Consider the following 106727-nt stretch of genomic DNA (forward strand, 5'->3'; position numbering starts at 1 on the left):
AGCCAATCAAGACACAACAGAAATATTCATGTACAAAAACAATATATATAGACTGGTTGCCATTTTTACAATTTACACAATAACTTGCTGCATAACGAAACTTTTTTTTAAAAGGAAGATCTTTATCCACTAAGCTTATTGTAATTTCCTCAATATTACCGAAAAACGACAGGCATCGTCAGTTGTAGGCTCGCAAAAAAAGCAAGCAACCGCGACGTGGCCGCTGGATACATCGATACTTGTATGGACAGAGGTACTTAAATGCGTTATTAGTAAACTAAAAGCATCGTAACTTCAGCTTCGCGAAACTTCACGACTTAAAAACTGGCCACGAGCACTCATCAGAAGTGGATGCCGCTGCGAGGTGTAATCACCCGGCTACATTTCGTTGACCTCTCCAATGGGAGCAACATTTCCGAGACGTGCTTCATTCGGTGTTCGTATCGATATGTAGTCTTGCATCCTAGGCCATTCTAGTTACATATAGAATAATGCTCGACAAACAAGTTCAACTTAGATATTTTATCGGTTGGCCCTTATCTGTAACTAATGTCAACATTATTTTCAACGCGTTCTACGTACAGAAGAAAATTGCACAACTAATTTCTACAAAACGTCGAGATATCACCAATGATATTCTTCAAGTACAGTCCACCTCGTATACAAGTTTTCTTCGCGTTTCTTATCGGTCGGAACACGCGCTAAGCCTCAGGAATGACAGCTGCATAATCAATTCTTGCTGTTATATGTTACTGCGTAAACCGCCGATTTCGGTGGTGGCCGTAAAGACATCCCGAGCCTCGTATTCTAGTTCTCCAGCTTTGGCACTGTTGGGAACGGAGACGAATGCGCCAATTGAATCAACTCTAGAGATCCTCATCCGAAAGAGGCGTTTTTGGGCTTATCAATACATCAAGCGACCTGACCATGACGACCAGGCAGGCCAAAGCAAAATAGGCCAGCAGACGCATGAAAGAGCATGAAAAAACAATCGCGGCGTGAGGTGGAATCGCCGCAAGCGTGGGGACCAAACTGGTAGTGATTGTTAAATTAGATGATTACTGCCTTCCGCCACCAGGGCGATGATGTGGCTGATCTGTGGAAGCACATTCGGCTTTCGATGGCCGGTGGCCGAAAGCTGCGAGCAGTGCATTGTTACTTTAGTTTTAAATGCAGCGAACGAAAGCTTCGGCAACTTTCGGCTTATGGCGCATACACGTAGACACGCAATTGCCGGAAGATCCCAAAGTTTCACAGGTGCATTAATCACAGTGAATGTATTTATTTAATTGATTACGTTAAAGTACAGTTTCAGAAAAGAAATTTCAAAAAAAAAAGTATCAATTTCGATCTTATGTCAGTTTTTCGTGCATAAAAGATGGCGTCTTCCATCACAGATGACGCCAACGTTGACACCTTGTATATTGCATTTGGATTAATTTTTTAATCCTGTATTATGTGTCTGCGTTCCTCGTCTTAGGCTGGTATAAGCTTCTTAGTCCTCCATTTTATACCAGCGTTCATTTGTATCAGGTTTTCAATCTTGTTGTATTTTGTAACGGTATTAATGCTGAAATCCTGTTTTATGTTGTACCTGTATGCCTAGTCTTCAGGCTAAGGAGAACGGATCTTCGAAGTCCGTAAGTGGGTCGAAAGATCGACTCCCATAGTTTTCTTTCTCTCTTTGTACAATCCAACGAAACCATAACGCGAATTATTTCTTCTAGAACGGAGACGACTTCCTTTATAAACGATGCCAACATCGACGGCCAAAGACATTAGCCAGGTGGTTATCAGAATCAATAGGATAGCGAAAGCTCACCAGGTGATGGTATGCAACCTAAGGTCGTTCTAACTAAATCAGAAATTAACTGCCAAAGATAAGGGTAGTGGACCTAAGACTGAAGTGACACTCCACTGTGAGGTTAGGCATATGATAGAGTCATGAGACTTGTTGAGGTTGAAATATACGTGGCAATAAAAACTCTTTGTGTTCTGTGTTTCCTACAGTGGTGTTGTTTAACGCCATTAGTTATAGTAACTACGATAATAATGAAACGTTTACTGTGTTTTGTCTTCATTTAACGCTTCTGATAGTTCTTCGTGTTGGTTATTGATTTGTGTAACTCGTCACAATCATCATTTTGGAACTGTATCGAAAAGTTCGACGTCAAGTTAACGTTTAATGTCATACCAGTCCGCCCCGCAGCTCTGTTTTTCTGATAGAAAAACAGGAGCACTAGTACCAGCACAGAGTATTATCTTGCCGAGGTATAGGTTTAGTGGACTGTGTTCCTCTCTCTCCCTCCCTCCCTCCCTCCCTCCCTCCCTCTCCTGTAATTTTACCGGAAATGTGTGAATATAGGTTCTAAAGATATTTTTAGAAATTAAAAATATTGCCGTCCATCATCTTTATCCTCGCGTTTGACGCAACACTTAGCTAGTTCATTTCATATGGGTAGGATCAATAAATTATTAGGGCAATGCTCAGTACCACACACTTTGTGCAGAGATCCGGCGGCAACTTTGTTTCTCAAATTAAATGAAAATGTTGCAAGTAGTAACAAGTATTGCCATCTTCTCAGAGTTCTCTACGGGATACAGATTGAACTAGGCATGTGATAAACGTCACGTAGACACGAGAAACAGTCCTTCTTATTACACCCTATGGCCATTTTTAAACATTCGGTAATTGGAGAGTTTCAGTTGAGCTCATGTAACGGGAATTCGTTTCTGGAAAGTCAGAGATTGAGTTCTTCGACCGCTAACATGTCGTGTAGTAGTAGTACCCTGTATCCAGGATTTTCCTACTGAAGGCGTAGAACAATGTTGTGACATACGGCAACGGTAAAGAGTATACGAAGGACTAGCATCTTTACGATACTAGTCCCTGCACATTTATTCATATATATAGTATTTGTTTTGCTGTGACGTTTTTATACACTTGTACACAATACCCGACACTTCATATAGTACATTAGAAGACCCATTGTTCTTTGTCATAAATGTAATGCTATTATACATTGGCCACAGTCCTAATGGAGGCTCTTATATGCAATTGTCAGTTTACTTAAAGGAGGGAAGTTCAGGTACATCTGATAGAGTACAACTGGTAGTTTACTTCATTTCGAGGGAGAGCTTCTGCAGCGATGAATATGAAGGTCTACTCATACTATTGAAAAGGAAAATAGATTGAGATAGAACCGTTGAAGCAGTCTTTATTTTCGAGGAAGTACGCCTCTGCCATATTTCTGCGCGTTGACATTTGTTGCAAACACTGAGTATATTCTTGACCTTCGCAACGGCGATATCTTGATCCCACTGGCGTCGTTATATTAGCGCTATTGGCTATGTAGCTTAGCATATTTCAAAAAGTGGCGCGACCCACTTCCGAAAGCTTGCTTTTCAGACGCAGCTTGAGAACAGAACGGCACGGTTTATAATAGCTACCTTAGCGTTTAACATGAGTAATGCTATCGAAATAAAGGATGAGAAACGCAGCTAAAATTGAATCGCATAAGGGGTAGCCACTGCTGTTTGCGTATGTCGTACGAATTCGACTGAAAATTGCCATTTGGTTACTGGACCCCACAGAAATAACGAGGAGAGTGAATGGGTTGTGCTCGTTTTTCCTCCTACGAGATTGGCAGCTCGCTCGTATTGTTTAGATAGAGGAGGCGTTAAGTTATAAAGCGTAACCGAGATCATTAAAGTGGTACTTTGTTTATTAAACCTACCCAGAACGTATGACAATATGTTTAATATCTTACATCATGCAAGAACCGTTTTTCGGTACTATTTAGCAGACGATCGTTTGCCATCTCGATGTTTGTTTATAAATTGAACTATATTATGCTTCTATTGTGTAAACGCTGTCTTTCTTCAAACGGATAGTTACTGCTGAATCCAAGAAGGGCACTGAACATAATATTCTTTAGGATATATATTCTTAACGATCATTCCTTTTGAACACGCCACCTCACGCCGTCTTCACCCGATTCATGACCAAGGAATGTCCCATCCCGACGGCGAAGAAGCGTGCAATCCCAAGCTGAAAAATTTCCCAAACACCCCCAACGACCGCAGTCGGAAGCAACAGGATAATCAAATTTGAGTTCAGAAAGATTTTGGGACCAACAAACAATTGGTGAAAATCGGTTAGTGTAATGGTAAAATTGTCCAAGGCACCGTGTTATGGTCCTAACGTTACCTTACCGTTAGTAAGGGCTCTTATAATAATCACTCGTGAAATAATATTTACAAAAATTTTTTGGTAAAGAACAAAAAGTTGCGCTCTCTCGGCATCGAACCACTGACCCTAACTAGCTCCTCGTTTTGGATAATAATCCCTCCTGACATTACACAAGCTGGCTCTTGTAAAACAATCCTCTCTATGCTTTCTTATTATTCTAGAACTCAGAACCAGGAAGAAAAAGAAATCGTCTATGAACCACCTCGCAGATATTATTACTCGTATTTTCTAACTGCTTCCGGTGCAATCGTTGCGATGCTCGTGCGCTAATGAATTCTGTGAGTAGCTGTGGGTCAACAATGGACTCTACCGGTTCGGTACGGTCCGAACTATACCGAATTCTTACATCGGAGAACAGGACGCCACTGCTATAATTCATTTGAGTACTGTAAAGGCGTCACTTTTACATACAGGCGATTCCATTTATATAGATTCAAACTACGGCTCGAAGCTTTTGCGAAAGCTTTAAGTTGACGTCCTGAATCGTAGCGATAGATTCAACTTTTTCATATAACGCTAGCAAAAAACAAATCGACCTGCGAAACTACACCCGACTATCAATTTACAGTGTGATTTAACCACAGTCATTTGAAATCAAGGGGTTCCAATGTTTGATGGGCAAAAGAAACCCACATTTAATTTTCTATCATTCCGCCAGTCCGACTGTATATACGCATGTACTGTTGACCACTTTGTTTGCCCTGACCGTAACGTGTATCCAGGCCGCAAAGTATTTGAGGGTCTGTGGGAAACCTATTGGCGTGCTCCTCGAGACTAAACTGGCTTTGCACGATCTTCACCTAGAACTGAAGCTTGCCACTCTCGAATAAGAGGGTAACAAGCTGTCCGCCTTACGACCGCCGTCCACGCGAATCCTGACAATCTCAATAGAAAGCCTGTAGTTATTATTGGTTCTGATGCAGTTATTAAACAGTGTACAGATATTCTCGTAGTTATGTGTTTGAAAAACAGAGGCAGACTAAATTATTGAAATGAGATCTCACTGGCAGACTCATACAAGTTTTACATACATACCTATATCATCATACAAATTCTATTAGATATGTGTATCATATATATTTTTTGAAATTTCGCGCCATTCGCAGCAGATCATTTTCCAACCCAGTCCAGAAAGTTACGTAAGATGTGTTCATTTACCTATTTCGATTATACTGTTTCACACCGGCGGGTTCGTAATTGCTGCATTATGCCAGTACGGCCAAATACGACGCAATGACCATCTGCTTTTCGTTGTTTAGCAAACGATGTCAATTCGTTAGGGTATTAATGCGAAGGTCACCAAAGGTGGCTCGCGAAACCGAGCTAGATCAGTGGTGGCACGGTGACCATCTAAAGCGAAATCATTTGCGATGTCGCGTTAACATATAGCTTTCAGTATCTTTCAGAATCTACTGATTCGAAGGTTATCTGTTCTACGTAAGAGCTCAATGTTTAAAGTTCTTAACTCGATACGTATTGATGTACGAGCTTTCAATGGATTTTTGTTGGCAAGTTATCGTTTAACCGATCGTACTCGCAGAGACTGATCTGGAGAGCACAATTCCAACTGGATATAGAGTACTTCTGTCGAATACACTAGTTAGTAATGAACTTCGTTTCCATCGCGTTGTTAACAAAAACTTCTGCTTTTGACAACTACTTTTCAACTTTATCAAGTTTTGCAGTTAATAGAATCATAAATCCACTATGGTGCTGTTGTAAACGGCAAACTGCACGCAATTTTTAGGATTAGAATTTAATTGACCGTTTTCAAAGTAACCGTCAACCACCATGTCTTTTCTGGATGTACTTCTAAGAAAAATAGCAGTGCTGCTAGGCATTACTTCAGTCGCCCTTATGCCCCATCTAGAACACCTCATCGCTAATTTACTAAGTTTAACTAAGGCAAGCACATTACTACTGGCGATATTTTTCTATAAAATACGAGAATTTTCTAAAAACTACAGATTAGCACCACCTGAAACCCTAGAAGCGAGCAATTCGAAACGACGATGTTGTGGCTAGTCATTGGTCTCGGACTATTGGTTATCGAAGGCGCCTATAGCGTTTCCACGGTGGTATCGGAAGGTCAGATTGCGAAGATCCTTCCGCAGCCTTCCGCAGAAGCAAAGGTTACCACCAGTTCTCCCCCACAGGGAAATGCTAACCGTCGTGCATTTAGTCTAGTGCCACCGTTGTTGGCGACCAAATGGATAAAGCGCGAACCGCGCAGGAATTTCGAAAGGATTTCGAGAACGCGGTGGCTTTCGAGTGCGGCACTGGTCGGGGAGCGTAAACGCCGTTCCAGAGCACGCGTCGATAGAACTACTGATGGCGGCGGCGGCGGCGGCGGCAGGAACAAGAATAATGGCCGTATCGTCACAGCCAGAGACCCCAGAGTGTTTTCAGGCGAGTCGTTGAAAGCAGCTGCGGAGTATTTCGATGCCACGGAGAATGTTTGGCCGGGGACAAAATTAGGCAGAAAAGAGCGCCGTGGCCGTAGGGGCCATGGCGGTCGATGCGAGCGTCCTCACAGACACATTGATGAATATGAATATGAGTATGCGGATGGACGGACGTTCGACCCGGCTGAATATAATTACTACGACCATCCCTACACAGAGTATCCATCGGCTGCTTGGACTCTTAGACCTACTAAGACCAGAAAGTTTGATGATAATTTGTACACCGAAGATGGTTCAGATGAGCAGACGTTCGCACCGGGTGACTATATGTACCACGAAATGTTATCGGCTGACTCCACGTATTAAGGGAGGGTGAAGCGGAGTGCCAACCAATGGGTAGCGATGGGACTTCTTGCCGCCCTAGTAGTTCGTACTAGGGAAGGAAGTACGAACTACTAGGGCGGTAAGGAGCAGGGTGGTCGTTCTTGTTGGGACAGGATTTTATATAATCAATACTAAGCTGAATAGCTGATTTTAATAAACGTACCCGTATAAATTCACCGCAGTGGTTATCATCTTTAATTTGCCGACGACTGCGGTAGTTTCCGATGCAGCACTCGATGACAAGTAAGAATTCTTTTAAATGCTGCTTACGGCGACTGGAAGAGCTATCCCATACGATAGTCCCAGAAGTACTTGCTATAGCAATTCTACAGACTACTAAAACGAGTGCGCAGTTTTTGTACTTCTCTGGTCAATTGCCTCCATCCTTTTGATGGAACTCCACAAACTATCCTCTAATTATTATAAGTTCACCTTTTTGATAAAAATAACATAGTTTAAGCATGTTGCCACAATAAGAAAAGAACACAAAACAAAACCGACGTGGAAAAAGCGTCGAGAGAAAAACATTCACAGAATGCAATTTTTAATTATCGTTAATTACCGTGAGAAGCTCAAGAAAGGCGGTGACATACGTATTACATTGAAGCAATATTCTCCACAAACATTTGTACACAAAGTAGGTCCGCGTGATCGCAAAGTGTCAACGTTTTAGGGTTGCATTGTGGTCTAAGGTCAAACCCTGGCACGGGTCGTTTCGTTGTGAGAGCCTAGGAACAGAGAGAGGTAGGTCATGGTATGGTTCCTTTTAATTCTGAAAATACAGATGCGTGTGTGAGTTATGACCGGTGAAATAGTACGATTCAGTCCTTGCTGCTTGTATAACAAAGACGATCCAATAAACGGAACTGTCTCCTTTCGATTGATTAAGACGAGCGCCGCAAAATTAATAACACAGAATGATGCCTGTACAGCCTTGACCATAGTGGTGACTATATATTGAAGGTTCAATTCAATTATTATTATTATTATTAGTTAAATTATTGTGTAGGATACACCAAGTACGAACAATATGGATTAGAGCTTTTCCAACGTTGATATTCTGGTCCGTAGTCGACGCATCTTTATTTAGTTTTCATTGTATTAAGCTGGTATGAAGTGTTTATAACCTACAAATAAAAACAAATTATGCCAATGTTAGACTTTGTAATGAAATCGAGTGCGATTATTGGAGTGTCTTCAATAATTGACATTTTTTTTCTACTGTTTTCGATTATCATCATCATCATCATCACAAACTCAACCGTCAACGCAAACTCTTCCTCGGGTGAGGATAGTTTTAAAGCTTTTCCAAGAAAAAAAAAAAGACAAACAAACACCGAATTTTTTTTCGGCAAGCATTGGAAAATACCTCTGACTAGAAGAGCAGCAGAATATACGATAATACAGTTGTTTACATAGAAAACCGGATTTTTCCATATTAAACTGATTGATATATATATATATATATATATATGTGGAATGATAAACTACTCAATACATCAACAACACAAGATCTTTACTTTCGTAAAAAATATGCGTCTATATCGGCGTTTAACAATGTTACTCGAGTAATGTCTTCCGATCTGTAAGCGCTTTTGTAGAGTCAACAAAAAAAATTTGTGTGGAATCACCATCGATCTTCAGATTAAATGTTGGCGCTGTAAAATTTCCCTCTGTGAACTTGCATTAATCGAGCCAAGATTTGACGAAGCGGACAATGAAATCGGTGACCGGCAAGACTATTAACTATGAAGAAGATAGTGAAGATAATGATGAGGGTTATTATTATTATAGCAACCCTATACATCGCTTTGTCACTGATAAGAGAATAAGCAACGTTAGCGAAAAACCAATAATGCAATAGTGATTTTGGTTATAGTCCCTATAATCTGGTTCCGATAAGGATTCACTTAAAGATAATCTAGTAGAGGTTATTAAGAAATCACCGTCACTTTCTTTTGGATACTACAAGCTGCAACTTTTTTTTTTTTTTTTTTTATCTATTTTACCTTGATGATAACAATATAATTAGCATTGAAACACGCGCTCCATCTCGCATTAGTTAAACGCGCATCTTCAAAGATACTCACCTACCGTGCCAGCGCTTTACCATCTTACCAATGCAGGAGAAATCATTCCCTGTGGTTGTTTGAAAAAAGCTCTGTATTTTTCGAAAACTTAGCTCACATATATTTACTCGACTGCATCGTATGCTAATGTTGCCGAGTTCATTGAACACAAGATTTTTTGTAGCAACTCCAGCTTTGCTTTAAAATCTGCTACTTCTCAATCCATTTGAAGACGAACCGTAGCGTGCCAAATATATTAAGATCACCACAGCTGATTCTTAGATGTCGCTTTTATGACAGACTTTAGGCCAAGCATGTTGAGGCCTAGGATAACAAGTATGTGACTGACTAACGAGGGCTCCAACTGCCATAATGTACCCTCGCATACACCAATACAATATGTAAAAGCAACGTCTCTTACAGACAGTACAGCGGACCATCACTGCCCACGTAGCCAAATGCAACTAGACGTAACTATGTTAAATCAGCTGTCTTGCGTCGGCAAAGGAATATTATATCTTCTGATATGGCAGATGACGACGGGATTGTAGCGCGTTCTGTCGTCGCCGGAAAATCTGCCGATGGTTCTCTTGCTCTGTTTGAACTTGAACTAAAATGGCCAATTTGGATACGCGCGATTCCATTGTCAAGCAGTACACCGAGTCGCTAAGACCAACTGTTGCCTATTGGGCGGGCTGCAGGTGCTGCAACGGCGCTCCGAAGGCATGGACGCTTCATACTTTTTAGAACAATTTGCGGCTTTCACCTACACGGCCAGCGATGGAAATGTTCGTCTCGATGGTGGACCTGCGGCGAAAACTGGTGACAAACAAGCTTGAGCGGAGATCAGCAGCAAGAAGCAGGGGCCGTAGCGCGTGATCGCAGACATCGATTTCGTTATACATCTCCCTTGCCCGAACGTCAACGTACTGACCGCCGCCGTAATGCACGGCACTGGCCTATAGAATTCCGAAGTACGACGTATCGTTCTTCGATGCGTTGTGCGCAGAGACGCAGTCGTAACGGGAATCTTCATTATCAATGACTACTTCAATCCATGAAGACTAGTTGAAGAATAATATTTCTTTAATTATCTCTATCTTAATAGCAAAACCCAAAACTTGAAAAAGAAAACAATTTCACTACAACCGATCAGAAACTTGATTCAAAACCAGAAAAGATCTAGCAACGGAATAACTGAATGACCAAACTCTTCCATCCATAAGTTTGTGTTTACGTGGTCTTACGCGTAATTTCTTAAGAGTCAACAAAGTCCCGCTGTGTGCTCCTCTAGCCATTTTCTCCTGAACTCTGGCTTTTTCTGATAGAACTATCGTCTGATATTACCGATACACAGCATTCGAACTCAACTTTAGAACCTGCTAAATTCGTTTTGAAGGCGAATCATCAGGACCTGTGCATCAAACCTTAGAAAATGGTCGCTGATTCTTAATTGTTTTTGCTTTAGCACCGCTTCAAAAAGCTGGCGCGGATCATATGCAAGGTTTCAAACAGAATGACAATTGATTTTTTACAAACACATCACATTTGGATCAACCGCTCTAGGGTCTGGTATTAAAGGCGACAAAACCTCCTTATAATTTGTAACCTTTTATTGCATACGAAATAGGAGAGATGCGGTAATTGCTCAGGATTCTAGCGTAATACTGCGTTACCTAGGAAAAAAGCTATACACTTTCATTCTCAATTCACACCCTGTTCGGTTGAAGTGACGTTTATGACAGAATTATACGTTGCATACTTTCGTCACAGACTCCTAAGTAGGATTGGGCATCATTCTATTAACTGTAATCTTGGATTGCAAGTAACAGGTTTGCCGCGATAGCTGGTCCGGCATTCGACATTTCTGCTACCTTTATCACATATATATCACACAATTTTAATAATAATAATAATCTCAATTTCACAAACAATTTTACTTATATAAAGTCGGTTCATTGACTTCCTTCGTTCACATAGACTGAAATCCAATGACTCTTCGGTGATCCCTAGTCTCCTAACTGCGAACTTGCTACGTGGAGCTAAAACAGATAGTCTTGTGAATTGTGTGAATACTAAACTACAAGAAAAATACCTGTACCTTACGCAGGTACGAGGGTACCTCAATGTAGTTAACACGACGAGTTTTCTTGGCCTGCGGTTTCTAAATAAACATTTTTAGATCTAATTATGAATTAAGACGTTTCTTCTTCACAAATCTTCAGTTGCTCAAGCACTCCCTGTTGACGGATCGCGAACTTCAAGTCAAACACAGCGCTCACCTTAGGTACTTACAGATTCGCATGGATGAACAAAGTACTATTGAGATGACTAGTCGTACACCGTATTAGGTACACGATTGCCCTAGCTGGACATCGTTTCTATCTAGTCAGAGTGAATAAGTCATAAGAGTTTACTCATATGACTTATTCACTCAGCGGCATGAAACTCGGCCATGCACGAAACTTCTGCACTTACTCCCAGTGTTGTTTACGGCTAAGTTCAAACTAAAACCCTCCGCACAGGTTGTATAATACCATCTTACTTTGGAACGATAACCATAATTCTTATTGGAATAATAGTACTAATTAAGACTACTGTAAAAAATAACTATTAATTTAATAAACTTTCAAGCTAAAAAATTGAGTCATTGAGAATCGCGTCATTTTCCACAAAATCATATCTGATCAGAGCCTTCGGTGGTAGAGGAAAACTCTTGTCCTCTCATCCAACCGCTATAGTACACCTTATATAACGAATATATATATATATATATATAGCGGCAGCATTTTGTGGAAATCATTACAGTGGCCTATGAGGGACGAGGTAGCCAGCAGCAGTTAGAAATATGTTGCGTTTGCTGATCGGCGTCGGTATAGGAGTGTCCTTTGTAGGAGTCGCGAACAGTGTGTCTGTTGTAGCAGATGGCGACAAGGCCGTGGGGCAATTTGCTGTAGCGGGAAAACATGCAATCGATATTCTTGCTCAGCGCAGCAGCAGCAGCGACTCATTGGTAAACTCGTCGTCGTTTGCGGAATTTCCTAAACCCAGTTATGCAGCTCCAGCCACAATACCACCGAAACTGGAAACCCAGAACACGAATTTCTCTATGTTTGAGAAGGGGTTTGTTGAGTTGAGTGTGAAAAAGCCTACGTCACCAAAACGTTATGGAGGCAGAATTCGCCGTGATAAATTCCAAACGCATGTCGGGCACCAGGTGTGGCCTTTGGAGTCTAACGCCGCCAATAATGTGACGCCTGATACCAATAAAGTAAAGAAAGTTTCTACCGATAAGCTAAGCGGTGCAGCTTGCCAGCGAACAGCGGCACTAAATGACGAATCAGTCGCCAGGCATGCCGGCCGGAAAGTAGGCCACGAGAAGGCACGTAATCGAAGACGTAACCGCAAAGTTCGTGGGCATCCTGCACGGCCCCCACGTCGATTCGATTCTCATCACCGTCGCTATCGTCCTACAGCGAGTCGGATGCCTGTACATTCCCGTCGTACTCGAATGAGACATACCCCGGATTCAGGAGCGGAGGAAAGTGAAGAATAAGTGGGCTGTGACGGGGTTTCACGTCACTGTTTTTATTTTGTTACGGATTTTTGTGGCCGTAGACAATTGGCCAACAAGGAAGAATAAAGGATCGTGTTATGCCCATCACGGTGTACTTTATATTAGATAGAACCACTGCCGGGCCGAGCCTATGAAGTGAGGCCTGCAAATCTCTCTCAAAACAATTAAGCAGGCTGAACCTTAACGAAGCACTGCCCAGTATCTCATCATCATCATCATCAGGAAATTATCATCATCAGGAAATTAAAGCAAGTAAAAAAAGATCTCATCAATCACTAATGTAAAAAAAATTAAAGCAAGTAGTAAAAAAGGTCTGAAATTAAAGCAAGTAGTAAAAAAGGTCTGAAAATTAGTTTTTTTTTTTTTTCTTTCAACGTGTTAATTTCAATTATTAATCAGCATCCTTCTTCCCAACAAAGTCTCATCATCATTTGATGTAATCTCCCGTCTCATCATCATTTGATGTAATTTTTTTCTTTCAACGTGTCTTTTTTCAATTATTAATCAGCATCCTTCTTACCAAACAAAGCCTCATCATCATTTGATGTAATCTCCCGTCTCATCATCATTTGATGTAATCTCCCAATCTCTCATTATCATCAATTTACATTAAATTAAACAACGAAACAGCAACGAAACAGCATAGTCTTTCACCGTCATCAATTTATAATTTTTCTTCATTTGCTGTTTTCTCTCATTAATAGCGTCCTGTCATTGATTCTTCTTTCTCTTGGGCATACCTCTTTGCATTGGTTTAGGCTTTTTAGGATATTAAATTGCGAAAGTCGAATTTCCATTATCAATTTTGTTGTTACTGGGTACACCGCTTCCTGAGTTGACTTCCCATCTCGAGCTGTAAATGCTTTTTGGGCCTGGGTTGCCGTCTTCGGTGGCAAAAAACGAAGCATTGTAATATGCTGATTCAGCTTTCACCAACACTTCAGCGCACTTCCGTAGGTAGGTAGTTTGCTGAACTTCGAACGATTTTCGTCAAATAAAACAAACATAAATCTAGCATAAATAATTTGCTCACCGAAAAGACTCGCCCAAAGTAGCCACGGACAGGGTCATACTTCCGTAATTAAATGTGATTTTATTCATGTTTTTACACTACCTTCGCAATAATGTTTTGGCATCAGCATAAATCGAATCGAAAAGCACCGTGAAAAGTCATTGGTCATGCGAAGCCTAAAAATTAAACCCAATGTAAACCTGAGACTTTCACCCCACCAGACACTACGTCCTAATTTTCCTGGCTTAGCATTAAGTTTACTTTGCATTTCGTACGAAACCCCCTAATAGTTAATCAGATTGACTTGTATAGAACCTAAATGTATATATTAGATCCAAATAAAACAGTAAACTGTGAGAAATAAGCTCTCCTACTTTCTTTTTTTTACTTGTGGCTTTGCAGGCGTTTCTACATGAACATGGTATTGGCAGATGCATGATCGAACGTCGTAAAGCCTTCGGTGGACTGTTATGTTTTAACTAGTTTTAAATCGACATCGTTTCTATCACATTATAAATAAACAAGCCTCGTAGTAGGACCACCTTACATCGATATCCTGAAAATTCATAATACTAACGGCGATCACCACAAAAAATAATTACCCGTAAGGTCTGATCTTGAAAAACCTGAGTGTTGCACAGCGCTGTGCTTTTTATCAACATATTATGTTTAATATGACTGATTTAGTGGCTGTTGCTTGTGAAAAATACAAAATACAGCCAGCCGCCATCCTATTCCTTCTATGTATATACAAGTATATATAGTGCCAGTATTTCCTACAGATTATCACAGTGGCGTGTGACAGTCGAGGTGAGTAGACGCAGGTGGTAGCTAAAAGCAACTATGCTGCGACTGATTGTTGTTGCCGTCGGTGTTGGAGTGTGTGTAATAGGCGGGGTTTGCGGTGATACTGTTGTTCAACAAGAAGGAAACCTTAAAGCGGGCAAGCCTGCAGTAGATGATAACCCTCCTGCCGTGCAGTGGAATACTGCTTCAGGCCAGAAACCGGCCCAGTCGTTGCTTTCGAATTTGTTGGCGACAGGGGCGACAGGCCCTACATCGCGGCTACCTCGGACCACGCCGGAAAAAGTTAAGGAGCACTCGGAGGGTTGGAAGAACGAGCTAAGGGGTAAGAGAGTAGCAGAAGGTGGAAGGCTCAAGCGCTTTGCGCGGCCCTCAGCAGCAGGTCTTCGAGGCCGCCGTGAGCGGGACGGTAATCACGAGTCTGTAAGCCACGATGCTGGCAGGGAACGTAGACTCCGTAGACCGGTAAACAGAAAATCAGCTGAAGCCGACTTCGTTCCTGCGGAGGCTAGGCTGCACGATGAAGATTCGAGACTGTACGAAGACAAAAGGGTACGAACGAGAACTGAGAAGCGCGTCGCCGCTGGTAGGCGATACGTGAGTACTATTGTTCCCAGTCGTCGAACTCAATTTCGGGTCCGCAAAGAGTATAATGAAGGCTATGAGGACGATGATGGTAATGATAAAGATGAGTCCGACAGCGGGTCAGGTGCTGGCGATGATGACTCCATTGCGAAACCATTGTCTGGAGAGGACGATGACGAAAACAACGATCACGAAAACAGGGACGACGAAGAATATGACGATGACGCCAACAAAAATAACGCCAACATCGAGGATATCTATGATTATGACGACGAGGACGACGAGTACGACGGAGACTTAGGTTACGAGTCGGATAGAGAAGACTATTACGAAAACAAAAACGGGGACTATTACGAAAACAAAAACGGGGACTATTACGAAAACAAAAACGGGGACTATTACGAAAACAAAAATGAGGAGTTTGGCGCCCTGTACTATGATGGAAGTGAGTGAACGGTGAACGGCCTCCGGCGTCGCCCCACCGCAGTTTTTCTAGTTTTTTTGTGCAATAAAGCTACAACGACCATCGAATGTTGTTTTTTTTACGATTGATGACGGATGTTGGGGATGTTGTTATTTTTACGTACGATACAATTGATGACGTACGTTTTTTTTACGTACGATACAATTGATGACATATGTACGATATTTTTTTTACGACTGATGTAGTTTCACGTTACGATTGATACACTACAATTGTTTACAATTACGTAGAAGATGTTGTTAAGATAACAGACGAACGATACAACTGTATTCGTCTATGTTTCGAATACGATAACAGTTCTACAATACATTTACGTTACGATAACAGACGATACAACTGATAACAGACGATACAACTGATGACAGATGTTGTTCTACAATACAATTGATACATTCTACGGTACAATTGGTGACAGATACGATACATCGGTACGGTACAGTTGGTGACAGATACAATTTTGATGCCGCTTTACGTTACGATAACAGACGATACAATTGATGACACATGTTGTTTTACGATACGATTGATTACGTGGATTGTATCACTCGTACGTGATTTATAGTATATTATCACCTAACTGATAGTATGTGATGCTTTTTTTCACAGGTGATGTTCCAGCGGCGGACTGCTAGTGAGGGCGCCATCGTCGCTTCCCCCGTTATTGTGCCATGGCGCACTCGCGACTTCTGCCGCCGCGTCAACGCCGCCGTTCATCCAATAGCAGCTGTCTACCGTCGCCGTCGCATGTTGACACAATTGTCTCAGCTAAAACCTGCCGCTGCTACTCCTGCCGGCACGACATTGCACAGGGTTACCGTCTGCGTCATCAACGTGAGAAGGCCATCGTTTTTTCCGCTGCCACCGCCGACGTTCGTTTCGTCACTGCAAAAGTTGTTTACAACAAAGAAATCCACAGCTGCCGCCGTCAACTCGACAATAAAACGCGCTCCCCAAATCAAGCAAAATCTCAGCTCAGCAACAGGATCTCTTGCAGATATCACAAGAACAGCCACCGGTACCAAATCGTTTACCTTCCGCTGTGCAGCCTCTGCCAGCAACATAGTGTCCCGTGTCAGTCATCAGCTTCGTCAGTGTCATCTTCAGCAACAACAATCACAACAGAGTCTTCGGGCATTTTGTCGCCGTTTGTCTTGCACTCCCCCTCTGAGTCATCAGCACCACCGCCTTGTTCAACATCTAAAGCGTCAGAATCGAAACCTTTTTGTTTTAAGTGGTCTTCTTGTTTCGCTTCCTCCACATCAGCAGCAGCAACAACAGCAACAAAAGCCTCTTCATCACTTAGTTCGTGGTCGTGTTCTTTTTTGTCGTCACGTTCCTACTGTTCTTCAGCTCTTTATGGCCGCCCCTGCGGTTCTCGCCGCCACCGCCGCCGAGCCCCGCCGATGCCCCAGTCCCTTGTGCCCATGGGCTGCCTGAGCAGAAGTAACAGCCGCCGCAGCATCAGCACTCGGCTCGCTCCGCAGCAACCCGCCATTGCCATCGCCGCCGTCCAGCTGTTACTGTCATCCGCACGCGAGTACCGCGACTCCTCCACTCTCGACGCGACAAAAAAAGCAACAATAACAACTACAACAAGACTAGAAAAAGCTACAACAACGAGAAACAACAACGTTAGCTATAATATTAAGCACAGGACCAAGAAAAGCAAGAAAATCCGCAACACGAGCAACGGAATTCTAACCAGGATTAGCAACCAAAGCAGCAACGTGGAAATCGGGTATTCCATTGATTCCACATTGACGATTGGGGATTTGCCCGATTTGTGTGATTGCGTGTTTGTAGAAACGACAGCACCAAAAAAAGTTTTTTCGTCGATTGCTGGAAGATTGCAGCGGCAGAAAGAACAGTTGGCACAGTGTGAGAATCGTCCTTACGGCACTCGCCTGGAGGATCTTCACCGAAACGATATACGCTGCTCCACCCAATTGTATGCTTACACAACAGGGCGAATAATTTACGGGCGAAGACGAATCAACCGAAGCAATTTTCAAGCTCCTAGTGGTTCTGCCCCCTGTTCTCTTTTTTCAGTTTACTCAGAGCAGCAGTATCAACTTAAGCAGAGCAGTTTCAATTCACTAAATCATCCGAAGTCAACATCGGTCGTTTCACTGCTCGGCGTCTGCGATCGGCCTGACGCAAAAGTTGCGTTACATAGTCTGGATCACACGCGTCAATCTTTAACATATACGACCGCTCAACGGTTTCGGCTCACGAGGACGAAGTTAAGTAATCAGGGTATCAGCAGCGGCAGTGAAAGCAGTTGCGTGTACGGCTACTGTTGTTCAAGTGCGGGACGGTTGCCAACGAAGGAGTCTGCAGGAACGCTAATTCGTTCAAGCCAGACTAGGAGTCCAATTTCGGGGTTGTCGTACACTGAACAAGTCTTACGGACTGATCGAGGACAGGCGAAACATGGCCGACTTAACAAGCGTGGCCGAAAGCGGCTTGGATGGGGTCCTTATGGGCGCCACAGGATTACCTGTGGTTACAGCAGACAGGCTGTTCTGCGACGGTGCGTAACTTGTTTCAATTTTCCGATGCAATGATTATCTAGTAGTAGCAGATAGAGTGACGGTTAGTATATTATAATAGTAATTGAATAGGGTAGCTGTTTGAACACGTTTGACGTGGTCAATATTTTCGGATTTCAGGTAAATCGGCTTAGCCCTAGATCCTATTGTCCTTAAGTTTAACGCTGATACATATACTGAGAGTATAATTATACTGTTATTCATGTCTGTATCTGCTTTCTAGGCGTACCATGGGAAAAACTCCGAAAGTGGCCTGCTTTAGCGACTCTTCTGGTTCTTGTCGTGATCAACTTTGTGGTAATCTTCGGTAAGTAAACTTAAGGGTAAAGTCCACTTGAATCGGTTGTCTCGGTTATTAAATTTTGGTGACATGCTTCGTACAAACAAGTCATTTAATCGTAAAAACTAGGACGTTAATATTAAGGATCATAACTTGTACAAGGCATTTAGGTGTGTTTAGTTTCGAAAACATCGTGAGAAAGGTAACTTTATGCATCTTCCTTAACCAGATAGCACTGTTATGTTTTCCTGACGAATCTTTTAAAGGTTTCCACATTAAAAAAGACGTGTTTTCAAGTATAAGGACAATTAGTCCTATGTGGTTACCAAGAAGCATTATCCAGATGTTATTTGCAGCATGTCGTTACATTTTAAATCGAAATATACTTCGTAACATTTGAGGCGCAGTGGCGCACTATGAATTAATTTGTTCTAGATGACTGTATCTGCCTTCCGAAGAAGCCAGGGCGATAATGGGGACAACTTCGTTCACCGTGAATCGCAAGGGCTGAGCTGGAGGAGATCGCTAGTACATTCTCAGTCGTGGTATCTTGAAGCTCCGCTTTTGCCGATGAACTCGCTGGCCAAAGTGGGGTGACGTCACATAACCCGTGATACGGCGACCGAACAGGCAGTAGTTAAACGTTTCTAAATTGAGCTTGATTCCTCTGGCGGAAACGTGTTCACTCCTTACCCTTCCCTTCCAGTCGTCTCGTCTGCTTTCGGCGTAAGCTCGACCGCGTACCTTCACACACTAGACTCGTTGCAGCTATGTACAAGATGGGCTAGCTAGACTGATAGCCATTAAACGCTTGTTGTATTGGCTTTTGCATAGGCGTCACTAGCGAAAGCCGCGAGATGGTCGCGACAAATCGTCTATGTTTTTATTGACGTGCTATACGCTGTAACAGCACTTTGAGAGAACACATAAACTTGAATATTAGATTACAATTAGAATTACTAGAGGACACAACCATTGATTACTTACGGATCAGTGACTAGGCGTAGTTACTGCTGCCTGAACCTTCCGAATCTTACGTCCGCCCTTAATGCCTTAGTTAAGCATTGTTTTAGACGGCTGGCCCTTTGCAGCATGGAGGGAATAGCTTGTCTATAAACTTCTATTCGCAATGAACAGTAGCGCCTGCCACTTACTGTTCGCATAACGGCGTCAAAGCGCCACCCAGTTGGGTATAATAATGCAGATCCTGTATTTTTATGTTGACGAAATATAACCAGGTTGTTAAACGTAGGTTACGAGCTGTTGGCAACGAGCGGGTGGTTCTACCTCAGAAATGAAACCTATTCAAGTAAGGCGCCTATCGATGTCTATAGTACAAAAAATATCGCAAACAACCTGCGCTGGCTCGCTCTTAGTCGAGGATTCTTACTTCGATAATTTCCGTCTAAAATTGAACAGCGTTCGTCTCTCTTTTATGTCACACTAAGTATTCTTACATTTTTTTATTAATTACAAAGTAATTTTAGGATAAGAAGAATAAGAGTGCGTGTCTTGCTCTCCGGAGCTGTTAAATAAGCCGCTAGAAAATATTTGCATTCGTAACGGCAACGCCAACAATACTCTTCTTAACCAAGACGACACAAATATGGCTGATATGACTCCGATTTCATAATCCAATGGCGCAGTGCACGGCCCCGTTGAGACCATGGTGTAGCATATAACTATTCTTCGTCTTGCTGCGTCAACGAATCTTCGTCTATTCTAAGGATCATGTATTATAGATAGGGAATACTATATATTGTTGGTAGTTCGGTTGAAATCAGATTCAAGAGCTGCCCAATTAAAACTTGTGCAGAGCTTCGCGCATAATCGAGATTCTCAACAGAGTGTATCTCCAGCGGGCGTCCTCCAGTCTGTAGCAGTATAGCAGAACTTACAAAAGGCTGGAGTGTTAACATCAAAGATAGCCACGATGATAACTTTTGTTCGTCTGATTTGGATCCTATCTGATCTGATCGCCACGAGTGGGTCGTTCCTTGGGCTAACACGCGGCTATCGAAAACTACACGCTGCAGTTGGCTGCATGACCATGCCTCTAGTGACAGGACTACACATTGTCGCCATGGTCTCTTATAAACGTAAAGCGTAAAAAAACAGCCTTGGGTAGGGGCATCACATAAATTTGTGGATTATAAATATGCTAGTCGACTAGTTAGTGAGTTTTTTTTTGTCTCATGCATCGATGCTGTTAAACGCACACTTTTCCTATTTATCTGAAAACCTAAGAAATTGTCTAAGTTCAATTAACTTTCGGATTCACTTAACCTATTGAACATTGCGCCATACAGTATCGTTATATGAGTGAAAGGTTCATACGCTATAATTCGTATATAGAATATGGACCTATTGGTCTCCGTTATTTTGTACGTTCATTTTCTCTGCCGATCAAACGTTGCGAATGTATCAGCTGGGCTTCGGGTGATTTGGTACATCCGTCCGTTACTCACGTTTATTAAGCCATTACCAGGAATGACTCGGATGATTTTTGCTAACCAGCGTAAGGGATTTTATACTTTTGGACGTTTCGCGTTGAGGGCTAAAACGACTGTCGCACTGCGGCATACTTCAATATTCATGTAACGATTAGCATTTTTTTTTATCTGTTCGTCGATTACGTTGGTTTTAGGATCGTACCTGCCTGCTCAAATTTAAGTTCCAAACCAGATTGAGTTTATTGAAGGCTGTGATTTCCTACCACCGATTTGTCGTAAAGGACAGTAATGCCAGTGGTAGCAAATATATTGTATTGTAAGTGTAATTATACCAACGACGGTCAAATCGAAGTTGAGAATTTGAGACAACTGAAAATAAATTACCTCAGTCCCGACGGGGTCGAATCCAAAACCTCATTATTAAGATATTATTTAGCTGAATATATATTCTTAACGCGAAATCGAGGAGTATATTTTTTTATTAATACAAATATGATTGCTTTAGTCAAAATATTATTATTGTCGTTTTCTACGAAAGAACTAAATGTATGGGTTGATATAATCGACAATATAGCAGACCTTTATTGAACCACAACACGCACAGGTTGGTAGCCCCGCTCACAATTCGAATTGGATCTATTAATGGGAATGAAATCTTCGGTCTGTTGTTTTGTCCTAACCAATCCCAATGTATTCCTTCACCTTTGACTATCGATGACACTGCTTACGCGCGGAGACAGCAGCTATTAACCGAAATCGATGTTTAGTCATCTAGACAGTCTTTTTTCGAAACTGAAGCCTGCTGATGCCTTTTTACTACCTTCATCATTTTGGTGGCCTGTAAAGGACACCGAACCACGCGTTTCGTGACGGTCCCGAAGAAGGTAAAAGGTCAGAGCGCATAAAGGCCGTAAAGGATGTAAGGCCCTAGAGACGATCACCAATGGGTGACTGTCAAGACAACACCGTTCCTGGTTATATCTCTCGACGTTTCGGATAAGCCTCGCCATTAACCGTTGACGTCTCTATTTTTCTAAGAATTTGGTCTAAAGCTGGAGCCACAGCTATCTAACACAAATAAGTGGCCTGAACGTATATATGTAATACTCAAACGAAACCAATGATGGACATTGTAACATTCTTTCTTTGTTGACGATTTTAACAACTATAGTCGATTGTAGTCCATTATGGATAGAGCGCTACTTTAAAATCAAAACCTTCCTTTTGGGCTCTATTAAGTTGCTATGCTCTGCCCCCCGTTGGTAGTGTTAGATCGCCCAGATTTTCACTCGTAGACAAATCTATCTATTGCATTTTATGATACAGAATCATCAATGGGATATAAAGTTCACACATTCATAGGAGCCGCCTGCGTGAACGCTTCGCTAGTCGTGAGCCACCTGTATGATCTAAACATTTGTCTACCATCATCATTTGGATTTACTTCTTTTTTACCACCTTAACGCGCACCTCCAACATGGCTTCTTGACTTCTCTAAAGGCTAACCTAGTCTTACTTATCTTCTCCGAAATAGATGTGCAATACTTTGTGTTCGTATAACCAGCATCGTGTCTTTGCCTGTCGACAGTTTAGGGCCATTAAGGCTCCTCGCATCGGTATACAACACGTCTTTTGACATGTCTGCGCATATTTCGCTAATCCTCATGTAAATGAAATCTCCTAGGCAAAAGAAACTTTATATGCTTCATGTATTACTTTCGGTGCTTTGTAATGGGCTTCTGCTAGGGAAGCTTACTCATAACTAAAGAGCGCATGGCAATAGCGGACCATAAAAAAAACGACGGAAAGCTTCAGACTTTAGCGAACAAAGGTCTGTTGCTATCGAGTGTAGGTACGCCGTGGGTAGGTCTGAGGGTCCATATGTTACTGGGCCGAAACGTTAGAAATACTCAGGTACATTAGGGGTGATTATATTTAGTGTTCAAGCCGTTAGCAACAGTAGAGAGCGCTAGTTGTACTTTAAGGTGGGCTAATTTGATGTACGAAACAGTGCAAAGGAATAGAAAAAGAAGTCGAACACTGGCGTTGTATGAAGTTGTACCTGTAAGTTTCAAGTTCCTATGTTAGGTGTCGCCTTTAAGCGTTCCACTAGACAGTTGGTTTCGAGCATGAAACAAAGTGTGTCTATGGCCGGGTTCGAACCTAGACAATTAAGCTATTGCAACGACTAAAATTGTACCTATTTGCATTAAGCTATCTGTCCTATAGTATTTCAGCGGTGTTGTAAAGGAGCTGTCAGTACTTAACTGAGATTCATTGAAGATGGTTTCGTTTTGTTTTTGTCCAGTATACGCACCTTTACGGTATTGGCGTATATTTGTCAGTAGAGATAACTATGTGTGACGGTGCAGGCGGTAACGTTGGGAACTTCGGATCTCTGGCTCTAATCTGGGTGGGCACATGCAAAGTGATGCGGTCTTGTACGTGCAAATTTGCTAGTAAACTAATTTATTATTTACAAAACAGCGCATAGCAGAATTTTCATAAGAGTTACATTATTGACTTTTCATGTTTGAGAAAATTTACTAAAGCATTAACGAAAATTTTACATTTATACCGCTTTTGTGCCCTAATCGCCTCCATGGGTTAAATAACGAGTTACTGACAATACTGTGTAAAATTTTGCACAAATTGCAGAAGCTCCTCCTTTTTAATCTCGCTGTACTAAGCGTGGAATGCACAAAACGCGTGCTAGCGATTCGGCCACCAAAAAAAAGGCCATCGACTAGTTGTCCTTCTACAGTTTGCAGCTTTTGAGACAAACAGTCCTTCTACTGATCCCTTAATTTTTCTGGCTTCCGATCCTTTCGGTAACTCGTCCGGCTCGTTTGATAGACTGGGTGAAAAATGTAGCTCGCTATTTTTATCTTCTTCTCTATCTGAAAGAAAAGGATCCGATCGATGGTTACTCTGTGACACTCATCGTCTCTGACTGTTGCTTATGAGACAGTGAGTTACGCCAACAAGGATCCGCTCAATAATTGGGTAGCTGGATCGACCATTGCCTTAAAAACAAGACAAACTAAACCTGAATCAGGCCTACACGCCCGAGCCAATCCCATCTTTACACCCAACTCAAACCCGCGCTGTTGTTGTGGTGCCATGGCCGACAGCAATCGGCGGTTTTATAGAGGAAAACATGAAACACGAAAGCGGTCGCCTTACTACTAGAAGGCCGGTATGATAACTTTAATAACAAGCAGAACAGCAGTAAGTTCTTTCTCCTAATTATTCATCGGGTTACCAGCGGACCAATGGACGGCTAGCAGCTATTGACAGTTATGAAGCTGTTGACACGATCTCAGGACTTTGCTTGTTTGTTTTGCGTACAGTATAGAGAAAACCAAGATTTAAGGTTCTCTTAGGTTCTCTTAGTTTTTTCTTTATCTGTTTCGCTTTGGCTTAGCTAAGCTATCGACGCATGGCGGTCATAGAAACAACGTTGTTCTGTCGCTAGGAAACTTTTCTACAGCTAGAGGCTATCAACCTGCCGTAAACGTATAAGATCGCGGTCAGCCGCGACAGGCAAACGTTACAGACTTCGCTGGCGGGTAGCGGCTGACACTGGGTCTCAACGGGTCGTCGTTCAACCGGTCAGAAAGTCAAACTCACCCGCAGCGAAACAAGAGACGAAAAACGATGATGGGTCATCACTTGGTCATCAAAGCGCAGGCAAACGGCGCAGAGTATGCAGAAAATATATGGAGAATATGAGCTCAGCGATAATTTTTGCTACTTGTCAGACATCTTGGACATGGAAACCGTGTTGCTGGTGACAGGGACTATTCGTCTGGTTTCGAAACGCCTCACCATTAACACACCACATGGGCGGCCGATAATCTTAGTTATTAATTTTGAGTAATTATACACTTAAGGTTAGGTCGGAATTCGGATCACATAGTAAAGACTGTAGAAGTGGCCTGTATTAAAAAATTAAAGTAGCGTTTTATTGTGAATTGCGTACAGAGAAATATTAATGATTCTACACCAAGAGAGGACCTAAGGAAAAATACGAAGTTCGAGATTTTCGTAGACAGACGATAGATTACAATTATATATATTGGCCTTTTTTTTTTTGCTATAAATGTCAGAATAGCGCAATAAATATATATGCTAAGTGCGTCCATCGTCCAAGCAAAATCTCTTTAAAATTATGAAATACTCGAATATACGAGAACACCATACCGAGTTTATCATTTGCCCACCATTGGCTGAATATATATATATATACTTGTTAACTGAATTAGTTGTACATTCCCATATTTTCCTCCATCTCTGTGCTTCCAGTCATTTTAAGAAGATTACGAAACGAAACGCTAGTGAAAAACAGAAAGGACCCTTAAAGTCGTAAGCCTATTAGATTAAAGGGTAAAATGTCCGTAAAATGACCATATTTCCCCATGAAGCGCCCCCTTGATGGCTATCCAACGTTTTTACGGGTGGACTGTATCATCTGTTGGTCCTTATACCTAGAAAGTTGACAAAGACTTAATGAATCATAAAAATGATTTAGACAAAATCGCGTATAATCATAATGCTTCCTAATCGCTATGGTGCAAGTGCTACCCCAATAGAAGATAACCTACTGAGGCGCGTCTTCAGCTGTACGCTTATTACTTTTGAGCGTTCGGTATAAACCTATTGCTTTTCAACCTACTTTTCCGTTTGGCCGTATTGTATCTAAACCTACTTTTGTCCCCTTTCCTTTCGGCAACTGAATTTTAAACTGATTGACCGTAATTTTGCGTAGGTACAACATACAAGTACAAGCCTATCGAAAAAAAGGTTTACAGCTCGTTTTAGTTGGATTGAATTGGATCGAGCGAGTACAGAGAGTTGTGAAGATAATTAAATTTTCATTCGAAAAGGTCATGTTTTGTGTGACGTGTGCGCCTGGCGTGTCACCTTCGACTTAAATAAGGAGTATCAAATCTAATTACTATTTAGGGTCAACGTTACGAAGGAAACGAGTCGTGGGTCAATGGCGCAAACAACGATTCGGGTTATCGCATGAGGCCGCACTCTGGCCGCAAGCTTTCGAAAACGCGATTTCGAAGAATATATATAAAGTCCAGAGAACAACAGCCGGACATTTTGCCTTATAACGCCGTAACGGTAGCTCACTTGATATAGTCTAAGAAAGCCATGTCAGCGCCGAGTGGCATAGAACAAGTAGTTGGAGAGTCAGGCTCGCTGTTATTTATACGCAGAGGTACCCTATACTATCATAACTTTTTGAAGAGAAGAGGGTAAGTAGTTAAAATGTCAGCATTTGCATACTAAGAAAACATCTTTAGAATCCGCCGCAAACAAACTGACTTAGCCAGTCAGAGCAGCTGTCTGAAGCGTATACTGTGTCAATATAACTGTATAATTTCGATGAACCTTCGTATGGTTAATTTTCCATTAGTCGTAGGGACATTGACTACATTTCGCTATCACCTCTTTATTAGTTCTCGAACCACGTGAACATACATACACGCTTTTTCAGCAGCGATTCATTCAAATGTGTACACGCGTAGCCCGGGCCAATGTGTGCATAGGCTGGAAAAAGTAATCTTCTTACTTGCTTCTTCAGAAAAAAAAAACTCAAACGTCCACGTACTTCGTCTTCTTTTATATGTTGTAACAAGAACAAAAATGTCCGTCCTGTCTGCCTCTTCAGAAGAGGTGTTAGAACACCCTAAGAATCAAATGGACTTACCTCCGTTGGGTTTATCCGACTCTTTCGGTACGCTTTTTTCACCATTTTCTTCGTTACATTTTGCGCTTATTTCTATCTTACTTGCGCCATTCTTATTCCTTATGCAGTCGTCCTTTCGTTTTTGCCGATGCTGCTGCGCCAAATTCTAACGAATAAGAGGGAGCGTGTCGAACACATTTTTACTTTCTGCGTATAGGAAAAATAGCGCAGAACTGGCTACGGTTTTGCCAGACGTTGATGTCGCATGCTTCACCATTACCATCGCCACTGAAGTTAAGGGTATGAAACTCCAAACGTCCAAAGTAGCTTCGAGCGACAAGCATGCAACGACAGGCCAAATGGCCTTGCCACTCTTTCATCTTTACACTGATCTCAAATCATGACTCTGTGATGCCTTTTATTCTCAGCGTCGCCGACAAACAAATGGAAAAAAAAAGCTGGCGGCTAATGCAAGCTTAGGTATTACTGTACCTATGCGCGTACATGTATTCGTGTGTTCGTTTGTCGGAGCCTTTATTATATCTTCGTCGATAGACAGAGGCGAAAAAAGCAAGCACGACAAGGATCTTGACCAAGACCTAAAATCAGTTCCCCTATGCAATGTCATGGAACTTTTCAAAAACAAGAGTCCATTTTTCATTAGCAAGCAGCTAGCCCACTTCGTGCAAATGTTTTGTTTTGTACTCGGCTTTTTAAGTTATCCTATGTCGTGCTTAGGGCCTTATTGCAGCGTCCCACGTAAACTAGCCCCCGATGAAAACAGTATCATACTGACTGCTTGCACGCAAAACTTGACGTAAAACCTAGGATCTTCGTAGGATATGCAATGAGGCAAGGGTGTTAACGGTAAAATATAAAAGTAAACTTTGATACGTCCCACTTCGTGTATTTCTTAGATACAGCTTACTTATCGCTCCAAGGTCTAAAAGAACCTAGAGGATTCAACCAATCCATCTGAGACAAGAGAAAATATAGCGAAGGCCTAGTGGAAAAACAGAGGATTTGAGGTAAGATATTCAACCACTGCCACTCATTCGTCCGTTACGAAAGTCGCGATGCAAGAAGACAGCACCTTCCTATGACCGTTCAGGTTAAACCTTCTCTAGCAAAAACTTAAAAATATGTTGCAATGAAAATAATAAAAAAGCGAAAATTGATTTTTTTTGCGCGTCTGATAAAGAAAGTTTGTAATTAGAAAATCACTGTTTTCGCTTCAGTCGGCCAGAGAGCAATTGATATTTTTTACTATTAGAAGTAGTAGTAATGCAAAATAATTTAGTGCAATGGTCATATACAATACGTCGGGCTAAATTAACGCGCAACGGAACACGAAGCATTAAAGATAACATCTATTATCCTTATCTTATCGATGTACATATCATGTATACATACCTGTCAGTGGATCCGAAAAAGCTCTTTATTGGGGAATTAAGAAAAATTGCATCCTTATTTCTTAGTTAAGCGCTTACTAAGCACCTACAAGGGAATCAGCTTTTGGCAGGAATTGCAGAAGACTGATTTTTGTACTTTGTTTTTTGGATTTTGTGATTTGGCTGTACAGAACCATAGAAGTAGCACAGTCGAGCTTTACTTGAGGGTCAATTTAGGTCGTAACTAGAACAGGAGCTTGTTACGATATGCTTCCTACCTGAGATCGTTTCCCAAATAGCAATTACCATTTATTGAGACTCATATCGCGTTTTATCAACAGTGAATACCTAGCTACAGCAGAAACCACTCAGATAACATTATTTACTTTCTGTTTAGTACATACAAAAGAGTCAGGCCAACAGCGCTAGCTAGATTTGCAAAGGTAGACTGCCATGGGATTCTGCCAGATAGTGGACCCGCAATGGCTATTGCATGACATGACAGGATTTAAAATAGGAGCAGCCGATTACCATCTGAGCATTTTATTGTGCATTAGGAATTCATTTACTTCTAATAGAGCTGACGCTGTAACTTGAGGACTGCTACACTCAAGTAAGTTTGATAACTTATAGCTTAAATAAATACTCTAAGCTTAAATATTTCCCTTTGGCTCAACCTTCATTTTACTGAATTACATACGATTCATGTATGTAGACAGTGAACTGAAGCTGCGGAGAACGTTTTCTAGGCAAAGTTACAATTTGCGTTATCTCTAAACGTGTCCCTTTTTGTCAATCGAGACTATAAGCAAGTCGGACTATGCTTTAAAGCTACATTATTATTCAATAAAACGCATAATATTCAACTTTAGTTCAATCTACGGTGAAATAATTGTGGTAAAACACATGTAATACTTATAATGAAATTAGGCTCAGAAATTATTAACAATACCATTACCACACAAACTAGAATAAAATATACCAAATCCTCCTGGCGGTAAATAAGGACCCATTGCACTGATGAACAGAATCATCTAAGTAAGTTAGGTACGCAGTTACCTTTATGTCTGATGCCCGTGTGGGACGTATAGGGAACGAGGTGCACGACTTGTACTGTCACGTCAGTCAGACATGCCAGCTCGTACCAGGCGCACGCTTCATGCGTGAGAATTAGTCCATCTGTTCAACGCTCTTCAAATAACTTCTTCATATTGTTTACCAATCGTAGTGTTTTCATTAGCCGCTACCGCACTAGTCAATCACGCTGACTCAAGCATCGAATCGGGCTCAATGGAAGTTGTATTTGTAGCTACTTTGGCAAAGGGATGTCCATCCCCGCTTGACTTCGCCGACATTGTACCACTCATTAAATGGCGCTGGAGACGGCCAACTGAATTGAATTAACCCTTTGACGAAACCAAAAAAAAACTATTGCAACTACAGTAACTCTTGCTGCTGCCACTGCCCTATCTAACACTGCGAATTTTCATCGTAGGACAGTTTTGTTCAAAAACCAAAAGGCGCTAGGTGGCCTAGATTCTTCCTTCGTTTGCTTTGGCTTCCGACCTCACCGAAACAGCCCTCAATAGGCGTGATGGAAATGTATCGATTCCTAGGGTATTATTAGCATATGATGGCAAAGCATCAACATATCCTATTACTACTGCTCCTAGAATAAATGTTTCCGAGTTTTACATCGCCTTAATAAGACAACCGGCGGCCCCTTCCAACGCGAAAGAAACCATATAGGTATGCTAGGCTTTTAATTTGGAACTCATTGTATTGACAAACACGATGCTACTGCTGCTGTTTCCGGGGGTTTCATTTGGTGGATTGCTCTGCACAAGGCCCAATGAAGCTTTACCTCAAGAGATCTCAATGGCCGATTGAGTAATGGAAATCAATTCAATTCAAGCTATGTGGTCTTGCAGTTGTGACGTATTGTCAATATAATTTCCGTCGGCGAAGCAAATCCATGAGAGGTCTATGACATTCCAGCGACTGCTTCTGTAATTGTATATACTACTACTAATATATATATATATATATATTGCTATCCCATAGAATTTATTTTACTTGGAACAATATACATAAAGTTAGCTAATTTCGTGTCAGTCAGAAGTGTGGCAGCAAGGACCTTATGTATCCACATTCTACTCATGGACAGCCCTCCGGAATGATGATATTATATTCAATGAGATCGATATGTGAACGAACGACAGCTTCTTTCCTTTCATTTTTGGCATCTTTTATGGCAGCCGAATGACGATACCTTTTGGAAATACTAGATATCACCGAAAATCTGCCTCGCTATACGTCACGACGGACGAGGAAGTATTACGAAATGTCGCTGGCATCATTGCCTTTGCTTCGCTTTATCAAAGGAAGAACTTGAGATCGGTGCCAGCGGTCAAAAACGGCCTTTTCTCGAAATAGGTTGTCACGCTCTTGATGCTCGTTTACCTTAAACAGAACTAGCTAGATAGTCATCTTGTATACGCGTATATATGTATATATATCAGAGGCTATAAGCATAAAGGAAAAAGGTTAAATTAAAAATAACTTAGGTCGTTAAAATCCGTCGAGAAGTGGCAAAACTATGGCCTTTGAAGTAAACGTTTGCATGCGCGAAGGTTTAACTATGCAAATACCCATTTGTATAGAATTACTCAAGTGTTTCCAGTGCACTTTCTTTGGCTTTGAAAAAACAAAAGTCCCGCGGCAACGTGAAATCAACATCAATGTTAGCTTCTTGAGTGTGTATATATATATACAATATACTCATAAACTAAAGGTTTGCTTTAGATACCTACCTTATTTAAGAGGACATAGAATTGCTTGAAACCTTGTCGACGCCCGAATAACTATAGCAAATCTATAAGGATCACACTAGTTTCTTATGCTACGACATTATTTGTAGCTATGACCTATTGTTAGAACTCGTTTTGCTATTGCACATATTCGTAGACCGATTTTAGGGTATATCTATCCTGTATGTTTAAATACGCTCGCGATGTATGAATAAAAGGGCATTTTCTTTTAATAGACTTCAATGGTAGTTACTAGAATATAACGTCTGTTCGGACACAACACGGGTAAAATGTCAGCCTAAATGGTCTGCCCATTGAAAGCGTTTAGTCTTGCCAAAGAACTCCCCGATGGCATAACTCTCTTTTGCTACAGTCACGGAACGGGTGGTGCCATGTCTCGGTGTAAACGATCAGCTAACATAATTATAGTTTTGCCTAAAGCCAAAGCTCACAGTTTGCCATGTCACCTTTCGAACACAATACCTGTAAGCTTAAATATGAACGAACCAATATAGGGGGACACAGAATGTACTTTGCTCGAAAACCATGCCAAAAGTGCAAATTTATTTTACCAATCAATGCATTAACCCCCAACGTACCTCTCAAAACAGAACTAAGGTCCTATAATTAATTATGCACCTAATGAACGATTGAGTAGGAGACACCATTTTTACAATGTTGGCAGGACAATGACTAACGCTGAAATTCTCAAAATGTAACCCTTCGACCAACGGAGTCACGGCTAGACAAGACACGCAACCAAGAAGCACTATCGCGCCCTATATTTAATGCTGGCTTTTACTGGGCGCAGAAAAATCTATCGTTATAGTACAGAGAGATACGCTCGTACGACAGATGTACGTGACACGAATAAAAATTAGCAAAATGTTTGAGATCTGTGATAGGTGATAAGTGAAAATAGACGTGTTAGAGTACTGATCCGGAATTGCATAACATAGCTATGATAGATATGATTTTATGCTGAAGCGGGCGCAAAAAAAGCATTATTTATTTATTTTTGCTCCTGGCAAATACAGCTGTCTTGTGCTTCCTTAAAAGTACTATTTTTTTTTTATTATCTGGAACTTCAATTCTTTTAAAAGCGCTACAGAATAAGAAGCAGAGATCAGGTAGTTTAACAATAAGATCCTGACGACACCTAACAACTTATTCATAGCGCGACTCAGCCTTGGTTGCCATTAGTCAATGTATTGGTATTAATGCGTGTCCACCGCACATATTCGTGTTTATTAATGAAAAAAATCGTCGTGCCAAGTTTATCAGGTTCTCGCCAAAGCCACTTTTCCTATCATAATAAACGAATGCTGATACCTCAGGCGAACCAACCAACTAAGAAGGAACACTCGTAAGCAGAAACGAGAAGTGCAAGAGAATGAGAGAATTTTTGAGATAGACGTGTCGACGGTGTGAGGTCCTGCTGAGTATTGGGACTATGGATGCGTCCAAGACCAGCCCCTGCGCGTATTTATAGCAAAGCATTACGTAGTACAGCTAACACATCTGCAATGGCGCGGCTAGCAGAAAGACCGACTGGGCCTCGGATCCTGGGCACTCCTTACCCTGTTGACGGCTGGCCATGATGTTTGGCGAAATGTCGGCCGCGTCATAATGCAAAGGTAGGTTGCCCAATCATTCACTTGTAAAATGGCCAAGCGCAAGCACCGCGCTTACCTATGGCAGCCTCAAGTTTGGCTCTCGGCATCTTAAGTTAGCAAATACCGGTAACAAGCAGGCTGGGTCTGAACCGGTTAGGGTCGTTGTCTGAGCCCAATTTCGAACACTGCCATTAACAAAAGGGGTGTACACACACGAAAGTCGAGAGAACGCGGAATAGGCAAAGAGAGTGTCCGTGGACGAAAAAGAAAGGCAAGGGCAGCTTGGAGAGCTGCAGGAGCAGCAGCAGCTTCAGTAGGAACTGCAAATCGTAGGGCAAACCAGAAAAGAGTGCAGCGAGTGTACGGTAGGTAAGTTGCTCAGTCGGGAACGGTCAGAAAACGCTGGCATTTATTTGACTCGCCAACCATTGCCCCGGGACTGCCTAAGTCGTAACAGATGATATAGCGAGGGGGCTGCTGTGTTAGTTCGCCTTTCTCTGCTACTTAAAAAAAAAGCCAGAAGTTGGGCCACCATTAAGTTGGTCGGTTCGCTGTGCTCCACTCTTGCAGTGGATATTTATAAGCGAAACTGATTGGATACGCACACGAAAAGTCGCGATTTAACTGAATCCTTATATGTTAGGTCGACTGGACTTTTCCCTTGAAGCTAGTGCGATTTTGGACCCTGCAGAAATATCAGTGTTGGGGGGGGGGGGGGGGGGGTATAGGGAAACCGAGTAGAATCTGGGAAATATGAGAAACGTGCACTAAACTGGAACTAAGCGGTGAAGGAAATGCGTCGCAAAATTAAAAAGAAATTAATCGGCTAAAATTAAGTGCCAGTGAGAGCACAAAACGTCGCTGGCGGCTGCTTCCCGAATTTGTGACCTTGTGTTGAACTTACACGGGGGCCTTACGCTAATGCTATCTATGGCAGGCAGAGCAGGGTCGAACAAACGGAAATCTAACAGCTTCCGTTTGGAAGGTCCAACAAGCGGAAAAAAATCATCGGCCTCTTGCTCGGTCGCTGTAGATACTGCAGCAGTTATTCCAGGTCGACGTAGAATAGTTGTTGTTTCTGTTGTGAAAGCGAAACGAAAGAGTTGTCCAAGGTGAACTTACACAGTTGAAGGCATTTATGCTACGTGGTTAAAATGGGTAACCTAATGGCGCCAGAGGTCGTTTGAAATTTTTGCTGATGGAAAACTTGATGCTTTACCCCCCTCTCCCCGGAAATAGCTGTGTTAATGGCAATCATGATGCGGAATACCGTAATACATAATATGGTTTTTTGTTGTCGGAACTAATCAGCAAGACTGCATATTATATATTTATGGGGAAGATCTATTGAAGCATGGCTATATTATATATTATTAGCGTAGTTAAATCTGATATTCATTTTTTCAATACGCTTTGTATATTTACTAATAGAGACATTACTTCATTCAGAAGTGTAAGGCCGGCCCTGTGATAGAGCTCGAGAATGTTCAAAGAGGATCACCTTCAAGCACAAAGACAACTTACCTCAATAGCATCATAACTGCGCTTCCATTATTTCGATAAATCATTATTTATTGAAGTGCTTCCAAGCACTCATATTATTAGTTACATCTTTAATATGTGCTATTTAACCCGCTGCCATTACAAGCTCAGGCAAAGAAGCTCAGGTCAACGTTCGTAAAACGTTTTTGGCTAGCCTCAACTGTATCATCTCTGCCACATATTTAAAAACCAACGTCAAGATCCAAATTCAGCTGTGCTCATACAACGATAGCACTGGCTGTATTTACGGATGCCAACGTGAGCGGCGATGTCATAAACCCATTCGATTGGCTTCTACTTACAAAAATTACAACGAACGATAGTAATCGCAGGATTACAGGGGAAAACAAATGAGAACTTGTTTTTACTTGCTCTTCATCCGTTTGACTATTTATAATGCGAATTAGAATTGTGAAATTAGAAGTAGAGCTATAGTCACTTCTCACATCCTTACCCTTGGACTACATCCACACCTTCTCGTACTGTGCTACTTACTTTTCAAACCCTAAACATAAAGGCTAAGAAAGGAAAAGCCAGAGGCCCTCGGTAATTATAGCGTTTGAGTAGAAGCATTCTGTCCTATGGCGCGTCGACGTCTTTCCCGGGGCTAGATCCGCAAGAACATGGGAGCAGGATGCTTCGTACGAAGCGAGGGCAACTACCGGGTAACATCCTCAGCAGCCATCGCTATAAAGATGGACAGGAAAACGGGCAGTTGGTGGAGGCAGGGATGATGAGAGGTGTCGGAGCGTAGCATTCTGATTCCACATTGTTCATCCCTCACTATTTCGATTCTCCTTTCGATCTGATTCTACCGCCTTGTTCAGCTTTTTTGCGGTATCCCCCCTCCCCGAAAGTCGTGTCTGATATGATCATTTACCCTCTTTCGCCTGCAGTGCGGCTGCACTTTTGGGATGCATCGACATCTGCCGCATTACGCTGGGTATCGGCCCGACGTCGGGTTTCCCCAAGCTCGGCGTGCATGATTTATTAACAGATGCCTCTTGATCCTCCAACAAGTTGTCTCGAAGGGGTGATGTCGTTGACGTCAAATGAGCTACTGAGGCTTGCCGTCTAGTTCACATTTGTTCTCTTCGCTATTGCCGTTTCGTCAGGTACTTGCCGACTTAGAAGGTCGTCACCAGCACCACAGTAACTTGTCTCGCCTAATCGCATCAAGAGTAAATCTTTGCTCTTATGCCATGTTGCCCAGCCTCTTCGTGGTTCCCTCCAGTCACAGCGCGCGTCAGCGAATCGTCACCCGATTCTCCACAAATCTGCTGATTCGAAATCACCACACCGCAATACTCCTTGCTAATACCGGTTCTAACGCTGGCGACAGTTGCCAACGGATCGAGTGCTGCGTCTTCTCGTGTTCTATCATGTGTATTGCAGCGTTAGAGGTCTACGTGGCTTGTAACTCTATTCAGCTGGAGCCAAGTAGCGTCAATCGTGTCCAGGGCACCTAATGCAAATCACACGAATCTCCCCGGAATACTCTGGTTAGCGGCAGCGGTTCGTAGACATATGATGAATTGCGTGCGACGTCGTTACGAATGCAGTACGCTTTGGCACTATAAACCGTTCCATTACAGATTACGCGACCTTCTGACCCATCATGGAAATTTTACGCTTAAGGTAAAATAAAATTTAGTAATTGATACACGAAAGAACAAGAGCCAACAGGAGGACATCTCATATTTGCTTGCTGTCAATGCAAGATGTATGAACACTGGCCTTAAGAGGAACTTCTTTAGATTGTAGCGAGTTCACTAAAGACATTGGAGCATTCTACACATCAGTCGCAGAAACAAATTATATGTATTTAAAATGCGGCTAAGAAAAAAGCAAAATGCCGCTTTATGGACCCAGCTTATCCAATCACTTACTTTCATTATTTAACTCTCTAGATTATTTTCACATATTGCTTTCTGATAGAACGGTATGGCGCCACCACCTCGTAAATCGACTGAAGTGGGCGAAATCTGTGTTATTTTTAGTAACCTATTGTCGCCCACCAAATTCAACTTTTATTTTTATCTGTTTTATAGCTCGCTTAGTCATTCCGAGCTATAGACTCTTGCTGTATAATCTTATACGCTGGTTAGGTAGGCCTGGTCATCGTATCGTAGGTACAGTCGCCAGGTTGCCATTACGTGGATCACTAAGTCAACACTTTGTTACACACTATGCCTCGTCCGCCGTTATCGACATTATCTTCGATGTCATTACGTTGAAGATAAAGGGTTATCTCATCTTTCAGCCCAGCTTAGCCCATTGTATGTTAATTCCACATCGCCTCGAACGTTGTTTGCTGTTGTTGATGAGGTAAAGTGTATCGGCGTACGCTGCTGCGCGTCTCTCGTTCTGATCACGTCGTGTTAGACAGCCAGGCAAGAGTTCTCCAAAAGCACCGAAATGAGATCATAATGTCTAAAATTGGCCCTGGAAATGAAGTCGTGATCTATATTATATAAAGGTATTGATGTTTCAATTAAATGAACGACGCCAACGGCAAGAAGCGGTGTACCTCGCGAACATATCGGCATATATAGTATGAACAGCTTCCTTTCAAGGCGATTGTTGATCACTTCACTTAGCATAGGTAAAACGTTCAGTAGTTATAGGCATCGCCAAAATACTAATTTTATCAAAAAAATTATTCGTGCGTTTAAGATCTACTATAAAATCACATAAATTACAATAATATTAATAAAGATTTTCTAGTTTTTTGTTGTCTCACTGGTAATCATTTGATTGTATAATGCACTACATCGAAAAGTACTGCTAATAAGATTATAATTGTTATTATTTCGCGGAAGGCTCGTTATTTGATCCTTCACAATAAACATTCGATTAGAAAATAGAGTACCTTCCTTTTTCCTTGTTTGGCCAAAAATTTGTTGAACAAATACGTTTTAGTTAGTTTTTATACTGTACATATATTAAGAATATACACTGTTATTTCTTTGCTCCTGCTATTATTGCAGGTAACTTGCTAATCATCGCCGCGGTGCTGGCGTCCAACAAGCTGCGGACTGTGACGAATTACTTCGTCATCTCGCTGGCGGTCGCCGACCTGCTCGTGGGGCTCACCGTGATGCCCTACTCCATCACGCTAGAGGTCAGTCTACAGAACGTTGTTAGAATCAAAAGCTAGCAAGGAACCAAGCAACATCGTGTTACACACCGTCTGCATATATCGTTCTCAAACATGATAACAGTATAATGAAATGATGGAAAAGTGATTTTCAAATTTTCGCGGCCATTTCTGTGTATTTAATATTTTTTCCACCTAAAGACAGTCTGGTCTTAAGGTTATTCATGAAAACTTCTGTTCGGTTTTCTCTTTATACCTAATTACCTTCTATCACATCTAGTATAATAAAGATATGCTGCTTGCTAGGTGAGTTTCAACAGCAAGACAACGCGTTGGTACACTGTTACCGTAATGAAACATTCAATTTTATTGTTCAAAACGTTACAGGTATTTCAGGCGTGGCCATTTGGCAGCCACTTCTGCAAGATCTGGCTTGCGGTCGACGTGTGGCTGTGCACTTCGTCAATCCTCAATTTGTGCGCCATCTCCGTCGATCGCTACCTCGCTATAACGCGCCCTATTAGGTATAGGTGAGTTAATACGTGACCACCCAAATCTTCATTCTCGATAGGTGATTGAAGGTCTTCAGAATGAAGCGCGGATTATATGCATCGCTCTTGGGCGTGTGATACGTACTCTAATATTCTATGGGTCATGTTAGTGTCAATATGCCGGTGATAAATGGAGTCGAATAACGGATATACTTCTCAATTTGTTTCACTTGAATCCCTTAAGCAATGAATGTCTTTGAGTTCAATTTCAAGTTTGCGTGACTAGCGCGGCTTCAGCCCCGTTGCCTTCGTCATTCGTATTCAATTCCTCACATAAGTCCTCACTGTGGGGGATACTTTGTCAGTCAAAAGAAAATTCAAAATTTTACTGCCCTGACATCCAGATTCAAATGGGTGACCTACTAAAACAGGCCAGTAATGCCATCTTCGCTACCGCCTAAGGTATCATAATTTAGGTTCACCATACCGACACTACAACATGATACGGCAGCCACGGAAAACCTATGTCATCGATAAATTGCAAGCAAAGACGCGAAACGCCTAACTTCCTACTGTGCCTCAAAATTGACTGTCGATACGCACCTTCTTTTCTCTCACTGAATGCTCGAATAATTTTAATTTTTGGCATATTTTCAACTGTTTCTAAACATAATCCATTGATCCTTGTGACGCCATTAGAAAATATTACGTCTTCAGTATGGGTTGAGCTGGTTCACTGTTATCGTGGTAAGGATAGAACATGGATGTACCCAGACACTGCGCCCGTGACTTGTTTCAATCAAGTTTAATTTATTCCGATCATTTTTTAGCCATACAAGGGCCGCCTTCACTAAATAAACTCGATGACAATTACCACCGAAATAAACGCTTACTAACAAAAATTGCATTAATATGGTTGCTTTTATCAATCCACAATACATTACGTACGACGAAACAGCATTGCGTCACAGAGGCTACGACTATGAATATGTTATTAGTCAATACCTACTTGCCTGGCTATACTGCCCAGGTTTACGAATCGAAAAATAAATTAAGAGAGTACGTTGATAGTTCGCGTCCAAACCCGGTGGGTAGCAACCATTAACAGTTTGCATCCTCTGCGTGACCAATTACATTTAACGCTTTAGCCCATAAATAGTTTAACGCATGAAGTGTGACTACATCTCTCATAACGTATGTATCCCTGCGCCGCCGAGAGGCCGATCATCTTCCACAAGGCGAAGAGCGCGCTACATGACCAATCGGAAATCGTTCGTCACACGCTCACGTAAAAATGTGATAAAAACACCAAAAACTCAACAAAATCGAGCTGGAGATAGCGATAAATCCTCTAAAAATAACATAAATAAAAAATAGCCGTGGAATTACCGCCCGAAAGAACACGGACTCTATAGCCGTTAGTGCGTGGAGTATTTGCTTAGGGAACATAGCGCGTTATACGAGTCATCCTTTCAATTAGGCCAAACAATTGATAAATAAAATGTTGGAAAACCAGAAAAATTATTGTGAAGGCAATTTATAGTGTCACCGATAAAAATCAGCTAATTCTGATCAAGGAACTAGATGTTTTCGCTAGCATGTACTTTCAGTCGTCGACTCACTATCTAGCTAAGTGTAAGATCTAAGAACAAATATGTGTTAGTTAAGCGTTGCTTCAAACAACAAGCCTTGAGCACGAAACGAAGTCTGCCTGCGTCCAGCTCCAGATGTACAGTTCTGCATTCGATACTTCGCGCAACAATCTAATTTCAACTGCGAAGATTAGTTATATAGCTTGTAAGTTTTTATGACGCACATATATGCTCGCTATGAGGTGAGCCTCCTGAAGTACCCTCGATGAAATTCTCGCTGCTCGAACACTGACATGAAATGAACATTAATGACAACTCATGCATGGATGCTGCTGGCTTAGTGTATTGAAACCAAAAATTAGAAATATCAGAGTACAGTTCAAAGGATCCGGCCATGGTGTAAGCCTCTGGCGGATCGCTAGTTCTGATTTTACGTAGCTTCACTGTGCAGGCTCAGAAGCTATTGTCCGTCGATGTCATCACTTCTGGTATCGTTGCCGGTTTGTCGGCGATTTTCGTCGACTTCTGTGCGATACTTATGTCTCCGCCTATACTTTCTAGCGTAACAAGCGTCAATTAAGTACGTTCCACTGGTACTTCGTATTTCCACCTTGGCAGCCTATAACGCTATCAGAATTAGGTTTTTTAACGACAATGATAATAGTAATAATAATAACTGTCCTTATTTATATTATCCTTTAACAATAGCCTGCACGTTAGATCGAATACTTAGCGTTTTACTCACACGGTTGTCGATCGTTGAGGACACTGTGAACACTTAATGGCAATGTCTACTTGGACACGTCATTTAATTAGTTGGCGGGCAAATTACCAAGATTAAGACGCCTGAGTAGCTTTATACGTTGTATGCCTCTTATGGATTTACTATCAAGGAAAAAACAACTCTGACCACGATGACGGTGTAATATCGCATTTCAATCTGCATTGCAGACTTAGAACCTTGATGTGTCAACATTTATGTAGAAATTAATATAGTTTTATAAATAGCTAGATAGAGATATATGCCCGTCTCCAAGAGACAGAATACTTGACAAATGAGGATAAGTATACGAAATTGTAACACTAACAGTAGCTAAATTCTATGTGATAGTATGCTACGGTACAAAATTATTTGGAAAAATATTTTTCGCATACAAAAGTTTTCTCTTCCACCAACAAAACACGCCTGAAAAGATCTCTCACATATACCGGTCCTTATTTTTGCTCAGGCATACGTAATGCAACGGACTACGATAATCAGAATACGCTAATGATCACAAATACTACGGTCCGTCTTCCTTATGTGGCCAACAATACAAAGACTTATTTCGGCAGATTATTACCATTGAACGTAGCTGGCTGCCTTCCTTCATCATATAGGTCCATTCGCGCTTCGTTTTGTGCTTTGATGCTATGCTTCGATAGCATTCGTCTACGTATTCGTACACATCTACGCATACGAAAAGGACTGTATTATGCGCTGCAACAAACATTCTGGGGGGCCTAGTTGTTGTATTTCGCATTCTACTGCTTGTTATCAGTCAGTCGTCCGCGATAGTTTTTACGATTGCCTCCAAAGACGCGGGCTACAAGGAGCCCTCGTGGCAAAAGAAGGCCACAAGAAAGCAACTAAGCAGTAGAAAGAGATAAGGATGTCGAGAAACGTGAGGGAACAGAGGAGCCGTGTTTCCCAAAGTTTCTTTGCAGCTCAGAAGGTCGAGGAACAGGCGGAGCATAACCGGCAGCGCATCATGAAGAGTGCAATCAACTGCGTCGCCCCCCATCGAGACTTTTCCCCCGGCCTATTTTCTTCGCGCCTACCGTCTTCTTTTCTATCGCCCATGAAGAACTGCACCAATGTTTCCGTGTTCCGCTCACTTGGTTGACTGAAGTGTTTTTTTTTTCTTGTTCCCTCCGCTTCAAGTCGACGAGCAGAAGTCAGAGTCAAATCGCCCATTACCGAACAGTAGCTACTGATGAGTTGATGTGGTCTGAATTCCGTGCATGCGCCAGCTTGCGGGTCATGCTGAATGTATTTTTTGTGTGTGTTTGATTCTATGGGTCGATGGTGTCTGTTTATGTGTTGATGTCCGAGTAATAGTAGTGGGTGCTAGTAATGGCCAAAAGCCAACAATCAGCAGCCAACGAAGGTTCTTCGTGGAGCTTACTGGACTTAATAAACATCAGCGTCGAGGACGAAGCCGAGTTCATTCGGAAAAGCCGCGCTCCAAATAGCTCTCGCTACCACTTTCACCCAAGCTGTACAAGAGACGATCGATCAAAAGATCGATTGACTTTTTGGATGTTTTTGCTGTTGGTGCCCTCATAGACAGGAGCACTTCCTAAATGTCGCGCTCACAGTCGTCATTGTCGTGGTATGATCAGCCTCTTAGGAGTTTTAATCAGAGCCGCGCTTAACAGCTGATCGAACAAAGACAGCTGACGTTGATGCCAAAAATTAATAATTGCTTCTACTGGCCTTACGGCTGTGACGATTTATGGCCACTCTAGCATCCTAACACCGCATTGAACGGTAGGACAGGATGGTCAGTCACGCGTGTAGCTGGCCAAACACCTTCGATTTAACGGCCCGCAAATCCGAGATATGAATTAAGAGGTACGACTGTTAAAGGCTGTAGAACAGCCGAAGCAGGAAATGGGCGCCTCTCAGAAAAGTCAGCACCAATATCTGTCGGCTGCTTGCAGCCACTACAACAACCCACTTCCTATCTAACCGAGGAAGTAAGAAGAAAGGAAAAAAAGAAAAAATAACTTCAGGGAATTCAGCGGTGCATAAGGATCTAGTGGGGGCTCAGTAAAAATTGTATTGTCAAGAATAGCAGGAGTAGTAGAAGCAAGATCGTCGTAACTGATCTCTGAGTGATGCCAGCAATGACAATGACGAAACGACAAAGCCGTTCGGGCGGTTAATGTTTGCTTACTTGTCTACTCTTCCACTTGATCATACATCAGGCCTTTGCGATGCTCTCCTTGTCTTTGTTGGTGCTCCATTGGGGTCGGGACACTCTACTAAGCGAATGGTTAGTAAATGTAGCCGCGATGCTACCGCCGTCACTGACTTCGAACTAAGGTTCAGCAAGCGAAGATCGAGCGAATGAGTTCTGTTGTAAAATTTCTGATCCGTGCTTCGATGCTACCGTCAACGTCGGTCTGATGTGAACGGTAGTTCTGCACACGACAAATAACCAATACGGTGTTTATATTTGGGTCTCAATAGCTTGATAATTTGTTTCCATCAATCTCCTATTCCACCCTTCTCGCTTGTAGTAAAACCTGGTCCATTTAAGTAAGCTAGAAAAATGTTACTAGATAATTAAATTCAATTTCCCATAGATAGTGCTGAAAGAGAAAGTTTACTTTTGCAATTGAAACTAATATTACTCACTATCATATGAATCTATTAGATTGTTTTTAGCATTTTGGTTCTGATGGTTAGCCTTGATGATTTTAGTATACTTTACTTTATATCTTGTGCCTATGACATTCGGCCAAGTCGTTATACTCGACCTAAATGGAAACAGAATACATGATCCAAAATACACATACACTAATTCCATCGTAATCGTGAGCGGGTTCGGCAAAACGATGAGGTGAACCCATATCTATATATTATACAGTGGGCCCAAATTAACCGCTTCCACCTATACTTGTATACCTAGTAAAGTACTGGGAAACTTAACCTGCAATTGAGCATCTGGGCTCGGTTTGCATAATCTGTACAATACCTTGAATGTGACACATATGTGCACATATAGTTACGTATCATACGCACATACGTATTATCAAAGTTACTAAGTAGACAAACTAAATTTAGTTTATGTCCACTTAGTAGCGAGATCCGCATTGCCATCGATGTCCTTGCAGCACTGTCATGCTCGCTGTTAATGCGATATTCCTGCTTTTTTGTCATGCGGTCACTTTGTCGACTTTCAGGTCGCTGATGTCATCGAAGAGAGCCCATTTGTTGATCGTCTTAGTGTGGGTGACTGCCTTCCTCATCTGCTTCCCGCCCCTTGTTGGTTGGAACGACCTCGATGACACTTCAGCTGGAGCTATCGTCGACGGTAAAAAGTCAACGACTACGATACCTTCGGGCTCACCAGCCGGAGGCGAAGAATCCGACGGGGACTCGTTGAGTGGCGATTTCGCCACGCAAGGGGTGCTCCTAAACGAGACCGGTGCCATCGACCATTGCAAGTACCCGGGCTGTAAACTCGTCAACAACTTCGGCTATGTCGTATATTCCGCCATGGGATCGTTCTATATTCCTATGTTTTTTATGCTATTCTTCAACTATCGAATATACGTGTCGGCGATTCGGACTGGTCAAGCACTTGAGCGCGGCTTTATTATGGCCAAGAACAAAGGTGGAGCATCCAGTTCTAATCAGATGCAACAAATGACCCTGCGTGTTCACCGAGGCAACGCTAAGTCGTCCATCGCCACCAATCAGGCCTCGGTTTCAGAGACCTGTATAGTCGATGGCATTGTAACTGGGCGTAGACGGCAAGGAGCAAAGAATTCGCTAGTTCCAGAAACCAGGTCGGCGCCACCTTCGTTTAAGGGTAAAAAGACAAATCTGAGAGCGTTTTTGTGAGTCTGTGTAGAAGATGATGTGTGATGTGAGAAAAATTATTTAAAAATAATTTTTTTACACTACCCCAAGGGTACTACAGAGCAAACCAACTACACGTTTGTTTCGTAACTAAAAACGACCGCTAAGAGATATTTCTACGATTCTCAAAATCCAAGTTTCTTTTTGGCTCCGCCTTACTTTAGTAAGTTATTTTACGGAAAAAGTACAAACGTTTTAGCTTAAAGCTTCCGGTTTTGAAGTTTCGGCACAATCTTCTATAGCAAAGGCGCATCGTTTTCTCTAACTTTTGTTTCACAACTCCTAAAAAAACTGAAAAATCACAAATTTCATTGCCATACGCTTTGTGTCCAGGGAACGCCGACCTTAAGGGTAGCGGCAGCAAAAGAAGGAGCAGTTCGGCGAAGACGAATGGTCAACAGCCTACTGAGAAAGAAAATAGCCACCAAAGGAAAACAAGTTCGTCGAACAAGAAGAGCCTGCGCTGGCAGGCCAGGAGGTTTCGTACTGAAGCCAAGGCCACTAAGACAGTGGGCAGCATCGTAGGGGCCTTTATCTGTTGCTGGCTGCCTTTCTTCACTGTATACCTTGTTAAAGCCTTCTGTGAAACTTGTATACATGACATTGTCTTCGGTAAGTTAAGGAGCAGTAATTGCATGTTAGACCGCTAACAAACAAGCGGCGAGCAAAGCTTGATTGTGTGTCCGTGCATGTATTTATGTGCGTGCGTGCGTTTGGGAACGCGTGTGTTTGCGCGGGCGGGCTTGTATGTGATGCGCAGAAGCATGTGTGCTTCAGTAGCTCTTGTTCTTTTGAAAGGGCCATCTTCCCGCAACATTTGCTAATTTACATGTCGCAAGCAACCAAACGCAAATGTCCTGCTGCATGCGTGAGATAGCCGTTTTAACCTGTCGCATATGAAGACAGAGAGAAGATGCAAGCTTATTTTTTAACCATTGCCATTACAATAGAAGTCTTATCTCAGGATAGTAACCCTCTCCCTTTTAATCGACGTAGCATTACCCTTTATGAGCATCGTGCGTTACCGCGTACGCTAACCGGTCATCTGGGACCGTTGGCAACAGAATACTGCTATGTAAAAACTTACAGGGCAACCTATGGTACTTCTTATTCTTCAGGCGTTTTCTTCTGGCTAGGTTATCTGAATTCTGCGTTAAATCCCCTCATCTACGCGCTTGTATCAAAGGATTTCCGCCACGCATTTAAGAAGATCCTGTGCCGCTGTTGCCTCAAACGAGGCGGCATCAGCAGTCTCATTAAGCAGGTCCACCAGCTGACGGTCCTCGACGATGTGGTCAATACTGACGAAGACGTCCTTCCATCTGCTGCCCAACCATCGCCGTAGTAGTTGCGCTTCCTGTGGAAAACGAATAAAAGATACACACACCACACTAAAAGAAACAACTTCGAGCCGGTGTTAAGAAGTGTCAATGAACGGTTCTTTATGGACGGAAGACGACTCACCATCATCTAACTAATAGCCAACTTCAAATAGTTTAAGCCAATCGTTTATCTCAAGCGACAAAGCAAGCGAATGGCAAAACTTCATCTTTGCCAAATATGAGACAGGACGACCATCTTTACTGTTAACTTCTAGGTCAATTCATACCTCGCAGTGTTTAGTCCACCAAACTCATGTCCACCCATACGGTTCAATCAAGTAGCTTATACAATTAATCGACGCGCATATAAGAAGCTCTAACAAATCTTGCTAGATGCCAAGATACAGCTTTGCGTTTCTCAATCGCTTATGCATGAACCCCTATATAACCAAATTACTCGAGTAGTTTATAAATTATGCTGTCCATGTTGTCTGCTGACGCCTAGCATTCGCGCATGACAAATAATACTGCTTTCTCACAATGGCGCCAACCTGATGCTAGGGTTCAATTCTCCACATCGGCCCTCAGGTACTAGGCCTGGAGTACGGCCTACAGAAAAAAACCAATTGTAAGATGAACACTGAACATTCAACAGCGTTAACATTAAAAAGAGGGAGCGATAGCTTGAGACTAAATGGGTTTAATTTTTCCCACCATCCTACTAAGCTTCAACCAACAAGAACAATGTATAATTACATTTGCTCTTCCCCGATGCTGTTTCGCCAAAAATAAAACGTAGGGTTCAGCATCCTCGTCACAACACCATGATCAAAGCCATTTCTACCCAGGGGCATCCTTTGACTTGAACAACGTGTTTAAGTTAAACTTATTTACAACCAGTCACACAACCATGAATCATTGGACCGGATTAGCAGCCAGTACGGTTGTTCATAACTTAACACCTCAATTGTACCGCTATCGACGCGTATCGCAGGTGGAAACCTGAGCTGCTTTTGCCATCGTAACAAAACTGACCAAGCTGCTAATCAGGCTAGAGCTCGCACACCCTAAATTGAAGGTCTTCTTAAAATGCACGTGTGCTTTGTACATGCTCCATCGAGAAGTTAATGCTTACGCAAGGCTCTGCCTGTTCGTACTAGCCTGTAGTGCCTGGATCGTGACTTAGATCGAAACCGTGTATAAGTTTAAGTGGTGGTTCTCTTGTAGTATTCGTCTTAGTGAAATATAGGTTCTACTAGCGATAACTGTGATAGTAGCCAATGATAACATGCATCGTACTTTCCTTGACCCCGTACCCCATTAGCTGCTTTCGTGTTTCGTGTCCCCACGGCGGAGGTTAGAGTCTTCTCTCGACACATGGACAGTAAAATTATCAGCTGGGACAGGAAAAAAAAACACATTCAAACTGATCAGTCAATAGGATTATTAACGCAACACAAACAGTAATAATAACACAACACAGCGTAGAGTATCAAGAACGGATAGGTGTGCGCACGTATGTGTACACCGAGTTTTGTTGACGTCAACAACGTAAAACGTAACTGGTGAATTATTGCGTGCAGCTTCATGCAGTGACGTACCGTGACCCGCTACGTTGAATCGGTCACAGCACTAACACCAAGTAACCGGTAATGATTTTAAAAAAAAAAAAGGAAAACATTGTTCGATCGATTCAATGGCTGGGTTTCGTACCGCGTGTACCGTTATTTCAGCATACGTTCTATTAGGATGTATGTAACAGCTAATCTGGTAGATGGCAGGCAAACCAGTGGGATATTTTTATAGCACAGAACTGGGTCAGATGATTACGACCGTCTATGAATGCTTGCATCTTCCAATCGTGCGTATCGCTCCGTGCCGTTTGTTGGGCCGCTGACGTATCGCTTGTACGCTTATAGGAAAAGGTGCAGATGGTAGATCGGCGCTGACGAACCATCACACTATGATCACCTTACAAATCGATTTCAGTCCTCATCGTTCACTGTTTTGTATGGAATAGTGAGTAAATGAAATAACAGTAGAATGAACTCATTTCATAGGGTAGATCCAAATGAATATGGTACAGCCATACAGGCGGTAATACATGTTATATAGGTAGAGATAAACGAGATTATCGTAGTGTACGCATGCGCATTAATGTTCCATAGCGAAATGCAGGAACAACACGGAAAGAATAAGGAGGACAAAATGACTATAAAAGATAGGAATTACAAGGCGTAATCGCCAGCGCCGGTCTTGCTTGCTTTATTATCTTCACATGAGATAGCTGCTGAAGAAAACAAAGAAGTGCGCGGACATCCGCGGCAAAAGGAGAGTCAACAATGTATCTCTCAGCAAAGAGACAGGAAAACGACAGAGACTATGGTTCAACATACATATAGCTACTACATGAAACAGTATCAACTATCGTGAGTAATAAATAATGCTAAAGTCGGCACTATGTGGAGATGGCACCAGGAACACAACCTGCACAGTTAATTAAGGCAGTGAAAAATTCCAGGATTTTTTTTGGTGCGGGTCTAATGGATAGGCTGCATATCTCGCTCCCATGCGCTGCTTGGGCAAAGCTTACAGCTTTTTGTACATTTGGCGTGCACGCATCCGTGCGTCTAACAACTTGAATTAGATTGGCTACGGCAGCTGAAACCGCATGGTGATTTCAAGAGCGAGTCAGAAACGACGGGTGGAGGATTGACTCTCTCTTCTGATCGGCCCGACCGCGTTTATTGCTTCATCAGCCATGCTAGGCCTCGGCCTATTACAGTAGGTCCCACATGCGAATGCAATCTATCGTACTGCGGAACTCTCTGGAGACACCGTTGACTTGCAGCTGTCTAAAAAGTCCATATGAAAATGCGTGCTACCATAGCTCGTTCGCGGCTAGTTAGGTACACAGCAGAAGGAGAAACGTGAAAGAAGATAGAGGAAAAGCTAGCCAAGTGTCGAATCAAACTCCAAAAAACTACAGTATCAATCGAATCTTGAATACGGCCGACCACTAGCCGCTCGCCGGAACCGAGCAAACACCTTAGTTGGCATCTTCTCAACAAATGATTAACGGAAGAGCTAAAACATTTCAGATTATAGAAAGAATGAACATGCGTATGTCAAGCGTGCATGCGGAATAACGGCAGGCCGTCACCGTCGCACTCCGAGGACGACAATCACTTGGAGACGGAGGGAACGTTACGAAGGGCCGTATTCGCTTTCTCGTACAAGTAGGTAGTGTAAGGAATAATTTATGTTTTGGTCGCTAAATAACGCGCTGACGATCCGGCGCCACTACGCTAATTACCTATAATTAGCTTCAAAGAAGCAATGAAAGCATAGTAAATTCAGCCAGATCGTTAGACACTATTTGATGCCCATGCTAATGCTAATGAACGTTGAAAAGTTAAGATAACAAAAAGCTAGACTCTGTCTAATGAATTACAGAAATGAGCGTGATATACATGTAGGCAACTGACCGACATACCGATGTACGCATATCCGCGCTACAAGCCTGATGAGGTTACGAACACGCAAAACGGGCAAGGCTCCGCAAAAATTATAATGGAGATTGACTGACCCGCAGCGAAAACAAAAAAAAAACTACGGATATTAATGACTTTCTAACTAATTAACTAAAACACTAACTTTGAGAGCGGGATACCTGAACTGTTGCAAAGTCACGCCGCCCGAAGTGGCACAGGACCGTCTAGCGGCGTTGGTGTATATAGTAACGTAGCAAAAAAGATGAACTTCTTATCCAAGCTAGCGCACGTGCAATATACCCTAAGCCACAAACTCTACCCCCTAAACCTTACGATAGATTGCTACTGGATTCGTATTAACCGCATAGGGGGTAGGAGCCACCAAGCTTCCTATGCGCTGACGTTCGTTTGGGACGATAAGTGGCGCAACATAGCGTATGTTCCCATTCGAGAGAGTAATATAATAACGCATTAGAAAATTACGACCGACCCCATGTTTGCACGGCAATATTGTGTTATTCTTGTTTTTCTGATCTATCGATGTCAATTAACTATGTGGTAAATAAATATATATCGGCAGTCAGCAGGCTGTATTTGAAAGAAAAACTATAATCCAGTACGTATTTGTCAAATGATCGTGTTAGGCAGAATGGCAACAATGGCTGGAGTGAATTACAGACGACGCACCGTCGTCAGGCAACAGAGAAAAAGTCAGTCAATAGGTCAAAGCAGTCGAAGCCGCAATAATACAAATATAACTAGAGAAATAATAATGCCAAGAGACGAAAATCTATCACTATACGTAACTTGCTAGTTTGATCAATACGCTGAAACCCGATGACTACGTAAACGCAAGAAACAGGATCGCTACCTACCAACTGCGGTCCTGTACGCAGTCCCGGAGAACCAGATGCCTAACGCGGTAGAAGAGTGTTTCTGAGACGCTTCTCTCTTACTGAGCTAAACAAGAACCTAACACGTTGGAGTAGTATTATTGCAACTGATAGTACGAAGACCTTGTGAGAACTCTTCCGTGCTTAAAGATAACGGTAACTTGTTCGCGGTAGGAACGTCGACAGTATACAACATAAGCTTCGTTGCTGTTCTATAATGTGTATGATACATAATACGTTAGACCTATATGTTGGCGATACTATTGCCAATCACAAAAATACAATGAACGGAAATGAGATAGCCCGTCGTCAACAAAAACGCTTAGGCATATATCGCTTAACTCGCATGTCGTATATATACGAGTAGGGAATGGCGTATGCTACAATAAGAGCACACGGGTCATATAAGTTATTATATGTAAACAAGATATAGCTAACAACGGAATATTGTACCGTGGTAATTATATATATATATATATATAATAAGTTCCATGTAACGTACAGTTTGAATAGGTCACTACTGAATGGTATACAAGATTATGTTCATTATTAATAATGAAGGCTGTATGAGTAAATACGTTTTATATAAGATATAAAGGCCTATATACCTAAATGGAAGTAACCTGCGACGTGGGAAACAAACGATACGATAGCGCTGATTGCAAGTGAACTGCTGTTAGAAAAATAGATAAAAAAAAAATATGGTCGAACCAGTGAATCAGATATATACGTCCGGCAGGCAGACAGTAGGTAAGGCAGCCATAATAGGATCCGACGATGATGACAACGCAATTTATAAACATATGTCAAAGCACTAGTAGCCTAGGGGTATATATACAGGGTGTCCCAAAAGATATACACATAGTATGAATGAGTATAGTTCGGTCTTGCTTTACGTATAATTATCGCTCAAATTCTCTACAAAATCTGCATAAAACGTGGAGTTTTGCAAATATTCAAAACTATCAGCGTTCCGGTTGATAGGCTGCTGATGACGGTGAACCATAGGCTCATGAACTATAAAAAACTTCCAAATTAACTATCCTTCCAAGGAAAGTCCGTTGACATCCGGTCTTAGGGATGGACAGAATATTCTATGGGATCTTATTGTCCGACCCATCTGTTTAGATAGTTCTGACCAAGGTATATTCTCATATTACGATGATATCATGTAGGTTCTGCGTCCTGTTGGAATAGATTTGCCACCTTTGACAAAATCCTCCCGAACGGATGGTAAAACATACTTTTGCGGCAAATTCAACTAATTAGCACCAGCTGATGCACTCTAAAAATTATGCTTTAGTGAAACTACAGTGTATACATTTTAGAGCCTCCTGTATAACAATAGTTAATTAATTAGATAAACAAAAATCGTATTTTTTTTGTCACGCAATGTATTGTACTAGAGTTTAATGAGCGTGGGTAACCCTGAATCTATGCTCTGACGACGTAACGTTTTAACATTATAGAACGGTTAAAAAGTTGCATGAAATCAATCATCGAAATAGCATAATTGTACCAAGGGCTAGGCTATAGACAAATAAAAAATCGTAAACGACCACGGGCCTGTTATAAGAGTAAAAATTAAAAGCTTACATAAATATGATTATAAGCGCCATACGCATACGTTAATACGTGCTGTATGGGAAAATTACGAACGATTAACATTGTAAAAATCGATGGGTACATCAATAAATAAATCTATTTCGATGGAAAAAGACAGGATAGGGTCTGCTGTCTCGCGATTTTCCGGCTACTTCGGCCCAACAGCAAAATATTGTAGCGTTCACAGAGCAGTAGGAATTTCGTTGCGGGAATTGCCCCGTTTGTTGAAAATGATTCCTCAATAAAAGGAAACAGAGCTAATTGCCTCTCTGGCGTCTATCAGCTATTCATTTCTCGTTTGGCCACTTTATTAAGCGCCAACAGGTTCGAAATCTATTTTGAAAAAATACGATAACTTTTGTGTTTTCTGAAAGGTGTCAGATCGCCTGTCAGTGACTGCCCTCTGCGACGCATTTATTAGTTCATTTGTTTTATAAATTTGTTATTGTTATATGTGTATTATATTATATTGCTATCTTGCCCGTGCTTGCTTTGGTCCAATTCCTAACCGGTCAGCAGCTCACAACCGCTTATCATGTCTTAGTCGCCCTCCTTTAGTCACGCATTGTTTCTCCAGGATGGATTTGGGATCTTCACTGCACAGAGTATTTCGTGCGAGGTAAATAGGGTCTTGGGGGTCGTCGTGATCGTTTACCTGGCTCTCATAGTTCCAGTAAAGTTAGATTCGGGCCATCTAGGCCCGGCCTAGTTACAACCAACATAAGCCGAAACGTAAAAAGATTATTTTTATGATAGTCATTATTATCTCTTGCATTCAATCTAGAGTGGGGTAACTGCGCAGGCCTGTTCGTATACGGCGGATTCTCTGCGAACGTAACCTGTAGATTTTCATTATGCTTGTTTTTCGAGTTCTCAAAACTTGTGTGCACGAGCGTGCATCCTACTGATTTTATTTAAGGCTGTGAGCTCGTTTATCTTAATTCAACAAACAAGAAAGGTGACCTATCGAAGACCTCCTTTACTAAAAATGACAATACTTCCGTAACCTGTATAGTATGACTGAGACTAATGCTGAAACATAAATCTATTTTAGAACAACAGGCGCATTATAACCGAATTAAAAGGTAAACGTAGAACTTGACACGGTTCTTGTACAAAGGGATGATTGATGTTATGATAACTAAGGATATAAACACTATAAAAATAGCAAGGCTTGGTATACATATATATATACATACGATCATACGCATCCAAGCTCCCCATGACGCGCAAAAACACACAGCCAGAAACACTTTTGTAAATAGCGGTAAAGCAATGGTAATTGTAACGAAAATAATAGTAATAATAAGCGGTAACTAATTCTTTTTCGTGGCTGTTACAGAAGCGATTGTAAAGATGGCACGGAAAAGGACGTTGCATTAACTTTGGCGGAAAAATACACGGAAAATGTAACACACTAAAAAGGCAATCTATCTATCTAAAGGTATTCTATCTAGCAGAAAGTGCATTAGGGACACAGAACCTTTTCTGAAGAAAAAAGGCGCTGCGAATTTTCAAGTGTATCATCCTCCAAGACATTTATTTACAAAGCAGAGACGAGCAAAGCAGTATGTGCGCAAACATGTAGCTACCGAAATATTTTACAGAGACAGGAACAATGATCAAAGATCCGGAGACCCAGGCCACTAGGTGGGACAGATAAAATGTGTGCTTTGCTTATTACGGAAAAGACGGAAAGATGTAAACAGGATACAACGAGTCATATAATGTGTGTTTCTAGGTGACCTACTGTACTAGGCGCTGTTGTGGGTGTGCAGCCTTCTTGATTAACTGAAACCCTTTGCACTTCGCTATCGCCAAGCAACAAAACGGAAAACATGAAAATGTGCCATCAGTAAATGTAACAGCCATCCACAATACTAATAATAATAATAATGTGAAACTTCAGTCGAAACAGCTTCTTAATGCGATAATAAAGACCGGGGACTCAAAAAGAGTGTAATAAGAACAAACCAACCCCAGACAAAAATAAATTACCTAAAACACAATAACATATACAAAGCGGCAGGCACGGAGAATGATGTTGTCCTAGCAGCAAAGACAGCAAAACCTATTAGGGGAGAGAGGAATAAAAAACGGAAAAGCAATTGTCTTTGAACCCCTCCTCATGTGCGACATTGATTCCCTTGATCACCAAGGTCCGTCGGGGCATCAGAAGGGGGGGGGGGGGGGGTCGAATAATGCTATACAGCGCGATAGACGAATAATATACTTACAAAGTGATGAAGATGCCGATAATGATGATTATCCGAAAGCTGACGAGCGAAAGAACGAACGTGGACAATCCCCGAGACGCGCGTTCCAGCCATTGGAGCACTGCACCGACCGGTACCCCGCCGACGTTTAGTATATAGAACGGGTAATGTGACTTCTCATGGTCATTACTAGTATCACACATTGTTATTAGTTTAGGGATTGTCCATAAAAGATTGCTGATTTAATCAACTACAAGTAGTCACAGGTAGAGTACAGAAACGTCAGCCGAGGCGCACACGAAACGCCAGCTTCGTATGTTGTTAGGGGAAATAATGCATTTTAGTTATTCATTCATCCATCCATCCAAGCTCTAACCTTGAACTTCTGCGGCTCGCATTATCAAGGGGGTTAATCCAACATAACTATTGTCTATAATATATTACGAGGTTTACGTTTTCGTTTTACTCGTCTATATGGAGGAAAAGAATATATATATATATATATATATATAAGGAAAAGGAAGAGTTCAAACGTTACGTAGATTAACGAAAAAAAAATAACAGAAAAACCATCTATTGATAGAAAACGATGGTATTGATCCTTGGATATTGAAAGTATGAACGGCATTGAAGCATATAATGCAATAATAGGAGCACCATTTAAAGTTACCAATTGTTTTGTTCTTCGTGAGAGTTTTTTTTTCATTCTAGCCCCAGAAGACCCAGACGATCTAGCCCCAGAAATAGCGATATAATAAGTTAATGGCACCTTAAAAGCGTCGATCAAGTGAACTATTGTGCCTATACGTAGTGTGCATGTACATAAATAAAAAGATGATGATCAAAATTTTCATTGGACAGATCGATGAAGGCCAAACAGCCTTAAGAAGGCAAAAGATTAATATGTTGGTGGAAACGTTGGCGCGGTGTGAGAAAACGTTCTTTTCCGCAAATGAAATAAACAAAAAAATTAATCGCCAGTTAAGTACCTTAAACGAACCATGCGTGATCAAGCCTTATTCAAAATGCAAGCAACACATATCAAGCCTGCGTCGTTTACTACAGAAAACACGTGGAGATTGTTATTTTTTTCGTGGCAGATGCGAACGGCGACAATAATTAACAGGAAAAAGCCTGTTAATTACCTTTGGATATGGTGATCTATCGATTTCGGTGTGCGATCTGAAAAACACTGTGCCTATTAGCTAAACACTCAGTATATAGGCTCGCATAGAAATGGTCCTAAAAATATAGCACAACGATTTGTGAAAAGCAAACAACACCTCGCTTACCGGTCTAAGTTAGATAAATTCCTAATTGTTTTAACATTTACATGCCCACCGATCTAGATCAAGTTAACTTACATTATTATATTACGTGAAAGCCGGCACAATAGTACAGAACTCTACACAGTTACTATATGTAATACATACAAAAATAAATGCATCCCGGGAAGCATGACATATACTCAGCACAGCGAAGATCACCGCCCGGAGCAGCGAACTTCGACAGGCCAGTCCTCTATGTTTGGAGTTTTACGTCCGGTATCGCCGTTGTGTATTCCATCAGACGGCTGGCTCCCAATCATCACGAAAGTAAATCCGTCTGTCTATGCCCCATATGTTCGAGCTCAGACAATAACGTGTCCCTACGACTAGCAGGCAACTACGTTACCCACTAAGCTATCACGGAGATCCGACCCAACAGGCTAATCCAGTGGCTGTGATTCAGTTGTAGAATACCAACTATAAATTTTCCCAATTGCCCTCAATAGAAACGCATAAGCGCAACTCACTCCGTGCGCTTATTTTCGAATTTGTGCAATTTAGCATTATTACACAACGCTTCAAAGCAAAACTTCAGTCTGGGTCCCATCTTGCCACAAATCAGCAAAATACACCCAAGAACCAAAACTGTGATGGCATGCAGACACACAAACGCACGTAAGATAAGCTCACAATATATATTACAAACGTACGATATACACACAATCATATATATATGTGATTCATTCTGGGACGATAATAAATCATTATAGGGTGCCAGGCGCCAACCAGTAGAACGAAGAAATGTCGATAAATATCAATGATTATAATAATAATAATAAAGAGAAACCTTAACGATCGAATGACTCGGGGAAGCGGGCCATGGGGGACGCATGCTTTACGCGTGATCCGGGCGCTCCAGTCAGGGAGAACTGGTGTCCCTTTACACTTTATGCGATAAAACATAACTTTTTCATTTGGTTTCGGATAAACTTTTCAGCTTGTTTTTTTTTTTTAAAAAACAACAATGGAGTGAATGCGTGATTCATGAAGGGATCCACGAGTGAGGCAAGTGTGATGAAACGCCCGCCCATCGCACACAGATTCAGGCAGTGGATTAGATTATTTGAGATCCTATCATCTCAATAAGGACGATAACAACAAAGATATTTTATAAATGGCTATTGCAAAAGCTGCGTTTTAAAAGTTGTAAACGACGTCATTGATCCAATATATAAAATGCAAATGTAATCTTCAATTCGGCATTAAAATAACAGATATGGGCATTGAGCTATTGGTCCACACCAGGCTTATCGGTCTACACAGACTTGATCGCGTCCCGTGGTTGCTCTTGCTTAAGCACTTTTTTTTTTACTGCAAATGCCTAATTATAATAGTAATGAACACCTGTCGTTAGATGGCCATAAACTTAGCCAGCTGATTTTAGTTGAAGTTCTGGTACGCCTCGGTTGACTTCCAGTTTCTTTCATTGTTGTATTTTCTTAACCGAAATATTAGGGTACACTTGGCAAAACGTGGACCAGCTGCTTGCATCAATCTCAGATACGATAAGATGTTCATGGGCTAACCATGAATCTCATTCTACTCTAGTTTAGCGATAGATAACGCTAGCACTTTACGATTGTGACAAAGGACAACCAGAGGTTCTTTCATTATTGAGAAATACTGTGTTTGCTATTTTTCTGGCCGATCGCATCAGCGGAACGTGGCCTAATGTTAAGCGGGATGGCACATCGAAATTACGGATAACTTTGTACATCCTGGTATATCGGTCTAATCTTTTGCCCATCGTAACGTCTTTTCTCTCAGAGCATCTGCCGTCAGTACAATTCAAAGTCCTATGGACGCATTCGTATCCGATGCCGAATCAGATCTGACAGATCTCGAGGTTCGGCAATCCTAAAAAAGGACATCACTATGGGCGACAGCATCGTGACGTACCGCAGTTACAGTATACACGAAATGGAACGTTGCAGGTGACGATGGGAAAGAGGACAATGAAAAGATAGAAAAATAGGACAAGATATAACGTGAGATGAAGACGAGAATAAACGGAAAAAAAGTTGACACCTGTAAGTGGACGACGAAAGCTTAGTTTATTATTAAATTTAAATAAATAGGAACAAAAACATGATCCAAAAACGAAGGGCAAATGTCAAACCGCAGAAAGGCTGTAACCAGCACAAACTAGGCATGCATGGAAAAACAACGACAGAAATATTAGCTAAAGGATTTACACAACAGACTGAGGTGACAATACACAGGGCAAGGATACCTAATTACATGTACATAACCACATGAAGGTAGGATCAAAACGATTACACAAATGCAACCGCACATCACACACAAACACGAGAAACACCATCCGCATATACTGACAAACAAATGGCAAACATTTCTATTTGAAAGTCTTCGCACATGAAGCCACACGGGAAGAGGCACCAAAGAAGATTTGGATTGCAAACTTTGCTCTCTTATGGCGGCAGGCACACTCATATATTGCAGTTGACGCAGAACATCAACAAGGACTGGGCAGATAAACAAACTAACTGGCAAGGTAGCAATAAGCCTAGTCGTTCTCTCAGATATGGTCAGTTTAGCCTACGACCATTTAGCATGGTGTACTGAACGCACTAGCTACGTATAGCGTATGCATCAAGTGGTTTGTTAACCGCGTGTTGGCCTTCGACGCTGATCCTTTACACATTGTCCGACAGTCGAGTAGTTGTCAACACAATGTTATGAGATTGAAAAAAATGGCCATAGAAATTGTGACTAATATACACATCCAGCTCTTGCTAGGACCGGTAGGCACAGCAGGCTTTTGCTGATCGCTAATTAGCAGCAGGCTGATTCCGCTTAATATCATCTCGGCCAGATTCGTTTCGGTCAGGTACATGATAATATCATAGAAACGTGATGTCAAGACTGTCAAACGTCCGTCGAACATCCGGCGAAAAATCGTTATGACACGATATTGGCGTTAAATAAAAACTTCAATAAATCATTGGGTAGTTTTTTTCTACTTTTCACGTGTTATTACTCAATAGTTGTGCCTTCAATGCAACATATTAGAGAAAGCAAAACACGAACAATAGTGTAAACAACCGATCGAACGGATAACACTATCTATAATAATGTATGGAAAAGAAAATCATACGGAAAATTGATATTTAGCTAACAAAAGCACAGAATTTAACCGTATAACGGCAGATTAAAGTACGATACTAAGTTGAATGCCAGCACAGAGTCGACGCGGGCTTGGTCATGTCGTTGCATCCAGGTACACTCTACGTTGAATGGAAAGTAAACAGTAAAATGGTAGATACCAGCGAAATTCAATAAAGATAATTATAAAAATAAACCCTGTTTATTAATAAAATATCTCATTGTTTTAATTTCACATCTAAAAAGTATGTTCATAGAATAATATGATTATTTTTAAAAATAATGAAAGGTTGGCACCGGTGATCTACATGAGAAACAGTTCCTATCATAGTATCAATGGATAACTGCCAGTACATCGACAATCACAGTCAATATTTATGTATATTTTTCATGTTTGCGCGCCTCACTGGGGAGAACGGTACCCAAAATTACTTAATTGTAATTAGTAGAAGCCGGTCATGATTTGTTGTGCAGAGCTGACCTTTTTTTTTATATCAAAATTACAGGTCCATGTCGTAAAGATCCAGCTCTGCGGTTTGGTCTTACGTTAGAAAACTCGGTCAAAATAGACGCAAATTTTTTGCTGTTTTCGTAAGAGAGTCAGTAGGTTCAATTTGAAGGTTATAGACATTCTATATTCTATTAGTTAGTTGCTCATATCAACGGGGGTGGGACAGTCTGCAAAATCCGTTTGGCTGTTTCCATGACATCCAAGGTTCTGTTTGTTATTCTAACTAACTAATTATAATTACGTTAACAGTCAATCTCTCGAGTGAGACCACCGATGAGCTTGTTTTGCTCAACAAACTCCTACTCGAAATAGCAATCCATACTGGTTCTGACATTTCTTAATAGCTTGCGCTTTATGCTCTTGCTTCTACTAACAGAAATTAAGTGGGAAATATTTACATCCTGCGTCGATATTCTGCGTAACGTCATCTAGCCATGTCGTATACGTAGTCCTATTTTTGGATATACGAGGAGGAAATAGGACTAAACTTTCGTTTAAAAAAAAAAAACTAAAAATATTTTCTATGAGCGCATAGGGTTATCTAAAGGCGACAATAGATTTGTGCGCACATGCTGCCCACTATGGACATACATAATATTTGCAGCAATACCACCTCACACTAGTTGAATCTATAGGTATAGACCGCTGTATGTATATTATCTACAGCCTCGAGCTCGAAAGCGTCCAAGCAATGGCGTGTTCCGCAGCACTTACGAATAATAGTTTCACTGCGGTAGACTGCCTGCAGCTAAGTTCCTCCTATATTTTGTCCAGAAGTCAGGGTTAACGGTTAAAATAGAAAACGAAGAAAATCAGCTCCTCATACCCCAAACACTGGCTAAGGGGACTGGAAACAGGGGCTGATATGCGTTTAGCTTTGGGCCATCCGCTTCACCAGCGTATCAAAAACACAGCATGCCATACCGACACGCCAACATGAGGACGCACTGCAGCCACACAGTGAACACGAATAGGACAAAGGCCGCCCAATCTTATTGGCCTGTGATGGTCACCGTTTGCTCGATAACATCTGACCGCTGAAAATAGGCAGGAACGATAGAATTAGAAAGAGAAACAGGTAACTCGCTGCTGCTGCCGCCGTCTGGAACTCCTGGCTAAGCTGAAGTTGACGAGGTGGGCTCGTTTTAGACTTCACTGTTGGGTGGAGGATAAAGTTCAAACGTAATTCACATGCCCCGCCTCGGGTCATACACAAAACGATGACGATCAATATATCAGGTATACCGGCTGAGAAATCCAATTGGGTCTTTCCTTTGACGAACAACAGTAAGCCACCCAGTACTGGTGTTGACACCAACGTCCCAACCGCCGTCGCTGCGCTCTTGCTGCCAAAGCGATAGGATAGCATCTGGCCGGGCTTCAGGGTTCCAAGAAAGAAGGGTTTATAGCAGCCGATAAATAATAAAAGCGAACAGTCGACTGAGATCCTGCCGGGCCGCGAGGAGAGCTGGTTTCTTTGGTTGTAGAGGCCCCCAGGACTAGGTTTTCTCCGTGGTGAAAGTGGGTTCTAGACACCGAAAAGCGCCACACGTTGATAATAACAATGGTTCGGAGATCCGGTCTATTCAACGAACGCTCGTCGTCTACACTTGCTGCTACTGCTGTTGCCTCCGTCAAGGCTTTTATTCCTGCCTCAAAAAGCAGCTGGGTATTAGTTTAGCAACTACGTTCGCGTAGGCCTGGCGGTGGTCGCAATGGCAAGTGACAGGTAGACGATACGTTACTTCGGTCGAACGAATATGAGTAAAAGATAAAGCTAAATAAAATCATCCAACTCACAACTTCCACGTTCTCCATTGGCTTCCACCTGCATCCTTGCATTCTTTCGGAGGAAGTGGCACCTTTTACGACGGTAGAATCATCAACAACAGCACACTGCCTAACGGCGGCAGCGTCCAAGAGGTCTGGTTCATTGGTACCTTTAGCGCTTTTCTTCTGATGACGACGCCAGGTTGACGACCGGTAGTAGGCTATCTAGCGGGCGGCGCCCTGTCGACGCCAAGTTGACAGTAGTGATCAGCGTCCATGGTACGTTACCGGCCTTTCACACTTGCGGACCGCCTCAGTTCCTCTCTCTTTTGACCTTTTACGTCCTTTTAGGCCCTGGTATGTGTTCGATCGCCACTGCCGTGACCGACCGGTTGGCCAGCTGGCTGATTCTGAGTTCCTCAGGGGCCGCGTGGAGGGACGCAGAGCAGCATACAGTGACAGATTGACAGAGACATGATAGCAACATTGACTAGTTCCAAATAACGGTTAGCTTAAGACTGACTTGGGACTCAACAGATTAGAAGCATATAAACTAAGAAAATTTGGTACGCGCAAGGATATCTCAGTTTTGGAAGTGAACATGAATTGAGTTTCTTTGACAAAGCCTTAAGCTCAGCGAGTGTCTTGGCCGTAAATATTTTGCAGATTCCTAGTTGAAGGCTACCGTTTTGAATAATAGATCAGTTGGGCTTGTCAAAATACCTGTTTAATAGCACATTATTGGAACTAAAAATGTCACCGAATGTCCGAGCTTTTTTTGTAAATATGATAAAATTAAGTTCTTCCACACGCCATATGAAATCTGCCATTCGGACAAACTATTGTCCTACGTATTGTCACAACGAGAGAAGAATTGATTCAAAGCATTGGATATCCAGGTCATTCTATCGGAAGGACCCTCTAAAATCTAGAAAAAAAAATGAAGGATCGTTTTGTCGCTGTGAAAAAAAGTCTATTGGAGATTATCTGTAAGTGGATTTACGAATATAGTAAATTTAATCATAGACCATTACCTGCTTGAATCGTTTTGTCCGGAGAGGAGGCAATGTACAGGACATTTACGGATTGCTCTACCCACGGAACAATGTTGTAGTGGCATTAAGATGGCGTCATTATAAATTCTTCGTAATAGTCATTCTACAACAGAACGCTATGACATCTGTATAAAATGCCACACTATCGGCATTAGATTAGACATAAGGTTACTTTTGCAGATGGCAATACTTGCCATGTATCAGAAGATCGGTTGTCGCCTTTAGGTAAACGTTCTAAGCGAATGACGCTATTTTTCGTTTATGTCTGCTTGTGCTAACGTAATAATCTTCTCTATTATTTATTTAAGCCGTTCGAAACGAATACGAATTAAATTAAATAAGTAAACAAGCCCTTTAGAAGCTCTTTCTTCTAAAAATAAAGTAGACCTCGAATTTAGAAGCCGATTAATTGTGCTTCCAAGTATTGTACTAATTCCAGATGCAATGAATAGAAGCATACTAAGAACTCGAGTATAGGCGCTGAAAAACAAAAAAGTCCATGTTAAAAAAAATCCAATGTTGACACAAAAGGTTCGTTCTTTTTAGTATCCAACCATTGCATATATTCGAACTTGTCTGGACGCTTATGTTGCTCCGGTGCCCATTATGCGTCATAAAAAAACAGAAATCTAGCAGTATAATACAGGACGAAACTAGCTGCCCGTCGTATGGTTAAAGGTTCGAATCAACTGCATCAAACAGAGATTAAATCTGCGCATTCTGCTAGGTCTTTTTAGCCAGTTACCTTTACCCACAAACTAGGTTTCTGGCGTCGAAGTGCGAGCACGAGCCTGAGCCCCGATGGCATTGTGCTTTACCAGGTAATCGGGGCCCTTCGAAGGCTTTGTGCCACCTCGGCCCACATGTAGGCAGGTCTATGCGCAGCGTCAGCCACCGCAGCAGTTGCCCACAGAAAACTCTCACGAGACCTTTGAATACGAACAGTTAGAACAATCTGCATAGTCGAATAGTTCGTATTATTGAAGCTTCGTCACAGTGTTCCTCATCGAAAATTCATAGGCGTTTTAGTACAACGACTTTGGTCGTGTGCGCATTTATGTGCTCAACAGAAATAGCTTTTGTGGACCTACAGTGAAAATGACAGATGAATGGGTTTGGGTGGTAGTTAAGCAGATTAAGCCAATTGTATCATAACTAAAACTAATTACGTGGCTAGACGGGATCGAAGGAAATGCTGAACCGGCGCTACGATCAGGTGCAAGTTCATAGAATGATGTCTCAGTCAGCCGAATTGATAGTCTCAAATCAACTAATAGTTATAAAGGCAATATCCTCGGAGATCTTCACCGGCGTCAAGGGCCGCAACACGGATTCAGAAGAGTCTTACAAAATATGTATTTGTTAACCAGTTATTTCAACACCGAACAAGCAAAAGGCTCATGGAATAATGTATAGTTTCATAGTAAGCTTCCTGTTTTTTAGAAACAATCGAAGAAAACTTATAATTATTATCACGGACCGTTTTCACTGACGCTAATGAGAATTCGAAGAGGCTACACGGGATCTGGAAGAGTTGCTGTGAATTTTAGTTTCTACCCAAGCTTGTGCGTAATTTCTACTTTGAATACTCAAGCTTAAATTTGTATATGATAGCTCTCCGATAGACTGTAATAGTTCAATCGTATAATTTTCAAGAGCAACTTTTATTAGCAGCGTACGAGCATTGTTCGACTAGCCGTTCATTTGATTGTTTCAGGGCTTCGTTTGCGGAACCACAGGCTAAGAGCAGGCCGGTCACGCTCAAGTTTACTACGATACGTCAGGCTTTATACCCCTTTTTTCGACCTGTTCGTGTTAATCTATCTATTTGACATACATTTATCATAAAGCTGACTAAAAAGAGTACGGGCGTCTAGAGATATCTTACGCAGTATCAATATTGGCTTGATGTTATACAGTACAATAACGTGGTTCAGCACGACGTTTCTCTAAAACGGAATTCAATACCGAGCGAAAAGAGTCCCGCTAGGTCATACGGTTGTTGTTGTTGATGTTGCGTGCTAAATATTAGTTCTTACTATATTTACAGTATTGCTACAGCTAGAAATGCTAAAGGACTGCGATAGATTCAAACATACTCGAACCGGCTCCAGTTTTCATGTTGAAACTGCGCTTCGTAAATATACGATGGCGTGTTCTAAACTCATTTCGACGATTCGTTAGCCATTACTTGAGCACAAATCTTAAACAATATGTTTTTTAAGAATACTCAATAAACACACGACCCATCTAGTACGGTTGGATTCATTTTCGATGCTCTCATTAGGTAGAGCGCATGCCTGCTAACCTTATAGACACGTAGTTCGTCTCTGGACGTAGACACGCTTCGTTTTATGCTGGACGCCGGCCGTCTGAGGTAGTTCTTAACGGCTAAAGTAGCGGACGTCCAACACGGAAACACATGTCGGGCTCACCTTCGATATGTCAGATTTATGACCGCCGTCCAAAGTGTTGCCAATGGCACATACTACACAACTTACGAAAAGTGAAAAAAGCTATTCTATGTACCCGAGTATCGAAATTTCGTCTGCGAACTTCAACTACGACCCCCTTTCTTAACAAGACAAGCCTTATCAACCTGATCAGCCCGTTTGTCAGTCAAAATTAGCTTACTGCATGATTTCGTATTGCTGGTACAACTAACGAATAGTTGTAGAACTATTTGCTAGCATTTAAAGCGTGTTTATATTGTTATCGTGATCAAGATACGTCCATTAAACAGCATGATTGATCACAAAGTTGGTCAGCATGGTCATAAGCAGACATCAACTTACATCTACAATATTAGGCTCAACGTACATCTTGAAAGCGCCTGCGTTTACATACAGGTACGTGCATAGATATGCAAAAGCGAACTACGTATTCGAAACGAAACCGTAGTGAAAAGTATATGTTTCCATTGTAAGGGAATAGAAAGCACAAGCATGATCACATTCTAAGCAAACCTTGTAGAAAAAATGTTCTCCAATAGAGTAACGTCACGCACGACTATCGTCGCATACATATGAAGGAATACCTGAAGCTTTTTCAGATGCATCTTTGAAAAAAGCGCGCCTAGCAGCAGGAGCGTTCGTCTGTAAATGAACAAAAGAAATAAGAGTAGGTGGACTAAAATATCTCAGTGAAACAAATAGCAGGTCAGCTTTGCACGTGCAATAAAGTTACACGTAAGACTTGTATTTTCCCTTAGATGTTGAACCTTTCTAGTTAGCTTTGATAGTTGCAGTACGTTGGGTAAAGGACGTAATAGTTTTAGTGTGAAGGGTACTCGTTAGCCTTTCTGCGACGGTACAAGATGTCTCAAGAACAGTCGGGTACAAACGCATAGGAACCGATGCTGTAGCGCAGGGAGTATCGCTTGATGATAACTGTGGTTATATGCCTCTTAATTTCAATGGGAAGCCAGGCAAAGAATGGCGGGAACAGTTCAAGCTGGCGAGGTCTATTGCTCAAAAACCCACACAAAAGCGTGGCCAAGCGTTTATGGCACCTTGGCTATGGGCTTAGGACGGCCGCCTCTGACCAATGCATTTAGTGCTAAGTAGTGCCGTGAGTCTGGTGTGACTGAACTGCGATGCTGTATTGCGGACAGGCAGAATCAACGAGGAATAACGAAACGAAGGCTATTTAACCTAGCCTATTTATGAACGCTATTGCACATGAACTACTGAAAGAATTATGTTCTGAGAACAGCTTTCTAATTCACAAAATGAGTGAACGATTGCGTCAAAATACCGCGAAATGAGTAATAGTCAAAAATCAATCTCGGGATTTCTCCCGCAAAAAACCTCCTCCTATGCCGGCTCCTCGCTATGGTGAAGAGTGTAGTGGGGGAGATGTGAATGTCATGCCAGTCTGACTGATGCGATCAGCAGCCATGATGACATTTCTGTTGGTGGCAGAATGTATGCCAACGAGCATGCAACACGCGGATCGAGTTATCCACGCAGAGAATACTTTGTTTCAGCTCGTTAGCGGTGATTGAAGCTTCGACGTATGCAGCCACAGTCTGTCATAGCGTTATTGTTTCCGCGGTGCTCCACCGAAAAGTACGGGGTACGTTAACTGCTGCACATGCTTAGAAAGAAAGAGAGACGACGGAACTAGCATACGCCAACGACAATAACAGCAGTAGTGCGAACAACAACTTCTCGATAAGTATATTGGTAAAAAGTTTACTCCTGTCTTCGACGTAAAGTGCAAATACTTCACCCGGTGGAAGCACAGTAGAGTAGAAGCAGGCGACTGAGGTTTAGCGGATGCGAATCCCAACACTAACGAGTAAATATTGCTACATAATGGCGAAGATTGAAGTCAGTGCGTAAAGCGTTTTACGGTTTCTCTTATATGGAAATAAAATGTAGCAGCGTAGAGAAGGCGCTCCGTTTGCGAGTTAGCAATGGGTAACATTCTGTTAAGCTTTTTGAGGTGGCTGGAAAAGGCGGGTGCTGAATAGTAGGAGTATTAGCGCATTCTAAGGATAGCTCAGTGAGGCCTATAGATAAATCTCGAATTGGAATAGGCTACTTCGATTAGGCAGCGTCGCTGGCGATCGACAGCCAACAGTGTCAAGGAGTTTGGTTGACAGTGCCGCCGGAAAACGCTGATTGATAAAGATGTGAAGGTAGTCGTAACCGTTTACATGGAGAGCGTCGCTTTGATCCTTGATCAGCACCTATACTAACTTGTTTTCTTAGCTCGTCTCGGATCGACGACAGCTCAAGCAGACCATCAGTGGAAGAAATTCACTAGACAGGTGCTCGACCAGTTTACTAGGTTAATGGCAGTTAGCTATCGAAGCGTGAACACTGATAGGTTCAGAGCCAATGTATTAAAAAGGAAGGCCGAAGGCCTGCTTATCATGGAGTGAAAAAATACGGCTGGTGTTTAGGCAAAGGATTAATGATCGAAATGCGTTCGTTCTAAGTGTACTGCGAAGCAGCCAAGTTATCACTGGGTGAACCTCAAAGTGCCGAGCGGATGGAAACGAGAACCTGAGGAACCCCTAATCGACTACCTGCCGTTAAAGGAACTACAAGGATCAGCGCTCTATGCGTTAAAATACAAAGATATCAAAACAAAATGTAATTGTAAAATAATTAATAGATACTAAGATTTAGTTAGGTAATAGTTCTACAGTCAGTTCGATGTTGTGACTGAGCACGTAAAAACAATATATTAACGGCAAAAGGATTAAATGGTGTTGACGGTGATATTGATTAGGAGTCCTAGCAATAGCAATAATCGTTGTAATTGTACGGTATGGGTATAGTGTTGAAAGAGACGAACATTGTAAGCTTGAGTTAGTCATAGCTAAGTTAATACAGACCTTGACATTGAAGCCGTTCTTGTCATAATAAAATAATAATAAAAAAAGTGTTTGAGAAATCTTCTGTGAACATTACGAGATCGAGGAGAATAAAGCTGAGAGGTCGTTGATGACTTCGACTTAGACGGAATGACCGAGTAAAGAGAAATAGGGACGCACCTAGCGATAGCCTAAACGTATGTAAATTAAGAAACTTGTTTTCATCCTTGGATATTGCGCATTATGAAATAGAGGCAGTTCGTCAGCGGCGAAAACGCTAAGACGGAGCGGAAAAACACAGGTTCAGCGTATAGCGAACGAAGATAGTGCATCGAAATGTCTCACCCGTCCATCCACACCTGAGCTGCCTACAATAAGTATTTTATTTGTTACGAAGAGCAATACTTTTTGTAGCTGATAGACTTCAAACTGGAACCGGCCAGAACAAATCTTCGGGAAACTCCTCCGAACCAATCCCAGCTAGTATTTCGCCTTCGTAGGACCTCAAAGGAATGACAAGGATGATAACGAGGAGATGAATGCCGAAAACGATCGCCCCGAGGGATTTTCTTGTGCCACTTCGGATACGAATAGCTCACATGCTGTATATGAGCTAACAGTAGTGTCAACGGAATTTACGCCTTTTATCCGTAGGGCCCCACAGACACCCGTTCTGCCGCCATCGGTTATTCTTTAGCTTTGTTGTTTTCCTTAACTCGCTCGTTCCATCAGAGACATCGTTTGTTGGAACCTAGCCATCTCCTTGCCACCCTTTTTTGCTGCATCTCCAACAAATAATACCACGTTTTGAGGACATTCCATGAAGGAGTGCAGAAACCAAGCAGCGGAAGGATGTGTCGGCGAAGTGTAATATTGTAGAGAATCTCCCGGGGAGCGTTACATGTGCCTATGGGCATATACATGGCCATAAACGTGGAGGCAATAGATGACACAAGCAATCACTATTGTTCGGTTAGGTCTTCAGCTGCAGCTTATTACAGCTCGCCTGGAACTCGGTGTTGGACACGAGCGATGGCTAACACAATTCCAGAAACCGTTTTTGTCGGCCGTTTACTGTACTTCGGCACGACCTGTCATCAGGGACATCGCATGGTCTGTTGGCCCAGTCCATCGATCTACTAACATGAACAACAATAGTAGGAACGCGCCCAAATATATTATACACAGAGCGAAATCAAGGAAAGAAATGGAGAAGTTACGGCCTGGCACCCAGATGGCTAGGAACTATCGCGATTAATCTGTTCATACATTTGCTGCTTGCTCAGTTGAATAAATTAAAAAAATAAGCCAAATATTTTTTCATTGCCAGTAACAGTGACAGATGGAGTAGTTCCTTAAGTCAGGCCGGTCCGCGAATATATTCTTCAAAACAAAACCCTTCAAAAAAAGTCTTTGTGGTCAATATTGTTTGTTTGTATTTAGCTGAAATTTTGAAGAAGTTATCATTTTAACATTGTAGCGAAAGAAATAGTTGGACAACTCTAAGCGTTGCTTTGCTTGTACGGGAGTTCAGCCGTATTCATACGCTGTCGTAAACATGGCACATGACAAATATCGTTGCTTTAATTCTGTAGGCCATACCTGCTATCACCTAGACAAATGCACGCAAGGGTTACGTGCTTTTACTTATCACCATTATGCAATAGACTCTGAACCGCGTTAAAATAGGCAATTTTCGTATGATCCTTACTGATGATGACTTGCACGTCGCAATGTGATACTGTGCATGAACTGTGTAGCATATCACTGTATGAAGCTATGACGCTATGCGTTGCAAAAATTCTTGCCGAAGTGCTATACAAGCTTTAGCAATAAACCTAGACTACGTGCAAAAGCCGAACACAAAGTTTCGACTATTTGAATCGATGTGCATGTACACCTTCTGCACGTGCTGTTTTGATCATGGGCACAATCTACCTCTACCAGAAGCCATAGCTTCCAGGAGCCACAAGCAGCTTACAGCTGCGTCCCATTCTATCAATCCACATATACGATATGACTGATGTGATTATTTTGTTAAAAGCGCTTGCTTCATTTAACAGTTTCATAATTCAGTAGACTACTGTAATCTGTAACCGAAATTATATCGGTAAAACTCTTTCATGTATTATGGGTCTATTTTTGCCTTCGGAGTTGAACAACTGTGCCATTCCTAGCCTTTAGCTAGGCCAGGTGACCTCTAAATCAATAGTCCTCATATATGGGATCCTAATCTCACCCATCTTATAGACGCGCTTTTATCACTATGCTTTATTTTTTCACCACTTTTGGCTATCTTTATTGTATGAGAAAATCCTCGAAATTGCCTCTTTGGTATAGCATCAAGGGCTTGCCTTCACTAGAAGGTCCTGCCGGAATGGGTTTTGCTAGACTCGTCCAGCATTGCTAGAGTTGACCCATGAAACGGCAGGGTAGCCATTTGCCAACGCTGAAATTTGAGCCAGTGATAGTCGCGCGCGCTCACAGTTACCATGGCAATAGGTGTCCGTCAACTACCCAGACCCGGCCGTCCCTGTGCCTAACCACTAAACCCCGCTCTTACCATGTTGAAAACTAAAATCATTAACTCTTTATAGGCTTTTATTAATTTGCTATCGACAGACACAGTCGTAAAGAGACTGGGCGGGAGCATATACGTTTAGGACGGAATAAAAGGCTACCAAAATGAGACACAATGTGTCTTTGGTGTGTGTTCTGAGAAACGTTTTTTTTTTTTTAATACTACTGTTACTCTTTATATGGCTAATATTTATTCATAGTGTGGACAAAGCTACCAAGTTTTATAAATTTTTCCATTTTGATTGTACCCTGTAGTACCACGACTATGCACGAAAGAGCCTTTTCTGCTGGTGACAGCAAGGGTTTTGAACGTTAAGCCATCATCATTGTAACCTTTTCGTCACCGTCGTGATCGTGCTTACTATGAAAGCTAACCTCAGCTATACCTAGAAAATTTGCGTGTCTGTTTGTTGTGAAAACAAAGCATGGCTTTTTATTTTGTTGTTACAGACAGTAACTAGATCAATGACATTAAATAGTAAGCTGAACAGATGGTACGTTCAGTATTTAAGCGTGGCTACTGTGAATATGCCCAGATTCAAACCTAGACCAGCACGTGTATGATCTATATATGTTTTGCGTGACTAAAATCAACCTTTGTAGTTCTCTTAATTCGAACTTTGGGGATTGATTGACGATCAGCTATTTTCAGTAGCGGTCACGCCATCCTCGAAATAACAATAACATTGATTCTCGTTAGCCACATTTATTATTATGCATGTAAACAGATTAAAGCGTCTGGCTAGCAGTCGCCTAAAAAGCCCAGATCAGTGTAACTCTGCGCCGTGGGGTGCCTTCAAGTAGCATAAATTACGTTGGAAAATTTCTTCATTCCATTCTCTGAGAATAGGGAAAATTTATCAAAGCTTTTCCGTCGCCTTGAGCTAATGGTTTTGCTTTTTTTGCAACATCAGGATAGAGCGGAGGTTACCATCAGAAGCAGGTTCTTTGTTATACTTTCGAGTTGTGTTCTAATTTGATTCAATAGAATAGCCACACTATCGATCAATTCCGTGTCCGGACGGATATTTATTCAGGTTGTAGGAACTGAACTGAACATTTGTTTATACACATAGCATATAGATAATTAGTACTATATGTAGAAAAGAAAAAGACGATCCAAGGAGTACTAAACGAGCAGACAGTGATGTGATACCCAAAGCGGTCCGCTTCGTTATTACTGGAAAGGGAATATGACTAATTATAAGCTGGGTCGTTCGCTGAACGGGTCAGACGGATCCGATTGACTTCCGTATAACTGTCGTAGCGTTAGAAATGACCAAATCGATTCTAGCAAATGACCTTTTATCAACTTCTTACCGACCGTAAGAGAACAATAGATGAGTTACTGATCTATTGGTTCGATTAGAGTGAATGGTATCCTTATTCCAACATAATTGAAGCACGCTAAATACACAGGCCCTCGTTATTCATTATTCAATGGCCCAGTAGACAAATGGCGGTATGATTTTACAAAATGCAGACCGCAAACCCCAGTATTGGTGGATATTTTCAAGAAGATGGCCCTATGTCTTGTATCTGCATGTACTTCGATTAGGCTACCCTAGCAGGCAACCCGGTCAATATGCGCACAATTTTCTCGATATACAACCAGCCTTCAAAGGCATTTTTATGCGTGGAATTTAATAATATCATTGATAAAAATAGAAACATTTCTTCTATCCATATGTCCAGGATTGGTGGGAAGGGAAATAGTTGACCTACAAATAGTAAACGCGTATACATGAAGCTAAACAGGTGTATTTAAGTTAGCTAATTTAATGATAAGAGCGGACATATGACTGGGAGATAGTTGAAGTGGCCGTCATTTCCCCTTGCACCGCGTCCATCTTTCGAAGCATTAGATACATCTAACGCCGGTTTTTTTTTATAGCAAAAAAAAAACAATGATACCCAAGTCTATTTAGAATTTATTATCATAGCCTGTTGTCGAAGAAGAGGATCCAGTTGTGGTTATCTACAGGAAACGTATAGATACAAAAAAATACACCTGCCCGCGTAACGATTATTATATATGTACCAATATCGAAGCATGGTAAACATGATCTATACCTGAAGTGTCCTGATTTAGAAAGGCTCCATAAAAAAAAAAAAAGCTTCTGATGCTGGTACACAGATTGTATATTGTGTGATTATTTTTCGTAGCAGCATCTGTTCATTGTCGCGTTATTGTATAGTTAATGGACGAAAGCAACGTTAGACGTGCTCGATAGCGATACAACGAATACAAACTATTAATGGATCCGTACAGACGGTGTTCGGCACATGTGTACATCTTGTGCACATCCCTGATGCACAATTAACGTGACGTTGCTATCGATGACGCGTCGTTCACTCTCTGCACGGCGTTTCCTCCCTCGATTACAATGTTTTCCCCGCACGCAGACTTGTTAGTGGTTCGACAAACAGGTAAGGTTTTTCATCAGCAAGCCGTGCTTTGAAATCGTATCAGATCCCAGTAATGAAATTTATCGAAGGTGATTCTAAGGATATTGCTGATATCACAGACTTCGTGTTTTGTATGCCTTCGAAGCCTTTCGCGACCAATCGCTATACTCTGCGACAAACCGATGAGTGATAAGTGTCACTTTTGACAGAGGTGCATTTGGTAAAGAAAATTTACCAAAAAGTCGATTAACTAAAACGCAACGAAAACGTTGTTTTGTTAAAGGACTGGAGATTATGGAAATTTCTAACAGCAAAACGGCACCACACAATTACCAGGTAAATCAGACCACCTTCTGGGGAATTCGAATTTTCTAAGTCATATGCATATATAGGTGTATACACAAGGGCCGTGCAATATGCATTTGATTAATACGTATTTCATACAAGTTTTTAAGGGAATTTTCAAAAGGAATTAGTAGGTCACGGCGTAGCAGGCCGCATGAACAAAATATTGCTCTGTGTCTCATTGCATGCTTGTTTCGATAACAAAAAAACGTCGAACGGTTCTAGGTTCGGACGACCCGCACTGAAGTAAGTGTTGCACGTGAGTCAATGTCTGATGTAAACTTTAAGGGTATTTATAAACATTTTGATCTTTCTGCTCGAATGTACGGCAATCCACGTTCAGTCACGAAGTGAATGTATGAGACATAATAAATTAACGAAGAAAAAAACGCGGAGTATTTTTCTAGCAGAAGGAAAAGCGTTCGTTTTTGAATGATTATAATAGTCCGTACTTGTTTCGCTACACTTAACCGCCTGACATAGTTTTTCTCAAGAGAAATGAGATCAGACCTCAGAAGGGACTGGCCTGCCTTTTGGGTGTTCGTACTGGATTCGAGTAGAACATCACGAGTCATTACGCTGCACTATTACTGTGTCGGTACCTCGAATAATACAGCAGTGATGTCAGCGATCCCTCTTCAGTTACCCGACGATAAAACTTCACCGACGTCCGTTATCTCTGCCTTGACGCATTCACATTACTACCTTCTTCCCATCTCATTGTCAAATGGACGAATTTGCTAGATCAACGCTAGTCGTTAAAAAGGAACAGTCTGTGCCCATTCGTTTAAAGGAAAAGGACACTATTCGGCCTTTAGACTAGAAGTTTAATTATAAAAATCTAACTAGCGACAACCTATACTCATTTTGTCTTTTACATTTATGTAGATCATATTATGAAGGCTAGCTTTGTCAAACTTCTGTTAGTGAACTCGTAGTAAAGCAATGCAGATATGGAACTTGATATGTGACCTACCTAAAAAACGTGCTCCATATCATTATCGTCTGCATTTTATCATTTGCTCCTTGCTCTTTTTTAGAAGAGCCAGGTAGTTATCCAAAATAATATTTGTACACGATAATCTGCAATGCTTTACTGCTCTCGATGGTGCAATTTAAATTGTTGGAATATGATAGAACTAAATTGGCTGAAGTTGTGTGATATAGTTAAAAAATTTGCACTTTTGTCAAGAGTAAATTCAAGTGAAGTTCAAGTCAAGACAACTACCAAACGTTCACACGGTTCGTCTCAGTATGTTCAGAATGTATTCTCTCAATGTATGTTATGGCTGTGCACTTGACCGGCATCCCTTACGCAGCTTGCGTCTCTATTGAAACCAGCCGACGTTTCAAAATCACGTTATCGCTTGGCTGGCGCTTAGAAAACAGTTACGGTTTGTCTCACCTAATCTTAACTGCTGAACCTACCTCACGTATGAATCAAAGGCTGCCAATCAATCACAACAGCAGCAGCAACAGCAACAACAGCAACCGCAACAACAAGCACAGCAACCACAACATCGAAAGCAGCCGTCACTCGCCCGTGGGAGGCGTAACCGATATCCACCCAGATCAATACCGGGCCGAAACACGACGGAAGCGAGGCCCCCGGCACGAAGCTCAAATGGGTATGGGCAAGGACAGTCAGGACAAGATGGCTCCCCTGGTCCTACGAACAAACTTCCAGCAAATACCTTTTCGGCGGCCAGCCCACCTTTGCCTCCGACAACGAATGCTGCCACTGAGTCGCGTGAAACTTCGCCCTCGCCATCGACGCCACCGCCGACGGACCAAAAAACTGAGCACATAAAATACGCAGCTGAAGCAGCACTTGAGGTACTGATTGCTATTTTTGTAGAATACTGGATAAGTTAATAACTCACAAGCGGTTTAAAGCAAAAGAAATTGTCGATCTGGATGTGATGAGAGCAAGTATCGTCACTAAGAAAATGTTATTTAATAACTTAGTTGTTGCACAGAGAAGTTTTCTAAGCGATAATAGGTACATTTCAAAGTTGATTTGGTCGAGATATGTCATAGTTCAAATACTTAGATGATTATACAACTACTTAAAGTGTTATAACATGTTAGGGCTTCCATGGGCGATTGACAGATCTACACGGAATAAAGTGGTCGGCTGTATTAATATTGCTCTATATATCGCAGATCCGATTTTGAGATGTTTGGTCAATTTTTGTACTGAATTTTCATGTAGAATTTCATTGCGCACCTGGAAGCGCTCATGTTGTGCCCACCAGCTCCATGGCGTGGCGATATTCTGTCAGCCGTACTTTCGGAACACCTCTGTCTGATCAGTTCGTGTAGCCGGAACATTCATCCAATAGATAACAGAATCCATCACGCCGCACGAAAGCTCTCGATGCTCAAGCAATCTGGAAATCTGCACCTGATACTGCCGATAGTTCCACCCCCAGTTGACACGGCTTATCGGCCGTATCCTGCGCCCATGGCCAATCCGCCGACCACAACTTACCAGGACAATTTGACGACACCATCGTCACCAACTGTGTCTCGGCCACCCCAAGACCAGTCGGATCCAGCTCTGAGGGAATTCGCCGATCCAGCAAGTTCTGATCAGGCAATACATGGGCCGCCTGAGCAATTCCAGATTCCCCAACGGCAGCCAGTAGGACCGCAACCTAACCCGTCGCCCCACTTGCCTCAGGGGCATTTACCTGTACCGAATCATTCACCCGCCATTCAAGTAGGCGTTCGAGCCAAGCGATTATTCTAACTTTCAATTTTTCATTTTATCTTATCCATATATACCAAAACTTTTTTGAAGTATTTTTTGGCCCCATAAGATCATATTTTTGCATAAGATCAAATAAGTACTGGGTATAATGCTATCAGTCCCACTGAGACATTTTCAGTGGCGTTTGCTTGAGCCAGCTTAACTTGATAGATAACTATTATTCTAGGTCTTTAAATAGCCAACACTTGCATCCTTTCTCAATCTTCTTCAATTTGTTAATAATCCCACTGATGAGTAAATAACATAACCCGAGAAATAGCTAATAATATAAATCAATAAGATCTGTTGTTATTAGAATGAACAATTATTGTTTCTAAAACGAGGTGCTTCGAAATAGGTTCGTTTATCCTTAACGTAGCTGACTCCTTCGTTTGTTAAATTTCTCTTTCTTCTAATCTAAGTCTGTTCTGATCCCATCATTACATCAGGATCCGATAATCGGGACTGCACCAGCAACACCAGTTCAAATGACCTCCTTGCCAGATATCGACCAGCATCATTCGACGATGCCGCACCTATGCAAGTCAGCTTCCAGGTTGGCTCCGCCACCATATCCACCCCACGTGAGGCCACACTATCAGCCATATGACCCCAATATTCCAGCCCCAATCATTCCGAGCGAGCCTTCTTCATGCCCCGCTGAACAATGGAACGTTCCCAATCAATATCCGATAGCCTATACGTTTACAGGTGGGACTCAAACAACGCAGCACCAAATTCCCGCTGGAGGTGTTTACCATGCACCGGAGTACTACGTATGTCCACCTGGCAATTACAGCATCCTACCTGCTGCGCCGATGATGTCGTACGGTTCCTCGTACACAGGGGGCTATCAGCGAGTGCAAGGGCAAAATGGTCGGTATAATTAAATATCGACTGGTGATGGAATGGGACCATGAAGGTTGTGTAATGGATAGATGCACACATCGGGATGAAGCAAAAAAATTCTTTGTATTTTCTAGACACTTCTGCTGCCGTAGTGAGAACACAGCAATAGAAGACGCGTAGCTTAGAGGCAGCAGGATCTCAGTAGTTTTACCGATTGTTGTTGGTTGTCAAACACTATGGACAAGCAACGCATATACTTAGAAATACTAACTGTCCGAACTGTGACCTGTATACATTGAATTGTAGGCGTCACCGGTGTTTCAACAGGACAGAATGGCAGTCTACAAGTGCTTCATGGAGTTGAAGGATGCTCTCAGCCTCCGGCTTCAAGGACCCCAACAACGGAGTAATAACATGAATAAGCGTTCATTCGCTTTAATTTTTCGTAAAAATTTAGATAATACTATTACCATTTGCAATGTCGTAAGCGATCAACTTTTTGTACTGAAAATTCTAGGGTCAAATCTAGTCCATCAAATAAACCATCAATCATGTACATATACATCGATGTGTGTTCATAATATTACGGGACGATATACGGACCAATTGCATTAATATGTGCATCAACTCGAACGGCGTTCCAGTAAGCGTTCACAGCGAAGTGTTATTTTTATTGTCGAACAATTCTCTTTTACGGAGTGGATATTCTAACGTATACATAAAAGAGGTCGGCCGCGTTTACTAATAAAATGCACACTATATGAATAGAACAAGATGTGTCTTACAATTCCGTTACATGCAGGTATTCCTGCACACAAGGAGATCAGTGACATACCCTATACACACGTGTTATTTGTGCTTGAATAGAAGTGGGTAAAGTGACCTTTTCACGAACCCAAGCACAGATCATGTATCGACCACGTTGTCCAGTTAACGGTAGGTACACCACGTGCTCCTTGTGGGACCGGATCGTTGTAGCTAATTGCTTTGATTTGACGCAATGTAATTCCGTTGGAAAAGGCAAATCGAAATATGGCAGAAGTTTAAAAAAATCGTGTGACAAAAAAAAACAGGCTATTTTTTTTTAAGGTGTAATGCGTACACATACGAATTCAGTGATCCAAAATTAATGCAATACGCGGTTAGTTAGAATAGATGCTATCCAATATTTGATAGGTTTTTTTTACTGCAGATTAGGTCCAAAAGTTACGGAAGGGCCAAATGTCGCCATTTGTATATTATTTCTCAATAAAAAGTGTCTATAGTACGTGAAAAATGAACTAATAAACAGTTAGGGGAAAAAACTGTCATCGTAAAAATGGAAATAATTTGTTTCTATCATAATCAGCGTTTAGTATGCCTGCTATACTTGTGACGCGAACTTTTTTTGGTACATAGAAGTCTTTAGGCAGCTATTTAACGTTTACAAGCCCTCAAATGTTTGTGAGAATCAAATTATTACGAGTGTAAAAGTTTGAAATGAACGTAATTATGACATATTTAGATGTTTCTACGTATTTTCGGTAGTGCGATCGACTAACAGCGCTATTTAAGCTCTGAAAGTTTTCAGTACGATGAAGTTATAGGGTGTCTTTATGTTTTTGCCCCGGGTTTCGTCATAGATATGAACCACGTTTAGCTATAAATAGTGATTCGGTTCACAAACGAGGCCAATAACCATTTTGTGTAGAACAAGCCTATTTGTGGAGTCTTTCTGTGTTTTTTCTCTGGCTTGCAATTAGCTTCACCTATACTTCTAGGACACCTATGCCATAGGACAGTACAGTAGCTTCGTCTAGTAGTTTGCCACCGTCTTAGTAGAAGACTCATTGCCACATGAGCCTCCACTCAATATGGCCTCACTAATGTAAAACTTAATGAAGTGTCTCAGGCTTCACGTCCCGTTAGGGATTGCTTCAGATGTATGGCTCACATTACAAAACGAAAAGAGTCTGCCCAATTTTGAACCTAGACCACCGGATAACTTCCTAAGTTTAATAGGTAGACACGCTACCACTGCACTATTACGGAAGTTAGCGGCATAAACATAAACTTTCTGATTATCTGCAAACGAAGTGGCAACCGAGATTTTTTACAACGCCTTTCGTGCGTACTTTAGCCTATATATTACAAACATATGTAGAAAATAAGTTAGAACACTCTCTGTGTATTCAGGAACAAAAACAGTTTAACTATATGAGGCCCACTTAAGGTGTACCTGGGACACCTACTAATACAGATTCATGTGGTATTTTACAATTAGAACTTCAGCTCATCATTTATGTTATTGACGATCCGCAGAGGGGAAGAATGTGTAATTGCTCCACTTATAGGCAGAGTCGCCTCATAGGCTGGATTTGTTTATGCTTAGAGGCTGAACGTACGGAACGGGATGACTGCTGGCAAACGGATCTCAAGCTTACTTAACTATACCCACGCTATGTTTATGAATTGCTACCATTTAAATTGTACATTGGACTATTTCGCTGAGACCTGTCTGTGGGCATTGTCTCTATGCTTAATTGAATGTCACGTAAGAACGTTCTATAGACTTAGAACGTCCAACAGCCGGATTTGCCGAACGTATTGTCACCGTGTCTGCGTGTCACCTTTGGTGCGTCGGTACTCAGTCCTCGCATATTAACATGAGCCTAATTTTTACAGCATATTATTTAGATTTATCAGCTATTTCCTGCATAGATACACTTTGTGTACAGTAGAGAAGGATAGCGATTTAAACCTCTAAAAGGGGCTGTTGCATAGCACATAATGGAGCGTTCCCATGATGGCACAGTGCTTATATGTTTACCAACTAAACTGGGGACATGTGACATGGTCTAGGCTCGAAAACTGGCATAGACACACTTTGTTAGCGTGATAAAAAAGGCCATCACCCGGCGCCAATGATGCTGGTGAAGGCAATACCAGAAATGAACCTGGAAATATCTTTAACTTTAGTTCGACACAAAATCACCAGTACAGACCAAGAAATAACACGTGACCTCAGTATGGGTGATCCCAAGAAATTAAGTATCTTGCTCTTTTTTTTTTTTTAGCAAAGCACAACCGTGTCATAAACTATCATCATACATTACGTCAGATAAAAGCCTTTATATAGACCCCACGTAAAACTATGGAAGGGCAAATTTCTTAGCAATATGCCTGAAAAGAAAACTGTGGATAGTGCTATCGTAGGAAGTACTTCTTATAAACGTTACCATTCCTGAACGGACCATAAATCCTGATTGTCTCTCAGTGGGCTGCGTTCTCTATTTCATCTAGGATGTTTTGCGGCTTCATGTTCGACTACAAGAAGACGAAGAATGAAGCACTTGTTAACAGGGATTTGTGGGAGATCCTCCGTCAAATCTAACTGATTTGTCGAATTGCTCAAGAATAACTACTATAGCTTCAAAGCTTAGGACGGTAACCGGAAGATTCCTGCCCCTTCTTACCTTCGACTACCTATTATGTAGAAGCATTCCTAGCTTCGTATTGATATTAATAATATATACGAATAAATATGCTGTTCACTCGATGGGTTTGCCCGGTCAACACACAATCATTGTGTACACAATGCGATATGGCACAGAGTGGGGTAACAATAGAAATAATCATGTGCAGATTGTATTCGTCAGCATTGAAGCTGAATAGCATTATCAAACCCCTGGCCCCATCTAGCATTATAGCTATTTATGACCCAGTTTTTGTTAGTGTGCACCGATTGGCCTGTTGCCAAAGTTATTCTATTGCTCCCACCAAATAACGACTGGATTCCCCACATGTATATGTATAACAATAAATACACGCCTATATGTGTACATTGTGTGTACATTTCTACATTGTAAAAATGACACCGAATCTATATATTAACGTTTCTGCCTTCATATACGTATAGATAACCAGCTCTGCCAATCGATGAAACAGAACGTGTTCGTTATAAATTAAATTTACTGATTACGTTTTTTCTTTTTCTAAGACGTTCCTAGCATTACTCATTTTTACAGTACAAGCTGATTTTGCTCATAATATTGGGTTAACAAGACTCTCTATTAGAAACACAATTGGTATAACAAGCTTTTCTTTCCCCGTTTTAATAAAATTATCTGTTGTTAAAAACTGTCTGTTGGAAATCTAGTAAAAGTACACAGGTATATCCTAGCTACATGTCTAGATATGTTAAAAGCTGTCACAGTAAATAACACGAGCAATACAACTCGAACTACTGTATTTCGTCTAACGAATCTAAATGATAAAACTCGGATTACCTTTGATATTAGCTGGGCTATTTCAATATTATATTAAACCCAACTATCAGTTTCAGTGAGACGGGTGCTTTGAAACGAACCCAAGTTTGCCGATGATTCACTATCGTAGATAGCTAAGCTTACTTTTACCATCTAAGGGCTACATATGTATACTGTATTGTGCTACGAAGGCCGAAATTCAGCAACGAATAGTTTCCTATCTTCAATCTATTATTCTATCAGATAAATGGTCTCCCGTGCACCCATCTTTTGTTCAACTCGAAAGAAAACCTCTAGTGGTGATTTTATCTGTCTTTTGTGCCTCAGCTGTAAATGTTATAGGATTTCATTTGTTACTGGTGCCAGAAGCAGGGCTTCGTCCTTCGAATGAATAAATAAAGGGCTTGTGAACGAACGCGTTCCCCACTCTGGCGACAGCCAACTTATACACTTCCTACCGTGCTAACTTGTCGTCATAAGTGCATATTTTGACGGCAGACCACATCGTATAGAAACATATGTACTGTTTTGGGCCACTCATTTCGAAAAAAAATTGTTCTCATGAGCGATCCAGCTATTTGCTCGAGATCATTATTTAACATTTATTCAACAACTGCTACAAATAAGGACAGCTAATGCTCCAAGACACTCGCAGACATGTTGGAAGATCAGTTTAAACGCGCGACACGTATGACGCCATACCAAAGACTATCTAAATATAAAAAAGACCCAATAGGGGCATGGTGTCGACAGTACTACAACATTTAACGGCCTTAGTATAAGAACGTGTAGTTTTTTCATCTATAGACATTAGAGGCGTATGACGTGTCACACCCCTCTTGCTTTCCTTACGTGGATCTGCCGAGCTGTTTCATTTAGTATTTGATAACCCTAATCTAAAAGCTAGAAAAGTTCGGAGGCGATAGAAAGCAAAGTGACGACCGGTTACGAAAAGTAATGTATTCCTTCGAAGACTGATTGCTCGTGCGAAGTTGAGTGCATTATTTCATTGAAGCGGGTTCGGCAAAGATCATCATCAAGCTGATTCTTGACTAGCTAATAAGGTCTATGTAGTAAAAATTCTTTCACACAAAGCTGGCCTGTTATAGAATTATCAAAGGTAAACAGTATTCAATTTAGGAGTGCGCCGACTTAAACGTTGTCCGTGCACGTAAGATAGGGACTTACACCAGGAAATACTAGAATTTCTGCGGTATTGGGCTGCACTGTCATCCAGCTGTCGATGACACCACTCGACGCTCGCCGATCAACGCCGTTAGTCCTGCTGGTTAACACGTTCAAGCTGCTTAACGCCTCTATGCTGCGTTTGACAAATTAGAAGCTGCATATGGCCAGTGTCAACTCAATATTGAGTGGGCGCATGAGCGCCAAAGGGTTCTCGATAAATCAGTTTTCAAAAGCGAGTGGGGAATCATTGGGGGGTTCGGAGCGTTCTGAAATCTCATCGGTAGTCCAAACGGCGCCGGGCCTTGTTGATAAAGAGGCCAGAATATACTGAATACAACATGCTCTGCAATCGAAATGGAAGGCGTATTAGAGGCCTGCGATAAGAAGCTTTTTTGAAGCTTTGACCTTCGCTGTTGACGCGCTGTTCAATTATATTAGCTTTGCTAATGTAAAAGCTATCTAGCATCATCTTAAACAACCGCGAACGGGGAATCTGTGTCAGCATATTTCACCTAAATAGTTCACCGTCTATATGGCTTAACGATTGTTGACTGTTATATTTTTAGGAGCTACATTACATAAAACGCAAAAAATGCCGTGGTTTTATTTAATAATACGATGGTGTTTTTTTATTATTTGAAGATGTGTACCGCTCGTAGCGAATGTAAAGGACCCCGTATTTGTGAACACGTGTGTACATGTACATCTGTAATTTTACGTTTGGATCCTGCTGATTTTTTCCCCGAAAATCTTGACCAACATATCGCAGCATATCTAAGCGCTACCTTAAACGAGTGGCTTAAAAATCTTTCCTATGTACTTCAGTCCTTGATCGTAATGCGACTACAATAGTAGGGAACAGGGTAAGCCCTGCTAACACTGAAATGTTTATTCACGTCATACCCTTATGGTTGAATTTGGCACGGTAGAAAAAGCCCGAAAACGCCAAATCAATTATGTGCGCACGATACTAATTCATCTGCGGTACGTTTTTAAATAAACAAATTCTACCCTTTGTTCACAGTTGTGTATACATCTGGTGTATTTGCGTCAATCATAGTTGTCTGTTTTTTTGCCGTTTTTCAAAATGTTGATTTACCGAACAGTTTAGAAAATGTCATTTGTAGAAAACAGACGGCTATTTCGTATGCTAGAGTGTTGTTTTCCTTTGAAAAACGTCAGAAATAGGCAATATCACACGAGGTAAGGGCGCGCTAGAATCAGTTTGTACTTGTAGTATATAACCATATCGATGCGGATTCACTATAGTATGCGCCGTATTATAATAATTAATGACTATTGTAAGATTTACTGATTATTCAGCCAATAAACCAGCATACTACGTTCGAATAATCTTCATCTTACAGCTTCAGCACTTCATCGTTGTATGGACGTCAGTATGTGTGGTACATCCTTTTCCTATTTCATCGTAATTCCTAATGTGTTTGTAAACGCTTTTTTTGTAATGCAGGGTTATTTCCTATAGAAAAAAACAAACAGAAAGAATATCACAACATGTTCTCCACGCATGTATTCTACATCACAATGACACTCTTTTTCCTATCTATTATTTTCTACAGGGCTTTAAACTCTTAACTTGTTGGACGCCGTACGACTGCCATTCAACCGTCTACATCCGTCTTTATACTACATAACACAGAAGCCGTGTTGCTGATTGTGGCTATTGGTTCAGTCTTGGTATTACCTAACTACAATATACGAAGCTTAAATTAAATTCAGTTATTTTGCCCAGTGGGTAAAGATGGCTTTCTGATAACGCACGTCGAGTTGAAAGTATACCCAGTCGACATAAATGATTGTGCTGGACACATGGAGTACCAACACTCAGCGTGTGTTTCTTGTTGTCCAATTATTATCGCAAAAATGACAATCAAAATAATAGTTTCACAATTAAATAACTTAATTAGATGGCGTAAGTTGAAAGGGCAATAATATAATAGAATTGATAATAGCTTACACCCTCGATGATTTGCTTGGCTTAGCTGTGTGGCCTCGTGATCTCTTTTCTGTAATCCGAACTTCCTATAGGCGATTTTCATTGTTTTGGTTCAGATAGCGCTATGTTACAGCTTTGTTTGTGCTGTTGTAAGCCAACTAACTTATTTGTATAACTTAGCTGTTTTATTTCAAACACTAGCTCGTCAAAATACAATTATATAATTAATGCAAGCTTGCCGAAAATCGTCTATACTACGTTGTATCCTACCCAAGTAACAACCGCATGAGTCTCATGTACCCGGAAGCACGAAGTCATTTTAAATAGAAGTGCCACAAAAACCAGGATCATCGCTATAGTTTATAGGTTTATTCAGAACAGTCCTATATTCCTTGTAAGGGTACATCCGTTTTTTTCGACTTTGTCAACTCATTTGACGACTATTTTGCTCCTCAATGCTCTTTCGTTCTCGGATCATCTTAAATTTTCATTACTAGCTTATTTATTATTTTGGGAGATAAGCCAATATGTGGTTGTGCCGTTTGAGATAAGATAGTGAGAACAGATTTGGATCTTTTCCGCTGATAGAGGCAAAGCTTTCCTTGAGAATCCGTCCATTCCTAGAAATGGACATAAATGTAGCTTTTGCTTCCCGATGGGTGGGGATCGCCGTTTCTCCATCTATTTGCTAGTTTATAAGGCACAAGAGTGCTGGTTCAAGCTAATGTTAGCACGTTTGTGCCTAACCAACGTTAGCGTTGGCTACACTCGAAGAAAAAGAATGGGGAAAAATATGGCATCGCTGTCTGTTATTTGGCGACGGTATCTCCAAACGTTCTGACCAATCGTCCTACACTTTTCCATCGTTCACGTCGCCGTAGAGACTTTCCCGTCTCCGGCTGCCTCCACCGGCACTGTTTGATTCGCCGTAAATATGCATTCCCAACTCATCTTCGCCAATCTCGTAAGCGTGGTTCATCCGTTCCCCAAACAGGTTCTCGGCCTTCTCGCGATACCTAGAAAAGGTACAAGGTCACAGGAGCCGAAAATACAACCGGACAGAACACAGGAGAAACGTTAGACACATAGTATTTCCAACTGTTTAACGTTTCAAACGATCTGACATCGATACCGATCTCCAGTAGATTACAAAGTTAACGTACCTTTTACATAGTGGCAGTATAAAACGAGTTGTACAGGATAGTAAAATATAGGTCACTGCCCTTGTACAAGGAAAGGCCAGCTAGCTGCTATTTAAATGGGAATAATAGACTAAAGCCACTGGTCTTCACAAGCGGGCTATCAGTGGCGGGTCATTTCGTATATCCGCTTAGGTCGTCGAGGAAAAGAGTGCCACTATTCAGGCATAGGCAGCCGCCCGCACGGCCGTAGCCTTTTACAAATTATGATTAAAATAAGGACATGCGGGTCATAATAAAGCTAGATAATCGCTATTCGGATTATCCGAAAAACCTATTTTAGCCAATTCAACAATGAATCCTGTTCGTTTGCATTGTATCTCGTTCAACTATATAATTATTTTGTCTATATTTTATTCACTAGTACCAGAATTCGAGTTTGTGGTTCGTTTATTTTTGCCCTTATCGTGTCCACATTATTATATAATTAGCAAATCTCGATTCGAATAGTTCGACGTGCAAGGCCAAGTCTGCCCTTCTATGCTCTAAAATGTCCTCGGCAAAATCGCTCTTTCGACGTTAGCCTCCACTGTACCATCCAACCGTCGACGCAGAAGCCTAAAACACATTTCACGAAATTGTTGAGACAAGCCGTCCACGCATCTTTAACCGATATGCTATTTTTCGATCGACATCACTCTTGCGTGCAAGGTACACAAACTGAGTTTCCAGCTGCAATCTTCGAAGCTCTCCTCGTTCCCTTGATCTCTTGCTGCTTCGACGTGTTCTTTAGTTGTAGTGGAGCCGTAGGCAACCACTAGCCTTCGCTGTCACTTCATCCAGTTCCCCGAACGAGAACGGGGCTCTCACCACGACCGCGTCAAGTAATTAGAAATAATTTATTTGTTCCAGATGAGTTTAACCGAGATGAAGTGAATAGACAAAGATAAAAGAGTAGCGCCTAGATGTCGTGTCCTAGCGGGCCTCAATCACGACTCACCGATATAGCAGCTTAAGTAAACGAATGGCTGCCTAACTGGATTTTTAGAAATGCTTATGTAGTCATGCCAAGAGGTATCCAGCATAATGTGGTTTTCACGCGTTGTATGTGTAGCAAACAGTGTTTCGTCGGTTCTTGTGAGCCATTTGGCTAAATGTAATAATGCAGATTGAATAGGTCCACGTTCGAAAAGCGCTTAAAATTTGTATTCCTGGTTCCAATTAGTTTATGAAAAAACCAATACCCGGATAAACACCTCTAGCAAAAGCGGCGATAATATTTCTAATTTGATGGAAATGTGTTAGTATATTCTAATAATATAATATTAGGCCTGTATAGCGTCTAAGTATAGTTCAACGCGTAAAACCTGTAAGCCACAACTGATCGCTAAGGAGGCGCGTCTGTCATAATTTAAGGTACAGTTGTGTATCCATTTGGATATTTGCTTGTGAGTAGAAATCTTTTTGACTAGACAACAAGTTCCAGTTCATCATTCAACTATGTCGGTTCTTTACAGCCTGCACCAAGTTTTTGCCACCCTTCTTCTCTTCTTCCCCTTGTGCGTAGGGTCGTATTTCACGTGATCACTTGATCCGGAGATCCGCTCCTTCTTCAGTAGCCCTTTGTTGCATTGTCAGCGTTGTGCCACTTGTATGTAACGTGCAAAAAAATATGTCAGTACGTTTACTTGCCTGAGAGTTCACGTATTCTCGTGCTGTGGCCAAGTGTATGGCCTATCGGATCTGCAGGCTTCGGCTGCGTGGTGTATGGCCGTATTTGTTTTTGACAAATGTTATTTTGCTGTCCTTTACCTCTTCTTCTTCTTCGTTTGCTAAACGCTAAACGTTGCCTATTCGTTAATCGTTGCATGTCAACTCAAAACGGTCTAAGTAATAACAGCAAAACTTTCTATCCAACGCTCAGAGTCTACTGTGTCTATCTTCCGTTTTAAAGCATAGCGTTTGAAGACAGGGCCAGCTAATTCTTCTCATCGCTAAGTAGCGTATCGATTTTTTTTCTAATCATCTTGCTACAAGTCGGTGACAGATAAGGCGTTCCGCGGGGTTCAGCAGTACGCGACTAGCGTGTAGGTAGCACCGTAATCTGCAACCTGTGCGCCTCATAGAAGCTTAAATCTTAGCTCGGTTGCTGAATACCCTTTGTGAGAGCGTAAATAAAGAACGATTTGAGAGTTGGGCAGAACATGTCGCATCATTGCATACACGACGCCTACAGAGACAAACGATGAGGAGGCGAGCTGCATCAACGCCAAGCTTGAGCCCCAGGGTTCAACCAGCAGTCAGCATAAAGAAGATTGTACTAGACGTTGCAGACACAGTAGTCAAATGGAAGTATAAAAAATCCCCGTCGATTTATTTATGTTTAATAAGACTCATCTGTTTTCCGAGAAGAATTCGATCTACATTCTAGGTGTTTCGTTCTGGAGAACTTGTTGGATCTTATGTTAACTTACTTGTGCACGACATCAAAAGCCTGTTATCTAAATACCTGTAAAGGGGAACATGCAAATCTTGTAATGCCTCGCTACCTTGCTTCATTGGGATTCACTATTCATTTGAACATAGTAGCTTAGCAAACAGGAAAAATAAAAATCAATCATACCTAAACCGCAAGAATAGAGTTTTTTTTATGAAGTAATGCTGTTAAATTTGTTAAAAAAGCTTACCGTGCTCCACCGCGAGAGCTGGGAGCATAGGTGTTGTTAGCTCCTAGCGTCTCCATTTTCGAACGATTGTTCGCCTGTAGCACAGTATTTTTACGTACCTCGAGAGCCCGCAACGTATCACGATTGCGGCTTATACGTCGCAAATTATTGAGGACCGGTGCGCCTAAACGCATAAACAGATACTCCATTAACACAGTGCCGTTTTCAAACTTAATAAAAAACGCACAACTACAGCATTAGCTAAACACAGGTAAAAAAAATTACAAATTCATTTAAATAAAAAAAAAATCGATTCTTTTTTTGTCTATCCTCCATCTGATGTGCTTCAATTTAACGCCTGCTAGACAATTGTTAGGAGTAGCAGAGACCTTGCTTGTTCATCGCTTCGATAGGACTATGGTTATTCTAATATTTCCAATTTTGCAATTGTTGTCTTTAGCCATTCCCGGTTTTATTAATATCTGGCTGGAGCAGCGGTAGGAGCGAGATGACGGCGATATATATCGACTCTTTTATCTTCGCGTCGAATCTAGCACTGACTCTGCTGCTTATCGACATTCAGCTCAGCGTTTAGTCGCTAGGCGTCGGGGGGTGAAGACATGACATATAATAGTGTAGCTTGTGTCTCACCGTCGATTTTTTTCTTCCTTTGAAACTGTTGTTTAATTTAGGACAGCTGTTGTCCTTGTTGTGTCTAGTGTCTTCTCTTGTAGTCCCAAGATACTGGGTGTACCTTTAGTAGCTTCTTGGCGTTGCAGTTTTTAGAAAGTCGCTTTATTAAATTTCTCTCGTGCATCGATTCTATAGAAATTAGCAGCATGCCAAGTTATTTATACGTTCTTAGAATAAGTATCGGCACAAAGCGCAACCATTGAACAATATAAAAAGCTAACAGTACCAATGTGTACGATTGCGTATGGTGTCGACGTAGCCCACAGTTTACTTTAGTTACCATGTTCCAAGAAGCAACGAAAGGTTAAATGAAAATAGTAATAATAATTCGCTCGGTATATCCGCCTGATGTATATACGTTGAATAGCAGACGCTTTTCGAATACGATTTCCACAGAGAGCAGACTACAGTCCCGTTGGCGATTACGCCAGGATCGGAAATCCAACGTGAAGTTCTTCCTTTTCTGCCTTGTTCAGACATCGTTCTGCCGGCCGTTTTCGGCTTTATTGTTCGCTCATCAAGAAAAGTTATCCCCTCCATTTGTTTTCTCACCAGGGACCGTGGCTCCCTCTGTCAGGTGCTTGATTTTTTCGGCTTTTGAACGGTGTGCAATATCAGCACACGCTACGGTGAACGCTAGCGTCGAGCTTAAGTTAGCCTGGCCGGTCCCTGTATAGTCGTTTGAGGAGCCAAACCAACACAAGCTGATTTTCACACCAAATAAGAAGGTAGATTTCCACTATTTCTGCAATGGATGAATCAAACGAACAATAATTGCAATAGAGTATTGAAGTAAGCACGCTTCATTCTTCGATCCAAAACCGCTGAAGTGGACGGCTGCATATGGAGCTGCGGGATCGAAACTGGGAACAATTGGCTTTGTTTCGTAGTTTTGCCAACAAATCAGGCCGAAAAAGCCGAAAGGAGTGCAATGAAGGACTAGAGACTTAAAAAAAAAAAAAAAAAAGAATCAAACTTAGCCTATATTTAATTGGCAAAATGACACAATGACTGATTCGTGGCGCGAGCGTATTGAATATGGCCAGGTGTTGTAGTACCTGTCACGTTTCTCCAATCAGTGTTTTGAATCAACAAGATTTATACATACGATGCATCGCCGATTTGGATCAGCTCTGAAAATTGTTTAATTTTCTAACTTATATCATAGTCGAACATACACGCGATCAGAACAGCAAATCTCTATCTGAAACCCATCTTTAAGCAGAGTACCTGCGAATGATACCGCATCCTTTTGCTCAAAGGAGCCAGCTCCGTTTTTCGTGGAGGGGGGCAAGTATGATCTTTCTCAGACGAGCAGTGTCACGCTGAATAGAGAATCACAGAGGTATAAGTGCGTTGTCGCTGCGACTCGCTAGACCAAGGTGTCCAGTGTTTTTTGCCGCCAGCTTTTTGCCAGTCTGCTGCGGGCTTTTATTCCGGTGTCATGGCACCGGACCAAATCTACTCTTATCGTGCGATGCTAATAGCGCCGGAATAGCAAGTTTTCAAGCTATTCTTTCTCCTGTAGAGGACAGTGCTTCTTCAGTTGAGGTGGTATCGACAAAGTGCCTATGAGAAAGATAATAATGTTCGACATCGTTGACTGGTGACAAATGCCGCTACTATCGACATATTGTTACTTCTTTGCGGAGTTGGTGTGGATCGAGCCGGTTTCGTAAAGCCAGCGTAGCAGAAGACCGCTGTTAGGGGCCGCCCTTACGTAAAGCGACGAAGGCAACTGCAAACCGGTGAGCTTCTTGATGATTCAGGTGACCGTCTCTACCGAGGGGCATTTGGCTGTGCCGCTACGTCCCCTGTTGTAACGTATTGTGTTAAGTTGAACAAAAAACAGCTATGAACAGCACTTTCCGTACAAATTTGCTTTGCCCTATTTTCATGCTTCGGCTATGACGTTGGAAACGCAGAGTAGGAAGCACAACATCGTAGCGTAGATTGATTAATGGATAGAAAATCAGAGAACAGGGCTTCTTTTTGCCGCGCATGCACCGCAAACGGATACCTCCCTGGTCCCATGTTTCATATTTGAAAGAAGAAATCGATTTATTTCATATATGTGTACGATCTCATTGTGCCAGTACCTATGACTGCATCCTTGTGAAACATCTAAGGCCGACTGAAATGCTGACGTCATCATAATGAAAATATAAAAAATCGTAATATATGCGTGCGTTTATGATTTTTTTTTTACAGCTAAGCGACATTTTTAGGGAAAATGTAAAATACGATAAAATTGGATGACTAGGATAAAAGACGCAAAACAAAAATCAGATTGGACAGAGAATATGAGGTATACAAACGTGAATCAGCTACTCACCGATGCTGCCATTATCGTGTTGTTCAGCGGAAATGTTCATGAAACGCTTTTTGAATGCAACATCAAGAGTACCCGTTTTCGTAAATTGGTTACGACGCTTTTCAAGGTTTTGTATTGTTTTCCGTCGCTCTAGACGATCGCTCGCGTTTTTGTACTCATCACTGTCGTCGTCGATCCCTAAAACGCGAAACATATAAATTAAAAAATAAAGCTGGATTGGTGTCCGAAAAATATCCAGCCTAGCAGCACTACAGACTAATGAGAATCGGGGTAGCCTTCGTGTGTGTTCAATAGATCATTGCGATCAATCATTGGAGAGAACGAGACGGCCGATACGACTTTAAGGAGATAAAAATCAGGACGATTTAGCCAATAGTTATTTATCTGCGCGTAGTCTACTAATGCCGGACGTTCGTAAATACTCAACATTGAGTGTTATCGTATGAAACCGATGAGGTTTATTTCGAGACGGCTCAGTCGTTCCAATCGAATCGAGCAATAAACACTCCGTGTAGTTCACTAAAGTAGCGACTTTCCCCAAAGGCTAGGTGTGGATATGGAAAAAGTCCTAAGCAAAGATAGGCCATTCGGATCGATTCGTACCCATCAATCACCTTCCCGGAAGCACATGCTTACGCTTCTACAATCCGACGGACATGCTCTAGTATTAAGGAGTGAATCTTTCGGACTTGAAGGATTCGTTGTCGAAAGATGCCTATCTAAGATGCCACACCGTGTGTAAGCTGCCATGTCACTTACGGATGAATTTTTACGAAAACGTAAAGTTGTCAATATTATAAAACATTGTTTAATATGAGCACATTGAAGTACGTGAGCATGTGAAGTAACTGTATTTTTTGATGCAAAATAAATTTTGATTTATTATTTTGAGAAGTGCAATTTTAACCTTGTTTAAATTGTAGAAACTAGCAATTGTAGCGAAGCTAAAACTAACGAAAAAAGAAAGTAATAAAATATTGATACTAATTAAGTCTTGATTGGCTAAGCTTGGAGAATCGTTGCTCCCCTAATAAAACTATCGTAACAAACATACCTCGACCAATTTCTATTATTGATAATTGCGTCCGCTTCATGAAGGCGTGAGTGACTCGGTGCTGATTGATACTGACCTTTGAGCGCCTGTAACTGTCGGGCAATCTGAATCGCGTTCTTGTCGATGAAGGCATCATCGGATATGTCCACTTTCTGGGAACAACTCAACTCGATAGAAGCAAGCATGTGAGACAATGTTTCGAAACGGTGGAAACACATGCCGAGAAACTGAACAAGCGTGATGAATCCGAAGAAGATAACGAATATCAAACCTGGATATATAGAAAGAACCCCATTCATTAGCGTTTATAACCGCTTAGAGATGTAGAGGATTCAACTGCAGAATATCACACATCCATTCACCAGACGCACCATCTTTGCTCGGAATAGCTTGCCAAAGTGAAAGCTTTATCTGACTCAATCGTTACTTAGTTCAAGAGCTTTTCTCCTTTATTAACGTAAATCTTAAGTTGCCTCGTCTGACATGATCTACGTACGTACGTACATATATACGTACATACGAAAATACACACATATTTAGGAGCTCAAAAAGATTGCCCCTTATTGACTCAAATAGGACTATAGACTCAAATAAGCACTATCACTAATATTGCCCCTATAGACTCAAATAAGCAAGGGTAAACAAACTACATTATAAGTGCTATGGTCGCTGTTTATCTTTCTTGCACAAATCTGACCTCCAAAAAACCTTTCAGATGCCATACAATAACTCTTTCCATTTAGTATTATATTTGCATCTATATCCCCCGGTACTGTCTTAAGGCATTACTTCAGGTCTGGCAATCGAGATCGGCTCTTTAAACGATACAATATATATGTATACATATTGTAATGATAGTACCGGGGGTAACCGTTTATTTTATTATCTCTATTGATACAAGGGAAGCATATATAATACTAGATGGAAAGGGTTATTGTATGGCACTTGAAAGGTTTTTCGGAGGTCAAATTTGTGCGAGGGAGAGATATATACATGTCCATTCAAATCAGCCCGAACTTTCGACGAGTGCATTACGTTCCAAACGTCATTGATTATCGAAACTAGCGCGTTTCTCGCTATTTCGCCTTTATGCCGCTGGTGGGCCTGTCAGCATCCGACGTTTTCCACTATATAGTATTATGCCCATAATATATCGTGTCCAACTTATAGAAGTAGCCACCCACTTGATCTTTATACGCCCATCGTTATCATCAAGTGTCGCTCCGTTCCCTCGTTACTTCAACTTCTATAACCATCACTACGATCTACTATTTCCTTTACAAACGCCGCCAAGCCGCACGGGGCGCAAGACGACCAAGAGAGGGCCTGACTAGTGGCCACGCAGCCCTTACCACTTCCACCACCGTATCACGGATGAGGTCCGGTTATGGGCCGCAATTTTTTACAGACTGCTTCCCGAATTTTCTAAGACCAACCTCATCATTAGTCGTCCAGCCGACAATGTCAGCTACAACGTCACGGTTCCCCTATTACAACCACTACCGTGGTTGTTACCACAGCTACGATTACATTTGAAACGGTCGATTTGTCGCTTGTACTTTACGTTACTGCCCACAGTTCTCTCGTCTATTCTCTGCTTCATTTCTTCGTGGGATCCGGACTCGCGTATGGTCTCCTTTGTCACTCAAACCCCTTCTGACCTCCTGCTGTTGCACCGCTACCCCTGACGCTGGCGTGGCTATTCGCTCGTAATAAAGTGGAAAGTCGACATTCGAAAGGTCGCTATCGATCCTGTGTCCAGCGGCTATCCAATATGCACAGCCGCCCTCCCTAGAGGCTGCAGCATTGAAGCAACTGGCGACGAACGAAACTCAGTCAGATGAATAGATCTGAGCTGCCCATCCGTTGGCTGTGCTCGTGGTTGAGTGTTTACAGAAAGCGAATTGGTAAGCGGTTGCCTGCATGTTGACATTTTCTGCGCGAGAAGCCTTTTGCCGAACGTTTTACACGGCTGATGACGTCGACTATGGTAACATTTGCCTAAACTGGGATGATTATCTGTTGCCGCCATGATCTCGTCATCATTGAAGCCTTTGCTGCCTTACTCGTCACCTATCGTCGGCAAAGGCATTACTACCTTGTACTGACAGGTCCTGTTGGCAGGAAGCTTATGTGCTCACATTATTTTAGGGGCATTCCGGCAGAGCTTTGTCCGTGCGACAACACTGCTACCCTCGCATAGCAGTGACAGAGTCGAGGCTATCGTGTGATGATGGAGGAGGTGAAGCTGCTCCTCGGCAGCTCGCACGGGAAAAAGAAGACCAAAAACCCCAATTGTTGATCGAATTAACTACAATTCCGCGTGTACAAAGGGGAGCTGCTGTTACCTCACCTTCATAGATATGGTGTTGCTACAAGAGGCTCTTGCACTAGCAGTACGCCATAGCTTGTATAATTTACTGATAAATGCACAAAAGGGAATCGTGTGACAAAAGTAAGGTTACTGGGGGGAAGGAGAACGTGGGCTACCCCTGATGTTCTGATACAATCGTAGCGAGTGCAACAAACGAAAGATTAGCTGGAAACCAGGACTTCCATTTGTTATCTATGGTTCGTTGATCAGGGACTGCTGCGTATGCCTTGAAGTGGGTCTGTCCAGTAGAAAAGTTATTGAACAGGCCTTGCCGCCTACGAGTTGAAGTATCGCTGGACAACAAAATGTCACACTAAATAGCTGTTGGCAACTCGACATGTACTAAAATGCCAGGTACGTTGTGCGTTGGAAATATAGCCTTTTTCTACTATAACAGGTCTATATATACTTCTGTCAATGGCAACCTTTTTACGTATATTAACTGACGCTGTTTCTTCTGACATTCAAACCTCATTTCTTCCTTAAGTATAATTCAATACAACTTTTCGCCACATGCGTCTTATGCCATGTGCGCAATGGGGTATCTCATAGATTTATCTCAGTGCTTTTAACCGTTTGCCGGCAATTGGTATTGAGATTTAATTGTAATGATGACAGCAGCTAAACACTAATCCGGACCACTTTAGAAATTTAGGTAGTCAGTGACACTCAGAAATTTTGCAGCCTTTTTGTTTATCTGCAAACGTAGACCATGTTATCGACATACCGATAGGTTCAAGTTGGAGGTACTCCTTTTCGATGATGACTTGGGAGGTGTCGGGAATAAACGTGATGTTTGTTTTTACCCCAAGCGGCCAATTAATATGCAGCTGTTTCTTATTCAGCTGGAGCAAGAAAACGATCAGGATGAAGAGTGCGTTGAACATGATAAATGCGAATACGACCTTGTTTCGTAGATCTTTCAGGTCGCGAGCAACACGGGCCTGTTAAATGAAAAAGTTATTAAAAGTCAAATAAACAGTATATATTGTTATATACTTTTTGTTGTATTGCTGGATCAAAGTATACAGAACGGTTCTCCAGCGTAGACTTCGCCGGAGATTTCCTCAAGGTATTGGAGTTGCATTTTACTTATTGAGCAAACTAAACTTCTTCAAAAATTAAGATAGTCACGAAGAAACACACGAAGAAAAAAACGATAGATAGAAAACAACGATACAAAGAAAATTTTCCTTAGTAAACGGCCAAAAGGCTGCCGATACCATCAGCTCTTTCGAATCAGAGATGGCAAACCGCACGAGGATTTAGCAACTGGAAATGGCTTATTAATTTCAAATATAATATTCCGAAGTTAAAGAATATATTCCACTGGATTGTTCGGGTTTGACAAGCTACTTTCTAGATAAAGGATACTTGTTAGATGAAGCTAGATCTCGTTGTTATAGAATAGGCGGCTCTACAGGTTTACTTAATTGTGACAGTAATCTTTAATAATCGTCAAAGAGATTAGCGTCACAGATTCAAGTCTCTTTCCACACGACTAAAGCTATGCACTTTATGTTCAAGGTAGAATTTTATGAGAAGGACAACGGCTCAATAGGGCAAAGGAATCGCTCTCAACCGGGAAAAACATCTTATTGTAACTGTGTACGTTGCTTGTATTGATTTCTTCCAATTTGGCTGGTGCTACCAAACTGTAGCTATCTGAAGCAAGAACTCTCTCTAGCCATGGTTTGTTGTACGAAAGCGGAGGTCTCGAGATAATCTCTTCTTTTACCTTCATTTACTTGTCGGTCATTCCGGTTATCTCTACACAGGAGCAAAGAAAATTGTTTGCTTTATGCTATAGTTCTTCGGTTGCGTACACCTATTGTTTAGCTTTATCAGCCTATCATTCACAGAGATTTGTCACAAACGATTCCTCGATGTTTTTTTTCTCTACTCTTGAATGATACTACTCTACAATGATAATTTTTATGGTTGATTTCAATAAAATTGAGGACAATTCTTATCAGTGACATATCAATAATTTCCCAAGCGCTCGAACATACCAAGTTTTCGTTGTGCCGTTAGAACCGCAAAAAACGTACTTTCAGTTCGATAACGAACTACGAGGAGTACGAAGGACCATAATACAAAAACTCAAAATGGTAAAAAGCCACCACGACGAGTAACAGTCTCGTAAAAACCAAACTTATCTCGACAATATAATTGCTAATAGATGTTCCTTTCTCTCTAATAGCCGGTAATTTCTGCGTCAAAAATCTACGTGCATCAAAAATGTCGTTTACGCCATTTTTGTGAAGTTTTATTTCTTTAAATTTAAACTTCGTCAAAGATCTTTCGGTTAGGTTTGTAAACTTTCCTTTGGATTTCAGAAGCTGCATGAGAACTGGTAAAGGAGTTCTGTTCACTTTCGTTCATTGGGTTCGTCTAGCGCGAAAAAGATCAGAGAACGTCTGATCCTTACATTACCAAAATTTCAAAAAGGACGTATTATTTTTCACTACGATGAGTTTGTTGTTTGTTTGAAACGAACTGGCTTCCGTCTTATACCAGGAGTAGTGATTGAGCATATGCTTGTTATGACGCACAGGCCTCTATAGGTTTCCTTAATTTAAACCCTCGTTATCCGGTATATGTATTTATGCCAATGAAACCATAAACATTTCGCAGTAAGCAGCGGCCTGCTAAGGACTCGCACTTTTTTTTTTTCATTGTGATTCGCTGCTAATTGACTGAATCGTGTCGAATAGGAAAACGACTCGGCAGAGGAAGGCAGCTAGGCGATAACCTCGACAGCTCCATCAATATTAATCGAAAGATGTCTCACTCTAATTATTTAAATAGAAAATAGGAAAATATGCAACTTTGGCTCTTTAATAAGTATTCGATGACGTGAACCCGCTGAATTAACCGTTGACTAGTATATTATGTTTTTGCAAAAACATCTGAAGTGCAAGACTGACGTTTTGCAGCGCAAAGTCTGGTCATAAAGCATTTCGCCACTCTTACTTTATACCACGCTGTGGTAGAACCTTTGATGAAGACTCAAGCGACTTGGCCCGCTCTGTCCTTGTCAGTGTTATGAATGTTGGCACTCTATGTAGGCTCATCGTCATATTGAAAATTGGCAAAAACCATAGAAAACACCAATTACCATAGCTAAAACGGAAATTATTTTTTGCAGCAAATAGACGCGTCTAGACGGAGTTTATTTACGTAATAAGTTCACGCTGCAATCCACGGAGGAAGAAACAGCTCTTAACGGTATTAATGCAATGTAAGTCCAAACGGAGCTGTCTATCATTTGAAAATTTTTTTCATACTCGTTCAGTTCCGAGTATTTCGTCATGGTGACGTTGCTCACTAAATTTAAAGGCAGAGAAGGCAGTCCAGGTACCAAGGTGAGGAGCATACACCCAGTTTGTTCCTAGCTGACGGCATGCCATATGAAGCAATACCTAACGGCGGTATCAAACGTAAAAGTTCACAGCATTTGCTAGTCCATGAATAGTCGTTTTCTTATGTTTTAGTCAGGTAGGTATTTTCCTGCAATAGAATCATCTCCTTTCCTAAATAGACAACGGAATCGATATCGAACCGGTATGCTCGTTTATTGCTTTAACAAAAAGTGCCCCTCTCAGGTCTTCCATGAAGAGTCCGGTGTATGATGCTCAGGAAGAACCGTTGTCATTGGCCAACGCACTTCGGATAACAGGTATTACCTGCTAACTTTCGTTTATACTAAATATCATTAGAACTATAGCTTTTATGAGATTTATCGAGGCATCAGCTGATTTTACGATTCTAGCCGCTTATTTACGTTTTCTCTAGCACTTCTTAGCTCGAATTGGCCCATTCTGCTTTTTCTTTATTTGATAATAATGTGCCCTTTTCGGGAGCTCCGAATTCTCGTACAATTACGTCGGCCGCTCTCGTTATAGCTAAAGCCTAGAAGAGGCCTCAGACCCTACCGCTGAAGACGGGAATACGAGAAAAACCTCACTTTCAGATATATTGAAAATAGATTAACGTCCTGCGTCGATGGGCGGTTTGAGCCAACACACAAAGACATAACTACGAAACACTAAGAAGGTCAAGAAGAATGCCCCATAAGGACGAAGAGGCGGTTAGCTGTAAAGCTAATCTCATCTATTTCGTTATACAAATCTATCCAACGAGCGATACGAATGAGCCAGGTGTAAGGGCATGGTCTAGGTGCACTAAAGGAATGATAGATGTGTGCTGATGCTCGGGAGTGGAGCAAATAAACAGGAAACGAAGTGGAATCAGCTGATCCGGACAGAGAACACTTAATAAGATTTTAGTGCTATGATATTTTCCATTGTTCACTTTTGTCAACTCCAACAATAACACCCACTGTTACTAAGTTTTAATTCGTTATTTCATGAAACACTTTTGATCATTATTATTGTTATTGAGAAGACTTTCGGCAGAAACAAACCTTAACTTACGCGTTGGCAAAAAAAATCATGAAGAAGCAACAGAACCGAATAACGGGACCTATGTTATAAATGAATATAAAATGTGCAAGCCGTCAGAATTTCGTACTAGCTGTGATCAGCACCACAATGAACAATTGACATCATTGTGTGACACAAAAAAAACTTCTCAGCATGACAAGAATACAATATCTGTGACGCACCCTCTAAGATTTCACAAAGAACACAGATGTTGACAATGCCAAATGCGCGGCATCTGCATTCGAGGAGTTGACATACAATGCGTAAAAACACTATAATTTAATGATATGTATATATATGTGTGTGTAGGATATGTTGCCTGTAACCAATTTTCTGTTAGCTATAACAGGCCGAGCCAAGGAAGGTCCAAGGTCCTGTCTTCTGTTCATGTATCTTAACCAGACTACATCGGTGGAGAAGGATGCTCTAGGCGTACGTGACATGACACGCATTCTACATGTTGATTTAAATTGAAGCAGCGGACTGCGAAAGAGCATTCTAAGGATGACGTACTAGCTCTCACGACTGTGACTCACTGTGCATCTTCCGTTGGAATATTGGCTACATCCAACGTCTAAATAGATGTGGTTTAAAAAACTTACTCGTGACAATTTGCAAGAAAGATAGACATTAAATAACATATCTTTGTTACATAAACATTGTGTTTAGACACGAGACCGCTTGAAATTGGAGACAAATTTTCTGCCAATTCGGTGTCTTGCTAATGTTGTTGTTCGAAAGCGGTTACGAAGCAGCTACGCGCTATATGCGCTCGAGTAAATACGGATAATATATTCAGTAAAGAAAAGCAAATGTTGTGAATCACCTGTTGTTCTTTGTTTTCATCGATAGGGAATAAGTATTTGGATATCATATCCTTCCAGAACTGGATCTCAGCCGGTGACAGGAACTCGACCTCACCATGTTTGAGGTCTTTATCTTCAACCCAGTATGGGTTCAGCATATCATCACGTTTTGGGCGGCTTTCTGTAATCAGAAATACAAAAAAAATGTGACCACACAGCATAAATAGGTCTATTTTATTAAGGCTTGCTTATCATTAGTTTACATATTATTTTAGTCCTATTTCATGCGTAGCCCTTAGCAAGAACATTCGAGCGTGTCAAGTCTTGTACGATATTCGAATTGCGTTCATACCAATACAACCAACCTCGAATTTAGAAATATTTTAGGCATATAGATTATAAATATTTATCTACGAAATCGGTCATCAACCAGAGCTTTGATGCGGCCTAAGTTCGTCGACTGAATAAATTGTTATTTTTACCACACATGATAGCCATCACAGGTAATAAATGTAAAAAAATAACCTGAGACTAACCAGATACAACAGAACGCAGCCTTTCGGCTGTCTCGCGTAGAAGGCCAATTGTCTATTGTAAACAAGGATCTTCTAGGTCGTTTAATTTAGTACTGCCTCACCTAACTTACGTAGTTCGCCCTAGCAGCGTCCTGGAACGTAATCAGCTGCCCATGCAGAATAAAAAATTAGCGATGTGCCCGGCCGCCGCATGTCCTTCCTTCTCCGTCCTAATCTAACATTCTCGAGACCTTTGTCACCCATATGCAAAGGTTCGTAAAATTATTTTTCTCATTCTCATAATTTTGAGTCGGAGCTCAAGAGTAATCCAAAAAAATAGGAAAGAATCTTCGAATCAGAGGGTCAAAGAGCATAAGAAACGTTTCCTAGCGGCTTCATTTAGGGTGTCCCACACTTTTCAATAACTGCAAGTTCTTCGTTAGCTCTTAATCAACCATCGACTGCAGGCGCCTCAAAAGCCAATCCCTAAAGCCTCGGCAAGGTTTTTCCTGATACTCACCAGAATTAAGATTTTTGGAATGTGGGACTTTGATTAAGCTTTAGAGAGGCTTTGGCGGCAACTTCCATCACACGGGCAGACAATCACATTCAGAACAAATAGCATTAGATTACGATGCGCGCAATCGTTCTGTCACCGAAACTTTTCACCAAAATAACGCCCTTTCCTAATCGTCTCCCCCAGGGGCTAATACCGGTTGGTGAGCTTGAACAGGAGTTAGGAAGTCGTTCTAAGGGGATCACAAAACATCTACCTTAACCGCCTCCCCTTCCAGAGATTAATAGCGTCGTAGGATTGAACGCCTCTTAAATTATGTGCGAAGAAGAAAGCAAAAGATCTAAACAAGAAGAGGCAGTAAAAAAGGATATCAGCAAGGCTCCAGAGGATAGCAGAATCGTCAAAATCGCAAATTGAAACGAGGATAATCCCTTTGCTCCCTATTACAGAGAGCCATTTATAAAAAAAAAAAAAAAAAAGCTGAAACTTCTATTGAGGAAGAACTTCGTTCGAATTGTTACCAGCGCCCCCAATGGCCTCATAAGAATATAAAATGGTCATAATGATCTTGGGAAGTTGAGATCAATAAACTTCAATTCGATTTAAATACGGTCCCAGTTACAAAGAAGGAATGAATACTCGACAAAACCTAGGATTATACCACAGTTGTAGGTAAGAAGAAGCATTTACGTCCGTTATCAGCAGTCTACTTATGAAGCCGCCAGTAGGCTTTCTTAAGCTGAGGGTAAAAACAAGCTGCGTATAAGAATTGCCGTTCTCAAGAGTGCGGTTCGTAGTTTCTCTGAAAAACTGGTCGGCTTGGGAGTGATTTAATACTACATTGCAGTGAAAAACTATTTATAGAAGTCTGCTAGATAGATATTTGACATGGTCAATTGTTCGAACTGAGAAAATTTACTTAAATTTCATGGAGGCATTGCTGACGATCTTCATTGGCTGACAAAAGTGTGCTTCAGAGATACAATCATACATATTATGTACGGTAATATAAATACTTTCAAAACAACGATGCCACTACATTCACATTCAGCGACGACTTAATGACAATTAAACGTTACCTTACTCCGTTTTCCTTTTTTTTCTCTGCATTTGCAAGTTTGAACTTATCCATTCTGATCTACCAAAATCAAGCTTTCAACCGCATGCACTACAGTATTTGATCCTATCATCATAACTCAAGTTATAGCAGATTGCATACTTCGTGTGTTTAATCTGGTACTACTATGCATATTCCAAAAAAGCTCCCCACTTACTAGCCTCAATGCCAGAGGTGCCTCTTCAGATCTCCTTCTTTATGGGTCCCAGGCACAATTACTACAATTTGCGATAACAAAAATAGATCTTTACAAAAAATTTATCTTTGAAGAATAATTTAATATCTGACGCAAATTTACAAACTGGATTCTACAGCGAACCTACAGCGAAGGAAGAATCAAGGGGGCTAAGGAACGATATCTGGTGGTCAGACTATTATTTTTTCCCATTTTTTTTCTCCCGCTGAACTCTAACCGGAGGAAATGGTATATGTACCTACATCTAGCAAACTACCATAGCTTGAACCACGTGCTATTAGTACTTCAGTTGTCAGCTCCCAGGACAACAACCCCCAGAACAACCGTTACACAATGAAAAGGGAAAGAAATTGTGACTAGCTAAGCAACCGATATTTTATTAAAATTTTCCTCGTTGCCGTGGCCATTGGACGACAGTGAACAGTCAATCGAATAATCATAGCCAAAACTCAATTTGGTTGCACGCCCCTAAAAGCTATATGGGAAAAGCGAGGTTTTAAACTTCCGCAGGAGAGGATGGACATTCGGTGGACGATTTGTGCAGTGGCTACATCTGGCTGGGGGGTGAGGATATGTGTTTTGGTACCACCAGCCGTGGGAAGTTTTGATGAGACTGCGGCCACTTTAGCAAACCAGAAGAAGCTACTTGCCCATAGCGATCTCAATATACAATGGAAAACATGTAGGCCTACCTCGACGTACCTGAAAATAGGGCCATGGAAGGGTAAGAAAGGATAGATTGTGTTGCAAGTGCATTCGTAAACGCAAGTCTGGCACAGTCGAAGTGCGATGACGCAAAATTAAGTCAACGCCATAAAATTTGATAGAGTGTACAATGACACTTTCTGTTCTGTTCTTCCAGTGAGTAAAACTACCGTTACCAAATCTAAAAATGTAACTATTGAGCGCCTTCTGATGTTGTCGGTACAGCCGTGATAAGGAGACCAACGGTATCGTAACTGCTAGAACTGTATTCAAGCTGCTTCCAGCTAAGGCGTACACGTCTTCACTCTCGTAACTGCTCGTAGCAGATGCAACCATTGTGTAATAAAAAAAAAAAATTAAAAATGTTTCAAGCTTCTAAGTAGATATTGTGGTTAATATAAAAAAAAAAAAAAGAAAAACTAGACCGGATAATTGCCGCCACGTTTTCTTGTTATCATCAGAATCCCTGTTATTGATTAGCGACTTTGTGAACTTTTTACATTATTTGATGGTAATATTCTGTTTTTTGGTGCGGTTTATCATTGAAAATTATCACACTCAAATCTGCGTATCTTCTTTGTTACCGTGTTAGTCATCGATTCCGCTAAGAATCATTACTAATGCTTTCTAGTCGCGATACACATAATATAGTGCCTGTTATGTATTTCGATACTGCAGTACGATATACGCCTCTTGCTCTAAAATCACAACGAAATATACAGACAAGGAAGAAAGAAATTCTTATGACAGACAATATTCAGGTTTCTCATTTTAAAAACAACTTTAAATAGTATGTTTAATGAAAAAAATATTATCTCTGTGAGGGAAGATATTTTAACTACAGTGAAATATCTGCGGATGTAATTTGACAAGAATGGGGATCGACAATTGACTACATCTTGTTTGATGATGAAGACAACCTTTACACTGCAACAAAACATAGACACCCAGCAAAGGCCTCTTGCATGCGAAACCGAGCCTGGGTGTTGCCAAAAAGCATCCAAGCGCGATTAGCAACCACATGAAAGGGGGCATATAGTAACTGAAATTGACAGTAGACCCGAAACTGTCACGGAAGATGTTAGTTTGATCGTTAACATGCAGCCCTAGAACGACCGTTCTGGCCACTCCCGTACCTTACAGTAGTTAGCAAAAGGCTCAAACGCACGAAGAAAAAACAACGCGACAGATGGAACAACTAGGAGAGGAATTTAACATTAATAACAACAGTTATGACAGTGGCATCTATCGGATGAGTCGTGGGTGAAGAAGGCCGTCCCGCGGAAGTGTCCTAACTTTCCCTCTAGACCTTAGGGAAAGAATTGCCAGTTATTTCAACACTAGCGGGCGCCTTGTATAGACAATATATTTACATGTCGGAACGATGTACAGGGTCGCTTCAGCGACACAGGCAAAGTGTACTCGGTATATTGTAGATAGCGAAGAGCGTCCGCCTTACCATCCTCGACTGAACCTCCGCTGTACACTCCGGTACACTGAAGTGTTATCTCTGAGAAAAGGCTGAGTTTTTATTACCCTGAAGGAACATTATGTGCCGTTTTCCGCGTCCATTTCTGTCTTCTCTTCTAGCGAAGTTGACGATGAAGTGAGGAGGCATGGTTGCTCTCAGGTGTTGGCCTCTAGACAGAGAAGTAGGTACACCCCTGTGAAGGCCGACCATGCGCATATCAACAAGGAACACCACGCATTAAGCCCACGTACTTGTCTAAGGTTATTTAATCTTAGGCAAACTTAGCACATTCTTTACGCATTTTTTTTTCATGGACTCTTTCTTTACCTGCGTTTCCATATTTCTTCATTTTTTTTCTCTGTTTAGCATCTCCTAGAACGATTCCCTCATACTCTCTATCCGTCTGTTTCGTCCTTACTGCATTCCAGATGCCACTCGCCAAACGTAACAATACTAGGTCGCGTCAGCAAGAACCCCGACAACTCCTCACAGACCTATTTAGGCATAGTACACTGGCATCATACGGTAAACAACGGAAGAAGTACGGCTGGATAGAAATAAGCTTAATGATATTATGTGTCTCGGCTTATTTATGTGTGCTATATCCGTGTCACGTGATAAGCGTCTATCTGAGCTAGGTAAGAAATTGCCACAAACAACACCAATAGCTATATCGCTGTGTTTCCTGTTATTGAAAGGCGGTGTTTGCGATAACCATTGTAAGAAAGAAAACGACGATCCTTTAAAAAACGCCAATCACTGAACGCGTTTTTTGGTCATGCACGCGGAAAGCTCCCGTTAGCAACAATGTTTTTATGTTCGCTCGGATAGCATCATTCGTGACATCCCATGAGGGAAACGAGGCCTCACAAGAGCTATTTGTGGTAGTAGAGATGCGACATTTGCGTGAATGGTAATTCTGCAGTATAAGTTACCTCTAAGTCTCGAAGTAAACATAGGACAAAGGCCATGTTCAATGGGCGCACCTTTTAAACTACTTTGATAAGAAATCAGGATGCACAAAACTGTAATATCCAAAAATTTAGGCGACTTCTGAATCATACGCTCTACGCTTGAAATTTCTCGACGTTTGCCAGAAAAAAAATCCTTTCTATATTTTGTTAAAATCTACAAAAAATACAAACATTTCTATTAAGTGAATATAATTCAAATTTGAAGCTGGAAAAAATATTCGTCGAACCTTGAATAACGACTTGTTCTGATGACAGTTGAGAAAAGCAGATGACCAAAAAACTCGTAGCGTAATCAAGCGTTGCACAAAAGCAGAGCAGCTTACTAAGTTAACTAGAAAAGCCAGCTGGTCGATACTCTTGTATCAGCGTTGTAGAATAAGGCAGTTCGTGGCAATGGAAGGATTTTACCTAAGCCGAACCAAAAGCACTAAGTCGCTCGGGAGTTCCGATCGTTCATGCGACCGAGAATGGTCGCCTTTCAGAATTTGCGAACAGTACAACAAGCAACCCAAATGGGCTTTATTTAATCAAATTGGCTGTTGCAGTATTAACCAATTCGACTGGAAGGCTGCGACGGCCAAAGGAAAACATGTCGACCCTTTCAATTGCTTAGAACTCCGGGGAGTAATTCCACGGAGCGGTCCGCCGGTCAGCGACTGCAGCACGTTTGCTCTTACTGTAGATTGATTTCCTTTACTGATTCGACACAAGGAACTTCGGTCGGAAAGATAGGATTTCGCTCAACACGTGCTAAGCCTTTAAGATCCCAATTTGCCCAGTCTGTCTAAATGCTGTTCTAAGCTATTCTTTATGACTCTCACGTTTTATCCGAATAAGTGCACAGAAAGGCGTGACTCTACACATTAACACTTAGTCCAGTACTGTTTTGAAACTGCCTTTAAACCTGACTCATATCCCGAAATGTCCAGAAAAGAAACGGCAGTCCCTTATCGCTACAGCCGCAGATAAAAAAAAATAGGACAACAAAAAAGGCTAGGTGTTTCTTTAAGCAAGCAGGGTCCATTTTTGCCCCCAAGGCGCAACGATAAGATGAAAGGGAAGGTAACAGCAAAGGGTTACAACAGCAAAGGGCTGCAGCATAGCAAGGCAGAAAGAAGAAGGTAACTTTTAGTAAAACACAAAAGAAAATCCGGTCTTTAGTGACACGGACAGACAGAGCGCACCCGTCAACAAACGAGAAAAGAAGTTTAGAGCGTCATCAGCACGAATGGCAAAGTAGCAAAAAAAGAAAGCAGCTATAAGAACAGCAGCTACACCTGCTCGATATCAGCAGAGAAGGTGCCGCCGCACAGAAAGCTACTATACGCGGAAACGTGGCACTCACGTGGGACCACACCAAAACGCGAAAGGGTGTGCGAACAGGTAGACGATTTCAATAAACAGAAACTCTGTGAGCGCCGTTGAGTGCAGGTAGGCGCACAATCAATGTTCTACTCATTTCGAGGCAGGCGTACAGAATTTTGCTTTTAAAGCGACAATCTAGTGGTATTCATAGATCTACTGATGGAAATGTCAACTTCCAACCGTTAGAATCTTGATTACCACTAAAAATTTTAGTGTTCAGTATTTCAAGCGTAAACGCAGCTTATAAGGAAGGAGGCGCTTCTCTATTTTCGTTTCGGGGATATCGAGGGAGAGGTAGATGGAACTAGGACAGGACTAAAAAGGCAGCGACTGTGGGACCGCGCACATCCAGTGTAGATTTTCCCTGCATTTATTCTATGCGCAAGTTGCTATTGGAGATCGAAATAAGAGTCAAAGAAACATTTCTGATTTCTGTCCTGTCATCTACGTTTTTGTCAACAGTAGCAGCAGTAACGGGACCCGTAGTAGTAGCTTAGGAGATATTTTTGTGCGAAACAGGTGGGAAACATTCTCTGCCATCTACGCTATCTGAGCTATTGCGGATTTTGGTTGGCAGCAGACGGTGAGGCAAGCTAGCAGGGCCCAGCGCCTGACGGCCTTCGTTCGATTAAGTTGAGAAATGGTGCTCTGAAAGGCCCCTATTCGTGTAGAACAAGAGTTCGGCTTCTCCGTCTTCCTTTAAGCAGCAGTAACACCGTTACCGTGGCGGCCGCCTCATTTCCAGCACAACAAAGAAAAGGCAGACAACTGCAATCGGCCTGCCAAGATACAAACAGTCCGCCAAAGGCAGCAGCTCCGATGGCGGTGTTTGAAAGGCAGACCTACGCAAGTCATTGGTTCCAGAAAGAGGGGAAGAGTAAAGGCAAACCGGACGAAAATCCTGATTTGTGGCCTGTTATGCATTCACCTGCCTTCTTACCGACGTCTCCGGCGTCATCTTCTTTTGGTTAGCCGTTCTTCGAAAAAGGTTTCAAGAGAAGACCAGTCAGCCAGTCTGTACTAACATAATAGACAAGGGTCGACGTTAAAGTAGAACATGCCACGTAGTTGGGAAACGAAGCCTCCTAACGCGAGATGTAAAACAGGGAAGATGTGGCTGATGATGCCGATCAATAAACACCGGCGTCTACCAAGGCGACTGAAACGTTTCAACCGCATCCGAGAAGAATTCAACCGTCATCCAGGACCGCTAGCCCATCGATCAAAGATCAGGCCCTTGCTCTTTTATGCTAAAGGCATCGCTCGCCTGCTTCTCGATTCCGGCTTGTTGGCGCCTCCTTATTTTACAGCCACTACTACATAGGAGGGATTCGAGGTAGCTGTTTGCAACGACGACGCGCCTATGGCGTGCCCCAGTAACTGCCAAATGACGCAGTTACAGAAATGGCTCATTGGTGGTGGCTCCTTGGTGAGTGGGTGGATCCATTGATCGTTTGTCATCCATTGATTAAGCAGCAAGTGAGACCGCGACGGCGGCCAAACTATTCACGCGGCACGTCAGTAATATGGATTTGATGCGAAGAACGGCGATAGCAACAGTCATCATCATGAATTGATTGACGTTGTTTGTCACTCACGACAATGGGATTGAACGAAGCTTCATTACTACATAT

General features: G+C 41.7%; 3 protein-coding genes and 1 long non-coding RNA gene across 5 annotated transcripts in view; 2 read left to right on the forward strand and 2 right to left on the reverse strand.

The window, feature by feature from the left end:
• Window positions 1-4893: 4893 nt before the first annotated feature.
• LOC147752119 (uncharacterized) lies at window positions 4894-10424 on the reverse strand. The gene is made up of 3 exons (XR_015314979.1): window positions 9132-10424; window positions 7604-8168; window positions 4894-5127 (listed from the first exon to the last, which is right to left on the reverse strand). It is a non-coding gene; the product is annotated as an uncharacterized LOC147752119 (long non-coding RNA).
• A 7567-nt stretch (window positions 10425-17991) lies between these two features.
• LOC111270539 (putative G protein-coupled receptor No9) lies at window positions 17992-57937 on the forward strand. Its single transcript, XM_022850802.2, has 7 exons — window positions 17992-18105; window positions 18348-18431; window positions 36911-37044; window positions 37408-37550; window positions 43058-43689; window positions 44073-44351; window positions 44858-57937. Exons 1-7 carry the CDS (start codon window positions 18006-18008, stop codon window positions 45082-45084), a joined length of 1599 nt encoding a protein of 532 aa, XP_022706537.1. The 5' UTR covers window positions 17992-18005; the 3' UTR covers window positions 45085-57937.
• A 13392-nt stretch (window positions 57938-71329) lies between these two features.
• Window positions 71330-76099, forward strand: LOC111270540 (uncharacterized). 2 transcript variants are annotated; one of them, XM_022850805.2, is made up of 7 exons: window positions 71330-71398; window positions 71661-71713; window positions 73169-73558; window positions 73938-74447; window positions 74927-75033; window positions 75189-75353; window positions 75633-76099. In XM_022850805.2, exons 1-7 carry the CDS (start codon window positions 71356-71358, stop codon window positions 75688-75690), a joined length of 1326 nt encoding a protein of 441 aa, XP_022706540.1. In that variant the 5' UTR covers window positions 71330-71355; the 3' UTR covers window positions 75691-76099. The 2 variants fall into 2 exon arrangements, with proteins under 2 accessions (XP_022706540.1, XP_022706539.1); XM_022850804.2 differs by having other exon boundaries at window positions 71332-71398; window positions 74927-75353.
• A 5263-nt stretch (window positions 76100-81362) lies between these two features.
• Window positions 81363-106727, reverse strand: part of kkv (hyaluronan synthase-like protein kkv) — a 133098-nt gene continuing 107733 nt past the window's right edge. Inside the window, exons 19-24 of the mRNA XM_022850806.2 lie at window positions 98254-98414; window positions 93707-93923; window positions 90682-90876; window positions 89552-89728; window positions 86545-86707; window positions 81363-83734 (exon numbers count right to left, since the gene is read on the reverse strand). Of these exons, the coding sequence (XP_022706541.1) occupies window positions 83569-83734; window positions 86545-86707; window positions 89552-89728; window positions 90682-90876; window positions 93707-93923; window positions 98254-98414 (1079 nt within the window). The 3' untranslated portion in view covers window positions 81363-83568. The remainder of the gene's footprint in view (window positions 83735-86544; window positions 86708-89551; window positions 89729-90681; window positions 90877-93706; window positions 93924-98253; window positions 98415-106727) is intronic.

The sequence above is a fragment of the Varroa jacobsoni genome, unplaced genomic scaffold (assembly GCF_002532875.2).
Source record: "Varroa jacobsoni isolate VJ856 unplaced genomic scaffold, vjacob_1.0 scaffold_1489, whole genome shotgun sequence".
NCBI lineage: Eukaryota > Metazoa > Arthropoda > Arachnida > Mesostigmata > Varroidae > Varroa > Varroa jacobsoni.

Bases quoted from the DNA above. Each gene is read 5' to 3' on its own strand.
- LOC111270540 (XM_022850804.2), top strand. From the start codon at position 71,356: ATGTTTTCCCCGCACGCAGACTTGTTAGTGGTTCGACAAACAG. The intron at 71,399-71,660 runs GTAAGGTTTTTC...GTTTTGTTAAAG, and splicing joins GTTAGTGGTTCGACAAACAG to GACTGGAGATTATGGAAATT. The intron at 73,559-73,937 runs GTACTGATTGCT...ATTTTCATGTAG, and splicing joins CAGCTGAAGCAGCACTTGAG to AATTTCATTGCGCACCTGGA.
- LOC111270539 (XM_022850802.2), top strand. From the start codon at position 18,006: ATGGCCGACTTAACAAGCGTGGCCGAAAGCGGCTTGGATGGGGTCCTT. The intron at 37,045-37,407 runs GTCAGTCTACAG...AAAACGTTACAG, and splicing joins CCTACTCCATCACGCTAGAG to GTATTTCAGGCGTGGCCATT. The intron at 44,352-44,857 runs GTAAGTTAAGGA...CTTATTCTTCAG, and splicing joins TATACATGACATTGTCTTCG to GCGTTTTCTTCTGGCTAGGT.